At 42.5% G+C, this 144179-nt stretch overlaps 1 protein-coding gene across 1 annotated transcript; it reads right to left on the reverse strand.

Annotated features, from left to right (window-relative positions):
- Positions 1–35282: 35282 nt before the first annotated feature.
- Positions 35283–83616, reverse strand: rtn4r (reticulon 4 receptor). The gene is made up of 2 exons (XM_061261065.1): positions 83075–83616; positions 35283–37389 (listed from the first exon to the last, which is right to left on the reverse strand). The coding sequence occupies exons 1-2, from the start codon at positions 83094–83096 to the stop codon at positions 35993–35995; spliced, it is 1419 nt and encodes a 472-aa protein (XP_061117049.1). The 5' UTR covers positions 83097–83616; the 3' UTR covers positions 35283–35992.
- Positions 83617–144179: the final 60563 nt, after the last annotated feature.

Raw genomic sequence — 144179 nt, forward strand, 5'->3', positions numbered from 1 at the left:
CATGTGGCTGCATATGATAGCTTCCTCACACTGATCCCCCCCTGCAGCAGCTGGGCTCGTATGAGCTGCGTACAGAAATAGGGTTTGCAGCTGGGTATTACAGCTGTTCCACACGGTGACCTACATCAGGAGCGCAGGACGAGGTGGGTTGCCAGGGAAGGGGATTTGCAGGTAGCTCTGTACACAGTTGTAGTGCTCGGCGGATCTCCTGCTTTTCCACTGAGCCGAAACAGGTTCACTCTGGCAGAAAACTGCAGTCTTCCAGGTGTTAAAGTTCTGATTTCCGTATGGTGAGCACACACACAGACACAAAAACATGCACACACACACACACACACACACACACACACACACACACAAGTAAGCATTAACACATATGCAAACATACACACACACACACTGTTTAATTCATTATTTAGTTCATATTTACAAAGTACACTACTAGGACCCAAATACACTTACAGAGCAAATTATTAGGAATATTTAGTAGTAGAATAGTAGAAGTAAAAAATAAGTCTAATAAATACCTAATAACGTGCTCCCTGAGCGTATATTTCAGTTGCATTCTGATATCCTTCACTTGAGTAGCAGAAAGTATACCAGTAGGATCTATCAAACAATATGCAGAATAAGCAAACAAACACACACATTTACAGTGACAGATTCACAGTTTTATACAATACCATCTAATTATTGTTAGTAAGCGTTGCCAATTTTATAGTACAGCCTCTTTGAATAATAAAATGTCAATAAAGATTTGGCTGATTAGATTTTCTCTCTACATTCCAAAATATATATATAACACTGCTGAAATATGGCTGTCTGTTGTCATTGTTACATTATGTCTGATGTGTCTGTGCATGTGAAATTTTGAAGTTTATGAACAGCGGGTACAACAAAACTGACATTTAAAGCTTTCACTCGTTTGAAGCCCTGAACAGATACATTATTTATGTGACCTCTATGCTAAATGTTGAGGTCAAAGACAGACCACCTTCACTGTTGGATTTATAAGCTGGTATATAACAAGGTATTCCTACCACATGAAAAGGGTGAGAAAGCTATAGAGCCATAGCTGAAAGAAATGATACTAAACTAGCTCTAAATCTGAAATGCTGCTTCCTTCTACCTGCATGAAATCACTTTTTTTACACATAAAACATCCATCCATCCATCCATTATCTTAACCCGCTTATCCTGAACAGGGTCGCAGGGGGGCTGGAGCCTATCCCAGCATACATTGGGCGAAAGGCAGGAATACACCCTGGACAGGTCGCCAGTCCATCGCAGGGCACACACACCATTCACTCACACACTCATACCTACGGGCAATTTAGACTCTCCAATCAGCCTAACCTGCATGTCTTTGGACTGTGGGAGGAAACCGGAGTACCCCGGAGGAAACCCACGCAGACACGGGGAGAACATGCAAACTCCGCACAGAGAGGCTCCGGCCGACGGGGATTCGAACCCAGGACCTCCTAGCTGTGAGGCGGCAGTGCTACCCACTGCACCATCCGTGCCGCCCACATAAAACATAAATGTCTTTATTAATACACAAAAGGGGACATTATAGCAGGAAAGCTACAGTTTTGTGATAACGTGTCCTGTGCTAGGAAGCCGTAAGGGTAACTCAATGACTCATGCTGTTTTCTTTCTCCTTCTTTGAGTCTCCATTCCTTTCAGAAATGTAGAACATTCTTTGCTTGCCTGAATGTCTGAATTTGCCGAGCTACATTATGTATGTTTACTGTGACATGAAATTACACCTCATTTTAAAGCTGGAGGCAGAGAATGGGGATTTTTGTGCTGATACCAGCCTTGTTTGAGTTTTTGACTGTTAATAGGGTTTGTTCCACATGGACCAGATAATGAGTTGAAAATGGTATGAACTCTGCTCATCCAGACCTGTCAGACTGTGTTGATGTAATTTTGTTTAATCCTGGCGGCTTTGGGATCTAATTCATCCTTTTATGCTTACATTTTATCAACAGACATTTTCACAAGCCAAACAGCCAGATTTATCTGATTGCATTCTTAAGACATGTGCGTTTTCATGGTTTCCAGTGCGGTAGAAATACAGATAAATATAGTTTCCAGGAGCTGATTGTTTTCCATTCAGTTTTGGCTGATAGAATTGGCATTTCTTTTGGGAATAGATTTACAGAATGGTTCTAAAATAGCTATGGGTTGGCGGGTGGACGGATCGGAGGAGTAGAAAAAATAAAATAAAAAGTTTAACATATCATCCCACCTCCACCTTCCATTTACACAATAAATCATTCTAATCCACAAAACGTTTTATGGCTATACTTAGAACTGCCTCATAGTTGGATACAACAAGTCACATTTACACCTCCGTCATGCTTGTAAATCTGTTAATTACATATCTACTCAACTTGATAACTGAGTAGTTACATTACTTTGTGTGACATTCGTTTTTAGCTTGTGTAAAAATAACTCCTGTTGTTCTCCTATTGCTTTTGAGGGTCTTTTGGGTGTCCTTCCCGATCCTTGTTTGTGACAGTAATATGCCTGCCTGTAATTTTTACCCATTTCAACTGAAAAACACATCAAAATGAACATCCATAATTTTTCTCATTGCAATGCCAGTTTTTTGGCAGGAGATATTGAACATTAAAAAGAAAAACAATAATAAATAAATATTTATAGAATATTATGAAAGTATATGTTGAAAAGGAAATTCAAAAGCAAAGACAAAACATATGTACATGTATATGATAAAAGATATAGTATGAATTGATGAGCTGCTTCATAGGAGCTTGTGAGGGCTTTTTATGGAGCTAAAATCATCTAATACTGACTAATTTCTATTCCTTTTGATCATACATTATTATGGTTTATCATGAGAGTTCCCAGGGGACAATATCTGCTGAAGCTGTCACAAGCAGTAGAACACAAACCAAATTTTTTGGCAGCATAAAGAAAACTGTGAGAAATGTGATTTATATCTCATAAGCTTTGTAAAAAGGTTAACCAACAAAAATGCCAACGCACCTCTGTTATCATGATCAGATGTAATCTGCCCATTGCTGTACAGACAATGTCTAGATTTCTACTTGACGTTGGTTATGATGCCCAAAACAAGACACAGAAAGGAATAAATATAGGAAAAATGTCCAACATACAGTTTAATACTCCCGATGAGAATTTATTAACATCACAAAAGAAAACATTATCAGTGGTGTTCTGTTAATAAACTCACTTTGGGAGCATTAAACTGGATGTGAGATATTGCACCTATACTTTCAGTATCTTAATTTGGGCACAATGACTATCATCTCATGTAAGAAACAACATCATTTTATTTTTGCTATTTTTGTCCTCTGCCAGACAAACAAGTGCATACTTGTGGATGTGCATATTACAGGCAATAAGTCATGTTAAGACATAGATTCAGTCAAAATTTCTTGTACAAATCACAATTTAAAGATTATGTTTTTTCACAAACACAGGCATGAGTGCTCTTCAAAATGAATAGGAAAAAAACATTGTTTACAAAAGAAAATAAAACATGCAAGTATAAATGTTGATTGAATCTAGACAACAAAACACCACAATTCAATGGCATTCAGACATTTTACTTTATCATCCATTAGGGACTCATACAAAGCTCTCTCACTCCAAACATCCTCATACCCCATGCACTGGCATCCAGTTTGGCATCATTCCAAACTAATTAATCCAATTCCCCTTTGCTATAGCTCAAAGTAATTGTGTTAAGAATAGTGCTATTTCATAATTTGTTGGACAAAAATCCATTAAATACTTGGGATATACAAGACAATAGCTAGCTCCCTGGCTATATCCGCCTCCTCCTTTTTTCATTGGCTGCCTGATCAAACCAATCACATATAATGCTGCTTAACACATCAAATAAATATAACTGCAATGTGCGCTCGGCGACAACCATATCTAGCCAGTGTTGATGGTGGCTAACAAGCTAATTTGGGATGCTGTAAGTGGCAATTTCACATACAGTAATAGAAAGTAACTTGCTTGGTAAATACCAGACATACTGTACATACAGTACAAATCATAGTATTGCATATGTCACTCTAAAAATGAATGTACTATTTAAGTAATTTGCATAAATAATTAAGTATCTGTGTAACAAATTAGCAAATCACTTATTGGAAGTGGGGATAATTTGTGTGTCTACTCAAGCAATCTAAGTAATGAACTTGTTGCTTCATTCACCTTGACTGGAAGATATAAACACCCTCCCATCAGCAGCAATGTCTCCACTAGGATACGTTGGAGGATTTTACCATTTCAGCAATGACCACAGAGACACAACCAGGGGGGACAGAGAATTCTCATTTATTTATGAAGTCGACTGAAGCCATTTTTTGCCTTGCACAAGTTGCATTTAATGTGTGCAGCAGAGTCATCTTTACAGATTTATCTGCTTTGCTGCACTACTGCACTCCACATAATGGAGTCAGCTGACGGTGTTTAATCCTGACTGAAACCCGGTGTATTTGTTCATAACAAACACAAGTTCAGGACTTTCATCAGTTCTCTGCCTCCTTTAGTCATACCTCTGCAGGGAAAGATGGAAATTTGCATCATTATGATGACAAATAAAAGTAACTTCTGAAAGGCTTGTGCATTACATGCCTCTGGTTCAGCCTTGTGACGTCCATGATCATCAGCTCCTCCATGTAATTAGCCATTCACCACGCCAACCGAATGTAAGGGCTTTCCTGTCCTTTGGCTGGCTTTATTAAATCAAATGCTAATCAGATGTTTAGGTGTCGGATTTGCTAGTTAAAACTGATTAATGGTTGAATGTTGACAAAAATTGCATTGAGCATCTGTTAGCTCATTATTGATTCTAATTAATGTGATAAATCAATTAGTGATGCGTTTGCTTCCTTTTGCATTTACCACTAAATAACATTACGTTTTACTGAGTTGTTGTGCTCCTTGTGTTCATCTGATTTATTCAAATTAATTAGGGCTAATAGACATTGTCCTATAGTCAGGTGAATGTCATACAACCAGGTTATCACAGGACACATATCTACACAGAGATACAACAATATTTAGTAGAGTAACTACAAATCTGCACAATGATGTTATACTGCAGTAGCCTATCCTATATTGTTCAGAGTACAAATACACTATGGTCAACAAATCTGTAAGAAAATCATCGATACATATCTGACAAATATAGTGGCTTGCCAAGAGATAGTGAGCAGGAAGAAGAAGAAGAAGAAGAAGAAGAAGAAGAAGAAGAAGAAGAATGAAATTGAGTCATATATTAAATATAGATGCATGGAGGACAAACTCTTCTGGGAAGATTCAACTAATGAGAGACACGTGCCAGATGAGACGAGTGACTGCCTTCTAAAGTGAAGTTTCTGCTGTGGTTCAGCTTACAGCAGCCATCTTTTCATACAGTGCATTTCCTATAAAATGTTACTTGCCAGGCTTGAACTTAATGGGTTGGCCACTTCCTGGATTTGGCCAACCAGATCCTGTTCCCGTACCACTGCCGGTCTAAAAGCATGCCTCAGAGGTCAGAGGTCATGGAGTGACTTTTGCATGCCTTAATGGCCTATACTGTATGTGAAAAGCAACTGAGCCGCACGTAAGTACCATAGACTCAGTAGCAACAAAGAGTCATTATACCCCAGCCGCTGTCCAAGAGATGGCCTTTACAATCCAACAATGAGTGTGTAACATATTGTTATGTTTTTGTAGTGTGTTTGTACTACACTGAGTGAGCACTTTATGAGGTATTTGTTAGGTATTTGTTTTTAGAGTAATTGGTCTTGTAGCCCACTTAGAGGTTTGACACATTGTGTGTTCAGAGATGCTCTTCTGCATAGCACTGTTGTAATGTGTGGTTATTTGTGTTACTGTCACTTTCATGTCAGCTTTGGCCAGTCTGACCTCTCTCATTAACAAATTTTAGCCCGCAGAACGGCTGCTCACTGGATGTGTTTTGTTTTTTGCACCATTCTCTGCAAACTCTAGAGAATGTTTTGCATTAAAATCCCTGGAAATCATCAGTTTCTGAGATACTCAAACCACCCTGTCTGGCACCAACAATCATTCCACAGTCAAAGTCACTTAGATAATTTTTCTTCCCCATTCTGACATTTAGTCTGAAAAACAGCTGAACCTCTTGACCATGTCTGCATGCTTTTATGCATTTAGTTACTGCCACATTATTGGCTGATTAAATATTTGCATTAACAAGCTGGTGTACAGGTCTACCTAATAAAGTGTGAGTGTTTGGTAAAAATAAAGTATTGTTAAAACATTTCACATGTAAGGTACTTGGCTATGTGGAACATTCGGTGAAGCACACTAATAAATGCTTCATGACCTAAAGATAGCAGCCAAATTAACTGTGGCACAGTTACTCAGTGTTATAAGGCAACGCTAAATATTAATAAATATTTAATATATCTTAAAGATTTATAAGGAAACAAGTCTATTCTGCACTCCATGAATTCTAGCAAAAACTGCATTAAGGAAGAGGGAAATATTTAATTTCTGACCAGTTATGTAAGAGCACAAAAGGCAGGATTAAATGTACTGTAGCTACAGGAAGCATAAAACACAATAATCACAATATGATTTTTAAGAGGTAAAAAATCAGTTAAGGCTGGTATATAGTGAATATTTCTTTAGCTGGAGATCACAGGAGTTTGTAATCACATTTACATACACTGCGGAGGATGGAGGAAATCTCATCCATTTTGTTTTCTACTTGACAGCACCGTTAGCCTTTAGCCTCCTTTCATAAGATAAGATAAATTGCTGGATTTCTGAGTCAGAAAATTAGGGCAGTTTTCATTCTTTTACAGTGGAAAGTTTTAGATGTCACCATCCTAACATATTGATATTTGAAATATGATATTTTTTCATCCATTACAGCATGGTGAAGTAAAAGTATTCCTGATTTTCAGAGAACATTGGAATTTAACGGGAAGTTAATATTGCAGTAATGTAATTCTATTCTCCAGCACTGTTGTTATTTGACATTAAGACATCTGTTTCTGCAACATATTGAAGCAATAATGCCATCTGGTTACAGCTGCTTAGTAAAGCATTATTGACCGCATCATCATTAAAAAATACATTGGTGATGTTTAGTCCAGAATATATACCATAAATGTGGAGCATCCATCCTTGTCCACTTTGGGTTGGGGAATAGATGTCCCAGGGCAGGAACAACCCTCTGCACACTCACACCTATGGCCAATTTATTGTCTCCATTTCACCTACTGTAACCTACATGTCTTTGGACTGTGGGAGGAAACCCTCAAGAACATGGCGAGAACATGCAGGCTCCACACAGCGAGGATCCTTTCTTGCCAGGTGACAGCACTAACAACTGTGCTGCCATGCCGACCAATATCGAACATGCTAGAAAGCTGTCGACTGCACTATTGATATACCCCTATCAGGAGTACACATTGTTACCTTGGATGGAATTTGCTCACTCTGGAACCTGTGTGGTCTCTGGAGTGTTTCCCCATTGTAAGCTCCGCAGCGCCATCAATCTCTATCAGTTTCTCCACACACTTCCTCTGTGTATGCAATCAACAACCTATCAACTGGGACTGCTTTCTCTTCTATGCTAATTAAGCTCCATTTCAACAGATTGACCAAGGCCTCCCTCGATAACGAGTCATGTGTCACACAGCACTGCCAAAGAGCAGGGGCCTGCACTGTATCACAAGGCAGGATTACTGAGTTACTGGGGTAACTGCATTGAGCAAAACACCTTCAAAACACATTGAGCAAAACACCTTCCCAAATCTAGAACTCTGGGTTTTACTCAGTGCAGTTATCCAGGTGATCCTGCTTCATGACACAGGTCCCTAGCTTCTTGGATATGTACAGTTATACATATGTATTCAGTATTATTCCTGCAGCATAGTATATCCCAGCATGAAAACATGTACACACTGCCACAAGCATTTCACAGAGCATATGTACCAACTCAATGTGAAAATCAGAGCGGGTGGCTCCATGCCAACAAGTGGCAAACTTTGCAACGCATTTAACAGAGAATTAAGGATTCACAGCGATCCAAGCTTTTAAAATAATTAGCAGGGTACAAACTGAGTTTAATTCTGTTGCATTATTGAACTCCCCCTGCCCCCATATAAATATTTGGTACTGGTTGATTTGAGGATTAGGGTGAATGTGGCTTCCCGTGCCTCTCCAAGTGCCTTCTGGCACAGATTATTGCCTGTCACATGGAATGCTTAGCTCAGTGTGATCATAGCATTGATTGATATTGAACTTTAAAGATTAAAAGAAGGAACTAGCCTTTGCAGAAATCCAATAGGGGCTTGATGATCCACAGGGAATATTACCCACAATTTATGAAAGGGGGGAATTTAAATATTTATATCAGTCCTACGTAGTTCCGCCAGCACAGTAGAAATTAGCGGAGCCCCTATAATGCAGGAAAAGCAAATGAGATCAGTCCTCTGTTTACCTCATGCATTATTCATTGTTTTTGAGTCAGTACTACGGTACTAAAATAAATCACCAACAACATCAGCAAGGAATAGGGTACACTGAGGTTCAGGGTTGGCTATAATGCTCCTGAAGAATTGCTTGTACCTCATTCATCTCCAAAAAAACTGAAATGGGAACCCATGTTGCTTGGGATCATTTGAGGAGAAGTGGGACTCGGGTCTGTTTACATAAACTCGGGTCAATAGCCAAGCCAATGGGTCTGGACCAGGCTGGAGTCTCTTCAAAATATTGTCAATAATATGTGTTGACAGCCGCATTTGAAAGGCTGTAAGAGATACACTGAGTCCTTCCCGGCATAATAAGCCTGGTATCGCTGTGCGCTAATATGCTACCTTCTGTGTGCAGCAGGAGACATGAAGAAGGATGATGCCTCAGCCACAGCATCCTGCAGTGGGAGCTCGCTGCGTTCGTCGACGAAGACGAGGAAGGAATACGCTCCTACTGTTATTTCAAATACAGAAAAATTGTGTGGTCGCAATATTTCACAGCATTAGCATGAGTTTCTGTGGGAGTATTGGGTTCAGGGTTTTCATGCGGGCTGATGGTTTGATAGCAGCTTCTTTTTGTAGAACAAGATTATTTTACTGTGTGTACCACAATGGGTAAAATGTATTTATTATTATTTCATTTTATTTTTTTCCAGAAACAGAAGGCTTGAGAAAATATGAGTCATTTTATTTTAGCCATAGCTATAATGGGGTGACTGAGAATGTAGATGAGGCTCTAGAAATCACTTCTCTCGTGAGCCTTTTCTTTTTGGAGCTTAGACATATTTCAGAGAATGTGACAATATAAGTAAGGGATCATTCGATGAACAGCCACACAGCAACATTTGGGCCATGTCACCATCTGAAGATATGTGACAAGAAGTTGGCCCTCGAGATGTTCTGATTGCCCCCAAATTAGCTAGCAGGTGAGGTATATTTGTTAGTGGTTTCCATAAGTTAAACCCAGCCAGCTATTACCATACCAGAGATATTAATGAACAAAGTCAGGAGTATCACGATAACAGTCGCAACACAGTATGTCATAGATTCTTAAGGCACATTTCCGCAATTATATTTTTTCCTTCTTTTAAAAAATGTAGGAAATCATGTAAAAAAATAAATAAATCACAGTTGTGCGTCATTTAAAAAAAAATACAATTTTCTTCAAAGTGCAGAAACCTCTCCGGAGATTTAAGACCTGGGTTTACTTCTCCCGGTCTAGTTTATACTGATCTTTTCAATTTCTATAAAAAATGAAATATGAATCATTGCCTGGGCATTGCGATTGTAACGGTCACCCCCTGCCCACAAAGTTCTCCCTGAAATCCAACATGTATAAAATGTCAATAATGAACTATGTTCACAGTGGGAGAGCAAAAGTGAAAAATCAAAATGGAACTTTTAAAGTTTTCAGCATCATCTGCCAAGTCGGCAAGTGAAGTGATTACATAACATGCAGGATTTTACATTCCCTAATTCGATAGTGTGATCTCACTATGCTCTTATCATAATTTGAGTTAATTAATGGCGTCAATGTGCGTAACATCACATTTCAGACACACAATAAATTGAGACAGGTTTTCATATGTTGAATGTGTTATGCTTCAGCTTGGCAGATTTTGTTGTTGCACAATGGCAGTTACTGATGACCTGTGTCAAGATTTTGTTATGAAGTTTAAGAGCCATGGACATGAAACTATTATCATTTCCACACAGTATAATTGGTGCTACACGATGAGGTACACTCAGTGCACTTTATTAGGTAGACCTGTACACCAACTTGTTAATACAACTATTTAATCAGCCAATAATGTGGCCGCAACTAAATGCATAAAAGCATGCAGACATGCTGTTTTTCTGACCAAATGTCAGAATGGGGAAGGAATCTGGTTTAAGTGACTTTGACTGCGGAATGACGGTCTAGAGCAGAGAATGATGCGAAAAACAAAAAACATCCAGTGAGCAGCAGTTCTGCGGGCAGAAACGCATTGTTAATGAGAGAGGTCAGAGGAGAAGGGCCAGACTGGTCGAACTGACAGAAAGGTGATAGTAATGCAAATAATCACGCATTACAACAGTGGTATGCAAAAGAGCATCTCTGAACACACAACGTGTTAAACCTAGGCTACATAGGCTACAGCAGCAGAAGACATAATAAGTCTAATACATGCCTAATAAAGTGCTCACTGAGTGTAGGTTTCCATAAAATCTCATCTTCATTGAGTAATTAAAAATTTTCTAGAGTATGAGTTTATGTTGCAACCATCAAGAATAGTGTATGAACAATGAATAGAACAATGGATTTTTGTTTGTTTTCTCTCTCTTGTGTGTGTTTTGGTGATGATGCCTTTTCCCAGAAGAAAAGTCTTGGGACAGCTTATGAAGAAGGAGAGGCAAAAAACAGGATTGAATGAAAGGGATAATATTTCTTTACTGTGTAGCTATGTACACCTATCCTGTCATCTCTGGGTCCGCTGCTTCCTCTCACACTGGGACTGTTCTGGTTGCTGGTTCCAGTCCAGTTTTGGGCTTGTTTTGGTTCCAGTTCTGCTGGTTTTGATCTTGAGGTACAGACTGGGAGGGCCCCCCAAAGCCAGTTCTCTGCCTGTGTGAATAGTTAAAAACAGCATCTTTGTATTCTAAGATCACTTAAAAGCTTTGGTAGGAACCAAAGGGCTCTTTTTAACTTTTATCATTGCCCTATGAGGAGTGTATTAGCTGAATGAGTCACTGTCTGGTTTGGCAGTCTCCATAAAAACCATTCAAATGTTGTTGTTTTTTTCTCTTCGCCATTTGCTATGTAAACAGACTCCTGAATAATGTTCAACTGCTGATCACAAAGTTTTGCTGTGCACCCAGAATATTTCTGTATTTCAAAAACTATGAAAAGGTACATTTGGCACCTTATTGACAGCATTGCGTTGCACAAAATAATCAAAACATTCAGCTTTCAGATTTCCCCTTTGCTTTCTTCCGTAGACTACACACAATTACCGTGTTGTGCATTGCAAAAAAAAAAAAAAAGAAGCCAGCTCAGTTCTTCTGAGGGTGAGGTGAAGTGCAATGAACCATTTCATGCAATGTAATAACAGATATAAAAGGATGGTTTGGATTTGTAAAAAAAAAAAATCCATAGATGTGGAACAGACTTTGTATACAGTCTATTTCATGAACTGGCAAATTAGGCGATGCTATACATTTATTTTCACAGTACCCAGTACAGTTCTGTTTTAATACCACCTAAATGACTCGCTCCAATTATATTCATATTCCGGTTAAATGCATACAGTCACCCCACAGGAGTTTAATGGCTCCAGAGGCCTTTGAAAAATGGAGGTATGCTCAAAAGTGGAGGCCCCTTCTGAGAAACAAGGCCCGCTTAGAAATAATGCTAACTCACCAATGCTTGTTTATAAATAGAGGCTTACTCATTGAGGCCTCAGAAATAGGTGCAGTCCCAGAAAGAGGGTTTTACTCCGAAAGTCTTGTTTCAGCAGAAAAATGCTGGAAAACTTCAGAATAATGTACCCTTTTCAGCATTGCTCACTGTGTGTACACCAGTAAATTAGTGGCATACTGTATCAGGCACATTGAGAATTACTGCATCAGGTTTATAGTGCAATCGAATGAATTAATTCTATTTAGTATACTGCCCTTTCTTTACAAGCCGTAACTGATCAGTTCATTAGCTAGCTAGATAACTGTGTATCCATTGATTGTCTGTAAGTAGTATTATCTACTTGCTGATGTATGTTTTATGTGTTTACCGTTTATGCAATAGTTCAACGCTATTTTCCATTTCGTCCTTTAAACGATTCCGATAAAGAGTAATCTCATTTTCTGTAACCCTTTCTGTTCAAGCCAAAGGGAAGGCATACGGTGCTTGTCAAGTGAAAAGTAAAGCTCCATTAAAAATTAGACAGTGACATCCTAAGATAATTATTATAATTCACAGTCATCCAGCTTGTGGTGGTCATCACGTATTCTCTCAGTGGACTAAATATGAATGCCATTTGAAAAACTCTGTGTACAGTTGCTAAGGAGGTGGAGGATTTAAATGCTTTCTTATCGCGGTCATAATTGTGTTCACTGCCCTTTCTGAACTAAAAAGTAAAACCGTAAAACTACAGAACATTCTATGACAGAATCTGACAAGACTGAAGTTGATATATTGGATACTGGGGATCTTTTATGGCAAAAAGTAGTAATTCTCCAAAGGTGAGATGCCAGAACCTTTTAAACTTTTTTTCTATATTAATCTCATAGTTTGGTCATTCCAAGAAACTCAGAGCAGAAGACCAGGCGTTTTTTCTTTTGCCTTTCATCCACAGCTGCCACGTTATCAGCCCCAGGTCTGGGTTTGAGAGTATCACAGCAGCTTTACAGTAGATGAGTGGGGCAGATGTGTATAAATCTCCTACTAGAGGCTGTAGCCATGATCAGATAAAGGATATTGGAGAGGATTAAGGCCGCAGTGGAAAAAAGAGTGTAAACGTCGGTTTCAAATGCTTGTTCTATTAAGGTATTTTCATTTAATTTATGATGGGCAATAAACCGCAAATGAAAGTCTAAGCTCGCCTGAGAGGAGAGCCGTGAGTTGCATGTTATCGTTACGCAACGCATGTCCACAAACCACACACGCCAATCACATAACACATCAGCAAAATAATAACATCCGCACGTAATTCATTTATCCTGTGATATATGGAAAAGGCCAGCATTTCATGTCATACCCCGATTGTAGATCAGATGGTGGGCTGTAGATCCAGATTGCACTGCTAACAAAAGGTCAGTGACATCAAAGCCATTTTGATTCATGCTTAATACTTATCTGGGAAAATGCCAAAGCAATGGGAAAAAAGAGAAAGGCTACAACGTGCTAAATCATCTGAGGCTCTGATTGTTTTCGAGTACTGAGCTTCTAAACAGGTTTTCCAGTTTCAACAGTGTGTTGATACACACTTTTGTAAGTAAAACGGGCAGGTTTATCAGGTGTAGGGCTCTCAAAGTTTGGCTGATTGCTTTTCACTGGAGTCTTCTTGTAATTGGTACTGAAGTTCTGTTTATTCAAAAAGCCTCTCATACCAGAATACAGGGACTCCAACCCAGCAGTGCATGACAAGCCTTCGGTTTTGTTTTTAAAATTAAATAAATCCATAGCATACAAAATAAGGCAACCTCCCAGAATCATATACAGTATCTAAAATATCTCATCTGCAAAATGAGGCATTAAAGAAAAATATCCAAAAAACAAATATCAGGACTTGGTTCTACCACAGGCGATGAGCATGTTTTATATGCATACTTAAACTGCAGTAGCCAGCATAAATTTTGTGTAAATTTGTGTACCACTTGAATGAATCAATCACTTGCTTCTGTTGCAATATGCTTCATCTTGGATTGGACTCAAACAATACAGGTACACCGTGTTTACTCCAAGGGTGGCAGTGGTCCACTCTGCTAAAAACCACAAGTTGTTCCAAAACAAAATGCTGAGAGGGATAGATACCGGAGCTTCAAAGGCTTAGCTGCTGGAAACAACAAGCTTACTGTATGTGCTAGAGAATATTAGGTGGAAAGCAACAGTTATTTCAAGTGCTAGCAGTAGGTGGCATTTGATCATGAAGCCAGACACCAGTAGGCAGTTGGCAAAGAAATGTCCGCGGATTGGCAATGGTGTGTTGTTTACCCTTGGTATGAATGCTAGTCTCTTGAAGTAAGTTCAGTCTGTGTATGTTGCTCTGTATAGGATCATCTACGAAATGCCAGTACGACCATCATCATCATCATCAAACTAATACGAACTTTCACTGGCATTTTAAGTGCCAAGAATAAGTGTGAAAATCACTTATCAAATAAAAGCCTCTGCGAAAACAACATAATAATTACCCAAAGAAGGGAAAAACCGGAAACTTGTGTTGGTGGTTCTTGAGGGTATAAATAAATGTACTTTTGGAACACGAGGTTGGTTTAAAAACAGCTTCTCCGCTAAGACTTATGAAACAACGTCATAGCTGGAAACCTGTCCAAGTTTTACCCAAGTTAAGATAATTATCCGTGTTCAGCAAGCTGCAAGGCAGAGATTCCACTCTTTCCATATGACAGGGCAATGGTCTGTTGTGTCCAAAATGGTTCCATATAGTGGAGAAGAAGCCACAGACTTCTTCTCAGAGTAACCATAAAGTAGTGTGACTCGTAAAGAAAGACACTTCTACCATTGCTATGCCATGCCAATGAAAGCCATGTTATAAAGTGTTGAAGACATAAATAAAACAGCAATATGTGTACCGTTTTTCAGATAAGTACGACATTCTAAGTGTGTGATTCATAATTCTGTTCACAGATGATTATACAGTATATACTGTATGTAAGACTTGCAAGCCAGACCCGGATAAACAACCCTCATTGTGGTTTGAAATTAATATTTGGATCGATGCATTGAACTCACTGTATTGACTTACAGCAGGGGTGTCCACATTACTCTCCTGCAGCCCCCAAAGCCAATTCCGGCCTACTGTCAGGCTTAATCAGGCCCACAGAACAATTAAGGAGGATCGGTAAGTGCGACTCCCTGTAAAATGCATCAATAACTGTGGCTGATAAGACCATGCACAGGCCTTAATGCTATGCACGGCTCCAGACAAACAAGGAAACTAAGCACATTTCAAACAGAGAGCAGTTTCTATGGCTCGACTACTAGCTAAAGTTACAGTTGTGTGTGATGTGTATTATTGAGGACGGAAAAATCACACCACCAGCCCCGGTACGGGCAGGACAGGAGAACCATTAAGGCACAGCAATAACTCTCACCCCATGTCTGTTTATTTATTCATTCATTTTCCTCTGCAAGCAATGAAAGGCTCTGGGGTCCATAAACTTGGCCAAAAATGTAGGGCGAATTGCTAACTTTAAGACACCATTGCCTTGCATTGTACTGTGTATGTTATCGCATCTTTTCATACTGATTGCCAGCTTCTGGTAGGTTCGATGCCTGGTATCATTGTTTATATTTAATGCACTGACAGAAAGAAATATATTAAAAATGCCAGCAAGCTTTTACAATTGTAAAGAGAGGATGTCATAAAACATTCATATGAAACCATGGGAGAATGTTCAGATACATACATACATACATACACTCAGTGAGTTATTTTTTATTTTGTATTAAGTTTAAGACTTATTGGTCTTTGCTGCTGTAGCCTATCCTCTTCTGCAGACCACTGTTGCAATGTGTGGTTATTTGCATTACTGTCACCTTCCTGACACATTTGAGTAATCTGGCCCTTCTCCTCTGACCTCGCAGATTAACAACACGATTCTTCCCGCAGAATTGCTGCTCACAGGAGATCAGCGGTTTCTGAGATACCAATTTCAAAGAGTTTCAAACCACCCTGTCAAGTACCAACATTCCATGGTCAAAGTCACTTAGATCACATTTCTTCCCCATTCTGACATTTGTTCTGAACAACAGCTGAACCCCTTGACCACACTTTTATGTATTTAGTTGCTGCCACATGATTAGCTGATAAAATATTTTTATTAACAATCTGGCGTACAGGTCTACCTAATAAATAGCTCACTGAGTATACATAAATACATACATACATACACGCTAACACATTTACAACATGCACTTACAAAGAAACGCCCATACACACACCCTTCCCTTCATATGTATGGTATATGCCAATTAAATCGGGGGATTAGGTGGCAAGTTGAAACAGCCAAATTGGGAATTTAGCCAGGACACCAGCTAACCGAGGAACCCTCTACTCTTTGATGGTAGTGGTAGTAGCTTCAACTCTTAACTGCAATACAACAACCATAATTGTGACATGCTATTGCATGTTATTACTTAACATTTTGTCCATTGCCATTGTGCTTTATGTACATTGCAATTGCTTCCATTGGAATATAGTATCATCTAATACACCCAAATATAAAGTATAAACCTATGACATAAAAAAAAACTTTCTTTTTTTCTAACTTTTTGGTTCATGGTTGTAACAAAATATGTTCACAGCTTTCCAAAGCATATGAATCTGTCATTTTAACACAGGACCTTGAAAACAGCTTGATGTTTGCTGCTGTGACAGCAAGCCTGTGTGGCAAGTCAAACAAATAAACAAGAAGTAAATCTTCCAAGCGTATAAGTTTACATAATGAAGGCTAAGCTGCTTGGGCCATAGAGCATTGATTGAGCTAACCTCCTTTAAGTGTGTTCATTGGGATGTCAGATTGGCTCTGGTTTGCAAGTGGAGTCCTGTCAAACAAACTTCTTGAAAAAAAAGATTAGACAAAATCCCTTGCTTCCAAAAAAACCCACACAAGCTGTGGATAAGTGCCTCGGTCGCCGCATTCAGCAGTGAGTGATGGAAATTATCAAAAGGGCAACAGGGCGGTAATTGATTGAACCCACAAGGTAAATGGCATGCACTTTCACCAGCTGGAAGACGGAAAGGCAAAGGCGGGGATGGTGGTGGGGGAGGGTGGGGGCTTTGGAGGACAGCCGTCAATTTGAAAGCGTTGGTGAAATGGTGAGATGGAGGAGGGAAAGAAACAAAGACCAGTGTGTGATGCGATCGTAGTGGACAGCTCTGTGCTAAAATTATATTTCAGAAGGCCAGGCTCCGCAGTTGCAAACCAGGTGAAAAAAAACCCAGTCCCTGATGGTGTGCAGAAAGGGCAGATTTTAAAACCGGGCATACTTTAAGAGCAGGCTGGAGCAACTTGGGAAATTTCAACCTGCTAACAGCGATATTTCAATTAAGTAATGATATATGTTCTGGGGGGTGGATAAATCAGTTCTGCCAGCAGTGTGGATATGGGGCAAACTAAGCTATCCACAACAAGGATTGACAGTAAGTGACACTCCATCAGGCCCCCGAAGAACAATTAATAAAAGAGACACATTTTACCTTGATTCTTTGGAAACAATAAAGGAGATTTATTTGCTGTTCATGTAGTCATATTCTGAGATGACAGAATGCGCCTATAAATGGACTGCTTGATGCATGTGTATATCATGCTGTGAGCTGTCCCTGAATAATGTGACACGAGTAACAAATATTCACACTTTTTACAGTACATATTGACTTAAAGATCCAGATGCAATTATTGAACATGTGTCTGATTTTATAAACCATATTATAAAAATAAACTATTTAATAACCCCTTGGTAGTGAATATGTGATTAGACCATTTTTGTTGCAATTATGTAAGACAGGGTCCTTGAAAATCTTAGAAAAAGGTACATCTTTGTACAGACAAAATATTTGAAAGAAAGTGAGTCTCAAAATCTAGTTCTGCTTTGCATAATGATCCCTACAGCCCAAAGTTTCCCCGGCTCCAAAAATAAATCCTGGAAAATCATACATTCATCCTTAAAATGTCATTGAAAAGTAATGGAGAATATAAATGTGGTTTGAGTGTGAACCCAGTTAGGAGTACTCACTGCCAAACTGTGATATATTTAACAAATCTTTTACATGAGGGGCTTCTGCAGCTCATTCTAAATGCAGGCTTAACTCTCTCTGAGGTACGACTCACTGAATGTCTGCTCCATTTCATCAGCGTAGTAGACAGAGGCTGTGTCCGAATCAGCCTCCTAACTACTGTGTCCTCAAAGCATGCACTGTCTACTAAGCACACTGAATATTGCTTATTCTAATTTTTGTATGCGATGGATAGTATGCAAAAAATATCCTCCATACTATTTTCTAACCTTACTTGTATCATTGATAAGTATCCTCAAAACACTCAGCAAAACCCCAGAAATAAGTGGCCTTTGTCATCCTGGGTTTTTGGGAACACTTTGTTTTGAGAAAACTTTGCCGGTTTAACAATCCAGTGTACTCAACAAGTGCCAGTGTGCTGACCCGGATACAGCCTGGGAGTTTGGGGAGGTGAAGTTTCAAACTAAGGCCCACATTCAGAAGGTTTCTCAGAGGAAGACTAATGTTCAAGGAAACTCCCTGTCCATAACCTGTCCATTATGACCTAAAATGAGACAAAACTGATCTGAGGTCAGCACTCCTACTCTCAGATTATTTATGAAATAATCCAGTGGCTCTGGGAGAGTAGCGCCCCCTATACACTAACTCACCTCCGGCAGGTATCCAGAGGGTTCTCAGTTCAGCTCTAGCAATCCTGTTGTGTCTGGCTTGTAGTCAGTGCTCTCTACGTGGATGTGCATGTTAGATCAGTGATGTGAGTGCAAGCAGCTGCTTGTTCCAATTTGAGTACAAAGCAGAGAAATCCTTTACATACATGTATAAAGAAGATCATGGTATCATAGACTCCTAACAGCACTATTCGACGGAGGCTATATGTTTTGACAACATAAGCATATTAGCATCAGTATGAATCAGTTCCCTGTAATTAACCATATAGAGTTAGCACTCTTTAGCTTACTGGATAGATTTACTTTTTTTATGTTTATCCTCCAGCATTTATATGGTGTTACATGTTTTTCATGTAGCGATAAACACATTAAGCAACATCATAGAGGGTTCTCTTGGCATCTAGATATTTTTCCGTTTCATTCTTATGCATAATTGATCATATGCTGCCTTTAAATGCCTGAGAAATATTGCCAAGCAGAAGCAAGACTGCATGACTGTAACCTTCTGCAGTGCATATTTACATGCCTGTCTGTTCAGGCATGTAAGTCCCACAAGATGGAAGGGTTGGATTGTGGTTTAGAAGCAGAACAGCAAATGGAAGTTTCACATCCTGGTTTGCTTACTGATTTACACCTCTGATGTTGATTGGCCAAATTACCTTGGATAAGTTCACCCACAAATACAAGCAATAATTCATGTTTGATAACTGTGGGCCTTTGGGTGCGAGTTACTTCATTAGTGCAAATTAAGGCATAAAGCACCGTTTCCCATGTTGATACAAGGCCCATTTGTAGTTTATGTTGTCCACCCTCCGTGCTTTTCGCAAATTAATAGGAGGCATATTTGCTGTCGGTTTGTAAAATAAGTGGCCGTACTTGAATGTACTTTATAATTCAATGCAGTCCTTAATTGTGAACGCGTCTGAATTTCACTCGGACCATGGTTTTGTCTACAGTTTTAGATACCACTGTAAAAAGTAATGAGTGTATATACAGCACTATTCATTTAAGCTGCATTTGTGACTGATCCACTATAATAGAATGTGACCTTTTTCAACTCGCCAAAAAAGTGCCCATTGGTATATGAGTCGTGAGTCAAAACAAGGTGACAGCCAGGTGTCCGTAAGAGTGTGCCGGCTGTGACCTTTGGAAAGCAATATCGGGCTGCGGCTCTCAGTCCACCCTCCGTTGCAGCGAGGCATCATCACTCTGGAAAAGGCCACCCTGAGCCTCTCATCCATTAGAGAGGAAATTATATCTAAGGAACTGTGAAGAATTTGACATGACCGCTTCAGCCCGCAGATACATCAGCAGCTCTTCCCCTTCTCCCTCCAGGTTAGGAGAATGTTATTTCTGAGGGCCTTCATGCTGCTTCCGTACATGCATTAATCATTTTATGCCTTCAAACGTCTCTGTAGGATTCCCTTCCGTGTCTCTCTGAGTCTGCAGGCTAACCTGACCAAGCACGCAGCGTTCGGTTCCGCTTTGTTCTGGGACTGTACGTCTGCACTGGGAATATACGGCAGCTTTATGTTTAACCTGAGTGCGTTTTCCATGGCATTGTCCTTTCAGAAGGAACAAATTGAAGCATGGTCTGCTGCAGCCTGAATATAGATATAGATACGTTGTTTTAGCAAAGTAGGTTTTTCGATGAGTCCATTGTATCATAAGGGTACCTCAGGAAACAGATACGCAGTGATGCTCGATGTGTGCTAAGTGAACTGGCATTACTAGAGATTTGAGAGCACTCACACTGCATAATACTGTATGGTTTGGGCTGTAAAAGGCTGTGTGAGTGATATCTGTCAAAATGGATCAATTGCCACGGGCTGTTTGGCAGGTAAGAATGGTGTTCTTTTCAATTGAGTACCATTTCAGAACCAACTACAGTTGGGAATGTGAGAACTGCTTGTCTGCTTATGGAACCTGATATGAAATAGGGTTTTTTTTATGTTAAGCTATGTCATTAGATATACTGAGACATATTATATTTTAATGGACTGAAACCCTTCAATCCTATTGGCCATGAGTCTAATCTACAATAAATCCCCTACAAACCTAGAATCACTGCTTTGGACCACTTCCATATTGCCCCTCAGTTCCATGACAGCAGGGGAAATTGCCTGCCACCGTACAATATGTAGATGGTAAAAAAATAAAATTGTGTATTGCGATCCAAAAACTTAATTGGTTGACAAATATGGTGCAATTGAGTACAAGTAATCAGTTCCTTTAAGGATCGCTTGGAGATGCTTTATGTTTACAGAGTAATTTGCAAGTAAGTTGTTAATTGGCAGGATACTAATATCCGAAGGTTTTAAGCAAGCCATAACAATCAGGGCACATGCTATGATCACACTGTTTAGGGGGTAGTCTTCCACTGTGGTAGACGAACCCTACTGTGAGTCGATTGAGATGAATGGGAGATTTATCCTCCTCAGCGAAGCAGAGCAAATTAATGTTCATTTAAATGTATAGTAATGAAATACCAGGGTACTCTGTTTCCACACGACAAAATGGCCACAGCCAGCCGGTGCTTAAGCGGCCTGCGATGTACTTTTCTACTCCTTCCCTGTAAGTCTCCTCTTCCTGGTTTTAGCGTGTTGACGAGGCCTCGTTCTCTGGCCCACTGGACTCCACACGCGCTGGTTATTGACTCGGGATCAATGCCGGGATTTCCACTGCGCTGCTCGGTTTTTCCAACTGCGCTGCCCTCTCTCTCGCCCAGCAGCATGGCTGACTTCTCGCTCTAAAAGTCTCACCGTGGTCTTCAAACAGACCAGGGCTCCCCAGCGCGAATCTGAATCAGTTAATTGCGCTGGCAGTTGCTTAACAGCTCCCAGCCTTTTCCAGGCTGGTAATGGCCGTGGCATATGAGGACCTTTGGCTCTCTCTGAACCGTCTTAATGCGTGTCGGTGTGTCTCAGGAACTAGAGCCCAGGCAGCACAGGTGGAAATCAGAAACGCTCTGAGCGAGGTTCATTCTTCGGCTAAAATCTCTGCTGCCGAGTAAAGGTTATTGTCCTCGGCCACAAATAGCATGGGGAAAGTGCTACTGCATTTTTACAGGCTTTTCCATGATAGGATAGGATTTTTAAAAGTTTTTATTAATTTAGTGCTGACAAGTACCACTCTGCAGTTTTAGAGTGAATCCCCCAAGACATGTCCCGTCTTTGTGGATATATCAAGATTTTGTATTGTGTTTTTGGGTAATAAAATATTCAAGAGTAAATGTATTGATGTCTCCAGTAGAACCAAATATAAGAAAATGATATTTTTTAAATATTTGGTTCCTTAAACTTTCAGTATTTTTCATGTTTTTTTTTTTTTTGCTCAGGGAGACTGTTATACATTGATTCAGTATTAATATCCTTATGCAAAACAAGTAGGATTTGATCCGTACATTTCCCAGAATGAAATCCAGATCATGCATTTCGCCCACATTGTGCCCATGTAGACAGTAACAGACTTCAAAATTGTGCATTCCCCTGAGTTTCGCCTCACAGTAGAAGAGGGTTGTGATTGTCGATCCCATCGAGGGCCATTCTGCGTGGAGTTTGCACATTCTCCCTGTGTATATGGGTTTCCTCTGGGTTCCTCTCACAGTTCCATGATACGCAGTAGGCTAACTGGAGTCTAAATTGCTCATCAATATAAATGTGTGTGTGGGTACGGCAATGGATAGGCAAACTGTCCAGGGTGTATTCCTGCCTCTCGCCCACTGCATGCTGGGATAGGCTCCAGCCTCCCTGACCCTCACCAGGAATAAGCGGGTTAGAAAATGGATGGATGGATGGGTGCAGGTTTTGCTCTGCCCCACTGGGCAGTGGATTTATTAGATGAATGCTTCTGTTCTGCTGTAGCTGATACGCAGTCTTTAGAAGTGGGGCAACAGTACGCATCGAGTAATAAAACATGTGAACATCTCATTCATACCGAGTGCTGAAATGAGGACAAGGGACAAAAATAATCTCTCTCCCTTATCCTGTCTGTACAAGTCACAGCACACGATTTTAACGTGGCCCTCGAATATTGGCAGTGGAGATGGCAGTAATTATTGAAGTTTCCGGTGGTGTATATTAAGAAGGCGTGTTAAAGCAGGTGTTCATCCTAAAACCGCAGTAATTGGCATGCATATTTGGGCTCTTGTCCTCTTTAAGCCCTCTAAAGGAATAAACGCGCGGCCCCTCCTGGGATCCCGGCTCTTCAGGTGAGGGGGATTAATTGGAGACCGGAGCATCAGTGTTGTATAATTGCTGAAGGAAAGAATTGCAATCGTAAGGCTAATAAATCATGAGGGACTCCCATAGCAACAGGAGAGTGGCAGAGTGTCCTCCATCGCACAAGGTTACCTCCGCGGAGACCGGCCGTCGCCAGTAACGCGGTTCCACCTGACTAGCAGCTTTTTTGTCGCCGGCGGTATGCGCTGCGGTTATCAGTGAAAATCCCGCCGTAATAAGCTGCGGGTCCTTCCTGATCCCCCTTGAGGAGACCGACATGCTTCACGTCCACGTTCGGGCTTCTCCTGGCGGAATGAGCATCGTGCGGTTTCCTGTCTTTCTGACCTCTACCCCCCCCCCCCCCCCCCAATCCCAGGCCAGGCCTTCAGTGTCCTAAGCTGATTTGCTGCTGGGGGAAGGTTAGCGGATTTTCTATCCGATCCCGGCCTAACTGGGAATATGTCATCCGTATTTAAATGAGCTTACGTCACCCCCACCCTTCTCGGTTGCACCGCGATGCAGCGGGTGACATTGATGAACCATCTGTTCAGCGTGCATCACTCCGGGCGGCCATTTTGACAGGCCGTGCAGCTCCCTGACACGCAGTGCTTCCCACAAATGCCAGCTCAGCGCCTTCGCCTGAATAATCACACGCCTGCCGCTACGAAGCCGTCAGCCCGCCCCGCCACGTCCCGCGTCACAGAGCGTTGCCTCTCCCGCGGAAAGAGACAGGGAAAGAAAGGGCTGTCTGAAAACTGCTACAGTAACCACCTCATAAACGCGGAGGAGGGTAAACACCGGGAACCAAAATGCTCTCTTACGCATCTGAGAACCAATCAGTCTGTCCATCCAGGCTTACAGAAAGCCATTAGCTTTCTAAAACAGTTGGTGCAGCGTTATAGAAAAGTGTGGCGGGAGTGCTTCCCTATATGTGTGTTTGTGTGGAGGTTCTGTTGCCGTATGCAGTCATTTCTTTACCTGTTCATGTTGACGACATTCTACTGCTAGCAATGTGCCGTGCATCAAAATGTCGTGACAGAGCATTCTGGGTGCACTTTAGCAAATAGTTACAGGCTAGGTTATCGGACTATGGTATGTATCTCAATTTTTCAACGTAATCCGCAATATCACGTTTGAAATATATCAGAAACATTTAATATTTTAAATCACATGTTGTTCAATAATGTATACATATTAAATATTTAGATTGTTAGATGCACGTGTTACATTTTGTACTCCAAACAGATTCCCGTGGTATTTATTTGTTGGCTAAACATATTTAGATCTGAGTCAATATGTTGCTGATGCATCAGCAAAATCAGGAGAGAAATATCACACGTATAATTATGAGCCCATTACAACAAGCAGGCAGTGGAAATGAAGCGATTAGCATGTAGCTGATACCACACTCTCCGATTAGACAACATTACCTTTTGGCAGTTAGCAGATACTCTTATCCAGAGCAACTTGCTCATATTACATTTTTATACACAATGCCATTTGCACGGCTGAATATTTCACTGAGCAGGGGCTAAGTGCCTTGCTCTAATTCACAAAAGCATCTGCCCGGCAGAAAAGTGAAGGAGCAACCCTGAGCTCTAAGCCCAGATCTGGAAGCATTATGCTTACAATGCCATCCAAAATGACAAAGAGATGTCAGTACAATTAGACACACAGGCCTTGCTTTTAAGAAACAGCACATAAAATATAAAGAATATAAAAAGTGCCTCAATTTGTATATGGCTGTCAACCTGTAGCCTGATACATCAGCTTTCTCTGTATGCTGTGTGGAATTGTATAAACTGCAGGAAAGCTGCTAGTCAAGGTGTTAAGCCATTAGTGGTGGGGGTTGCAGAGATTGAGGTGTGGATGGGGGGGTGGGGGCGGGCGGTTTGTAGGCAGGCTCTGTGGGGGGGTGGGGGTGGTCAGGAATGTGATAGTGGACTCAGGGCATTGGGCTGATTGCAAATAGCCTATCATCAAACTCTCAGGTTTTTGTTTTGTTCTGCTTTACTATAACGTGTTGTAGGAAACATTGAGTACATATCCAGTTATTCTGCACTTTATTCTTTATTCATCCACATGTGACTTCCCTTCATTAGCATACTATACAGTACACTCACAATGAGGCATTACTGTTACACAAGCCAACTACAGTAGAGTGGCCTTGTACTGTAGATGGTTCATGAGACACAGTGGTCCACACATTGGGTCCTTCTCTCTAGCATGGCTTCCTCATCACCCCCCTCCTTGTCGCTCTGTTTGATCTTTCCTCTTGGCGGCAGTGGTGGTGGAGGAGGGTGGAGGTATTGTACCAACCGACTGTGTCCTATTCACAATCGACTAATGCGAATGTAATGTAAAAACATTCACATCCAAAATCTCAACAGGTGCGAGACAGAAAACAAATCATGATAGACAAAGTAGAGTCCACACACTTTGTTCTGCTCCAAAGATAATAGTGTTAATACCATGAACGTGACACTTCGTGCATCATGCTCTTCATCATGCTCATCTGTATTTGTGGTGACCACCTCTCCTAACTATAACCCGAACCCTAACCCTCTACTGCCTGGGTCACTCAAGACATTTATTTCACCCTTCCACTTCATCTCTCTTTCTCTTCCTTTATTTCATTTTTTTTTTAACAAGGAGCAAGGAGATCCATTTCACAGGAACACTGAGTGGTTAGCTGTGCCCCTCCCTTTCAGTATGCTACATCCTCTCTCTCAGAGAGAAAGGGTGAAGGAAAGTTCACTCTGAATGGATAGCACCCTCTTGCTTTTAGTTTACTTGATTTCTTTGGCGCTAAGAGCACATGTCCGCACTGCCGTTTTAAATGGCACTGCGACAAAAGCAAAAGTTCTACCATCTAAAACAGGCCAAGCAAGGTATCTTTGTGAGCATTCACCAAAGGGAGCTTCCGCTAGAGTATATCTACATGAAATCAGATGCACATTTAGAAGACATTGTCGCCTTCCAAGCAATAGGTACAGTAACAGCAGTGACATGTAAAATACAGTGACTACATGCAGCATCCACTTACCGTTCCTGTTTTAAAGATGGCTCTTCCTGGCTCTTTCTGGCTTGCAAGTGCATCATCTCCCCCTCATGTAGTGAGAAAAAAACAAAACAAGTGCTAACATATCATAGCTAGATAATCATAAGACATACATAACATTCACTGGGAGGTTCTATAGGAAAATAACATTTTCAGTGAATTAAGTGGTATACACAGGTGGATGAATAGATGGATTGTGTTGGATGGATTATTGGACCCCACGATGTTGATTGGTTTATGGCATTACATTACATTACATGGCATTTAGCAGATGCTCTTATTCAGAGCGACGTACAACGAAGTGGCAGGCAGGCAGCTGGCAGGCAGATTATTGATGTGTTCTGATATATTGACTGTCATGTATGTAAAGACTTTTAATAGAACAACTGCCATTACAAAAAGTATTGCTAGATAATTCCAGTAAATCATTTATTTATACAATGGCAAAGAGTTATAAAATGGAATGGTTATGAACAAGTTTGTTTTATAATACAGGACATGCGTACGTACATACAGACATATACATACAGTAAATAGCTAGATACTGTAGATATAGAACAGTAAGCCTGGTCACATTGTAACTCACCTTAAAGGAGAAACAATGACAAAGGCTGTGGCTACTGGTATTTAACAGATCACTGGAGCACAGCATTAGGGGGGAAAAAAAGTTATTCAGAAAGTGAAAAATCAGCAGTACTTTTGTCAGATGTCTGCTGCCAGTGTGCAGCTGAGGTCCAGGCGGTGGACAGCGTGTGAATAATTGAAATTACCGGGCAGGCTGATGCCCAAAAAGCCAAGAGGAGAGAACAGTGTGTGCAGCTGTGAAGCCTCATCTTTCAAAAACTCAGCTTTTTAAAAATGCTTTTATTTTTCTTTTGAAGTAATGACACGAGATGTGGCCTTAAAAGAAAAAAAAAAGCCTATAAGAGTTAACTGGGTAACTGCAGTGAGTAAAACCCGGAACCCTCCAAACTCTGGAAATGGACTGACGTAAGAAGAGTTCTGTGTTTCATTCAGCGCAGTTGTCCAGCTAACTCAGTAATTTTGCTTTGTGACATACCCCCCTGGCCTATCAAAACTCCACAACAAACCAGCTCTATTCATTGCCGGATTGGACTTGGTACCTTTGAACCTCTCTCTTTCTCTCTCTCTCTCTCTCTCTCTCTCTCTCTCTCTTTCTCACACCGCACACACACACACACAGCTGCGGAGCTATAATGGTGCTGAATCTTAATGTGCTGTGGCGTCCCTAATGAGCTTAATGATGTCCTTAATTAGCCTGCTTCCAAAAAGCATTTGGGTGCCACAATATCGTTACGAAGTGGCAGGCGTGGCAGAATGGCACAGGCGCAGGTCCCGCTGGCTTGGGTTCGCGCCATCCGTGAGTGTTCAGCTCACAACATGATCAAAATGGCCGTTCAGCCATCATTTACCCAGCATGCAAATGGGTAGATACATTGTTGAGAAATTCTTTGTTTTTGTATCTCTCAGGCTAGTTCAAATATGTCCTTGACCTAGATTAGTTAGTTATATTATTAAAATGCAGTCTAAACACTAATCGCTCAACATGTTCTTTCCCAGTTTTATTCTCATGCAAATGTGATAAAATATTCTGATCAGAAGCTGGAGTCTGTAACGGTTGTGATAGCCGGATATGTTTTTGTCTGCATGTAATTTTAATTGCAATAACAAATGGTAGAATTAATAAACGTATTTAGCTCATTGTCACAGTTCTTGAAATCTGCTTCTGGCCAAAGATGAGGAAAAGCCATCCAATATCAAACCGCATCCTTAGCAACTGGGAGGTTCAGGAGGAACCCTTATGAAATTGAAACCCGACCTCCGAGCTGTAGCTTCCTGGTTCCTGTTCACATGTAGTGTGAAAAGGGGAATTAATAATTTACTGGACAGGCGAGATTCCTTTAAAATTGTCAGTTTGTGTAGCAAGGGAGTGGAGGACACGGCGTGTGACAGTTTGGCTGCGGTGCAAGCAGTAATGAACTAGTCGCCTTTCTTCTCTTCGGGAGAATGACGGTTTGAAAATGAAAGGGAAAAAGAAATAAAATAAAAGGCACAGTTACAGAGGTAATTCATGACCAGCACGTGAGGGGCTTGCTAAAACAAAATGGGAACTGTGAGGCTTTTATCCTATGTCATTAAAACCATATAGTACCTAGTGACCACTGCTCCCATACATATGGTGGTTATCCTGCAATGTTAAAAAGAAAACTCTTGAATTGGTACTGTTCATCAGGTCTGGCCTATTTCGACCACCAGATACGTCAAGTCCAGCTAGGCTGTTATACCGGTCAACGCTAACTGCAGAATAGAAGAATATAAACAACAAAAATACTATTCCTGCTGGAAATAGTATCCGATGAAATTTCCCGTCAATGCAGAATGTAGTTCAGGTGGAATTTTGTTTTTAATCTCAGGAGCGAGTTTGGGAAGGATTTAATTTACATGCTGTGTGGGGAAAAAAAAGTAATTGGGTTATTTGAGCAGAATAAATGTATGTATGCTAATCTGTTCTAATCAAATAGGCTACATATCTGTAATTAATTAGAAATGTACTTGTAAAAGCTTATATTCAGTGGTTGCTTCTGTATGTTTCTGTTATAAAACAAGATCTTGTGTAAAGAGCCCATTATGTAGCAAATGTGTGGGTAGTACTTTAGGTCTCTTAGGAAACACTATGGATAATTTTGTGTAAGTTAATGAACCTGGAATAAACCTTATCTGTCAAGTAACTTTTTTATTGAGAGGATATTTTGTGTTGACATATGTATATATAATTTTTTTTTCCAATCTCCAAATAGAAGTAAAGCACAAGCTGCCGGCAGGATATTGATGTAATTAATCTTTTCTGTTTCTCTGGAATGATGATGTAATCTATCTATCACAACATTAGTCAACAGCTCCAGTCCCTTTCCGGGCTGAATTACACAAATATAGAAGGGAAAAGAGAAAATTGCAGTCATTAGTCAAGTGTTTTGCAGCCAGCAAATAATGAACAATTTTAGCTGATCAAAAATGTCAATACAACTCAGGCTCTCGAAATGTATCTTGCATTTTGCCTCCAAAGCCTCACTTGAACTCGATTGATTCCACGTGTTCTTCAGTTTCACAGTGATTTATTTGATATTGCACCAATTTCTGAGAGGTGGAGTGATTTGCAATTTAATCAAGTTCTAAGAGTCCTTGCACATTTTTCTCATCACTAAAGAGGTGGGGGAAATGCCCTTTGTTTGTAAAGTTTATCCATGTAATCACGCCTAACTGTTACCGTGTAACACCGAACCGCTCAAAGGAAAATGTCTGCTTCGGCTGGCCTCGAATCTCCCTTCATGCGTTAGCGCTTAAAATGACCGCGTCCAGTATTAAATCACTGTACTGAACTGATATGCTAGGTATGCTTCTCTTTTCTTCTGTGTATTACAAAATGCACAGCGTGGCATGGCTCAAAGCAGACAAATGACAAGTATAACAGCACCTACAACAGTAAAACCGAAGCTGAGAAGTTGCAGAGAGAGAATTGCCATTATAAGCTTGGTCCTTATTAATCGCTGATGCGTTTTGTTGCCTTTCCAAATTGCTAATAATCTCCTGCATCCGTGGGAGGTGTGGACGGGGGAGGTGATGAAATTGCCTCGTTTATCTCCGAGATGAGAAGTTAACTCGGCGAGAGACTCGCTGTCTCGTCATTATATCTGTCCGTGCAGGTAAATACAAAGGGTCTGTGCAGAGGGTGGTGGGGCGTTGGGGAGGGTAAGGTCTCGTCATTATATCTGTCCGTGCAGGTAAATACAAAGGTTCTGGGCAGAGGGTGGTGGGGCGTTGGGGAGGGTAAGGTCTTGTCATTGGCTCTTAATTACAATCAGGGTGTCGTCGCTGCCGGAGCCCAGCTCAACCTTGCTGTCTCAGCTGCTCTTCGGGGGCTTGACCTGTAGCTGAGCCGGGAGGGACCTGCCTGAATTCGCCGACTCCAGCGAGCGCGGAATGAGGATGGCGTGCCTGCCCGCCCATCAGCCCCGGAGACTCCATAGGAGCAGGTCAGCTGGAGCAACCCCAATTACGGGGGGCTGGTCCAAAAGTCCTGGGTGTGGGGAGCAGGTCAGCCCGCAGGAAGGACAGCCATTTATTTTCTCTGTTCATTTGGAGTCCGGATCAATAAGCCCTGGCCAGGCCGGACCGGCGTACATCCCCGGGTTAAAAACAATAAAACGCTGCTGGGATTTGTCGAGGCCCCGAGTCGTGATCTTACCCCTTTCGGTGTCATAAATCCAGGGTTTCCCCACTATTTAATTTGGTACCGTTTATCAGGTCTGGCCATTTCGACCACCAGATACGCCATGTCCAGCTGTTATAGTAGACAAGGCTAACTGTGGAATAGAAGAATATAAACAACAAAAATACTAATCCTGCTGGAAATAGTATCCAATGAAATTTGCTTTTTATAATCACTCTTGGCTACCTTACTATGGAGGGAGCTGAGTATTACTACATTGAATCAAAAGTAGTGATTCACAACAAGCTAACATGACATGCTGAAGACCACTTGACAGACTGGTCTCTTAGGTTTACAGTCAATGTTCTATGGCTTACACAACAGATGTCAATGACTTGGGCATTTGCCAAAAACATCCTTCACAGAAAACAATCAGGCTTATGTGACAGCACTTATTGTTCACCATTAAAGTAAAGGCAACTAATATTAAAGTTGTATATTCCTTGAGAATTACCAAAACATGTGAGTAGAATAGAAAGCTAAGCATCTCTATATGGTGTCTATATAGTTTTTGTGTTTTTACTTCAAATTAAGTTAAACAAATACACACTTTGTGTGTATGTGTCTGTACAGTATAAATACAGAAGTATTGGGAAAGAAACTTGCCTCAACCACCACTAGTGTGTAGCATATACCTGGGTGATGTAACGCAGCCATTTTGTGCCAGATGCTCACCATATCTTGGTCTCATCTGTCCACAATACCTTTTTTCCAGAACTCTGCAGGCTCTTTTAGGTACTTACTAGCAAACTGTGCTGTCTTTCTTCTCTTCTCTTTTGTTCCTCGACTTTCATTGGCACAATTCTGGTCATGGTTATGTTGGTTATGTTGACAAACACCATATGACTCCAAAGGCAATCAAAAGCCTAGAATAAAGACTAGATACTGAAAGCTCTCGTATACAAACTAAGGAAGCAACTGAACACACCTGACTAATCAGAAAGATCTGTGAAGCCATGTGTCCCAAACAGTATGGCATCCTGCAATGGGGGGATTGTGTAACAAAATCATTTCTACATGGTGAAACTGAAATGTATAAAATACTCTTTAATAAAAGCTGAATATCTGCATGTGAATTGTTTGATTACAAATCAAAGACTGGGGAGTAGAAAGCCATATGTATATGTCATTGTTTAAAGACTAATGAAACTCACCGTTTACTGTAGGGATGCCTTTTGGGAGAGAAAAATACATACATTCTTAAAGACCGGAATATACCGGAAACACTAAAATTATGAATTTGCTCAGCTGTACAGAACAATACAGCAGTGGAGGGAAAATGTATATACAGATGCAGTATTCCCTTGGAATATATCCTGCTTGAATTATCCAGCAGGCGTGACTGCAGGCAGAGGGGGGTATTTTGCATTGCAATTAAAGTCAATTTTCTGTCTTTTTGCAGAATCCTGTCAGGTGCCCCAGGCACCTAATGTAAATGCAGTCCCCCAGGCCCCGCGCTGCCTAGAAAACGCGTGGAAAGAACCAGATCACCATGCAATTAAACCCAACACTCAATTCTGCTTCCTTTTTTTCACCAGCTTAAATCACATGCATTTTTAATGAAGGCATCATTTATCTTCATTGACGTAAATACCAGCGCATACACCGTTAATATTTCTCCGTATTTCTTTGTTAATCCTCTTATAAGGTCACACGTGCATTAGTTTAAAGTTTGAATGGCGTCGATGATGTGCGGTATTTGTGCGGTGACAGTTAGAGGACAACCCTGAGTTGGAGAAATGCATTGTCTCGTGCCGCGCAGAAAAGGACGTTTCCCAGCTAAAGCTGCTGGAACAAAGACAGCGGATTGGCTTCTGGGGAACACTGTCAGGCATCGGTGACGGTGGGATTGATGAGGCTCCTCGCGTCTCTGAAAGAGTGGGCGGTCGGAGTGAAACATCCCGTCTTAGCGGCTGTGACAGAACCAAGCCTGGAGGAATTATTTACAAGGCCACTCCGACAGCTCTCTCCCCCCTGAGCCTCCCGTCGTGCACACTGGAGCGACACGGACACACGGGCCATCTGACGGGCGGGGGCCTAACCCAAGCTTGTGGTCGAAACACTCCCACCATAACACCTGACAACGAACCCATATCCTGCACGGGAAGTGGGGTCGGGAGGTCATTGAAAGTGGTATAGACTGGAATTTTTCTTTCATGGTAGATCTGTACATGCGTGGGAATTTCATCCTGAAACAATGCGTGTGGCATGCTGGGATAGCCATCTGCTACAGGCCATTGGAGGGACTGAGTTATGGACTGCAGTGCCTCATATAAAATCAGTTCCTCAGTAATATCAGACCTGAGTAAAATACAGAATTGCATTAAAGTACTTCTTCACATACGCTCGATTGACCTTGCCTGATGCAAAAATGGCCAAACAAGTGGACCAGAGGGCGGCGTTTGCACACTTTGAGTAGACAAGCTCAGTAAAGTGGAGGAAAATATTTTAATCCAAAACAATTACGTATTTGACCCAGGTCTAATCAACATAAACACATTTATTTGTTTATTTGGGTGCACAGAGCCATGCTATTTGTATTGGGGACAATGTTTTGGGTAACATCCCTTGTTCAATTTACACTATTCTTGAGAATGATTGTCTTGTGGTGCATATTGATTGGCAGGGGCCAGCCACTGGAACAGCTTTCAGTATGTAATGGTGCAGAGGTGTGCAATCCTGATCCTATGGCATATATTCCATTTCTGGGTTTTCGCCCATCTGAGTTTACAAGCTGACAGGATATTGATGGATTATTAAGTGGATTATTAAGTCTGAGTCTGAGCCTGAACAGTCAGAGTTTGACTGGTGAAACACTGAGTACCTCCAACACATTTTCACCTGTGTTCACTAAACCTAATACATAATTCAATTACTGTATGTAGCTATAGGCTTGGATGGAGAAAAACCTGGAGTGTCTCTGGCATGCCTGGAACAGAGCTGCTGTCTCTGCTGTCTACTGTACATTCCTCTAAACAAAATGTTGAATTATAGATATTTAAACTATAGATAATATAGACTAAATGTAGAATGGATCCCACTGAAGTCCTGTCTCATGTTTAATATGGTGTCTAGGGAGCGTTCACTTTCTGTTTTGTTTATTTGTACTTGTTTATTTCAGTTTTAGAGTATGTTTTCGATTGGCCCAGACAGGTTTTGCTTGCTGTAAGGGATATTTTAAGTACTTACAGAAGATTCTCACAACATGGCAGCTTCACAATAGCTGATATCTGGAGCGTCGACGGCCGGGTTTGTGGTTTACAGTGAAAGTACGAGCACAACCTCGAGAGGCATACCATTGCAGTACAAGCTGTTGCGTGTATTTTCTTGCTGTAAACCACAATCCCACCAGAGCCTCTATATCCGCCATTATGGAGCCGGCAGATCGGGAGAAACCTCCATAACCATCTAAAACATCCCTCATCGCACACAAAAACTGCATGGGCTAGCTGAGAACTGACACTAAAAGTGAAGTAATATCACACAGTGAACCATCCTGTTAAGCATGTGTATGTCTTTTTTTGACCTATACATATGTTTCCGTGGGGTGCTTTCTAATGGAAATGTCATGTCAATCATATGCTTACTCGGATTGCTGCTATGTAAGTGACTTAATGCAGGGTACAGTGTTAATCGACAGCTTTTGACATGATCAATATTATATGAAGGCACAAATAAGTGATGTATTGTGCAGGATATATTGCTATATATTGATAACGAACCCCATGATGGGCCATACCTTAAATGACTTAAATTAATCATAGTATTAGCCTATGCTGTCCTGCATATAAGTTATATTGGTCAGGCTATAGTCATGTACTTATTGTACATGTTTCTAGTAACACTGCGTGTTTTTTATCTTGTTTTGATTCAGTGGCCAACTTCCAGCGTCCAAATGACCAACTTCCCTCACTTTCTTAGTATGCATAGTTCTACAAAGATGATATTGGTATAGGTTTTCTGACTTCAGTTAACACAACAATCAAGACAGTCTTATGTTTAATGATAAATACCTCTTCAAGCTAAACCTTTAAAGACATAGTAGACCAACCATCAATTTGTGAAACTAAGGATAAAAGGAATCCAATGATGAGAAGAGTAATAGGTTAAAAAGTGCAAATTGCTTATAGATCTGTAAAGCTGTTGATAAATAAATATGTGCATAACCTCCTCTAAATTCAACATAAGCTACTTCAAATTAATGGATTCAAGTGTCACCTTTACATGCCTACTCCAACAAAACTTTGACTGCACTCATTTAAATTAACTGTAGTATCATTCAAACATTACTCAATAGACACTGTGATAATTTTGGGAAATATAATACCCCATTGTTTGTGTGAATCTTATCCAGTCATAGTGTTAAAATGTTAATGCAAACATTCTCCTCACTATCTTTCTCTCTAATTGTCATTGCTAATTGTGGACACTTCAAATAACACTTGCTCTGTTATTGATTATAAATGAGCTTTTTGTGTAAATGGGCTTCTTTGTGTATTTTGTATTCCTTAGGCGAGTAGTTCTCAAGTTTCTTTCATATTTCTCCCTGAAACGTGTTAGCACAATGCATATTTGGCTTGTTATCATTTAATACGTCTTTCTTCATTATCTACCAAATGGTTTGTTTTTCATCTTAACAGTTAATACATTCTGTTTACCTCAGTTTTGTCATTGTCAGCAATGCAGCACAGTGTAGAATATGGCCTGCATAGCTATGTACAAAATGTAGCTTAAGAGGATACATAATGCCTAAAATATGACAAGCATAATTAAGACAAATGAACAGCTTGCTAAAATGTTGGGATTGTAGTTCTATCGGCCTTATCTGAACTTCTTCCCAGTTCTAGGGCACTCTGAATAAGAATATTTGCTAAGTGGTTGTAAAGTAATGTCAGCTTGATTGGTCAGGAACATGTGAATTCATAAATCTGACAGAAAGCAAACTTGGTTTAATGAAATTGCTGTACAAGAGCTGTTCCAAAATATGCTCAGTTTGCTGCTAACTGTTATTCTTGGTCCCAAGTACCATGCCTTAAATAAAACATGCCCCATCATCAACCAGATCTAAGAAAAGAAGACTTTATTTATAATATATTTATACTTGTACACAAGTAAAATAAAATCCATATTTGTAATTTAACCGCAATCTCAGTGAAGGAATAGATAGCATTCTTCAGCAAATGCTACCCGTAACCATGGTGATGAAAACAACTCAAATTAAGGGGGGATAAACACCTTCTTTACTGTAATACTTATAAACATAAAAAACAAATAACAGCATCGAACAAATGCATCACTTTTTGAAAAAGAAAAAAAAAATGGGGAGAGAAAAATATGCCACATCATCTTTTATGGTTGAAGAACTCCAAAACATTCTTGGTTTGATGAGCATGTGTGCTTTCGGTACTCTGATTCCCCAGTCATCAGTACTGCCCTAGCATCATTGCCATCAGGAGATCATAATCTGGTCACTGTCTTTGCAGCATAAGCTTTGAGAGGGTAGGGGAAGGGGAACTCTCGGAAGTGCAGCTTAGACACAGTACAGTACATAGAACAAATGATTTGGGCACCAATTTGTATATACATTAGATCTGATGTATTTATATAAAGGCATCCATTTGTTAATTTTATCTTCTTTTAGTTTTTTTTTTTCTCTTAGGATCTACCGTCTGTCCCTTCCCTTTTTATATCTGGGCATTTGTGGAGGTTACTGTGGGTTCTCTGACATAGTCACCGGCAACAGAATCCGAAGGAAGCCTCTGTGGGTGTCCTGGCCTAACAGATGGCCAACAATACCCAGAACATGGGCCCAAGGAGAAGTGGCAGAGCTCGAGCGGTAGATCCCTGGTTTTTCAGACATTTTTTGGTGCACTTTTTTTTCTTCCGAGATGGGGCTGTGGAAGGCTCCAGGCCGTCTATCAACTCCGGTTTTAGCTTCCCCATCGACTGGTCCAGGTTGTTGGAAAAGGTGCCGACAGGGCCGTCATTCAGACTCTGCTTGTTGTGGGTGCCGTTCTTGGAAGGGTCTCCCTCGAGAAACTTGGTCTTGGAGATGTTCTCCTTCTCCTTCAAGGGGTTGTTGGTGATCTGCCTGCTGTTGTAAGATGAGGCATCGGGGAGGCCCTTGCTGGAGATGATGGAGGATTTGTCATTGTCAGGCAGGCAACACCTGGGAGTACCCCCGTGCAGTGGGCTCTCAGTTGACTGGAACTTTCCGGAACGTGTTTTGGTGCTGAAGATACTGGTCTGGACCTGAGGAGGATCAATACAGCCCTCCAAGTCGGTGGTTTTTAACCTTGCTAAGTCCTTCCCTGCCAGGTTGGCAGGGACATAGCACTCCAGCTCTGAGCTGGACCCTTTGAAGCGTTTGAACCACTCCCAGAGAGTCCTAGCCCTGCAATCGCATATCCACTGGTTCCCATTCAGACGAAGGTACTGCAAGGAGACCAGAGGATCCATGGTCTCCCCCGTCAGTATGGTCAAGTTGTTGTAGAAGAGGAACAAGGTGGTCAACTTCCCCAAGTCGTGGAAGGCCCTCTGCTGGACAAAGGTCACCTTGTTCTGGTGCAGCAGCAAGCGGTCCAAGCTGACCAGGCCCCGGAGCATGTTGTCCGACACCATCTTGATCTTGTTGTTGTGGAGAAAGAGATAGGTCAGGTTGGCTAGGTCAAGGAAAGTGTCGTCGTGCAGGGTGAGCAGGTTATTGTCCTGGAGGTACAGGTACTGCAGGGAGAAGAGTCCCCGGAACACGCCGACGGGGAGGTCAGACAGCCCGCACCTGTGCAGGTGCAGGGTGTGCAGTTTGGAGAGCCCGCGGAAGGCTGTGGGGCTGATGATCCGCAGGTTGTTGTTGTCCCCAATGTCCAGCTGCTCCAGCCTCTCCAGGCCGAAGAAGGCCCCGGACTCGATGTGGCTGATGTTGTTGGAGTACAGCCAGAGCACGGTGAGGTTGTGGCAGGAGCTGAAGCTGGTGGACTTCACCACTGTCAGTTTGTTGCTCTGGAGGAATATCCTCTGACTCCGGGTGGGGATTTCAGTGGGGATGGAGAACAGTCCTAGTTGCTGGCAGGCCACCGTGGGCCGAGGCTCGCTGTAACAGATGCAGGTAGCTGGGCACCCAGCAGCTCCAGGCAGCAGGTTCAGCCACAGAACCAGGAAGAGGAGCCTGCCTCCTGGAAGAGAGGTATAACATGGGTGGGTTAGTCATCACTCTCCATTATTACTTCAACCTATGACCTCCTCCGACACAGTTTGAGTGACATCGCAACTACATTCATACGCTGCATAATCAGCAAGTTGTCATCATTTTGAACAGAGAAATGGACAGTTTTAGTATGCCATGGATCCTTTTACAACAGCTGAGTAGACTGCTCACTCTTTTTTTCCAGGTAGTATCACAGAGAATATGGAGGATTTTCAGCCTCTGAGCACTTGAGTCTTGTGATGCAAATGTTACTTTGCAAGTATAATTGATCTTCCAAGGTCTTCGGTGTAGGAGCAAAAGCACAGTTCTTTTAACAAATGCTATTCTTGACTATCCACTAAAGAAGAATTGTCTGGCTTTTCTTTTTTTTTGCCCTTTTCAATGTAATTCAGCAGACACAGATGGCAGGCAGCAAGGGGAGGTGTGAAACAGGGTCAAAAATATCCACCACCCAAGCTTCATTCCCTGATGCAAGCTTTTTTTCCCCTGAAACAATACTGCAGTGCTTTTTTCCTGTGTGAGAAATAAATGATTTATTGTTAGATATTCAGTTAAATCCTATTGCTTTGCTTCCATGTTAATGACGCATTTTGCCTTTGAAGAAAAAGCAACCGGTGGAAATCACAGCTCAGGGACATGTTCCTTCTCATCAGCGCCAACGTAAGCCACCCCCCCCCCCCCCATCCTCCCCCCACCCAGCTTCCGAGAGAGAGCCCCGTGAAGCACTGATTAATTAAACATAGGCGGGTTCCTTCTGCAAAATTAGCCTGCGCTAATAGCACAAATGGAACTAATCACATTTGAGCACGGTTGGGGATTGACATTTCAGCCCGCTGCACGCAATAAGTGCTTTCGTGCTTCGGTGGGATATTGCGGAGGTCCGGCTGGGTAGGGGTGGGGGGGCGCTCCTGGGGGGGCGCTCCTGCGTGGTGTGGCACACACGTGGGCGTGTCTCAAGAGCCTCAATGGCTGACACGAGGCAGACACCCACGCGTGGTTTGCGTGCACCGCCACGACCGTGTAGAGTCCCCAGGGGCCTCACACGGCAGGGAAGTACAACGCCTTCGCTGAGGATCCCAGCCAATCAGCACGGCCGAAACCGCCTGCCGACTGCACCGCCATCCCCAAAGCAAGGCGCTATTGCAGCCAAACACAATTTAGTTGCACATGAACCACTATAGAGCCATTGGATTAGGTTGAATATGAAGCTGAGCCTGGGGAGGAAATCCGATATTATGCATATGCTGTATATACATATTTAAATTGATTTGTTATTTATTACACATAACATCTTTTTTTGAGGGGGTGCTATAATACACAAGAGTTACACTAAATATTATATAGATACAGACAAAACGCACACACACACACACACACACAACAAAAACAGTGGTCAAGATGCAGCATGTTAAGGTGCCAAGTTGCTTTTAAGATGACCTTCACTCATTCTCCAGTGCAAGGATAACACTTCAGTCTCCGAGGTTCCAGGTTTCGCATATAAACATTTGGCAGTGCTGAGCAATGCTTTTCTTGGCCAGACAGAGCCTTAGTCTTCCCCATTTGCATGAAACTTTTCAGTGCTCAGCAAAATTTCCTTCCAGCGTCGTCAAGCAGTGAGTGACTGTCAAAAAATGGTGTAAATTTGCTTAGCCAGGATAATCCACAGAGATGACTCAAGTAATTTTTACTTTTCTTTTCTTGATTGCACAAAGGAGACTCGCGCTGCAAGGTTAGAGGAAACTGTGAAGTTTAATCTTTTGATGAGGCACATTTCATCAATACTTTACAGGTAAATTTACAGGTATTCTGTTCCCTTCATCACAGATACATTTTTCTGAAGTTAGTGTTTACCTTGACAGCAGTGACCACATGACATAGTGTGGTGTGTAGCGTAGTGGTTAAGGTAAATGAATGGGACACGCAAGGTTGGTGGTTCTAATCACGGTGTAGCCTCAATAACATAAATAACATACGCACAGCTGTTGGGCCCTTGAGCAAGGCCCGTAACCCTGCATTGCTCCAGGGGAGGATAGTCTCCTGCTTAGTCTAATCAACTGTATGTCGCTCTGGATAAGAGCGTCTGCCAGAATGTCAATAATGTAATGGAATATAGAGTATGTATAGATACAATATTGTGCAATAATGTGGGCACCCCTGCTTTAAATGTTTGTTACAATGAATATGTACATGATCGAAAGCAAACCTGAACTCTAAATGGTACAGAGACCTTTCTGCAAATTTAAAAGATTGCTTTTTATTTAAATCTTTTACTGTTTATAAATCATATAAAAAAGGAAAAGAGCCCTATAAAAAAGTGTAGGAACCATTATGGATTATTCTTTGTTACTTTTTAAGAAGATGATTACCAAGGCACAGACACAGGCTATTTACTCGTAAGAGCTTATGAGTCTGGTCAGTATAATTCCAGGGCTGAAGCAATTCCATGCCTTCTAAAGTATCCATCTGCTGTAGCTGTTCTGTCTAACAACCATGGGATGTCCAAATGAAGATGGTTCATTTCCACCAAGAAGGAGAAGGCTAGAAAAACTCTCAACATTTCAAACTGCCTATTTCCACAGTCAGAAACATTATTAGAAAATGGAAGATAAATGGAACAGTTGAAGTGAAGGCAAGATCTGGAAGATCAAGAAAGATTTCCGATAGAATGGCCCGAGACATGGTCAGAAGAGAAATGTTCAGAAGAACCCACACATCACTGCAAAAGAGCTGCAAAAAAGAGTAGCAGACACAGGTCTAGCTGTTTACAAAAATACAACCTCAACACAAAATTAAGCATCTGAAGTATGCAAAAGAAAACATTGAGAAGCCTGAAGCCTTTTGGCTGCCATCAAAGAAGGTAAGTTTGGGTAGCTAAAGAAGAGAGGTTGGGCATTCCAGCAAGACAATGATCTAAAGCATACCTCAAAATCAACCATTAAGTACCTCCAGGAAAGACAGATGAAGGTTTTGGAATGGTCACCACAGTCCCCAGACTTTAATATTATTGAAAATATGTGGAGTGATCGCAAGCATGCCGTACATACAAGGAGGCCCATGAAAGTATAGGTGTTCTGCCAAGAAGAATGCAGAATTCCTGTAGCTGGCTACAGGAAGCGTTTACAAGCTGTTTTATTTGGCCGAAGAGGAGTCACAAACTACTAACTGACAGGGTTCCCAAACTTTTGAACAAGGCCTTTTTCCTTTTTTTATCGTGTTGAAACTTTAATATTTTTAATTAAAAGTATTCTTGCTTTAAAATTTGAAGAAATATGCCATGTTTCACTTTGTACTGTTTAGAAGTCAGGTTCACTTCTGTTCACTTAGGTATCAATTGCAAAAGGCTTTTTGACCTGGGACAGCCACATTTTTGCACACCATGGTAGATAGATCATTGCATTTATATAGCACTTTTCTCACACTCAAAGCGCTTTACAATGATGCGGGGGAAGCTTGCCTCAACCACCACCAATGAGAAGCACCCACCTGGGTAATGCACGGCAGCCATTTTGCACCAGAATGCTCAGCTCACATGGAGAGGGAGATAAACGTTTTTTGGCATTTAATTTGGGGATGATTAGGTGGCAGGTTCAAAGCCAGGTTTGTAATTCAGCCAGGACACCTGGGAACCCCCTACTCTTGATGTGTGTCATGTGATCTTTAATGACCACTGTGAGTAAGGACCTTGGTTTAAAGTCTCACTGGAGATCCAATCCAAAATAATTTGGGGGGAATGGTTTGCGTTGCGGGTTAGTTCGATATTTTCGGCATTTATTTCTTGTACAGCAGATCTTGTACAATTCATTGTAAACACAAGCAAAGGTCAAATTCTGTACTGCACTGTTTCCAGATGTACATGCCGGATCTAAAATGTCTGTGTCTGTCCCGGCGGTGGGGTTTAGTTTGTGACTCCACCCCACTTCCAGCCTTCCCAGTGCTCGATCCTGGCGCTTGTTAAACTGAGATTTCTTACAGCGTGACAGAATGCCCGCACCGCTTCCCACACATTTTTTTTCCCCTCTTCACAGCACTGAAAGTCTGCCGTGGAAAAGCTGTCAGAATTTCCACTGTTTCTGCTTCACGGCACAATTCTTTCACCTGGCTGAGAAATATAAATACCCACCGCATGATACCCTCCATAACTCCCCACTGTTCCCCTTCTTCTTCTTCTTCCTCTGTTCCCCTTCACACTGCGTTCCCATAGCCCAGCTTTCAAGGTTTGTCTTACCCTCCGCTTACAAGGACGCTACCCATTCTGAAATTTCAGCCCCTCCTACCCCGTCATAATATTCATATTCATGTGCAAACTCATGCACATGTCTTGCACATTTCCTTCTCTATAACAAGAATTTAACAAGACTTAAATAGATTAATTTCTCTCAAGTATAACATATTAGCCTGTTTTAAGGTAAGCTGTTTGCTAAACACAAGCTAATATTTGTGAAAATGTCTTACCCCATTGGCAAAGTAAATGTACTTTACTGTCAATATTTTGGCCAGCCACAATAAGATCCGCACAGCCGTTGGGCCCTTGAGCAAGGCCCTTAACCCTGCATTGCTCCAGAGGAGGATTGCCTCCTGCTTAGTCTAATCAACTGTACGTCGCTCTGGATAAGAGTGTCTGCCAAATGGCATTCATGTAATGTAATGTAATGGCTCACTGATGGTACATGGTACATGGTAATGGTGGCTATTGACCCCTGAGTTGTTAATTCACAGTACCTTTTTACAGTTCAGACCTGGCTGTCTTTTTTTCTCCATCCTGTATTTACAACAGTCAGGATGGCAGCCGCCATCTTGAGCCAACCTGACAGAGTTCTTTCAAAGGCTATACCTGGTAGCAGCTCATTTAACTGTTAAAAGTACAGTGGGGTCTAAAAGGCTGAGATCACTAGTGAAAATGTTTCTATTTTGCATTCTTTTATCATTTAATTTTGAATAATTCTTTACAAATGATATTATCAGCATAACAATATGAGTGAAAAGTTGATTCTGTGAAGAATGTACTAACGTTTCTGAATGTCCCCTAGCACTTCAGTGGTCTTGGACGCCACAAATGTGCACAAAACCTGATGATTCATGTTATCCCAGTATTATTTGACAATGTTCCAAAGAGCATATTGTGTTGGTACTGAATGCTTCAAATCTTCAAGAGCCCCCATAACTGTCCATTGGGGTTGAGGTCAGGTGATTGTGGATTGCCCAGCACTCCTTGTTCTTCTTTGGTCTTCAAGCAGTTTGAAGTAACTTTAATTTGTTTTAAATTTTCCAAAATCCTAAAACCCCATTTTTGGACCCCACTGTAAATACCAAAAACTAGCAAGACACAACCAGGATTACATTACCATTTATTGTGGACTTGTTGGGACCTGATTATCTGTTTATTTCTCTTTTGGGTGCATATTCATATAAATATTAAAATAAATGGTGAATCACATTGAAACATTCAATTATTACATGTATGGTACAACAACATGCACAAAGACAACTATAGAAACATGTATTTGCAGAAATACACAGTAGAGATACATATATATATATGAGCTATTAAACTTTGTTTTGTATGTCTATGTTTGTATTTACTACAATATTCATTCTTTATTCTTAAAAAAATACTGTATTTGATTACTTTTTGTGGAATATCATTAGTACTAGTGCTTAAATTGTATAATATTTCCCATAAAACCTATATGCAAATTGTGCTGTGTTAATTTTAGCAAAAATGAATTGGCCCACTTACATTTATATATTATTTTAAATTAGTATATATATTTTACCAGCTGGTGAGACAGATCAGTACACAGTCTGATGCTATGTTTTACTATATTATGCAGTGTCTAACTGTTTTAAACCCTGACCTACACTCTTAGCACGAAGCTACAGTATTTAGCAAATGCAACTCATTAGTGTACTTCTCAATTAAGACCATTAGAAGTGTTAATTCCTGATGGATTTAAAACATATCCAAAGCACCACTCCATATCGCAGGCATAAATAGTATGTCATTATGCTAATTTGTTTTCAAAATACAAACAAATGAAGAAATCGCCATTTTTGGCTGCAGGTCTATTTGTCGTTCAGTCAACAGAAAAGATACATTGTCTGTCTGAAGGATTTGGAACGAGTAAATGCACCAAGATGCCCTGACCGAACAGATAAAGAGACCTTTCCGTCACAATGAACAGGGGCCGGAATTAGCATAAAACATGTTGACACAAGCTCGCTGCCTGCTTAAAAAGCACTCATTGCCATGATAAGAGCAACGATCCGGAGGAAAATAAAAGAGAAAAAAGCACAAATTAACTGGCCGCAGAATTATTTTGGGGAAGAAAACAAAGGGAAACAGGCGAACGGGCACTTGTGGATAATTGGTGGAAAGGGCTGAGGCTCTCAGTGTTTGCTTTGCTCGGCGGAGTATGACGGGTCTGACACCGCGCTCATTTGCATGTGCTCCTGGCAGCGGGATGACCGCGCAAATGGAGGCAGCGTGAGCCATCCCATCATCCCTTTCTCCTGCCGCCGCATAGCCGCTCCCAAGCGGTTGGCCGGGGTCCATCGCTGCAGCCAATCAGGAGGGAGTTTGCTTCTTGTGCACAGGGACCCGTTGCATTTCAGTGCTGGCCGTCCGTCGAAAAGCCACTGATTGGAGAGGCTGCCTCCCCCTCCCTGCCAGGCCCCGGGGCTACGGCCATACCGCCCCTTTGCCAGCGCTCAGTAGGAGTATCCGTTGGCAGCGGGTTTGGTCCCTGTGCCATGCGTCAGGTGACCTTTGGCTCTGGCGGAAGTAGAGGCAGAGTTTTTTCCGCCGAGTCTGGTTTCGCTCGTCTAGTTTCGCCAGTCTAACATCTCAAGGCTGGTACTCCACACGAGACACGTAAATCACGAGTGGCGTTCTGTCTGCCTGCTCTGCTCTGATACGGGCACGAACGCACCTGTAAACATCAGCCTCCGCTCTTGTTGGCAACGTCCTCGTGGATTTAACTTGCTTTACAGCCCTCTGTATGTGGTTAGGAATATCTGATACATTGATTGTCGGATGCAGTTATCATTGTGTAGTGCAGGGGCTGGTGCCATGCACTCTAAATCATGTTTCTCTCCTGATTATTAACTTTCATGAATAGATATGAGGTGGGGAAATGGAGGCACGTGAAGAATACTCCTGTTTACGAGATGGACCTTTGTTGTTCAGTGTTGGAGAGGGCTCAAACCGGCAAAGACGGATTATTAATTAAGCAGGCAATTAAAAACAGAGACGGGTGGGTAGAGCGGGACGGAAACGTTTTTGAAGGGCCGAGCCTCGGAGGGCCCGATGAAGGCTCACGGGCCGCCGTCTCGCATGCAGACGAGGACCACAATTAGCCAGCGAGCTGATGAGCGACGGGGGTCTGTCTGCCGCCCGTCAGCCTCGCCGCTCCTGCCAGCAGATGGCTCATGAATAACGGACGAATCAGAGGGGAAACTGCACGAAGAGCACACGGGAGCATCGCTAGTGGGGGGGGGGGGGGGTTAGGGAGGTCGGCGATGGGCAGGGAGGGCCACGATGAAGCTGTGCGAGAGAAGAGACCCAAGACTTAAAATCTGAGGTGAGGTAAGAACCCTTGACTGCTGGGAGGGGGTGGGGCTGCTGTGTACAAAAATGTGTTCTGTGCCTTTGTGCCACATATTTGTTTCAAGTTTTATTAAATGCTTGGCTTCCTGTTGTGTTTAATATATCCCTGTTAAGCTGGTAAAATACAAAATCTGTAAAACCTGACACATTTGGCTCCGGGAAAAACAATTGCCAGACTAAAACAAGCAAGGTACGTAGATTTGGCTCCAGATCTGGGGTAGTTCTGAATTTCAATTGAAGCTGTCAGTCATCTCTGATGAACTCTGTGCATAAACACTGTCACATACGTACATTTCCCTGTTTGGCATTCCTGAACAATAGCTGCAGGTGCATCTGAGATTCACACAGATGAATCCATCAGTGTTATAAAGTCATGTTTGATTTTGGATTATTACTTGGAAGGGGGCATAATCTTTTCAGCTTCAATTATAAACAGCTACAATAGTAACTACAATAGTAGTTCCTAATTTTAATGCACTGAAGGTGGCAATCAGTGTCATCCCTGTCCAATGACTCTCATATACCATGGTCACTTTTAGAGCAGGAGGTGAGTGGGCAGGAGATGGGAGGGGCTCTCCTGTCATTCCCACTCAGATAACCAATCAAGGCAAGGCATGTGAAACACAAGCAACACACCCAGAATGGCCTGTTCAGCTCAAATGGAGACACTCAATATGTTTTTTAAACCTTATCAGCATGTTTGGTGGACCTTGTGGGTACAACTGATAAAAATAGAATCATTGGGGACATTTAAGCTAGGAGGATTGTAGATTTCGACCGTGTGCAGGAACGGTTGGGCTTACAACCACAGAACAAAAGGCCTTGGGTTCAAATCCCACCTGGAACATGGCTGACAAGGCCATCGGTAGCACCTTTCTCAGAACACTGTCCCCGAAATGTATAAAACTGGAACATAGCTTCTGCTTAAAAAAAGTAATGAACCAAAACACAAGCTGTGGGGAAGAGAGCAGAAAAACACATCCTTGCCTGAGCTAATATAATCACTGTGCGAGCTGGACTGCGCTCCCCTAAAGCTCTGAGGAACAGAAATATTGGCGTGCAGCTGTCCTGCGTCGTGTCCCCGGACATCCAGGCGAGGCCCAGAGGTCCTGCGCTGATTTGAATGAACAACAACATCCTGTCTTTTTCATCCGTCTAATTAAATTCTGCTGCTCCTAAAGATGCCCCTCCGGTGCGGTTGCCAGATGTGAGGAGGGCCATCGGTCAGCCAGGGATACTCAAAACGTAAGCATTTTCTCTCCCTGGCAGAGGCCTCCAATTAATCACCATGCGGAAGAAGCTATTGTGTCTCGTGCATGAACAAAATATGCAATCTCCCGTCCCCTAAAATCAAATTAGCCTCTCGTTTTTATTTGCCCCGTTTATTGGCAATAAAAGCCAATTGGAAATCCTCGTGGTTGCTAGCCTCCAGGTTAAAAGAGAGGAAGGCATTACCAGAAATGATGCTTAATGACTCGGTGCCGTCTTATTTGAGGGCCTGTGGACCATTAGGTTTTTTTTGGAATATGAATCGATGATGCCGTTTCCCGGGTGAAGCGTAGCGCTCTTCCACCGTAGACGATGATGCGTGGCGGTAAGCTGACGCGGTTGCCCCGCACGTACGCGGTAAATGCACGTTACTGTGAAGTTATGTAATGAGAACGGCGGGGTGCGTTTGCTCTCTTGCTGCGAGACCCGTCCCTGCTGGAGGCTGTATGCGCGTTCTGCAGGACGCCGTGCCATGTCCCGCCACTCAGGGATGGCCGTACTCTGAAGGAATCGCTACATGCAAACGTGTTTCGCTACTCAGTAGGGCTTTTAGGCTTTTTTAGGAAGCATCCTGTACAATGTGTACAATAAGGAACAGCCTTTCCTTCACACACAAGAACAAAATCACACACTGCAAAAACCCAAAAAAACAGTTTAGGCTTAGTTAAGTTTGCACTTAAAATCTTATTTCTATTACTTTTTTGCAAAAAAAAAGACTTTTGAGAGAAAGAAGGAACGCTGCCAATGAGGTGAAACTGTTTTTGCTCATTTCAAGATTTGCCGATGGGGTAAGAAATTTTCACTTGTCAAGCAAACCGTAACTTAAAACAAGATAACATTTTCTACTTGAGAAAAAAGAACGTAAGTCTCATTACAAGACTAGAACACTGGTTAGGACAGGCTTTGTGTAGTGCACAAAAGGATCTCAAAGCATGGAATGGCTGGTGTGCCATCCTCCAAAATAGGGGTTAATAATGATAATGAATTGCATTCGCTTATGATCTTATGGTCTTAAGGGCCCTTACAGTGTATGCAGAAAACTCACCTCTATTGCCACTTATCTATAGTGCCCGCCTGGGTGATGCTACACAACACAACACAACGCTCAGTGCACACAAAATGAGATAGGGCGGATTGGCATCACTCAGCCAGTTAAGGTGGCAGGTGATTAGGGCGGCCGGCTGAAAGAGGTGGGTTGGTAATTTTACCAGGGGGTCTGAAGCGCTGGCCCTGGAGGGTCGTAGGGGCTACTGGACTTAATTCTCACCTTAAAATTGAGAGCTAATTCCGAAATTAGGTTCATTGAGTTAACTGCTTTAATTGGTCAATGTAGTGCTGAGTAGCAGCCAAAACTAACACACCATTCTACTATAGCTGTTGAGACAAGTCAGTCACACCTGCACTTTGTGCTTCCGAGTCTGTAGAGTAGCCTGTCAGAGTTCAGTGCCATTTTGCTAACTTCCACTTGGGTGAAACAGAAAAAGCCTATGCAGCCTTTGGTCTGATGGCACAAGTCATTTGGGGACAAGTACGTGTATTCAATTCAAGTGGCCAAGCACTGAAAAGCCAAGGACTGCTCAAGCACTATTCAGCACTCAAATAAAAGGCCAACATGATTAGAAATGCAGGTTAATCAATGGTTCTACATTGCAGCTTCGCGATTCGTTTGTTGTTTTGTGGATAATAATGTGAACTTATCTTGAATTTTATTATAATTATAATTTTTTTGTCTCGTTGAAAAATTGTTATTTTCAGATGTGGCTAAGGCTAGCTGAGTAGCCTTGGCTATAAGCTACATTTCTTTCTGACAATGATGGCATGCAGTCATATTGGAATATACAGTTATGCTTTGTTCGGCCGGTAAGAAAGGGTGTGAATGTTTCCCTCTCAGAAGACGGAAATATCTGCCGTTAGCTAAAAGCGGTGTTTGTTCACTCTCTCCCTCTTGTTTCTGCTGTCTAATGACATTATGAATTATTCTTCACCGTAAAGCAAAGACACACACAGTGCCACACCAAAGAAAGCCGATTTCATGTTAATTTGACAATTGTATCGGCTTTTGACAGCCATATTGATTTTCCCTCTTAATTTGGACAGGTTTACCATTTTGGAATCGATGCAGCTGTACCCCTGACACTTGGATCAGAGCATCGGTTTGAGTTGGTGAATCTTAGCAAACCTACTCGTAAGATACTTACTTCCAGTTTCCACTCTTTGCTATGCTAATAGGTATTGAAGATTTGATACCCTGCTACTCAAGCTAGGTTTTGAAACAGCTGGTAGCTGGTTGACCAGTTTACATTTACATTTTAGGGCTTTAGCTATTATCCAGGGCAAACAATTAGCGCACAACAAAAAGGCATAGATTCATAAATCGCCAACAATGTACGAGCACATAATATATGAGTTGATCTACTTTCCCACTTTACTTGCAACTAGTAAGATCTGGAAACCAAAGACTAAGTCTGAACAAAAACAAAAACAAAAACAAAAACAAGGGCCGTATATCACATCACATAAAATACCTGCCAAAGATGACTACATACAAAATTAGGCTTATTTATTATGTATTATCGGTAGCTAGTTAGCAAGCTTCAGTGTGTTTAGAAGAAACAAAGTTGTCAAATACGTTTTTACTCCACATTAACAAAAACATCCTCAAGCTTAACCTGGCCTACAGCTTGTACTCTGTGCCAAGTTGCTTTTTAAAATATGCCATGGCCTATCTATGTTCCATTTACGTATTACCACCATTATAGGCCATTTTCGGTCTACCTTTCATACATTATTCCCATTATGTGCTGTGTGTACGCTGCTGTCAACATATTTCTACCATAGCAGATCTACCGTCAACATTTTCATCCCGTTAATAAATGATCTTATAATCAGTTTGAGTGCATTTTTGTGTTTTGTGGCTCAAGAGTGCAATCAATTTGTCACATTTTTCAGCCAATTAACTTTGCTGTGCCAGTGCACAGTGTAGAATGTAGCTGGTTAGATACATGTTTTATCTTTTTTCTCTTTCTCTCGCTCTCTCAAATCATAAAAATTTAACTTCAACACAGATGGCTATTTCAAGTCAATGATACAAGTTAATGACACACGTGGGTAAGATAATGATACTGCACCAACTCTTTTTGGTTGGATGGATGCAGATGTTGTTTAATATGTTCTAATTCCTCTCTACCAGGAAGCCATCGCAAGGAATGGCAGTTTCTTTGTTTTTGGCAAGAGCTGTTCGCAATATCTGCCGTTAGCTAAAAGCGGTGTTTGTTCACTCTCTCCCTCTTGTTCCTGCTGTCTAATGACATTATGAATTATTCTTCACCGTAAAGCAAAGACACACACACAGTGCCACACCAAAGAAAGCAGGTTTCACGTTAATTTGACAAATCTATTGGCTTTTGATACAATTCATTTTCCATATTGATTTTCCCTAGTCATTTGGATTGGTTTACCATTTTGGAATCTATGCAGTTGTATCTCCAGCAGGTGGATCAGAGCATTGGTTTGAGTTGGTGAATCTTTGCAAACCTACTTGTAAGACAGTTACTTCCAGTTTGCACTCGTTGCTATGCAAATAGGAATTGAAAGGAGTTTCACTCAACCATTGATGACCAGTGAGGATTTGTTTCTTACCTTGAGTTTTATGGTGTGTGCATGGATATGTGTGTGTCTGTATGTGTGTGTGTAAAGATTGCTATTATCTAATCTGGTATTTAGAAGTCCTCTGATCTGCAGCTGTCGGGTGCCATGTTCGCTTGCCGTGACCTTGTTAGTGAAATGGCCATAAAATGTATAAAATGCTGTGTCCACTGGCTGACGGAAGGCTCAGCAGTGAATTGGCAATTCTGCAAAGGCTTGAGCTGATGTTCATGGCAAGTGAGAGAAAGAGTTTGTGTGTCCCGTTGCCTGGAGGGAAAAAATATTTGATCAACAAAAAAAAGTGCGTAGTGTCACCTTTCATTTGAGGGTATTTACATCCATATCTGGTGATCTGTGTAAGAATTACTGTCCCTCCATTTCAGGGTAACTTGACAAATGGCTTCACAGGTGTTTCTGATTATTTGCCATGACTGATTATTAATGATGTTCCAGCTTACTGTTTGGCCTATGTATATGACTGTTTTTTTTATTATTATTATTTCTAATACTTCTCAAATTAATTCTTTCATTATTTCAAGAGACTCAAAATACTTTATTTGTCACATGCTCATACACATATTTACAGTGAAATGCTGGTCCAGTGTGTTGGTCCAATGAGTACAGAGCCAGACCAACACAAATTGTACCGCTGTCATGACTGTCAGAAATAAATGTACTTTTGTGTTTGTGCATGAGTGCGGTTCCATCTCTTTGGAGTCATAACTAACCCCCAGCATTATGATTTTGACTCGCCCCGCCGGTAGCTGGGCTCTATGGTACGGCTGCGTGCACACAGTGCAGTCACTGTTAAGGTAGCCAGTCACGATTTGCACCGTTGAGAGAAGACTCATAAAAACATCTTTCCTTTATTGCTCCCTCTCCAGTGCGAGTCGCTGGCATTTTCACAACATGTCGAGCACCGCCCTGTCAAATAAGGAAAATCCACATGTCTGGAAAGCTGGTGACAGCGACACAAGCGGCAGGTATCCAAAGCTCTTGAAAACAACATTCTTTTCAAGAGACAAAAGTAGAAGCCTATTCCCCTGCTAGCCGATAAGCTGGTTAGAACTGGTTATTAATTTTTGAAAAGCCTGCAATGCAGTTGCCTCCAAACTGAAGGGCTGAAAAATGATCCAGTCTAACAGCCTTGGATTCGATGACTAGAAACGAATGGCACACGCATTCCACTGGAATCAATTAAAACGATAAACCTGACAAACTCATCTATTAGTCCTTTCTGCTGATGGGGATGGGGGTGGGGGTGGGGGGGATATCCCTGGGCTTATGGCAGCCATGACAGGATAAAAATAACATGCGATTCATCATTTATCCCTGATCCTTCCCTCACACATCATGACACTGGTGTGCCAGAGATCAGCGATGGATTGAACTGCAGTAAAGGGCAAGAGGGAGACAGAGACCGGTGCATCTGGAACGAGCATGGGCTCTTCAAAGGATGCATCTCTAATTCCTGATTCGCTCTGTTCATTTGCCACATGGTAACAGGGAAAATGCAGCTGTTATGTGGTAAAAAGAACACAGTTGGGGAATTTATGAATGGGGCAGAAATTGGCCGATAAATGGCAAATGTTCTGCATTCGTATAGCACCGTTAGCCATTATCCAAAGCGCTGTACAATTGATACTTCTCATTCACCCATTCACACACACACACTCACACACCAACGGCGATTGGCTGCCATGCAACGCACCAACCAGCTCGTCAGGAGCAAATGGAGGTTAGGTGTCTTGCTCAAGGACACTTCGACACACCCAGGGCAGGATTAAACTGGCAACCCTGCGACTGGCAGACGATACCTCCTGAGCCAGTGTCGCCCCCAATAAGACAACCAAGCATCAATAAGGCAACGAATGAAACAAATACTATGACCCATGTTATTGGTTTTGCCTGTGCTAAAAGGTGTTGTACCTGCTAAGTAAATCAGGCCCCTAGTCTTTAACACTTCACAAATACACTCATTCATTAGGTAGACTGTATTAGACTTATTAATGCAAATATTGAATCGGCCAATCATGTGGCAGCAACTAAATGCATAAAAGCATGCAGACATGTTCAAGAGGTAGATCTGTTGTTCAGACCGAATATTATTTGGAAGAAGAGAATTTGGAAGAAATATTATCTAAGTGACTTTCACCATGGAATGATTGTTGGTACCAGACAGTGTGGTTTGAGTATCTCAGATGATCAGAGGTCAGAGGAGAAGCTGACAGGAAGGTGACAGTAATGCAAATAACCACACATTGCAAAAGTGGTATGCAGAAGAGCATGTCTGAACACACAACACAAGAAAAGCTCTAAATGGATAGGCTACAGCAGCAGAAGACCAATAATAATAATAAATCCCCCCAAAAAATACTCCTTAAAGGGTTAAGGCCCATCCAACACCCATAACTATATAACTGTAACGATAAAAATAACTATAAAGATAATGATAACGATAACGATGTAAGCATCCACACTGATGAACAATAACATTTTGTAAATAGTCATCTGCCATCTTGCACGTTTGATTGGCTGTCAGTGTTTCATCGCTCATGCAGCTGGAAGACATCGCTCTGAAAGTGATCCCAACGATCGTCTCTCTCGTTGTCGTTATATTTGCGGCGTAGCATAGTTGTGGCCATCCACTTGAGTTCAAATTATTTTTAAAACAACACATTTATAGTTATCGTTATAGTCATCATTCTCGGTGTGGAGGACATCCTGATCACTAAGCAAGTAATTTATGAGACCCAGTTTCTCATCTCTGAAATATGCAATATGAAACAGTTACACTGGGATGCTGACCGAGAGGACCTTGGTTGATGTTAAATCAAAGATATGGAGATTTCTCCCAGCTGAACTGATCTTTCAGACACTGCTGGAGCCAGACATGCATAGTCACCTGTTTGAAACTACAGCAGACCCACAGTAGGGATGCAAACCCACAAGTTTCCGTTGAGGACAATATCGCCTGGAAACTTTCTCCCACGACTTCCTTTTATGTTGTGACTCATACAGCCAGAGTGCGACTTAAAGACTATGTTCACACGCACAATTTTCCACTGTTAACCGATATTAATATTCAAGTATATTGTCTATTATATGAGTCACATAAGCCTTATTCTGGCAGTATCCCAGGTTTGAATAACTGCTACAGGCTTTGGGATAATGCTCTTGTAAATGGAATGTTGAGTCTGATGGTATGAATGGATTGTGGGTAAAAAGGTAATCTGTGTCAGTTACTCTGGGTAAGAGCGTTTGCTAAATACCTAAATGTCAACCAGTGCAGAGATGCGACTTTCCACTAATTCAGAGCAGCTCTCCAAAGATCGGAGGTGAATTGACCTGAAAATAAAGCAAGTCTCTCCTACTGTGTATTTTGGTCTTGTAACTGGCCCACGACTGCTTGCTTTTATCTTTTTTTTTCTTATTTTTCATCAGAAAAAAAAAAAAAACCTGTAAAATCAGCACAGTACTGTTCCTTCTCCAAGAGTTACAGTGCCCGTCAAGGGTTTTGTTATTTTTATTTCTCTGTTTTTGCCATGAAATACCACAGTGTTAACTGATAATACCAACCGTCATTGTAAATTCCATTTGATGGCACTCTGCTCTACAGCACTGAGATACCAGTGCAGTCATGCCTTGGAATCCATGTTAAAAATCTTCAAGGGAGAATATAGCCACCTTGTTATGTTTCTTCCCCCTCTCTCTCCCACTATAATTCATCCTAAATCAAATATATATCTGTATTTTTGGGGGGCATAGGAGTATCTCTTGTTGAAATGAGGAAAATATTTGCCACTCCACTGTTGTTCAGTAGATTAAGGATGTCTTTTCTCATTTCGGTTCAGATTCTTATCAAGGACATTTTGTGCCTCTAAATTGAATAGGGCATTGTTTGTGGCAGAGAAGGGGACTTCAGTGGCAGTGATGAGCTTGCCTCATGGAGGGTCAGCTTCTCCATCTGGGCCTACTATGCAAATCCTGCTGTCCAATCAGGGGGAGAAAGAAGGAAAAAGAGTGTGAGAGAGAGAGAGAGAGAGAGAGAGAGAGAGAAAGAGAGAGAGAGGTGATGGAAGTCTGGCTGTATCCGCTCCGGGTTGTGACGGACAGGCGGGCTTAAAGCTTGCGAACTTGTGAATTCAATCAGCCGGCCCTGATCTCATTCCGGCGGAGGACGCGGATGTCGGGGCCATCTGCTCCTTCTTGATATCCGCGGCCGTCTCTGCGCTGTAAGCCACCAATTACAAGGCGAGGCGGCGAGATGACCCTGCTACGAGGGGACATCGTCCTCCATCCAGCCGGGGAACTCGCAATTCGGGGAAAAACGCTCAGCACAGAGGCGACACTTTTCTGGGAAGGGGGGGAGGCAGCCAATCAGCCAGCCAGGCTTTCACACAAACAGTTTCCACCCCTCCGGGTGGCTGGCTGCTGGAGCGGGGAGGGTGGGGGTGTTGATTTGGGGAAAGGGTGGAGGGCGAGGACTCTCTAACCGTGTGGAAATTCGAAGCGCTCTCCCTTTAATAAGCCTTCTTCCAGACAGGCTGGGGCAGGGAGCGTGCTCCTTCAGCGGACGGAAAAGTGCAAGCTGCATTATTTACCGGCAGCTTCCGTTCGGCCTCGCCTGGGCGCACAAAGCCCCACCGCCGAAAATGGATTTGCTGTGATAACAGCGGGAAAAAAACCCCCCTTGCCGCCTAAACCTCCCTGGCCCTCGCCTCCACCCCTCCGTGCCATCCAGTCCCAAATCCTCAGTTTAAACAGTCCATCCCAGGTCTCGAGGGGTCGGCCTTTTCATCTCACACCCCCTGCCGACTGCAGGAGGCAGGGGAGGGCCCACGGAGAATTAACCGCCGCGCCCCACTCGCCGGGAGGAATCGTGCTAGCGTTGGAAATGAGGGGCTGCAGGACCGGTCCAATGAGAGCCAATCCCCCAGCCACTCCTGCTCCAAGAGACGGGGAGTGCCAATCAGACGCCGCGTTTCGGGGTCCTTGCGAGCGCCGGGATGCAGGCAGGATAAACGAGTCCGAGCAAGCCGCTCCGCCGCAAAATGGGAATCCCGCTATCGGCCATTCACAAATACGTGCCCCCCTCCCTCCCCCTCACCCCTCTTTCTCCACAGCACCGACTGGCCCAGTTTCTGGTGCCGTACACGGAGCGGCTCTGCGTGCTTTTCTGACGACACCTGGCATAATCCCGTTACACGCTAACGGGCGCGTGAAATGTACGGTGGTGATTAGAGTCTATAGCGTCTTTCATCTTTAGATCTCTTAACTGCGTGAAGTCGGAGGGATGAGCGGCAACACGCGTCCCCGGCCCGCTCCCGCTCGGCTGATCCTGTCGTGCATTAGTCACTCTCCGCGGCGCATTAGAGACGCGTGACGCAACCGAGAACCATCGAGACCAAAGACAGAGTATCTGTGAATCTCCCACCCGAGGCTGAGCCGGAGCTGGTGTGGTGTAGCGGTAGTGATGCTGTTTTTATCCGCTATGCTAACGGCCCTCGTGCCCGAAGGCATGAGGGGGGGCTCATCCGCGACTCTTTTACTTCACTCCCAGTTCAACATCGGCCAGAACCACAGGGGTATACTGCACCTGTGTCTCCATGTCAGGAGATTCACCTGCCAAGAAGTGCTAATGTAACATTGGTAAAATACTGTATCGTCTGAAATAAAAAGCAATTTAAATGTGCCCACTGATATTGGCGAGTAGGTTTTCTCCAAATATGTTTGAATTTCACAGGAGGCATCGGTCATCATTGCTCTCGATGCCCTCTTCACTCGGTAATCCTGGAAAATGTATCGATTTTGTGTTCCCGAATCGATACCATCCCCAGAAATCCTTTGTCAGGCTTCAGTAACCAGCACTGTTCAGGTGTTTTTTGTTTGTTTTTGTTTTGTCTTGTTTTTTATCTTATTTTTTCTGTCCCTGAGAGTTGCAGGGAGAGGCTCAAAGCAAGGCAAGCTTCCCCTCCCAAACAGAGTGGGCGAGGCCGCGATTCGCGCGTCTCCTGACTGCTTCCGACATCGCCTGAAAGAGCAGCGCCTGGCGAGGGATTCCCAGACTTCTCCCGACGCCTCAGCCCTCTCATTAGGATACGCCCAGCAACTCGCTGACGTCTTCACACCCTCCTTTCACACCGGAACCTTCTCAGGACTACCACGGAGCCTCGGCAACCGAAAGCCTCCGAGAACTCGCCTGGAACATTATGAGCTACGGCACGTCATGTCACAGGTGTGCTGCACGGTAAAATGTCCAGTGCTAAATCAACTTGAGTATTGCGTATACGTATATATGCTCCCAATTTGGAGTTGCATTGATACTGGCCAATTTACTGTGTTGTTCTGTGTCTTAACACAAGAGAATCACTATGATAAAAATTTCTTAGTGCTGCATATATTATCAAGTCTTAAAGAAGCTCATTGCTCTGAGGTGTTTTTCCCTAATGAAGATCAAATAAGATTCAGCAAAGAATAACACAAGACAAAATAGCTGCAGCCCTTCCTCACTGTTATGTGCCCACGCCCAGTGTCATGACGTACTCCAAATCATCTCCAAACCTCAAAAAGTGCATTCCTGGAGGAACACAGACAGCGTCTTTCAGCAAAAGAGAATCGAGATGATGATCAATAAGCAAACTCCTGTTATTATGCAGGCAAAGCATATTTATTTGTGGTTAACTCTGTAGAGGACTTCTGTTACAGTCAGACGCTCTCTTCAGTTCTGTCTAGACCCAAAGCCTTATGAAATGGGGCTGCTGTTCCAGAGATGCACAGTTAAGATAATGAACTTCCTGTTTCACAATGCAGCAGTAAACCGCTCAGTCTGCCAGGGGGAGAGCTGGCATGTCGCTCCAGCCGCCGGCGGGATAATAACGCGCGGTGGATCCCAAACAATAGACCTGGAGAGGAGATGAAAGAGCCGCCATTTAATGATGCGATCGGGGCCCGCACTGACACGCCAGATGTAAGAGTGATGCAAATGACGGAAAGCTGCTCTGGGGGCTGGGGGGGGGCGGCCGAGGGGATGGGGGGGCGAGGGGCGGGGCAGGAACCGCTGGCTCCCCATGCATTTTTAATGCTAGACCTCCGAAATAAAGTCCATACGACTCCCTTCAATCAGAATGCTAAGTAGCTGCCCAACGTTATTTATAGATCGGGATTAATGCACGAGTCTGGCAGTGCACGCGGACGCAAACACGTGAGTGCACGCACACGCACACACACGTGCGCACACGGCACACACACGGGCGCACGCACACCCACACGCGCATCGACGGAGTGTCTGCGTCGGATGAGCAATGACTTCTGGAGTCTTCCTGGCTCACTCTCTCTGCCGCAGTGTCTCCGGCAGAAAACGGCACAAGTCTGCCCCCTGGTGGTCATGCCAGTCTCTCCTGGCACCTGACTGCCAAATGACCCCTCCTTGTCTGCTGCAGATATCTCTTGAAAACACGCAACATTGCAGAGGGGTCCTTTACTCCTTATAATACCAGTATTTCTGTTTTCTGGGTAACTGTAAGCCTGTTTAGTACTTATGGGACTGCGTGCCTGCAATCGTAGAGACAGCTGACACACTGCTTGTTAAAGAGCGTGGCATTTAGCCTCTTGTAAAAAGGAGGTAGAGACATCTGTAGCAAAACCTTCTTTCACTGTTTCTCAAAATGGCTTTCTCTTCTTGCGCTTGTTTTTCCACAATGTTAGCGTGACTTCAGTTAAATGTGACAATTTGTGATGGCTTGCAGCCCAAGACCTTGGATGTTTTCTGAAGACTGCGGCACATGATTATACTGTACCCACAACAACATCTGCGCAGCAGGCTTCTTGCTGCTATTCTGCCAAAGATGTTATCGTGCCACGTTTTCTTTCAAATGTACAAATACATAACAGCAATTATGCATTAGTACATTTAATTAGGGCAAGATGGCAGCACAGTTAGGGGAACAAGAAACATCCATGGGAACGGAGTGGGGACCACTTTAAAAATTTGGAATTCGTCTGCTTTCACATGAAACTTTGATGAAGTTGTGCCGAAAGCAATCTGACACCACACCTCCAGAAGGAGAAAAAAATAGAGATATGGATGCATGTGTTGAGCTTTCATCATCAGAATAACCCCCCTATCACCCCCACCACCTCCACCAGCACTGCACATCAACAACATGTCTGACACAGAGAGAGCCTGAGAATGCATCTCCCAGGCAGAGAGTATCCACACAGCCTGGCTTTTCATGTTTATGTAAGAAGTGTGTGTGTGTGTGTGTGTGTGCGTGTGTATGTTTGTGTGTGAGAGAGAGCAAGAGAGACAGAGCATATGTGCGTGTGTGTATGCGAGAGAGAGAGATAGAGCGTGTGTGTATGTATGTTTACTTGTCTGTGTGTGTGTATGTGTGTGTATGTGTACATGAGTGTGTCTGTATGTGGTGTGTGTGTGGTGTGTGTGAGCTTACACGGGTGTTTGTGTGTGTGTGCTTACACAGGTGTATGTGTGTGTGTGCTGACACAGGTGTGTGTGTGTGATTGTGTGTGCAGGGCCTTACACCAGGGAAGTGCTGAGCTCATTACTGAGTCTGTGAGGAGTGCAGGCTGGAGAACCAGCAGGCACCTCTCTCTCTCCCCACTGAATTCTCACTTAGCATTCAGCAGAGCAACCCCTACTAGGAGCATTCCCTTTAAAATACACACACACCCGTGCATGCGTACACACAAACACACACATACACAAACAGACACACATCCATGCACACGTACACACAATCACACAAAATTCACCGGAGCAACCCCTACCAGGAGCATTCTCTTTAAAACACACACACACACACACACACACACACACTCACACCCGTGCATGTATACACACAAACACACACACTCTTATGCATGCATACATACATACAAACACACACACACATCCGTGTATACATACACACAATCACACAAAATTCTATGGAGCAACCCCCACCAGGAGCATTCTCTTTAAAACACAAATGCACACACACACACACACACACACACACACACAAACACACTCCATCATGATGCATTCTTTTATTACAAAGGGCCCATTACGCATATAATATATTTATGCCAGTCTGGTCAGGGGAGCTTTGTGATTTGGGCGTACAGTAGGAATGCATAATGCAAGCTGTGCTGATTTTCCTCTTTCCGTGATTTACATGGTGATTGTAGACTTTACTGCCTCCTGGTGTGCCGTGGGCTTCATGTGTAAATTACTTTTCACTGTTTATCATAGAGGTTGGCATTGAAGGTACAGACTTAGTTTTAATCCACTTGCATACAACTGAAGACTTAAACCGCTTAGGATTTCTCTTTTTCTTTTCTTTTTGTTTGTTTTTGACAGGATGATAATAACACTAGACTGCACTGTTTTATTGAATGGAAGATTTCCCCCCATGTTATCCAATAGCTGTGACACTGCAGTGGGTAGTTCTGCAAAACCTGCAGTTTTTTATTATTTAAATTTCTATCAAAAATCATTGAGAAAATACAGTAGGTCACGGCAACTTGACTCTTGGTATAATCTTAGCACTGCGATAAGCAATGCATAACAAAAAGATGCCCCTCCACTTACTCTTAGTCACTATTTTGAGAAAAGATAGGCTGTATTTTTGACCAGTTGGCAACACAAAGTCATCAATAACTCCAGAGCGTATTTGGCAGCCGAAGTGGACCGCGAGCATCCATCTTCATCAACCACACCCTTTAAAAGTGCACGGTTTCAATCTCTCTCTTCATCCTCCATTACCTGCCAGCAAATGTATTGCGGAAGAGACGTGCAGGGCTTCTGGCGGGTGGAGTTATTGCTGTGTGCGCACTGGCGTCTGCATGGCGGAGGCCCAGTTCCCTGGGAGCCGGCGGCCTGCCTGCTTGGTCAGACTTCGATGGAAACATCTTTCATTTGGGCCCCGGCCCTTTGCTCATTGTTCCACTGAGTAATGACCGTTGTGTTACGCCCTGGCAGGTGAATTCCCTCCTGCCAATTGGCTGACTGGTGACCCGGGCTCTGCCATTGGCTGAGGGGGAGGGACTCTTGAGCTCTGAGTGACCTACTAACTGTCAGCACCATGGTGGGAGACCATCCACCAATAGGGATGTAGCTGTGCTTTCTGGCCCATCGACGGTGGAACTTCCAAACTTCCAAAGCAGACAAGCTTTTTCCTGGACTGGCGTGTCCCTAATGCACAGTAATCCAGTCACTGGAGCTGCTTAAAAACACGTGTGTCCTGAACAGGACAGGAGAACCCCACTAACACTCGTATTACCCACAAGCCCCAGCTCTATGTGGAGAGAAACAGCTTCTGGCTGAACTCAAGTCCCAACACAAGGCCCAAAAACCACATGGCCACTTGGCCTAAGGGCTGCCTGACTAAACTCCCCTCTACCCTCTGCCCTTGTGTTCCCCACACAGACTTGTTCTTTTCTTTGTTGATATTTTCAATTTTTCTGCCTCTGGGCTGTTGCACTTTGTCTGTAGTGCTGTTGTTCTTGCCTGGGCCTGTTGTGCCAATCGTGATGAGACGCTATGAGCTCATTCCCTGGTCAGAGCAAGTCCCAAGCACCAGCGAGAGGGACACATTTCCAAGTGCAATATCAATATTCATATAATCTCAGCTGAAATTTCCTTTCATTGGTCTGTACGCGCAGTCATTTGGGCGCGGTATCCTTCCTGTGACAAGGCCATTTGGAAGACAGCGGGAATAAAAGCCAGTGGACTGCGGTGAGTCGGGGCTGCTAATGTACGGACAGCCCAGTCCTTTCTCCTCGGGTAATTATGATTTAATAAGGCGCAGAAAACGAGACTGACAAAACCTGCCTGATATTTAAACCCATCATTTAGTCAACTTTGCTTTGCAGAACAAATTGCTCATCTGCCCCGTATCTCGAATAGACAATGCAGGCAAGTGTTGACAGGGCGTCAGCGGTGATAATATTGGTGGTGTTGTGAGGACGGGGGCGGGAGGGGAGAGTGGGGAGGGAGGGCTATTCCGGATGTATCACAAAAATTAATAATAGCGCCGTGGACACCATTAGCACGTTAGCTTCCCGCCCCTGCTACAGTTCTCAAGGGAGAGGGAAGGGGGTTGAGGGGAGCGGGAGTTCCGGATATATAACAAAATTAATAATAGCACCGCAGACACCATTAGCACGTTAGCTTCCCGCCCCTGCTATAGGTCTCAACTGCTCCACTTATTCAGGGATGGGCTAATGTGACAGCGTCGGATGTCAGCAGCCACTTCAGAAATGGCTACTTAAACAGGGCGTAAAGTGAAGGTTATCCCCGCACACCCACCAGGCCCTCCTCAAGGTTTGGATGCAGACCAAGACATACTGTAACATGGAGAAGCAGTATCTGTGCTTTTCACTTGAAGTAACAAGTTACACGACATTACACGCCCGTTATCGACAAATTTTTTACTAACGTAAACTCACTGTGTTCTGAACGCCAAGTTAGCTCGCCATGTTCCAAACAGTGCAACTTTCATGATCAATAACTAGAAAGATACTTCCAGATCAGCTTTGGTTTCTTGTGTGTGGAAAATATACATTCCTTCCATTTTCGTAAAAACTATGAGTCACATACGTGATTTATTTCAGCATACAGTGACATGATAATAGTGCTCCACTGTGACATTGTGGTGGGGAAGCTGTTGCTAACGAGAAACGAACACAGGGACGTTGTGCAGTTATGTGTCGTCTCCTCTATAATTACTGGTCCAATTCACATCAATCAAAGTGTTTTAGTGTCTGAGATAGTCAATAAGCAATCATAATCATAAACCACATTCCTCAGGCGAAAAACTACCATTGAACGGACGTTAACTTCTGGTGGAACACAGTGAGTTAATTACAAACGTTTTTAGCTGTTAAAATGTGTTTGTATACCTTTACTTTATAGTGAAACTTTTTAATCCATGTAATTTTTTCAACTTTTATGAAAATCAGATATCCAGTTATCAGATATCCAGTTGATATCCAAAATTGTTGACGCCCACAAATTTGTCTATTTAATTTATCAGCTTGTTTTCAAAGTCAGCAAGCCAGCTGGTTTTATGTAAATGGATTGGACATTTTTCTAGGCTGAAACGGCAAGTGCAATTACTCTTTAAAAATAATAATCATAGAATAAAAGATTGTGAAGGTTGCTGTTTATATTTGGATTGAGTCACAGAAAAAGAACATGGGAAATGTTTTATACAGGTTCTATTTAAGGTTTATGCGTGTTTGTTTTGAAGCGAATAAGTGAAATAATACCGGGATATCAAATGTCCCTCCATATCAGACTTGGGGTAAACCGTAGCCTCAACAGTGCACGTCGCGTCTGGTGAGTGTGTGCATACAATATAATGAGACTTAAATCACTCTAATGGCATCTACTGGTAATTTAGTGGGATCCATATATTATTTTCACCAGGTGAAAAACCGTTCAGTGTGAAATATTACACCCGGCAAAGGTGCCCTTTGCGGTAGAAGGCTGGTTTCAGTTCAGCTCGATCGATAAAAAAGTATTTGGAGTAAGAGTGAGTGGAGCCTCTTCCTCTTTCTGCTAATAAACACTGGCGATGAAAAAAGTGTGGAGAAAAATCAGCCCGGAAGGGAGATGGAAGAAGCTATGGGGAAGCACTCAGTACTATCTGACCCGGGGAACCCACAATCCAACTGACGCTTAAAGCCCATGGGAACCGGGGGGGGGGGGGGGGCGGTTGGGTTGCGGGGTAGGGGGTGAAGAGACGGCCCGGGTGGGAGAAGTGGGTCGGACCCAAAGCTGTGGGGATGAGATACCGTTGGATGGGACAGCCCAGGGGGATAAGGTGATTACACCCTCCCAGCCTCCTCTCCCGCCGGCAGAGGGGCCGATCGCGTTGCAGATTGAGGCTTGTGGGGACCGGAGATTGGCGGCGGTTTGATAACTCAGTCAGTGGCGGAGCTGGCGAGAAACATGAAAGCTTTTCTGTGTTTGGGGAAAGGTCGTAAGTTCCCTTTCTGACGGTCCAGCTTCTGCATCAGCCGACAGGGTTTCTTTTCAAGTAGCTCCTGATCCCCTGAACCTTAATAAGCCTCTGTGGAAATCTCCCTTTGGGTATATGTTGTGTGGGTGGATTTATTGAATCACTCATTTTTCTTTATTTTCCAATATATGACTCACATTTCAATCTTTATTTTTGATTATTATGCTGATACGTTTGAAGGCTTAAAGATAGACAGCTTTCAGCCTCCTTATAACCATCATAATACAACATTACATTTGCCTCCAGACATCTGTGTCTGGAGTCTAAGAAAAAAGGTAAAAGTGTAGGCTACATTTAAAATTGTCATTGAATGGTTGGCTCTTAAAAGTATATAGTCCATCTGAAATTTTATGGTATTTCTGTAAGGCAATGAAGCCAGTTCATAAATGTTTCCGTCCTTTTTATGGAAGGATGCACTAAGAACAGTCTATCCGTCTTTCTGAGAAAGGTAGAACAATTTTATTTTAAATCAGTGCCCATAAATGTTTCATGCACTGGTTGTATTTGCATGCTAATAATGTCATAGGGCATTCGCAAAGCAGTATTGGTGGCTCACAGCAACATATAGTGTTTAGAAACTCAATTTTTACACTATATCAGAATAGTTGCATTTTCATGCATTTTAACTGCCTTGTTGCATTCAAAGCGCTTCCAATGAATTGGAATAGACGTCCGCAGTGTTTTATTAATGCAGTATAATACAATTATGGCCCACGTTTAGTCTTTCAGAAGATTAGCAAGGCTCGTGAAGCACAGTCTCCTTGTCTCTCGACGGAGTGGAGTATGCCAACGCAGACGAGACGCAGTCGTCCCTCAGTCTCCATGCCTCCTGTTTGGCTGCCAACGCTGGCTTCCTGTGTACAAACACACAGCCGCGCAGGAACTAAAATGGCGGGAGGGGGAGCTCAAAACGCACCTGATCTGTATGGAGCCAACAGACCAGGGGTGCAGCGCCCAAGTCGAAGGGCAGTGTTCTGGCATCGCCTGTCACGTTTGGGCTAACCGAAAGGGTTCGCGTTTGTGGCTTGGGGGCAGAGGAAGAAAAAGAAAAGGTTTGCCCGTCCATGGAAAACATCCTAACATACCGTAATGCAGCCCAGATCCTATTTGCATCCAGCTGGATATGTCAGGTCGAATGAAACAGAGGCGTTAGTGTTTGAAACGGTCCTGCTGGCTCACAGAGAGGTCGGGGGGAGTTAGCGAGAGAGAGGGAAAGAGAGAGAGAGAGAGAGTGGGAGAGGGAGAAAGAGAGAGAGTTGCTTCTCTTCCTTTTTTCCCTGTATTGAGGCTGCATTGCAGAGATGGCAGTCAATTATTTCTCCGCCTTAAAATATTGAGTTCACGAGGGCATTTCTTGGGTGTGGGGAATTGGGCATGGGCGGAGGGGGCTAGACAGAAGAACCCTGGCTTTTCAAAACAACGAGGCATCAGTAGCATATCTGACTTTTCTTACGGGACCTTATGTAATCATTTTGGCATAGCAGGAGTCCCATCATCCTTTGCAGCAGCCCTGGCCTTGTGAAACACTGTCGATTGCTGGAGAGTCTATGAACACACCACTGTGCTCCTAACCACACAGACAAACAGGCAGGTGCTTTAATGGCTGGGAGTGGATGGATCACCTTCACAGGGTAATAGCAGGTTGAGGTCAGACAGGCTATCTGCCTGCATGTCTATTTATATGTACATTACATTTTAGCATTTAGCGGATGTTTATCCGGAGCTACTGACGCATATTACATTTTTACAGCCTATTAATGCAGTTTGATATGCGGGGAAGAAGTTCAGGTTAAGTGCCTTGCTTAGGCAGCCCAGGCTGGGAATCAAACCCGAAACAACCTGAAAGTCACAAAGCCAGTTCCATTGTACTACATAATAGTACAGTAATGGCCAGCGTGCTTTCATTCCCCTATGTTACCAAACCTATTCTGTTATATCCCAGAGTTAACATGATATTTAACCCTTTTAAGGTGTCAGATCATAAATATGCCATTTGAATAACTGAACAGTCTAATGCTGATATAACAGTCAGGACTGGTAACTGAGTTTGAAAACTGACTGAGAATTTTGAAAAATCAAAAGAACCTACTCTTCAAATGGTTAAACTTCCTTTATTTGTGGAGGATGTGGCAGGATCATCAGTTTCACCCTTAATATTCAGCCATTTCAGGACATCAACTTGGCTGTCAGTCTTTTTTGCTGAAGCTACAAAATGATGTCATGTACCCTCTGCTCAATTAAAATGATTTGAGGTTACTGTAAGTGCATAAAAGCAACGCGACCACCATAGTCCCAATTAACAAAAAGGGAGGCAGGTGCTGAGGGGTGATCCTATCTAAAATTTAACAAGCTTGTTCATCGTGAAGCATGAGTGCAAGGCCATTATCTCTTTCCGGGAGTGTTCTCTGCCTCCACTGCTTGTTGCTTGTCTTTCATTCATCTATCTCTTGCTCTCTCTTTCTTCCGCTGCTCACTCTCTCATAATACAAGATGGATGCTTATTTTAGTGTCAAAAACGTGACAAATACATGTTGCAGTGAAAATATTATTCAAACGATTATTCATTTTATTATTATTGAACATCCCTTGTAGTGTAGGTTTCAGCTTGGTAGAATACATGGTTCTTCAGATTAAGACCAGTTACTCATATCCCCTACAGTGTGTGTGTGTGCTTGTGTCGATCTGCCCCCAAAAATCTCTGTAATGAGTCGAATTTATCACTTTATCCATGTTCTGTTCATTGTTCCCTCTCACTGGTAATGTTTACTTCAAACATGTTTGCTGAGGAAATCCAAGTCTATGAGGGGGGTGGGAGATAAACAAAGCAGAGATGCCTCCGAAATGTCAGTCAGAAACAGCCTCTTTCAGTTGTTGTTTCACCACTGTTTTGTGGTGGTTTCTCTCTGTATTTTTGTGTTCCTGCCCTCTGTAGTTATGGCCAGTTACCACTGGTGAATTTGGGGTTTGGATCCCATATATCACTTTTGAGACAGTTTGCTTCTGTCACTACCCTAGTTTCATACATGGACAAAACATTCAAATACAACCATAGTTATTTTAGATGATTACAAACAGCACCGAATTATATTGAACAGCCTTTTTATCTGAACTTTAAAATGTTTTGGTCTTTTTTTCTTACTTCTCAGGTCCGCCTATTGACAAATGCTGACTCCAAAGACAGTCAAAAGCCTAGAATCAAGACCAGATACTGAAAGCTCTCTTAAACCTGCACTACGGAAGTGATTGAACACACATTGTATGACTTTTATTTTGACAAATATCTCTGTAAATTTAACCGAGATATACAACTGACGTCAAGCACAAGTTGAAAAAGTACACTCATCCAGGGTCAGTGGGGGGCTGGAGTCTGTTCCAGCCTGCATTGTGTGAGAGGCAGGAATATACCCACTATCAGACCTAGCTCATTTACGTAATTTTTTGGGATTCAAATACGGTTCTGTGCCCAAGTGCAACTGAGACCAAGACCAAGAGGATGAGAAGGCATAGTTTTTTTTCAGAGAGTATGTCACAGAAAAGTATTTGAGTCAAAAACAATTACACTATAGATAAAGGTAATTGGTGTAATACACAAATTTGACACGAGATAGCTCTCAGTGAGGCTGTGGATGGAACAAAAAAACAAAAAGAAACACTGGCAATAAACCATGACTGGAGGCTCAGAAATAAGAGGCCACACCTCCCACGTGTATATCAGCAGGGAAATTGAGAAATTACAGCACCACTGCAAAAGAAGAGCCTGTAACAGATTAGAAGGCTGCTAACTCATTTTTTTCCCACACCAGGCATGGAACCACAGTGAAGTGTTCCATTCCATAAATAAATAAACAGTCAAATCCGATGGTGGAATGCACCATCTAAAAAAATAATAATTAAATGAAAGGTGGAGTAGAATTCTCAGGAGAGCATCAATATTCCAGCACCTTGCTTTTAAGAACTTCTTCTGACAGAGATTCTTCTTTTTTAAATTTCTTCTTCTTTTTTAAGTTGAGCCATTTTTGGTAGAGTCATCTCATTAACAACCTGTTTCTAAAGTCCATTTAATGTCCCTTCTGCTTTCAATCTATGCAGAGAAATGTGTTTGTTGTCATTTTATTTTTTGGGTGGAGCAGTGGGGGGCAGGGGAAGGGGGGGGTTTCATAACTGTTTTTCCCTACAGATTTATTCTGTTATTGTGTTATTGTGAAAGATGCTTGGGTACGCAGTTCTGAGACGAGCAGGGTATCAGTGTGAGGACTCTCCCTTAGAGAAACACCGCGGCTATAAAACACAGATGGAGACTCCATAGGGGAGGCTGCCACAAAAGCTGGAGGTGAGGGGTGAGGGGTTTTTTTTGGGGGGGGGGGGGGGTACTTTTTGAGGTTGGTATCCGGATCTGCCGAAAGGAGACTGTTCTCCGTCCTGCCAGCAAAGCAGAAAGGAGCAGGAAGCAGCAGTTTACATAACGTCTGTTTCCAGCGGCCATTTTCCGGAAGTTTCTGTCCTCCTTCTCTGTCGGTGGGCTCATTCTCTTGGCTGTCTTTCCTCTGCTAAAGCCTGCCTAGTGAGCAGCTTGCGCCGGTGGTCACAGAGGCAGCCTTGCCCGGGCAGCCCGAGTTCGCACAGCCTGCCTCAGTTTTTCCTCTTCCATCTTCTCAAGCCTGCCGTGCTTCAGTCTGAGCATGCCCAGATGGTTCCCTTCCCACCTGAGGGTTTCGTGACCGCGAGGCTTCAATTAAATCGATTCTGTTAATGAGCACTCACAAGCACACACCTCTCTCTCCACCCCCACACGCTCTCTCTCTTTTCTCTCACGCACATACACACACACACACACACACTGCCTGTCCTCACCCAGTTTCTTTCCCCCGCTGCTTTTGGTGATCCTGCTATTTTTAGTCTGTTTCATTTCTCTGAATTTTAATAAGAGCCGAGCATCCTTAAAGTTGCAGAAAAGATAAAAGACCTTCTGTTCGACGTTAATACCTCTTTGAAGGCTCAGTCAAATTGGCATTAAATTCCTGGCCGCTGGTATTAAAGACGGCAAGGAGCGATGCTGCAGAGCTCATCATATTTGTGCAGTTTCACTAAGGGAGCCCCCCTCCCGCTCTCCACTCCTGCGTATTTATACGCTCTCCTTTGTTGGCTGTCTCTGCTTCTGTCCACTGCTACATGGGTGACCGAGATCACTGCTTTAAAACAAAAGATCCACAGCATGTTCTTGTGGGGCCGATTCTGATATTATTATAAGTATTACAGTTCATTTTCTAAGAATGCAATACACTACAAAAAACATTTTCTATAGTTCACGTTTCTCTTTGCACTGTTGTATAATAGCCAAAACACACTGCTATATATAGATGATTCCTGCATGGATCGAGCGAGCCCATGGATAAGCTTAGCCATGCCATTAGGAGCAGCGGTACAGGCCTTTTTAGCTGCAGGCTGCAGCTGAATCATAGATTTGGAGAGCTGTGGTATCTGTGCGACTAATCAAATTGTGGCCCGTCTATCCCCTCTGTGTTGACATCCACTCAGTGTGCCTCTGAGATCTGTCCCACTGTCTTTACCTCTCCGTCTATCTCTCCTCCCTTCATCGCCAGCAGAGCTCAGATTGTCCCACTGTGAACATCCCACTGGCCCAGGCCCCACATCCATTGCTCCAGATCTGCTAATCTGGTCTGTGATCTGTGTAATATGAGGAGCTGTGACGATGCAGTTTCGCGCATCCATTCCCTGTGACTGCCAGGCAGCAGACCGCCTGCCTCATCAGCTCAGCTGTTGCTGGTGAATGATCTCCACCCCTGATTGGTAATGGCTTTGATCGGACTGCTGTTTGATTGGGCTGAGTAATCGCGCTTAGAACGGCAGCCAGCTCCCAAGGTTCCAAGGGTTTTCTGAAGCTCAATTTTAGCCAGCCCACAAACTCTATACTATGGTGCTATTCCCTGATTAGCAGGCACACCGGTTGGCTTTGGGTACCTGTCCTTCCTCAGTCCAAGAGAGAGAGGAGGCTTATTTCACTTTTTTATCCCATTTTTACCCATTTGTTTTTACCCATTCCCATTTTTCATTTGTGTTTTCAGGCCTGTCAAGCTTCCTCTATAAATCCAGCCCAAGACCAGCTGCACACCTCCCTCCTGCCACTGCTGATTCAGCTGTAGCACCAAGCCTGTCTCCTTGCCTGACAGTGCCATTGGTGTTCCTGCCATCCCTCTACCTTATCTCTGCTTGGACTTTTTAATTTGGATTGGACATTTATGTAGTTTTATTCATCTGTTTATATTTAAAACCATTTTTTCATCAACCCTGTGTCAACCAGTGGCAGAGGGGTTCCTCTACTGAGTCAGGTTCTGCTCAAGGTTTCTTCCTGTTAGCCAGGGAGTTTTTCCTTGCCACTGTTGCCCGTGGCATACTCTTGGGGCAATTGCAGGTTATTACACTGCACACAGAACCAGTGGTTTATCAGGGCCTGCTATCCATCAGGAATTAACTGCACTGCACTCCAAAACAAACTCTTGTGATGAGAATTAGAATCTTTTTTCCTCTCAAGTACAAAATATTCGCTTATTTTAAGTTACTTTTTGATTAAATTGTCTTATCCCATTGACAAATCTTGAAATGAGTCAAACTGTCTCATCTCATTTGCAATGATTTTGTGTTATTTAGCAAAAAAAGTAATAGAAATAAGATTTTAAGTCTAACTACAGAAAACTCGTCTTATCTTTTGTTTTGTTTTTTTCAGTGTGAGAACCAGTGCTTTATCTGGGCCTGTAACCCCAAAGCCCCTTTGGCTTAATAGAGTAATCATCCATAAAGTGTTCCACTGACTGCAGCTCAAAACTAAACAACACGAGGATAAGATGCCCCAAACAACATCTCGTTAAGCCTGCGTTCACCGCCGTGCTAATTTTGCGTGTCCTTACCGCGGCGCCATTAAAGCGCAGAGCCTGGGTTTAATGACGAGGTAATTACTGTCATCTTGACCAACAGGTCAAATGAACCACAGCGTACGAGTAATTTGCGCAAAGCGCATTAGCTCAAAGATTTCGTAATTGCTTTAATTGGTCGCAAATGAAGTTGACCCCCTTGTAAACAACACCCGTTTTGTGCCACGTGAGGCGGACCGCCTCGTCCGCTTCAGGCTGTCCAAAGTAGTGGCTTTCTGGTGCTTTCATATTTGTATTTAAGTTTTATGAACCTTCTGAACTGCAATCCTAGTCCCAGTTGGCAGAAAATATCCCCCTCTCTCGGCGGATCGTGCCACTAATGGATTTTCATAGCTGTAATATCCAGTGATATTCCGCTACCCATTCCAGGGGAGACTGCATTTAATGCTAATGGCTCTTGCTGAGGGGTCTGGAAAAACCTATAATTGCCTCTTTTCAAGCAGTATATAATATTTTTATGTCATAGCATGGGTTATGCAGATTAATTGAACAGTATATGATATGTCCGTGATAAGTGTGGCAGCAGAAATTGCTTCGTTATTATCAGTAATGTTGGGGGGCAGGGAATCGCTGTAAAGGAGCTGTGTACCCAGTTGCTGGATGTCAAGAAATGCATTTGCACATTTTACCATATCTGCGTCTTTGGGGTATATGGCCTTGGATGCATTTCAGATGGAGTGGCAGGACGGAGCTGCAGTTAGGAGGTGGGTAACACAGCCCTGTTTACCGGGGGCGCGGGGGGTCGATTGCAGCCATGGAGAACGGCGGGCGGGGGCCATGTTAACACGGCGAGTAAATGACGTAGTACACCCATTATCGCACGTGTTTGCCGCTCCGCTCTGCTGAACACGGTAATGGATCGGCCGTTCTGAGATAACTGACCGGACCGGCAGCAGCGGTTCTGAGATAACCGACAAGACCGACAGCAGCAGATTGAATAAATTTGTTTCTGAGTGGCGACACAAAGTGGCAGCTACAAATGTGAGGGGAGGGGACTCTCATAGCCAAGAGGCCCATTCAGAAAGCTGCACAGCAAAACCACTAATGTTGAATGAACTCTGAATGATTTACTACCCTTCCTCCAATTGTGTTGTTATATTTGTATTTCAGTGTGTTACTATTTGAATTATCACTCTTCCTTGTACTACGTATGTATGAATAATGATGCATTGCCCACGTGGTGATAAGTGATCGCATGTCCGTCTTTGTTTGTTCTTGAGAGGATTTTGAGTGTCATTCACTCCCTCCTACACAACAGAAGAAGAGGAAGCATGTGGTCTGGTTGATGAAGGCTGTTAGGAGAGCAGTCAGGAGGTGCAGTCAGTGTGGCTCACTGTCAGGGAAGCTAAGAGGAGACACTCCCCTGACTCCAGTTTCATGCTGGGATTGAACGCACCTTGTCAACATGCTGCCATTTAATAGCATGTACACCAATCACTTGCTGGGAACACGGAAGGAATCTAATACTCTCTAAACTCTAAACTCCCTGAGTTAGCCACAGAAACAAATACGCTAATGTCTCCAAGTTAGCCACAGAAACAAATACACTAAAGTTCCTGAGTTAGCCACAGAAACAAATAAGCTAATGTCTCCGATTTAGCCGCAGAAACAAATATGATAAAGTGTTGTAGTTAGCCACAGAAACAAAGAAGCTAATGTCACCAAGCTAGCCACAGAACAAATATGCTGAAGTGCTGTAGTTAGCCACAGAAACAAATACTCTAAAGGGCCTGAGTTAGCCACAGAAACAAATAAGCTAATGTTTCCAAGCTAGCCACAGAAACAAATAAGCTAATGTTTCCAAGCTAGCCACAGAAACAAATATGCCAATGTCCCCAAGCTAGCCACAGAAACAGTTCTGCTACAGTGCTTGAGTTAGCCACAGAAACAGATACACTAATTTCCCCAAGCTAGCCACAGAAACAAATACGCTAATGTCTCTAAGTTAGTCACAGAAACAAATGCACTAAAGGGCCCAAGTTAAGCCGCAGAAACAAATACACTAAAGTGCTGTAGTTAGACACAGAAACAAATACGCTAAAGTGCCCAAGTTATAGCCACAGAAACAAATATGCTAATTTCCCCAAGCTAGCCACTGAAACAAGTAAGCTAATGTCCCCAAGCTAGCCACAGAAACAAATACGTTATTGTCTCTAAGTTACCCACAGAAACAAATATGCTAAAGTGCCCAAGTTAGCCGCAGAAACAAATACGCTAAAGGGCCTGAGTTAGCCACAGAAACAAATACGCCAAAGTCCCCAGGTAGCCACAGAAACAAATACACTGAAATGCCCCAGTTAGCCACAGAAACAAAAGGAGAGTTAAGGCACAACCTGTCAATCAACCCGCGGCATAACTGCCCAGGGCCTGCCTTCACAAAGGGGTTTTCTGCAGATGACAGTGAGAAATGGGGAACAAGGAGCTCAGTAGTGCCCAGCTGATGTTGGAGGTCTGCATGTGGTGGGTAGGTGTGCGGGTACCCCCACAGGTGTTGGCAGCATTGACAGCAGTTTTAATCACATCACTGTGGGCGGACACATTTGATCCAGTGGGTATTATATGGGCATGATGTACAATAAAAAAAAAATATATATAATATTATTTGTAGGTTTTATGTTCTCACTAAGGCTGTGTGAAAATGTTGGTTGAAGTTACGGAGTCGTCACAGCTTTTACTGTGAAAATCACAGAAAGCTGAAAAAAAAATTAGAATTTACCAAATTAATTAAGATATCTCTTGCACAGCAGTGGCAACAATTGAATAATAATTGCAACAGTAACAAGTGCTTGAATTTAAAAAATAAATAAATCAGTGAGCAGTTGCCGCTAGGAACAAATATGAGTAAAATGCATGTAATTGCTTCGGTCCATCATGGAACGAAAGCATATTCATTTTTTGCCTTCAACAGAATGTTGTTAAAAACAAATTTCACTAGTAAAATTAAAAACAGGTTGACCATTTCAAATACACATGATACCTTGCAATATCTCCACAGGATGAACTTCTCAGAATCTGACATTGCCGCACCTTGTTTGGCTGGTTAAACACTGTATGGTAAGTTTGACGGGTAGCAAAGTTCTGAAAAATCACAGAAAGCGCTAAAAAGGAGAAAGTCACGAAACTGCCAGAAAAAAAAATGGCCAAATTACAGAGACTGTGACACCCATGACACCCAACAATATTTATCACAATTAATATACTGCCTAAAGTAAATCAGGACAACAGTTATGCTACCTCACTCATCCTTCACACGGACCAGTTAATGAACCGAACGTCACAATTTACGCACACACCTCTCGTTTAATATGCCGATATCTGCCTAGATGCACGCAATCCTGTGGGAGGGCACGGAACACAGTTGGGAGGGAGAGGGGGCAAGAGAAACGGCCTAAAGAAATCAGGCTCATGCCGACCTCTAGCTGTTTTTCCACATCTAATAACTTGGACGGTATTAGTCAGAGAAGTTTGCCCTGTGTAGATTTCATAGCTGTGCTAGTTTACAGCTGCCTCATATTATTAGGCCTTATTATTCATTTCCTCTGGAATAAATGAATGCAATCTTTGTGTAAAGGAGTCCAATCCGGTCTGGTGTTCACAATCAACAGCCAAAAGGAATGAAGTCATCAGAGAGCTTTAATTGGGTCAGACCGGAAACGTCTGTATGGAAGTGAAGACGCTGCCAGTAGAGCGTGTGGGCTGAGCACCACTTTCTCTCGGAAAACAAAGCCGTACATGGAGATTCAGCTCTATGGAGGAGGATAGTACAGCAAGCCAGGCATATTATCAAGTAATTTATTTAGCTGGTGCTTTTATCCAAAGTGACTGACAGTTGATTAGACTAGGCAGGGGCCAATCCCCTCTTGGAGCAATGTGGGGTTGAGGGCGTTGCTCAGGGGCACTGATCTTATTGTGGCTACACACAATCTAGGCTGTAGTCTGCCCCTAGTGGTGGAGATATGACTCTGGAGATAGATGCAGACAAAGGAAGCTTTCCCTGAATGATCATCTGAAGGCACAAAACAAAAATGAGTAAATAAGCAACACAGAAACAGTATGAAACAGACACAAAATAACGAGTGCTACTACAAGTGGCCCACTGTAGAGGTCACATTGGTGTACCAGTAAAAGGATTTATGGTAAATGTATGGAGCAGATTATGAGTATCATGGGGACCAATGTTTATCTGCTGCAGAAAAGCAGTATTTCCATGCTAATGCCAGGTCTAATGAACAAGGTCTGTATTCATCCCAGCTCAGCTCCGTCTCTAACCTGCTCCCCACCCCACCCCACCCCACCCCCGGGCCCTTGAGATTAAAGATATCATTATAATGGAGATTCTGGCAGTGCTGCAGTGGTCACATTTAATTTCATAGGTTCTGACATCCGTACAAGATAATCAACACGCCGGATTATTCAGAACACCAACCTGGGGGAGATAGAATCTGTGGCACTCTCTCGGAAAGCTCACAGGACAGGATATTTATAGGTTTTTACATTTTCATATGAGCCTATTGCTTCCCTTTTTTATTTTATTTTATGCATGGCACGCGTACAGCGGATCTGCACTCGTAAATTGTCTTGGGGCGGGAGGGCTGATCTCGGTTTGGTTTTGATTTTTTGCTTGAGAGGACATGGCTAGCATACGGCCAACAGAAATCTGATCCGAGATCAACATTCTGAGCTCGGGTGTGTCTCCACATGTTTTATTTTGTTGTTTTAAACCCTGACCAGATGTCTGTAAAATAAACAATATAACGAAACGTTTTCGCTGAAAAGTGTACACTTACCAGATTGTGACATTGCAAGCAGAAAGTAAAGGCCCGGACACACCAAACCGACGGTCGGCTGCGGAGCGCCGACAAAGATCGCCTCGCGTCGATACGCGTCGTTAATGTTGGCTGTGCCGAACACACCGCAACGACTGTCCGCCGACGGCCAAGTTGCACGTACATTCTGCGCCTGCGTGAGAGGTAATAACTCTCCACACCGGCAGGTGGCGGTAGTCTGTGTTTGTCTTTCAAAAAATGGAAACCGGAAGACCGGGGAATGCGTTTGCATTGCGTTGGACCTAGAAGCAGCCATTGTCTCGCTCACAACAAACAGTTTGCAGCAATTTCCTTTTTCTCTCGCTATTTAGTAATACTAATCGAAAATTATGTCTGGTAGTGATAGTAACTTTGGAATGGTTTGCTTTCGTCGCTTCCGTTTCTCTTCTCGTGCACTGATTCGCTAGCTGGACAGCCAATCAGAGAGCTCTCTCTCATCGACGGCTCCGGGGGCTCCGACGCCGACCGTCGGTTTGGTGTGTCCGGGCCTTAAGAGCATCAGTCTCAGTGTGTTTTGTAGCAGGTTATATGATAACGTGAGTTTATCCCCCCAGTATCGGAGTGTATATGCTGCTTGAAAGCCGATACTAGCTGCACCCCTATATTGGTGGTACCCAGAGGGAGGGGCGAAGTTTAATGTGATGATTAGATCAAACATGTAGCAGTCAACAAGTGGAGAGTTCATATGATTGTGGTCTCAAAGCAAACTAATAACCAGCATGCAATCTGTCAGTCTTCCACTCTTCCCATCAGCTATCTTTCTACACCAGGGAACAAAAAAGGGAAGCTCACAGAAGTCCTAGAAAACTAGTGCATAGCAACGAGGGCCTATTACTGAAATGGAGGTGACATTTCCGAGTGTGACAGCTGTGTTAAGTGTTTATTTTTTTGTCTTGCGTGCCTGGGATGTAGGGGTAATTACGAGCGTGTTGAGCGTACGTTATCAGCGCACGTAGGGCTGTGTGGTACTGCAGTTCCTACAACGCCAAGTGCTTGTTCAGCAACGGAACACTGCAGGTGTTTCCCGGGAACACATTTGATTGTGAATTGCCGGTGCATCGCTATGTATTTACGAGGGACTTGCTAGTGCATGATCCTGGTGGTCACCTGTTCCGGTGCTCTGGCATTAATCATAAGGAACGCGTTCGGTTTACTCATTTGGTAAGGGTGCGGGGCTGCAGCGTGCAGCGTTAGAAATATGCCGATAAGCAGCATCGACTGCGCTTCCTAGTGGGGATTCAGCTCCGAAACCCATCTTTGCATAAATAGATTTTATTTGTGGTTTGTAATTATTTATTTATTTTTTGAGAGGGGGTGGGGCCAGAGATGGGTTGGCCCTTGTCCCTCACATGAATTGATGGGGGAAAGTCACCAAACTGGGATGATGGCTGCACATTAAGAATTACCTTTTGTGCATCGCAGGAAAACTCCCAACTCCTGCCTATTTATCAAAATGCGTCTGAAAGATGATTTCATTGAACACAGTCAGCACTGCTTAGGAAGGTTATTGCAGTGGGTAATCGCGCGTCAGTGGGTACAGGAAATTATATAGCAAAGATACTGTCATCCATATATTCATGTTTACAGCTTTCAGAATGCAGTCTCACTCCAGTAACGCATCAATTTCTCCAAAGCGCTGGAGTACCAGCCACAAATACCATTTCCTCCTCAGGCATCGCTATACATTTCTCCCAGTACACTTTAGCTGAGATGGGGCTCACAAAGCAATACAAGACTAATAAGCCTTTTCTCTCAACAAGCAGCTCATATATGCGGGTTTTTATTTTTTGTATTTCGTTATCTCCCTCTCTTGAGACCGTTGGCCGGCATTGCGGGGAAACGGCATTGCCTTTATAAAGTGCAGGGAATGAGCAGTTTCTTTTTTTCCTGTAGAAAAACGAATCCGGACTGCCGCGTAATTAAGGAGCACAAGCCCTTTATATGGAGAGGTCTCAGACTCACTGACAAGCATGACGAGGAGTGTGAAACCGGAGAACTTTACAGCAAAATAACACTCCCAACAAGAGGCCATTTCAGGAGAACCATTCTCAGTGTAACAAGGCTGCCTGCCATTTTGCATGGCTGCTTATTAGGAAGGGTTGTACGCAATTACACATGGCTGGGTGTGTTTAAATGAAATAAGGCTCTCACCGGGCCCTTTGTAGAGCATTACGCAGCATTCTGCCTATTGATTCCCTCTTGAAGGAAAACAAATTATTTTGGTCGGAATGCGATAAAGTAATTACATTGAGATTTCTGTTTACAAGAAAAATTAAACTCATCAAGGATTCAAGTTGCCACATTGGATCGAGGCATGAATTTCTCATTAAAGATATTAGCATTCCTACAAGATGGAAGACCAGCTTTTCTCCAAGGACTCAAGGCATAACTAGCCCTAAAGACAGGAAAAACAGGCTGAAAATGCAAGTTGGCCACCCCGACGCAAAAAAAACCCCACAGCCATCACAAATCCAGGTTACATCTAACACGCATGTCCCCACACAACCATCTAAAGTCACAACCACCAAAGCAAGACGTAAACTCAATCAACAGGTGCTGGAAACACTGACCGCCAACAACATTAATGGCGAGGCACTGCTCCAGCTTCACTTCACAGACAATGAAGAGGCTAATGTTGGTGAGCTCAGTAGCGTAGCGCTAAAGAGGGGGAAAGTCTTCCCCGCCCGGTAGTGCGGCGTCAGCTCCTGGGGCACTCGCTGGCGCGCGAGCAGCTTCAGAACACAAATCAATGGAAGATCCTGCTGACTTTTACCCTGCCGCGCCTTTGAAACCCGCTCTGCGAATCTGGAGACTTACAGAGGGGGAGACAATGGGCAGCGAGCCCGACAAAAGCTCCAGTGATCTGCCTAATTAGAGGGCCGGTTCTCCTCTGTCTAATTAACAATTTACTAGCCCATCAGTCAGCTCCTCCACTGCGCTATAATCAGTTTAACAAATGGGCCCGTTCGCCCCTGTCCCCCCTCTCAGGTCTCTGCGAGATTAAAGCATTAAAATTTCATGGGGAAGGTGTACACGGGCACTGACGGGGGGACGTAGCACGAGCGCGTGCAAGAGCGGGGGATGCACGTGTTTAACCCTTCGGCAATTAGCCTTAATCCAATTCAGAGGGCATAACAAATGGCTATCTAACCGAGTGAGAGATGGGCTGTCTCAACCATTACCTGAAAGATTTATGCCCTGGAGATGGGAGGAGAACGGGGCAACTAGAGCAATGCCTTAGCATTAGCGTTAGCGCTGCTGGTAAAGAAATCTCAATGGGCCTCCCTGCCGGGCAGTTTCACCATTAAGCACCATGGTGAACTCTGTTGGGAGCGGACACTGGTGGCGGTTTTACAGCATCTGTCAAGCGCTTATATCCGACCCCATAACAAGGCCCGGTAAGCACACAGGAGCGTTGATCCTCCCTTCTTCAGTCATATTGCTGCTTAGCGGATGGCAGTATGGCCCAGGATAGGAAGGTTTTTTATATTTGATATTAATAAACGTTCTCTTTTCTTACAGATTTTTTAAAACCTGGGCCTTGCAAGAAACTGACCTTGTCGGAGGAAATGGTACTTTTTTCTCATTCTCTCCTCTCCCCCCTCATGGCCTGTTTCGTCATGGAATTTAATTTAAGCATTCTGCTTGGCCCTCTGAAATTTCCACACTCAAATTATATTTCACAGAAAGGATTAAACCACAAATCTGCATGTGTTCCATTTTCTATTTCATCTGCTGGGTTTTTTATTTATTTATATATTTATATCGTGTATCACAGACAAAATGCTATTTGCTCTCCTCGTGTTCACTCATTTACTGACTCTCGCTTACTTTCGGTCATAATGCCATGATATAAGCTCAGCCAACCAGGTCTTTCCTGATCTGCCAGAAAGGCCCAGCGTGCGTAGATAAAACACACAGATACTGCAAGTACTTGCGGTGTTTTTGTGGGGTTTTTTTACGAGCTCACAGGAGCAGCTCTGCAGCAGTTGGTTCTGGCCCGATGCTAATCGTGTCTCCTCCCGTTTAGACCCAGCATCTTATCGGAGCAGGTTCAGCCAGAGGTGCTGTTTAAAGAATACAACCAGCACCTCTATCAGCAAACTATTGATCCTTCAAGGACCGGTGGGAACAGTGTGGAAGACTTGCACTCTCTTTAAATATCTCTCTCTCTCTGTGCTACCTCTCTCTTCTGTTCTTCTCTTTCACTACTTCTCTGTCTCTCTCATTCTCCATGCATCCCTTCCTTTTTCCCTTTCTGTTTCTCTGTCCATCACTGTCGCTTCCATTCCCTACTCCTCCCTGCTTTTTTCTCTTGCCCTGTTTTTATTTTTCTCTTTTACTTTCCATCTCTCTTTCTCTCTCTCCCCATCCATCCCTTCCTTTTTATATTTCCCTCTTTCTCATTCCATCTCTCTCTCTCTCTATCTCTCTCTCTCTCACTCACTCTCTCTCTCCTCCCTCCCCCTTCCGAGGTATGAATCTTTTGATGTATCTACAGTGGCTCTCAGTAGACCTGAGTCGGTTAATTATTTAGGACAGTAGAAACCACCTGGTGTAATTGAAAGGGGCTCTGCGTGCCTGCATGCAGACATCCAGCACTTGATGGATACGGTGTTTTCGCACCGGTCCGCAGACCTCGCAGTGACCCACACAGAACAAAGCCCCCACTCCTGCTTTTGTTTTTCGCCAGGAAATGTGAGGTGAAGGTAGAGAGGTCTGCCTACTTTTCCTCGCTGATTCAGGTCCACCGGCAGGTCGTTGCAGGAATCTTAACTGGTTAGAGAGCGGGGGGACATGTGTAGCTTTTTGTGTCCTCACAACATGTTCGATAAGTGTGTAGCTTTTTGTGTCCTCACAAGGTGTTTGATGTGTGTGTTTAGCTTTTTGTGTCCTCACAACATGTTAGATAAGTGTGTAGCTTTTTGTGTCCTCACAAGGTGTTCGATGTGTGTGTTTAGCTTTTTGTGTCCTCACATGATGCTAGATGTGTGTGTAGCCATTTGTGTTCTTACAAGGTGCTAGATGTGTGAGTGTGTGTAACCTTTTGTGTCCTCACAAGCTGCTAGATGTGTGAGTGTGAATAGTCGTCTGTGTCCTCAGAAGGTGTTAGATGTGTGTGTAGCTTTTTGTGTCCTCAGAACAAAAAAAGATCTGTGATTAATGTACACTCATCCCCAACAATATCCCTCTCCATACACTCATCCATACATCGATCACAGTGCCACCACTATCACTCTTGCCACCACTATCACACCATCCCTCTTTCTCTCTCTACACGCATCCCTCCATCCCTATTTATCTCCCTGCACTCATCCCCACCACAATCCCTCTTTCTCTCCATACACTCATCCCTACCACATCCTTATTTTTCTCTACACTCATCCATCCATCCCGCTTTCTCTATCTACACTCATCCCACCATCCCTCTTTCTCACTCTACACTCATCCCTCCATCCCTCTTTCTCACTCTACACTCATCCTTCCATCCCTTTCTCCCCATACACTCATCCATTTATCCCTCTTTCTTTCCCTACACTCATCTCCCATCCCTCTTTTTCTCCCTGTCTCACTCCTCTTTCTGTCTCTAACTGTACCAGTCTCTTGCAAACACAGACAGACAGACCGACACACACACACACACACACAAAAAAACATACATATGCATACTGTATGTATGCACACATGCACCATCAGTCTCTTCAAACTGATCAATCGCTGGTAAGGATCCTGTTGAAATGAGGCTTTTACCAAATGTTTCCATACAGTTCGTCATTCCTGATTAACAGCAGCACGCTTTGTTTCATTTGATCACACCCTTTGTATGCAAATGTATTCCGCCTTTAGAATACTGATGAAGCATAATTAAGGAGTGCATTGCATCTTAACAGAAGCATCAGATATCAGTGTGATCGAGTCCAGTTCAGAAGTGCTATCTCACCTTCCTTAAATGTCTCTAACACCATTTCTGGCTCTCAAATACAGTTCTCTATCTATGGGCTGTGTTGGAGAAGCTAGTGTGTGTGCGTGCGTGTTTGCGTGCTTGTGTGGGTGTGTGTGTTTTTCCCATTAGCTTACAGCTTGGCAGTCTCAATGTAAAACAAGCAAAAGCACCCAGAATCAACAGATATGGATTTTTATGAGGGGCATTTTATAATCTGTTGACTGAATGACAAATGTAAAAGTGCAGCCTCCCTAACACTGGCAGCTTACTGTAAGTGCACAGCATGACCCAATCAATGTGCTTCCTCGCCATTACAGTTAAAGGCCCATGAGAGCACAACACTGTAAGACACAGCCTCCCAGGGAAACCCTGCCATGCATAACAGGCACACCCAGATTTCTCATTATCTTATTATAGAACTGTAGTTATGACAGCAACACACTATATGCTTAGATTTTTTTCAATATTAATTGAAAGCATTTTGGTACACAATGAACAAGAACACTTACTTACATTGCATCAATGCTCCTTTCCCTCTCCCTCTTTATAATCATCATCATCATCACCATTATTATTATTATTATTATTATTATTATTATTATTATTATTATTATTATTATTATTATTGATATTAGACCAGTGGTGTTATCTTAGATGGAGGAATTATGGTGCTGGTTGCATTTGATTATATATATAACAACCACAGTCATATGGTTGTATCAGCTCTATGTGCCTGTCAAAAACATAGTGCACTTATAGCAATATAGATTTTATAAGTGCACTGCATCTGTGACTGATTTTACTTGCTTGAAATCATGTGCTTTGTCATCTGCGATGTAATTTGGTGCATTCAACGCACCACGCACAAAAGTCGCGATGCAGGCGCGGAGAGAGGGAGAGGGGGGTGGGGGGTTTGGGGTTCAACAATGACCAGGAATATCAATGACCAGGAATATCAATGGTGGCATTAGATTTAACACTGAGAGGGCCTCCGTTTAGCATGAAAGTGCATTGTATGAGCGTTAATGCATGAAAATGCACGAGGCCACTGTCACAATCTACATTCATTATGATTTTATATTTGAATACATTTTTTATGCATTTATTTTGTTAGCTTTTATCAGGAGTGACAACATTCTATAAAACATTTTCCTCAATAACTGGGCTACGTGTGTACCCCCCTTAATGATGGAATTGCGAGCCTCTCTTCTTTAAAAATACTACACTCAGCTTCTTAGAGGAAATCAATATGACATTCGTACAATATAGTCGGGGAACTTTTCTGTAAGCACATTAAATCAAACGCGAAGCTCGTCTCTGAGGCAGCCATTGGTGGTGAGATTTTGCGACTGTGATTAAACAGAATTCCTGGCGTCGGACATCAAATACAGTAACTTCATATTGCCACGTTGAATCAGCCGGGACCATTAAGGCCCCGCCCAGCTCTTAAATCTCAAGTGCGCTAGCCACTACACTTTAGATTTCTGTCCCGTCAGCCCTGTGCCCCGGTGTCCTCAAATCCAGGTACGCGGTGTATAACGTTTTCTCTCCTCCATGCCTGACTACACAGAGGTATCACGATGCGAGCAGGCTAAGGCACCATGCAAGTCCGATAGTAGCTATGAAGTACACATCTGAGACACATACTCAGAAAGCAGTGTCAAACGGATAGAGAACGCGAAAATACGTCCATCCGTCTGATGGGCACTCGTGGAAGATTCATAATAGGTTCTAATACATGGTGCCATCGGATAGGCAAAGTATGGTAAGCGACACAGGCGTTAGAAACGGCGCCCTTCAAACATTATACATAGCCGTAGTGACAATTCATCACCATACATGAATAACGTCTGCTTTTTTCATGACTCGTTCCCACTATTCTGAAGTGCACACGCAGCAACCACCAGCCGTTATATATCCTAGTTACACGATAAGGATTTTGAAACAAACCCGTGGTTGGGCTTATGTAAAGTCAGTGTCTACATTTGATGTATTCATTATGTGAAAAGCTTAACTGTAAATACAATTCTAGATGAATACAGTACAGAGTCATCATACATTCGTGGCAGATATAACCAACTTAATTAATTAACACATATTAAATTATATTTCACTTTCCTTTGGTGATAGCCTAATATATCACGCATCCTTTGACATATCAATTTTCAACGGACTCAGTGTAAAAAAACGATATTACCATTAAGCATAGCTAGTTCTGTGACACTAAATAGTTATCTGGTCTTCTTCTTTTTCTGTTATATCCTATGCACAACGGTCCCTATCATGTCCATGTAGATTACTGCGTACGTCTCCTGATTATGTCAAAATAATCACTCAGGCACATTCTTGATTGCACATTTTGGAACTTTTCAAAGGTGCACCTACCTTCGACAACAGTGGTCTTCATTTTTAGTTGAATAAATCCAGCAAAAGGCACCCTGATCGCGTAGACAATCTGATCGTTGTCTGTTACCGTAGCAAGGCGCGATTTAAAATAGAAATAATCGCAAATCCAGGGTACCCTTAATCACTGACCGCCCTTTACATGAAAACTTTAGCCAAAGGTTTTCTTATGGAAGCGGACCGGAGAGCCAAGTCTCCTTTGGAATCTGCTCTCAGTCATTTGGGGAGTCCGAGGGGTACAACAACTGCAATTAACATCCAGACAGAAGACCCCGTTCAGACAAGGGGAATAGCCCCCCAAAAAAGGGACTCGCAAACAGAAAATACACAACTGCAGCAATCCAATGAGTAACGCCGCCTTGGAGGAACGCAGGGTAGGGGGGAAAAAACGCGGAAGCAATCCACGGGTGCTGAAGCATAGATCCAGCTGTCCCCGGTCTGAATTCTAAAGGCAGATATCCCAAAGTGCGTGTAGCCCGTGTTCGAGGATGGAGATTGGCTGCAACGCCGTGCGCTATAGGCTTTTGCATGGGATTGCAAAAGAAGAAAGGGCGGGGGAGTGAGGGGCGCCTGTGAGTACGGAGGAAAAAAGGCGAGATGAATGTTCCGCGGGGCTGGATCAGGGACTGAGCACTGATTAATGTTTTATGGCATCGTGCGGTTTTACGTGAGGAGAATCAGTTTGGAATCGGATTTGCCCCCAAAAAAGTAATAAATGCAAAAATAAATAACTATAAAAAAGAGGCCACAAAAAGGGATATATGTAAGTGAGGGAGTGTCCGAGACAAACAAGCAAAGAATAAACTCGGACAAGAGGCGGCACTTAAAATATGTCGCCGTAAATCAGAGGGGGCAGGTGGTCAGATTAAATCTGGATATCCAGGCGTTGCCGGTGCCTACTTTGCGCTCACAGATTAACTCAAATAAATCGCCTAAATTGACATACATGTTATTCAACCCACATTGCTGTGACTTTAAACGGTTGTTATTTGTGATACCAGGTTATAACCTTGGAAGATATTTATGGTAGCCTATAGACTATGCGTCTTTCTATCAATATCGCCGGGTCGGGTATAAAAACAAGTATACTGATTGATGTCACACCTAATATAACTATTAGAACATTTGCTTTCTGTCATGTCTTCTGCAGTATTTACAATAGAATAAAACCGTTTCTTGAAAATAGCGTGGACCGTTATTTCGTTATGCAGTAATGAGGTGACGTCCAAAAATGATAAAAGCGGTCCATGTAGATAATCGACCCATGGTAGAAAGACGAATTAGACCCGCAACTATTATCTGTAGGTACATTTAGGAGAGCCCAGAGGGCATTGAATTTGCAGTAGCCTACATGGTTATTTGTAAGTAAGACACGCCACCCAGCGGATACTTGCACATGCAATGACTACGAAGGGAAAGTTAAGTTGCTTATCGTTATTTTGACCACAAATTGAAAGATTAATATGTGCCCTAGCATATAAACCAGTCTTCCGTATTGTAAAATATTTTTACTGGGGGTGGGAACGTTCGACTTTACCAATTGTGAGTGTGTGCATTTCATTAAAACGAATCAAAGTATAAACACGAAGTGTTACCATGTCGCAGGACCCAACTTAATGTGAAATATGAGTCGGATTTTAGAGTCTATCGCGCTGAGGAATATCTCTCTGTCCCGGACACTGTAAAGGTTTCACAAGCTTTGAAAACGTTTTCCATGCATGCGATTATGAACAATTTGAAGTATTATCCCCCGATTTAGCTAGTTAAAGAACTGTCTTGAAATATTCCTGGTTATGGCTTGAAATGCACCATCAAAGAGTCACGATTGCAGGAGATGAGTAGGATAGAGGCAGTTCTTAATCACTTTTTTTTTTTTTAGGATTATCTTGGTGAATTTTCCTGAAGGCACAAATGGATAGCGCCGGCGAAACCCGTACAACCTTATGACTCGTTTGCACATATGTCTGGTAAACAGCACGACCTTGGTTTGGTCTTTTGACTTTCGTTAAAAACATACAATCTGCCCTGGTCCAATAACCCTGGTGTAATCCTTGTCTTCACCAACCATGAATTATATTCTCGGATATTTACAGAAAAATAAATTGTATTTGCGCCAATACCTCGAACGCACTTGTGATTGTATTTGACTCTTGTCAAACGGAAATTCATGTAATGGCATAGCACAATTGCTAGAGCAACTACAACCACTTCACTTATCAGCCTACTACTACGTCTTCCACTTAAAATAATAATACATATCAGCATTATTGTAAGTATAGTAATGTAATAGCAGTGTCTATCGGTACTAAAGTCTTTCCTAACGTAGTTCTGGTGACGGAAGTGGTGAATGGGGTGATTTTTGTTTACCCCTCAGATCAAATCTGTATTGAACACAGACCCTCCGCCAGCATCCGCCATCTGTCATGAAACAACAAAAACTATATATCTCAAGTTCAGCAGATGCACACTTAGCGGAGTGTAATTATTCATACCATTTGCTTGATGGATGGGTACAGTAATCCGTGTGGCTAATGACTGCAGTTATAAGTGTAACAGCCGGCATAAGTCTTGCCATTTAAATGAGAAAGCTTGCATCAAAAAACAAAGTTGTGTTACAGCCAGGATGGTGAATAAAATATGCCTCAATGCAGTCCTACGAAATTGTTAATTTTCTTTCTGGATTGTATCCATTTTAAGTTGTAGTTGGCAATCTGGGGAAAAAGGAGGCAAATGATCAAATATGTACGTGGTTTTGTATCACAGGGCCTCTGAAATGATCTTTAAATATTAGCACCTCTCTTAGAAAAGCATCCCAGAGTATTTAAAGCAAACGGAAAATGCTCTGGAGTGCTGAACACATTTTCATACCTGCCAAAACATCACTCCAAGTGCAGGCTACAAGGTGCTCTTGGAAGAAAAGGAAACTTCTCGTTAGATGAAGAAAGAAAAAGTAGGGGAAAAAAACCCCAATCAAAAGCAATTGAGCAAAAGTACCCCTCATCACGATACAGATTCCAGACTGTTGGTGAAATTCTGCTGAATGTGATATTTAGATAAGATTGTTCATAATATTTCTGTAAGCCCCGCACTAACACAATGAAGGAATTTAGCTAGGGTGAAGGTATCAGCGTGCTTGTCCTTGTGATGTTGCTGAAAATAACTTAGTAAGGTTAAATAATTATGACCGCTATGTGGAGAGACTAGATGAGCCAGTAAATAAACCAAGTTACGAAGACAGTAGTACCACTCTGACTTGCGCTTTATTCTGGTGATAGGGAGGAGTCAATAGAACAGATGTCTGTGGACCCTGTGTGAGTTTCTCTCAACACTTCTGTGCCCTAAAAGGTGCAGAGAAGGGACTATCGCCCACTATCGTTCCCGGAATTGGGAACGTGTGTTGGTGTAGGAGGTTGTAAACTTTATGATACCACTACCACAGGAATGCCACTTCACCTGCTCACTGATAGGGTGTAAAATTGCAATTATTAAAGGTTATTACAGGCAGTCTGCCTTACATTTTATACCATCTAATATGCTCATTAAAAGTAATTGCATTTTACCAATAACAAATAAAGTAAGCTTGTGGATCCATAGCTATGACTGCAAATTTAGCCATTTCACAATCAAATTACTAATTGTGTTCCTGTTTTACTGTAAGACCACTAGAGGAGTGCATGTGTGGAGGGCACAGTTCAGCCAATCAGAAGGCGCACTTGCTAAAGCTGAACCTTCAGTTGGATTCATGAAGGTTACCATACCTCTTTGAACTGTGTGGAGTATAAGGCATTTACCAAGTTTCATTCATTCCTCCCTCTATGTTGTCTGTCTTAAAGTCTTCCTTGTCCTACCTGCCGTCCTTCACCTTGTGATGGCCTTGTCCTACCTAACAAAGCTTTGCAAAGATGAACTTGCCAGTCCAAATCCTGGTTGAAGAGAACATATTTTCTAGATATTAATACATATTAAACCATATATCTCATAATATGAGAAAAGAAGACACACTGCAAAATGTTCCATGTTCAATCAACTCTGATGTAGTGAGTCATCCCAGTTGTAATTAATATAAACACTGTTACAACTATAATAGAGTTGGTGTGCTATCAGTTGGGCCAGTATTACTGTACATGCTGTCATTTGCAAACCTTGTGCTGTGTAATAGAGAGAAAGGTCCTGATTGGATCACTGATAGCACATGCTAACTCCATCGATGAGTGTCATGAAGTGTCACTCTCCCTTCAGGATTGAGCCTTCTTTTAAAACATATTTTAGGTCTCCACATGGGTAACTACTGAGAGAAGTTCTGACTCCTGCTGTCTGGTCTGTGGATTCTCCAAAAATAGAGCAGTTGTGTTTACTTGAAAATGATAGGTTCAGGTATGCTAATCCTCAAAATCAAAGGTTCTTACTCCTTTAATAAGTAAGCTGAAAGGAGATATCATGTGAAACAGGTACACAGTTTCTTCTAGAAGGAAGGAACTTCATCAATCTTGCCTGAGGAATGTACAAAGGGAAATGTTACATGGATTGGACTGACATCATACTCTTAGCCACAAAAAATGCAGTACATCAACCTTAAAGATGGCTCAAGAGGTCAGTCCTCAGCTTTGACAGACAATTTCAGCATTTATTATAGCAAAGATACTGCATAATCAAAGATGACAGACTGCAGACTTTACATTTATAGCTCTTTTCCTGCATCACTGAACAATGAGTTCCTCATCCAGACCCCTTAGCTCAAACATGTATACCCTTTCCTTCAAACAGTGCAGAACAACATTATGAATTGTTCTGAATCATCATGTTTCTGCTAATTTCTCCTTCAACGTACTGTCAGATAATTTAATCAATTATCAAGACCTTGGCAGTGTGTTTGTAATACATTTGGTAACACTTTATTTTACAGCCTGTTAATCACTGGTACTGATTAGGTAACTATTTTAATTTCAGAGGTAAGTACTATGGAATGGGCTGTAAAATGTACTTACTGAGTACTCACATATGGTACTTTGTTCCATAGTACCACTTTAATGATTTAATCATTAATCATTATCATTACTTACCTAATTATTACACGTGTAGCTGTGTACTTACCAAGTAAGTAGCCAGATATGTAATTAACAGGCTGTAAAATAAAGTGTTACCTTCTGATATTCAGGGATGTATATATTTTTGTATTTGTTTATTTATTTAAAATTCCTGACAATGAGAGCAGTGGCTGTGAATGGCCCTAATGATTCATCTGAATGGGACAGCTGTACTGACATTCCTCTTCACCCGTCTATTTTCATACACATAGAAAACAACATAATAGAAAACAGAATAGCAGAACTATACTTTACCACAATGGGAATGGCTAAAAGGCTAATTGCACATCCTTTTCAAAAGCGAAAAGCTGTATATAGTGATAGCGCTGAATGAACAGTGACAGTCTCTTTTGGAAGAAAGATGCAATGAGCAACTTTCTAGTAGGGCACACTCGTTTGACCATTTCAACCAGTGGCAGACATTTTAAAGAGCTGATGGCCTATTAAATGATATTCACAGGAAGTACCACTACATCCCCAGAAGGTATAGGGGTGACGTGGCTCAGGCAGTAAGAGCAGTCGTCTGGCAGTCGGAGGATTGCCGGTTCGATCCCCCGCCCGGGCTGTGTCGAAGTGTCCCTGAGCAAGACACCTAACCCCCAAATGCTCCTGACGAGCTGGTTGGCGCCTTGCATTGGTAGCCAATCACCGTTGGTGTGTGAATGTGTGTGTGAATGGGTGAATGAGAAGCATCAATTGTACAGCGCTTTGGATAAAGGCGCTATATAAATGCCAACCATTTACCATTTACCAAGGTACACCAGGCAGCTTGTTAGACTGCATATTCTTTTGAAACAACTGAAGCAGTTTTCTTTTCTTTTTTTAATCCTCTCAAAACTGATGTAATTACCATCCGGTGAATCGCACCCAGTATAAAAGACAGTGTCAATGTTAAACTGTACAACACTGGTCAGCCAGGATAGAAAGGGTGGTGCTGATCTTTCAATAAAACGAGACAAGCATCCATTCTTCTGAACTGGCGTGAAGGTCTGGTGACAGCTAATTTGCCGCGGTCGCCTGAAAAGACAATAAATGTGATGGAATTGTTTGCAGAGTGCATCCAGACCTCATTAACTTATTGGAATGAAGACAGTGTAGACTTGTTCACATTAAGCTGTAATTACACTCATTCCTGATCTTCACCTCTCGTTTCATTTCGGACATTTAATTAGATTCTCCAATGCCACTGCATGGACTGTGGTGAATTCATAAATTAAAGAAACGCCGGTGAATATGTGCGAGGTGTGCATGTGCTGAATGTTAAACTGAACTCATGGAAAAGACGTATACAAACGGACACATCGGAGATCAACAGAACGCGAAAACACGGAGTGCTCCCGACTTTCCTCGGAATGCCGTTTTCAAGGTTGACGCTGCTCTCCCTTTAAGAATATTTTTTATTTGCCGTGTCTTTGTATCCTCTTCCGTTCAACCTTGACTCCTTTCATGCAAGACTGCTTGACTGAACACAGACCAGATCAAGCATACGGTTGTCACTTGGAGTTGTGGGCCGGAGCCTTGGGGGAGATGCAGCATGATACTTGCTACATCCTGCTCCTGGACGGAAACGGCACCCATATTCCCATGATCCTCTCTGCTCATTAACTAGTGTTTTGAAATAGCAGTTTGTACATACCTCTCTTTTTAGGAATGTTGGTCTGCAGTATATATTTTGGCTGTATGCATAAGCAGTTATAAATAAAGAAAGCGACTCTCACTGTTTCATTCATGAATTGAAAGTTGTTAACTCTGCTACCAGAATGAGAGTGTTTGCAGTCAGTGTGACCTTATGATTAATTCCATGCTACTCTCTGCAAATCCCTGAATATTAAGTATGTCGGTGACATCCCAGATAATCCTACCATTGACCTGATTCTGTGATACTGCTGTGGGTGGTGGAGGGACACGATAGCACATACCAAATGACGACCTTGTCCAATATATCAGATGACCCTTCCTTTTTTCTCCATTTTATATTTAACCATTTGTTTACTATTCATCTGCACATATTATATTTTGAATGCAGTTATGGCCCAATTTAAAAACTTGTACACCTACTTAAGCAGGAATTATTGTCCACCTTGAGACCTGCTTGCATCTGATATTTGGAGGAACTTCCACATACATGGTGTTCCTGGTGGAGGTCTGACTCCAGCAAACACAGACGAGACTGTAATTTTTAACTTATTAACTCCAAGCGCTGACATAATGAAGAGGTTTCCACACATTCAGGGATGTCACTGTTGAATGTAGCCCCTACTCTTTAAAAACACTGTTTATGGATCACTTTAAAGCCAGTATTCTGTGTCTATTTGTGATGAGAGTGCGTTTTGTACTGCTCTCCCCGTGGAAGGCTTGTGCGTTCAAACGAGGGGCAAATTGATCATTTAACTATGGAAGACGCAGGCCTCCCTTGGAAAATGTGTTTATCTCTCTCTACATCTTTAATGCAGAAAGGGGGGAAACAGGCTTCAAATTCAGCTTTAATCTAGAACCGGGTGGCCTATTTGCAGAACTGCAGCAGGCTATGACATTGATGAGAAGGAGGGTTTGGCTCCAAAATACTCCACTTTTCTTAAGCACACACTATGCTACTTACAGTCGTAAATATAACAGCAGGAAAAAAAAAAAGCCGCTATTTTTCAAAGCATATACAACAATTTACAATTTTGCACAACCCTGGATTTCTCAAGACCACGATGCGAGACATGCACATAACAAGACTGCAGACTTTTTAGAATCGCCATTTTCTTTTAATGCCCACTTCTGTCACAGCACCTATACAGTAAAGTCTCCATCAATCCCTATGTCCTTTACAAGCGTTGGATTACAACAGGTGACCTTTTTGGAGCCTTCACCAGGAATGTAATACAGCAGGAATGAAATTTGAAATGAAATATAGTTCATCTGGCCAACACAAACTGCATAGTTGCTGTTTATTCTGGGTTCTAAAACATATAGCTGGAAAAAGTATGCGACCCATATTAAATTGTCAATGAAACACCACCTTTAAACTGACAGAAGCTAGCAACTGAGTAGTTAGGCACCATGAAAAGATACATTTGTTGCTAAGATACTGGGATCTTGTTTGTTTATGTTGAGCAGGCTAGGCTGTTGAGTAATGTTTTGTCATTTGATTTGACTTACAGACAAACATAAACATTACACTTTTTCTTCACAAATGGAGAATAATGAGTTGTTTTGGTGATTGGCAAACTCGTCAAACTGTTTGAGAAAAAAATATTTGTGTCTTTAATTGTTTGTCAAAGTTATTGACAAATCTTGACTGAATCCCAGCCAGGCTTGAAACCTCATTATGTCTGTCTTCTTTTGGAACCTATATAATACATTGGGGATTTCCTTTATAGTATCTTCATAATAAAACACATTATTTGAAATTCACAGTGTAGAACATAAAGCTGAGGATAGAGGAAAAAAAAACAATACAAAATGAGTATTTAGAACATACTGCCCTAGGGGCAAGGAAGACTCAATGATTCCAGGATCAAGGTTTTCGAATTCTCGTGCACATCAGATGTCCCCAAAGTTTCTCAATAGCCGCCATTTTATACACCTCTGATAACCTACCCATCCAGACTTGATAGCCACTGGAGAGATCTCGTTTGATCTGCAGTGTACTCTGCTGTTTAATTGGATGCAGTCCAAACATTCACAAGACATGAGGGAACATGGAATAGAAAATAAATGCATTCATGATTTTATAACTGCAAAGAGTCCAGCAAAAGGTCACATTTACATACCAGCCAATCTGTCATATAGGCATCCTAAATAAATCAATACTTTAATAAACCAACAGTAACAAGGGATAACTAGACATGCTGCGCATTAAAATGCATTTACCACTGTTTGATATATTTTTTAAACATCTTTTAAATAATATGGTCTTATTATTCCTGAAAAAAGGCTGCACTTTCTTCTATTTGTGAAAAATATAATTAATCTCCTTTTTCACTCACGATATGCTGGGTTCGATAAGCAGATGCATAAATATGTCATTCATTCATTCATTCATTCATTCATTAACCTAACCCGCTTATCCTGAACAGGGTCGCAGGGGGGCTGGAGCCTATCTCAGCATACATTGGGCGAAAGGCAGGAGTACACCCTGGACAGGTCGTCAGTCCATCACAGGGCACACACACACCATTCACTCACACACTCATACCCACGGGCAATTTAGACTCTCCAATCAGCCTAACCTGCATGTCTTTGGACTGTGGGAGGAAACCGGGGTACCCGGAGGAAACCCACGCAAACACGGGGAGAACATGCAAACTCCACACAGAGAGGCCCCGGCCGATGGGGATTCGAACCCAAGACCTTGCTGTGAGGCGGCAGTGCTACCCACTGCACCATCCGTGCCGCCCTGCATAAATATGTATCGGAGGAAAATAAGCAGGAAATGTGGGACTGACGAGGCCCAGGATTCCAGCTCGCTCTTCGCTGAAGCGGAAAAATTGGCATGTAAACTCCATGAAGAGCTCAATTCCCTTAGTAGCAGTTAGCTTGAGCCACAGTTGATGTATGTCCACGTTTCTTTGAGGAAATGTCAGGGAAATATCAGAGAAATGTCAGGCCAGCATGAAGTTTGTGAGGCTCGACACTCCCTAAACATCAAGGCTCAAAGTAAACTCTGCAATTGAAACAGGAAGGAACGTATCTCTGCAGTCCACACTTATGCATTCATATATAAGTGAAGATTCTGAAATACACTCAGTTAGAAATGTATTATAGACCTGTACACCAGCTTATTAATGCAAATACTTAATCAGCCAATCATGTTGCAGCAACCAAATGCATAAAAACATGCAGACGTGGTCAAGAGCTGGTCTGACCAAATGTGAAAATTGTGATCTAAGTGACTTTGACCGTGGAATGATTGTTGGTGCCAGACAGGGTGGTTTCAATATCTCAGAAACTTCTCATCTCCTGGGATTTTCACACACAGCAGTCTCTTGAGTTCGCAGAGGATGGTGCGAATAACAAAAAGCATCCAGGGAGCAGCAGTTCTGCGGGCAAAAAAGAGATGTCTGAAGAGAAGGGCCAGACTGGTCGAAGCTGAAAGGAAGGTGGCAGTGACTCAAATAACCACACATTACAACAGTGGTATGCAGAAGAGCATCTCTGAACACAAAACACATCAAACCTCTAAGCGGACAGGCTGCAGCAGCAGAAGACATAATAGTCTAAAAAATAAGTAAAATAAATACCTAATAAAGTGCTCACTGAGTGTATGCTTAAAGTTGAACGTCTAATATTACCAAAATAATGTGACCATTTGAAGGTTGTTTGCATAACTGCAATAGTGAAATATGAACTTCATGTATGAATTTCTATGATTTCAGGTATGAATTGACCCATCTTGTCTAGTAAGGTTTTAGCTACACATTCCAAAATAACATTGGTGACAAATAAAAAATAAGACGGAAGCAGTCCAGTATACATTTGTGAGCACTTTGAACAATTGTTGTATAGAGTGCTGAGAGGAATCAAGGCTAAGAAATTAAGCGGTGAAGCAAGACTTGCAATGTAAAAAACATCTGTTGGTCACAGAATGACAGAGGGAAAGGCAGGTCTCTCAAAGCAACCGTCTGATCTCTGATCACATCTCTTCATTAAGTCATTCTCATTCCAGATTATTTGGGTTTCTAATAGCCCTCCACAGGAATGAAAGCCAATTATATCTGGGCTCAAAGAGGAATGAGGTAGATTTACGTTCTTTAGTTACTTTAATCTCTAAAAAACACATTGCTGTCATTGTGACTGGTGACTTCTGCTCACCTTCCTGGTTCAACGTGGAGTACAGTCTCCCCTTAAGTCTAGGGTTGGACAGTTGCAAGTCTGTCTTAAGTGTTTTAGTCTTATAATGACACTTTCAATCTTTTTTTTCACTCAAGCAGAAAGTATTAGCTTGTTTTAAGTTCTTAAATTCTAAGTGACATTGTGTTACCGCATTGGCAAATCTTGAAATTAGTCAAACTCTTTCATCTCATTGGCAAAATGTTAGCCTTATTTAGAAAAAAGTACTAAAAGTAATATGATTATGTCTTTGGTTTTTGCAGTTATAGAGACTTTGTGTGCTGACTGTGGGTCAGAGCTGTTGGGTTTGTGACACATCTGAGAACAAACTGCAGTAAATTAGGCTCATTTAGAACACATTTTATGTACAGTAATTGCATGTTGGTGTTAATCCTTGATTTAAAAAAACATTTCAGAACAGCATTCTGTTTCTCTACAACGCAGGGTTTCAAACTGTGCTTTTTGTGCCTTGAGATATTGTACGGGCTGAAGTGTTATTGCAGCAATACACAGTGCAATCAAATGACAGAGATTCATGAATATATTCCAGTGTATGCATTATTTTCCAAAAAATCGCTGCCGTTAGCTCTACAGCATGGGGTCCATCTCAAATGTAGTTTTCAGTTCTTTACAGTCCTGGTTTCTGCAAACTTTAGCAATAACTCCGATCTGAGCACATATAGAAGCAAGCTGAAGTCGAGCTCAAGTCAAAAAAGTTGCCCTCTCCGAATGCACTAACCTGAAAAAATTACATTTGCTTGTTTCAAAAATTGTGGAGCTTGTTAATGTGAATATTAAACGCTTATGTGCTGTACCTTCTCCTTTCTCAGTGGATCTCGCCCCTGTTCTCACTCACTCCAGTAATCGGCATTGCCTGGTACAGGATGTCTACAGAAAAACAAAGCAAGGCTTTAGGTCCCTCAGCATCTTCAGCAGGACAGGAATAACCTGTGATTCATACCTTTTCAAGTGTTTATGGTAATTAAACTCAAGTAAACACATACATAATTGAATTATACTTTAATGGGTATGTTTTTTGTGTCTTGTAAATCTTCATTTCAGCTATGTATATTTTAGCACAGCATTGCACGCCAGCTGTAATTGTGATATTTACCAAGGGGCCCTGCGCATCCACCCCAAAATCGGCTGCGGGATCATTGTGGGGTGAGTCATAACCAAGCGCTAAAGTCGTAATCACGGTGCCTTGGCAATCGCCGACAGTGGGCTGGTAGCCCTGCCAAGGGGTGAGATGGGAAGTCAAGCTGCTCCGCGGCACAGAGCTCCGAATAATCTCAAACTCGCTAAACCACCCGGGCTGGGGTAAGAAATGAGAGACGGAACAGACGCTTTCCAATAGACTGAGCAGAGCGACGTCTGTAATCAGCTTAAAACACACACACTGCCATCGCTGCTCACAGCTGTGCGTGAGGAATGGAGCTATAAACAATCAACCGCTAAGAATCAGCTGCTCAAAATACAAAAAAAACCCCAAAAAACAGGTTGGGCAGCAACTGCAATTAAGTTCTTGCAAAGACTTTTTAAGTTTCATCGACTGACTAGAAAATACCAGCCATTGCAAGACTCAGGGATTCCCTTGATCTAATAAACCGGTTCTCCATTTGGTGACATGTAGTAGTTTAATTGTGTCAGTGTATTAGAATGTAAATGCAACAGTCTTTGGCATTCTTTCCCCAGGCTAGGCCGACTCCACCCAACACCTGCAAAAGCTTCCGGAAAAGGAAGCAAGGCATGCAGAGCTCTCAGGTGGAGCTCCATTTCAGGATTGGCGGATGTAATCTTTCTTGTGTGGTTGCGCAACTATTAATTTTCTGGAGACTCTGTGCGGTTAAAGAAATCAAAGCTTCTTAGCAGGGGATGCAAAGCCATACGAATATGAATTTTAAGATTCTTAAGCTGACTTACATCTTAGCACTGTGCCAGTGCCAAATAGCACTGTCCTTGCACACAGACAGCCACGCGTACGTATAAAGAGCATATTTAATATGTGAAGAAATTTTCTCGGAGTAAAGCAGAGCCCACTTATAGCACTGCAGACACCTGAAGAGGAAGTCAGGTGTGTGCTTGGAATTGCAAAATGCCCATCTATCGCATCAGGTCACAAGGGGGGTGGGGACAGGGAGCTGCAGGTTTCGCTGATTGAAAACCAAGGGAAACAAGATGGAGGAAAGCAAATAACTAATGTTAGCATCATGTTGCTGTTCTAACCTCTCCCTTCTCCGATTTTTCCATCTCACTAGGGGATACCACAGTGACCTCATCCCCTAGTGCAAGAAACCTTGGAGTGGTGATGGACAACAGGCTGTCCTTCTCCGAGAACATCGCTACGGTGACCCGAGCGTGCAGGTTCTTCCTGTACAACATCCGGAGAATCCTTTCTCACCACCTACTCCACTCAGCTCCTTGTTCAAGCAATGGTCCTGTCCCGCCTGGACTATTGCAATTCTCTGCTGGCTAGCCTTCCATCATCTGCCATCAGACCATACAACTCATCCAGAATGCTGCAGCCCGTCTGGTATTCAATGTTCCCAGACATTCACATGTCACCCCCCTGCTCAGCAACCTCCACTGGCTGCCTGTTATGGCTCGCATCAAATTTAAAACTTTGGTGCTCGCATACCAGGCAGTTAAGGGATCAGCCCCTTTATATATTCAATCACTTATCAAGACCTATACACCAACAAGACCCCCCCATTCTGCCACTTCGTGCCGTCTGGCGCCTCCCCCTCGCCACACCTGCGCTTCACGCTCATGACTGCTGTCTGTCCTGGTCCCACGGTGGTGGAATGACCTCCCAGTGGATGTCAGAACGGCAGAGTCTCTGACCTCCTTCAAGCGCAGACTGAAGACTCATCTCTTCAGGCTACACCTTTCCCTCCCTAACTCACCACCATGATTAGCCTTATATATGCCATAGACTGTAATGGCACTTATGTATAGATTGTATAGATATTGTTACTTGTATAGATATTGTTTTTTTTTTTTTGTATTAGCTATTGTATTGTTGTACTCAGGGTATTCTAGCTGCCAACTGTGGTATGCTAGTTTGGAAGTTGATTGTATTCTTCAAGGGTTCTGATTATCTGTATGTTTACACTAGGACTCGGAACTGTACTGTCCTCTCAGGTCCTTTTCGCATTTGTACTTGTGTTTGATCTGCACTTCGTTGTACGTCGCTCTGGATAAGTGCGTCTGCTAAATGCCATGTAATGTAATGTAATGTTAAGGTACAGATAGTGAGGCCATTTTGACACCTGTGAAATGCATGCTATTCTATAGAAAATCTGCCGGCTTTTATTTTTAAGGACTAGCACAGGTCAATACTACAACAAAAAATACTTTGCTTTAGCACATACACAAACTGAACTCATGTAAGGGTACATGACATTAATTGTGGGATTGGACTGAGTTTAGGCTTAGCAGTAGCATTATGAATATTATGTAATTATATTAACAGCGAACATTATGTTCTAAGTATAATGCAATTACACTGTGCTATGCCAGCATAAAAGCCTCTGAATACATCCTCTTTGCTTTGCAAACTCTTTGCAGAAATCAAAGCTGTAAAAACAAACAAACAAAAAAACAACCTGTTTCATGTTCCTTGTAATTGCACCAGTTTTAGCAATTTTTTTATTATCATAATTGGGAAATCATCATTAACCCTGGCAGGTTGCCTATAGTACCATAGCTTTATGTCAAAAAGAATTGAACTGGCAAACCTTCAAAACTTTTTTTAAATTTATTTTGGTAATCATGCATTTCATAACCAGAGGCTACAACAGCGATGCATAATTCTAAAATTGTCATGGCAACAACCTTGTTGACATTCTGGTGAAGTTCAGTTATACCCATTGCCACTGCTGATAATCACACCCAAATAAATGTTTTAGCGATATGCATTATTCACAGGGTTTTAAAAAATATGTCTGCTACAGAGCGCGTTTTTGGGATTCCCAAACATCTGCTCAGTCTGCACGAATAAAGACCGGAGTGAAAATCAGACCGAGGAGGGGCGGTCGGACTCTCCGCTGGGTGCGATAATGGAGACGTTTTGTCGCTCTCCAGCCGGCCAAACTGTCCCTGGTTGTCAGTAACTAAGCGGGGAATGATGCACGATCGGGGGTCTGACAGAATGCTTGCTGCATTGTCCCCTTCGCGCGTTTTACATTCCGACCAGATGTGTCATGAACTGTGCCGGGCGCTGAACAGAACAATTTGTCATGGAGCGGACCGAGGTGCGCATGCAGAGCAGATCGCCAGCGCATCACTTCCTCACAGCCGTCGGCTGCCGGGGGGCCTGGAGCAGTTTAGCTGCGAGGTCAGCTGTCGCCAGATGTCCTGCGTTTGTATTTCTGTTTTGTATTTTCTGCTACTTTGGATCTTGTTATTTGAATGTTTGAATGAATGATATTCAAATGTGAGAGGTGATTGTTTATATTTTTAATGTATGTACATTACCAGTCAAATAATGTTTGTAATCAAACAATTTGTATATGGACAAGGTCTCAGCTTCTATTAAACCACGTTTTTATACATTTTGGTTTCACCTTGTAGTAATTACAGTACTTTTGATATCATACTCATAGAGATCCATTCAAATGCAAAGAGAATTTAGTATCACTTGTATGACAACCTGAAAATATGATATCCAGACTCCGGTGACGTTGATAGGTTACAGACTTCCAGAAGTCATGGCATGCAAACAATATACATCCAAATAACAAAACATGACTATTTTATTTGACCTTATGTCAATTTGTCTCAAACATTGAAATGCAGGGCTATGCATATAAAGTACTGTAATTACTACATGGTGAAACTTCCAACTTATCCAGAATGCAGCAGCTCGTCTGGTCTTCAACCTTCCCAAATACTCGCATGTCACCCCCCTGCTTACTTCCCTCCACTGGCTGCCTGTCATGGCTCGCATCAAATTCAAAACACTGGTGCTAGCCTTCCAAGCAGTTAAGGGGTCTTCCCCAGCTTACCTACAAAAAAATCATCTGACCCTACACCCCTGCCAGACCTCTTCGTTCAGCCTCCACAGGCCGCTTGGCACCTCCCCCTCTCCAAACTTCCACCTCACACTCACGACTACTGTCTGTTCTGGCTCCACGGTGGTGGACCGAACTCCCCGTTGAGGTCAGAACTGTAGAATCTTTTCCCACCTTCAAGCGCAAACTGAAGACGCACCTCCTTCAAGCAGCACCTCTCCCCGTCCCTCCCTACCTCCCATTGAACCTTAATTGTTGTCTTTCTGTGATTAACTTTTTTTTTATCAGTATTTTTAGTTTGGTTAGGTAAGCAGTGTTTGGCTAGTTAAGGGGTTTGGTCATACTTTTGCATTGTTTCTTTCTTTCTTTCTTTGTTTAAAAAAAAAATGAAAAATGAAAAAATCAAATAGGCCCTGGTCCTTATCTTTGTTGTGCAGGTAGCAACTGAAATTGTACTTCCCTCTAGGGTCTTTCAGTGCACTTATCCCTGGTTATGGGTATGCACTTTGTTGTACGTCGCTCTGGATAAGAGCGTCTGCCAAATGCCATTAATGTAATGTAATGTAATGTGAAACCAATATGCACATACCCTTTAATAAAAGCTGAAAATCTGCCCTTTGACAATGTAGGAATTGTTTGATTACAATCAGAGGAAATAAAACATTTTTAAAAAAGCATAAAAAGGCAAGGTGTATCCAAACTTTTGACTGGTACTGAATATTGCTCTGTGAAGCCAAAAAACTAATTTCCATCCATCCATCCATCCATCCATTATCTGAACCCGCTTATCCTGAACAGGGTCGCAGGGGGGCTGGAGCCTATCCCAGCATACATTGGGCGAAAGGCAGGAATACACCCTGGACAGGTCGCCAGTCCATCGCAGGGCACACACACCATTCACTCACACACTCATACCCACGGGCAATTTAGACTCTCCAATCAGCCTAACCTGCATGTCTTTGGACTGTGGGAGGAAACCGGAGTACCCGGAGGAAACCCACGCAAACACGGGGAGAACATGCAAACTCCACACAGAGAGGCCCCGGCCAACGGGGATTCGAACCCAGAACCTCCTTGCTGTGAGGCGGCAGTGCTACCCACTGCACCATCCGTGCCTCCAACTAATTTCCACCTAGTGGAAGTCTAAATATTTATCAAAATCCTTTGTTGTTTTCCAAAAATATTCTTTAAGGAAGCATACCTGCAAACCTCATTTAAAATCCCCTACATTGGTGAGAAATCACCTTGGCAGCCCAGTGTGACATGAGGGTTGCAGGTGGGGGCATTAGAATTAGTATTGAGAGCATGTGAGGAGGTATCTACTGTACCAGACCTCAGTAGCTCAGTCCGCATCCTCCATAAATCCACTTCCACCTTTAATTACTCTCCGCTGTGCTGGGCATGAGAGGGGCATGGGGAGGGAGACACCTTGGGAAAGGTCAGCGAGAGCCCACTGGATTCACAGGGAGAGACTAATGAATACCAGCAATTAGACTGAAGATCCCTGCATTATTTATTGGGCCAGAGATGCGGGGATCAATAGAAATGTAATGTGGAACTTAATTACTCCACACTCAGTGGGCCTCTTTCATGGGCTCAGTAACACACCCCCGCTTCTTTTCTGACCAGACCCCATCACTTCTGTGTGTGTGTGTGTGTGTGTGTGAGCTTTTCTACATGAATGTGTCAATATTTGTACTGTATGTGTGACCGTATGTGCTTGCGCTCATGTGTATGGTGTGTGTGTGTATGCTTGTCTATGTGTGCATGTCGGTGTTTGTATCTGTGTTTGTGTATGTGCTTGTGTGCGTGTGTCTTTGTACATTTGCATTTGTTTCTGCATGTGTGCGTCTGTATATTTGTGTAGGTGTGTGTGCGTGTGTGTGTGTGTATTACACACGTTTGAGTTCATGCCAGGGTTTTTCATTGGGCTAACCCTTGTGGCTACACGCTGGGTCATCCCATATCATTCACACTGAACTATTTCCCTTTTCCCCTTGTTCACCTTCCCACAGTGCTGCTCACAAATTTCACTTCAGTGGACACCAGAGAATTTCACTGCAGGAAAGAAACAGCATCCAGCAAATTCACAGATAGAACTGGCCATTCTCAGATATATACTGTATTTTAAGAAAATACCAGCGGTAAAACACTGGTATTACAACCGAGGAACAGGCCCAGACCTTGGATATATCATTCTGGATGCATCAATCAAAAACTGCCATTGTGTCGTGTCTGTGGGTCCCTACATGCCTGACCAAACAGCCAATGGTCCAGAAAACTGAGATGTTCTTAGTCACAACAGGTGCAGTATTAATATGCTGAGTCAACACACGGTCCATTAATTCACCTACCAGCAAAACCAGTCACTACAACGCATCCCCTCTCTTTTTGCCGCAAATAAATGCTGAATTTGTATGTTTTATGTATAGGAGTGTGGTACAGCGAGCATCTAATTTATACCTAAAGGGAAACACTCAAGTCTCCAGGTTGTAAAATGGGTCAGTAGCACCTGTAGCGCAGTACGACAGAGCTGACACGCAATGAATCATCTCACTGTCTCTGCGGCAAATTTGCTGTTGAATATGTACCTGCTCTTCTCACCACATTCAGTTTACTTCTGATAATTTCAGGAGCAGGAACGCGAACACACGCATGATCGCCCTGCGATTCTTATACGGTCAGGCTCTGAGAATCTTCAGGGTCCGCTGGATTTAAATTGATTCAGTACGTACACCTGAACGAGAATAAATAGAAGGTGGTGTAATGTTTTTTAAATACATTTTTTACCCCAGCGAGCATTGTGTTTCCTTTGCTTCGCTCCGCTCTGTTGATACAGTACAGCCCAAATCCATTAATCTCTGGAGCTCCTGGAGTTTCAGCAGTGTATCAGAGAAATGGTCCGGCAGACACTGCTTTTCATTCTCTCCGTTATGTCATAAATTTAATGCAAATGAAGGAACTGCCTGCGTGAGACATTTCCGGGGTTTTTTTTATGACTCAATCTAAGGACAATTGAATGGAATGAAATGGAGTGATTGTGTATACCAGTGGAGAACTCATTGCGTATTGAAAGAAATACATTTCATTATGGCTTTTAAATCCACGCTCAATCCAGTGTGCTTTAAGTAAAATTGCATTCAAATGCATTTCTTGCCTATTTAATGTACACTGCGAGGACAATCACGATGTGGTGTACGGGTAGGCCGCTCACCCAGAGGAGATGAAAGCACAAACTGTACAGAACCTATTTATGCAGAATCAAATGCTGTTTTTGTTTGTGTCTGTGTTTATTATCGCACAGCATTCGGACAGGTGGGCAATAAGCAGACAATGGTTAGTATGCACTGCTATAATATATATACTGTATGTTACACACTTGTACACACACACACGTACACACATATTCATTTTTTTCTGATTCAAGATGAGGGAGTTGTCACCTTCATGACCAATCCTTAAATGTTGATACTGGCAATAAAAATGCATAGAATTGCCCTGTGGCTTTAAAGTGTATAACTGTGTATTTATATTCCAACTGATAGTTTTACCTGTTGCCCTGAAGAGCTGTTCATGATCATCTTTCCCGCCTCCAGTCGAATGCCGGACCATTGAGTTTAAAATAACCAATTTCCGAACCAGGTTCAGGAAAGGTCAAACGGTACGTGCAGTCACAGACTTAGAGGAGTTTACATGAGATCTTGCAGGTCATTTTTACAGTTACATGACACACTTTCCCCCTGAGATGTCACAGACTATTCCCACATTCTCAGCTAAAGTCCAATAGAAACAGGATGTGACATCACCTGGAAACACATACATATTGCTTTTGCTCTACTCAGTCTATTTCCCACAATCCCACGTGTGACCCCAGCTTGCGGTTTTCTCTTCTCGGTTAAAGTGTGGGAGGTTTGTCCTTGCTGTGAGGAAACCTGGAATCAGCCCAATGCAGTGGCAATAAGCTCAGCATGTTAACAAATATATGATTAAAATGTTCTTAACTGAAAATTCTAATGCTGGTATACAGAAGAAAGAAAAATAATTTAATCAAAGATTCAATCTATAGCACAGGGCTTCAAGAGTCACATGTACCGTTGAGTAGGGGGAGGAGTCAATCAGAAAAGTGTAGTATTGGTGTTAATATGATTTAAAATGACTACCAATAACTGCCAAACTAGAGTTACTAGAGAGAGAGGGGGCCTGCATTTATTCTGGGCTTGCTGTATATTGTACTGATTGTTACTGTACTGTGCATAACATGTACAATACAATCACAGGTAGTGTTAACAGAATTTAAATTTAAATTGTTATCCTCTTAAATATTCTTTTTAGAAGAGGGTTCATTATTATTATTTTTAATGTTATTAACAATTGCTTTTGGCTACTTGGAACTGATCTTAATTGCATAGCTTGTTTACTTGCCTAATCTTCCCCACTGGGAGAATGAGTGGTCCAGCCTGAGTATTGTTTGACTAATGTAACTCCCTGGGTGACTGTGGACTTACAATGTGGGGACTGTGCCACTGCAGGAAGGAGCTGTCTTTTTCTTCTAAAATCCACCATTTTTCACCTGGGGAAGGTAAGCATTGCGAGGTTGTGTGAGGATAGATTTGCCTTCTCAATGGAAAGAAAAATATTGGTGGGATACATTTAAGCTCCTTCTCTCCATAGCTGTAAATGTAGAGTTGCCTTCACTTTAAATTTACCTTACATTATTGTAATACAATTTTACCTGGAACAAATAGTAGTACAACCAAATAGTATTTTGCAAGTGAAATTGCTCTCGTGGCGGGAACAGATTAATTGAGCTATTCTTTGCAGAAGTTTGCAGAAGTTTAATACAATTTGGGGAATTACATGAGAGCATTTTGCAAGAGCCACAGTGGAAGCTTAAATGTATACAGCATATACAATTGCACACATTTATATATATATATATATATATATATATATATATATATAATATATATATAATATATTTTTAAAAAATATATATTTTATACATATGTGCATACATACATAAAATGTTGTCTTACCCTTAAAAAATTAATCATATGCAATAAAAATATTTTGCAGAAAAGGCTTTACAGAATTGGGCCAGGATTGGGAAAGGATTAAAAGATTAAAGTGTATCTGTGGAGTGAGATACCTGAAATGAATACATAAATAGTTCAGATGATATTTAAGATAAACAGAACTAAGTTTATCTTTAGATACTTTAACATTTCATCTTGCCTAAGATCTTCTAATATTCTGATATGCTTTAACACCTTGATTTCATGCTAATTTGCTGCCTCTGAGAAACACAACACCATATATCGCTGGCAGTCTTTTGGAGTGTCCAATATTACCATACATGGCAACACTGACTTTGCTTCACTTCCTGTCAGATGCATATAATGTCTCACATCAAACTGACTTGTCAGCAGGACATAAAATAATGTGTCTCCTAGGGATGCACTAACAGAGAAGTTGACGATATCAAATCAAAGCTAATCTACTGACAAATTCCAGAGCTATTTAAAACAAACGTTCAATCACTTGACAGGTATGCAACCAGTATAAGTGATTACCACATAAATAGAAACAAGCTAGCTCAAGCCCTAACCTCTGCTGTTCAAAATAGCAATTACAAATCAAACTTTACCGCGTCTAGTGGACGGTCCGCAGCAAAACCAGCACACCTTAAGAGTATGCACACAAACGCAAACACTAGCGGAAACTTGGAAGTTGGACGTGCTTTGGAATTATATAACATAATATTATAGATATAACAAATCATTAAATAACAAAATTATATTTTCAAAAAAGTCTACATATATAAAGCAGTAGATTTTCAGAAAGGAGCTCCTTAGCGACAGCAACAAATGCATAATTTAAAACCACCATTATAGATTAAGTCTATGCATGTCAAGGGGACATTTTTCTCTGGGACTAATGTGAAGTACAGCCATTCCAGGTCATGCGAGTATGAAATCCCTGGTGTGGAATATTAATAAATTAAAGTAGGCCCTTGACAAGCCAATGGCCCAGTTAGCAAAATATAGGAAATTCAAGCTTGTGTTTTGGGTAATTGGTCAGCGGTAAAGGACTATACAGGTGGTTATACAGGTGGTTAGCTTTGCAGGTGTCTTTAAAAGACACAACACCTTTCTGCAACTGATATGAGATAAGTGTGTAGATTTTATTGATTAAATTGTTTTTTGCTGAGGCTTTTATTACAAGCTGGGTTTTTATCGGATGATAAACTCCAAAATTCTGCGGCCCTGCTCTTAAAACAGATGAGAGATGTTGTCTAAAACACCTCCCCCCGTGATGGTCGCTCTTCAGTGCCGACTCCCCGGTGATCACGTCCGACACTGGAACTGCATTGTCATTTCAATTTCCCAGTTCTCGCGCTGAACAGTCGGATGAGAGCGCGGAGCAGAAAATGTTATGAAAATGTTACGCAAAGTTCAGCAGTATCGCAGCCAGGAGACGAGCGACTCAGCAGAGCTGAGAGAAGTGTGGCTCAGTTCATCCTGTTCTCAGCGGACACTGCGACTCCGTAGGCCGTGACCTCAGCTTTAGTTCTGCTGACCTTTTATATTGTGTAATGAAAACTGTGTCACACTGTGCTGGTGTCAACGTGCCCTACCTTTTGCATTCCGACCTCGTTCAGCAAAATGAAATGTCATGGCTGTTTTCTACATGGAAACGTAAATCGTTCTGAATAATCGTAAATAATTGGATGCCTGGCATTCACCAGCTGCTAAAGTTAATGTTCTCGGAGGCTGGGGCCGGGGGAGCGTGTGTATGTGTGTGTGTGTGTGTGTGTGGGGGGGGGGGGGGGGGGTTCTCTGTATTACAATTTTTCATGTCATCATAAAAAAAAAAGTCTCAGGCCTGTTTTCATTTCCACACCAACGCTGTTACACATTCAGCAGCGTGACTGGCTGGGAGCGCTGTATTGACCGACCAGCGAACCGTGGCGACGGGGTAGAGGCTGGTTCACCCAGACGGGCGAATGTGGTGAATAGCGGTGGTGAGGCGGAGGAGAGACCGGCCCGTTTTTCAGAACCCGCCCCTCGCCCCACAGCGCCGGGGGCCCTCACGTCCCGGCCCTCGCCTCCCTGCTCGGGGGGCCCTCACATGAAAGACAGCCGCACACCCAGCCCGAGGCTACACAGCTGCCTATGGCGGTATGCTGCTACATCGATCTGATCAGGCCGGGGGGGGCAGCGCAGTGCCCACAGACCCAATTACACCAGCTATCTGTGCAGTCGATGGCCTAATTACCATGCGTTTGACCAGTCTTATTTTTCATGTAGTTAGCCTCCCACTTGCGCACTGCCATTTTCTCTGGGTCTAGCTGAGCCCCCCCTCCCCTCCTATCACCTGGGGGGGTGGTCTAAACATCTGGCAGCTGTCCTGATGCCTGCATTCCTGTGCTTCTCACCCTGAGATTCACAAACAGAAGTACAACAGCCCCAAGCCACGTCAGAGTCTATGTGAGACATTTCCATGTTTTTTTTATGACTCAATCTAAAGACAATTGAACAGAATGAAATGGAGTGATTGTGTATACCAGTGGAAAACTCAAAACGTATTGAAAGAAAGTACATTTTATTATGCCTTTTAATTTCTCAGGTTTGGTTGGCGGTTTTGTTTGTTTCCTGTCCTGTTGCTTGAAGTTATCCATAGATTAAAGGCCCTGCGGAACCAAAATAATGTTTTTTTTAAAAGGTATTATACAAAAAAACAAAAACCAAAGCAATACTATATCGTTTTATTCAACTGCCATTTGAAACGAGCATCCTGAGGCCAGTAAAGTCATTACAGCGCCTCCTACAGGAGCATTCGGCATTGTTATTTAGGAGACATTATTGCATACATAACATGGTGATTTACATTTTAGCCAGTGGTGAGACCATTTATGGGGCTGCCATTATTGCAGTGTGCTTGAATATCCATTGAGCGGACATGCTGTCTGAGCCCTGCAGCCTTCATGTTCAGAAATAATATCAAAAAAGAATTGTTATTATCTTCTTGTATATAAAGTACACATCTTAATCTTGAGACTTAATGAACACTTTAAATGCAGGAAGACAGTAATTGCGGAGGGTTGTTTTTTTCAGTGGCGTCTACCTGGGGCTGGGGGGTTTGGCGGAGGGGGGGCATGGCCATCCAGCTGCTACGCAGTCTTAGATTAGCGATCCATTATTTATTTCAGTGCTTCCTGGAGACCGTCTTTTCCTCCTTTGTGATTGATGTCTCTCACTAAATAACCTGTCATTTCCCTTTAAAGTTTCATCAGATAAAATGCAACACCGTAATGAGCAAAAAGATTATTTCAGTGGCATGACATTTATCCAACTACAGAAATGCTGGCACACATAGGCCATTTGCAGTGAAATAGAAAGTGTGTATATACTGCATGTACCAGGCACACACTTTTATCATTAGAATTTATAAATACACTTAGCTTGCTTTACAAATGAAACTGCTATTTTAGGGCAGCAAGTTGCATAAAACATAATTTAATTTATTGTTTTGTGTTGTTTTACAATATCTAAGCAGATTGAATATTACCGGTAGTTCAACACTACTGCAGAAATGTGTCTGAAATTAGCACAGCTGCTGTATTGTTTGTTTATTGTATACTGGTGAATGTAGAAAATAAGACCTTGAAGTATTTCTTTGGAAGGGAGCCATATTTCAGTATAAGTATGTACAAGGAGAAGGCCATTCAATTCTTGGGTTTTCCCACACAAGTGTGGGAGAGAAGGTTACCATGTAAATGGCAGGCCTATACTGTACATAGTTTTCCTTTTTTCCCCCTCTTCCTTCCCACACGCTGCCCACCTCCTCATCTCCTTTGTCTGTGCTGCCCCTCTCTGCTTACCTTGAAAGAACCGAAAGGTCAGTCCGCTCGTCTAAGCGTGGTGTCGGCAAGCTCGTGGGAAATTAATGGTTTGTGGCCTCAATTGCAGCTTTTTTCCCCAGCCTTGTAATTTCCACTGGTTTACTTAAAGGACATCTTTATGAGGAGAGAGGCACGAACAGGAGCCCAGGTGATGGATGGCGGGGGTCGCCGGACGGGCGTGCTAAATTGAGCGTGGAAGTTGCTGGGATTTGTTGTTGTTGAAGCCGTTCTCGGTTATCTTTTTTAAACCGAAATCCGAGAAGTCAGGGCATGGGGGAAAGTTGAGGACAAGTCTGGAACGGACCGAGACGAGGCGTTTCCCCCTGCTTCCCTCCTGCTTCGCGGGGTGTGTGAGGGGGGCAGCCCGAGGTGGGGGCTGGATGTTCACGGCTGCTGCTTCTGCCACCACGGGAGCGCGGTCTCCGCCTGTCTCCGCCCAGCCCCTCCCTGACATTATTAATGATACCCATGGCCCCTTGGGAACTCTGAGACTCAACTTATTTTTCTCCTCCTTTTTCTTTTTCTTTCTGCTTTTCTCGCCCCTAGCTCCACCCATTCAAGATTCAATAAAAATAAGTAAAGAAATCGAGCAAATGTGAGGCATTCAAATGTGAGCACGCCCTTGCTCCTTCAAATGTCAGTTTGAAGACACTTCTGGAGTGGCAGATGGATGGCAGATGGGGAGAGGTGGATCCACAGGTCGATCATTTATACATCAGACCTTCCGAAAAACTTCCACAAAGAATATACTGATGTTGTCTTGCTCAAAGGAAAGATTGGAAGTTTCTAACTTCAATTTCTTGCTCCTAAAAGGACAGCTAAGGGCTTGGAATGTCCTTAAAGATGGTGGACCTCGATCGATTTCCGGGTCAGGCGTAAGGGAAGTAAAAAAGTGGAGAAAAATAGGTAATTGGAATGAGCCCAATATAAGAGGGGAAGGAGGAGAAAAAGTTGACTTCTGCTCAGCGCCATGATGTTACTTCAGTCGACAGGCTCATCTGGAACTCTCGTTCTGGGCGAAAAGGCAAAGAAAATGGAGACGGACATAGTGAGAATTTGTGAGAAAGCCCATTCTGAAAATGAAAATGACAAGGGAAAATTGGAGTGGAGAGTGCTTGAGGAAAATGGGCACAATGCAGGAAGCAATCATTGTGAATATCATTTGCCTGAGGTACTGCTGAAAGCCCTTTATCGGACACACCATTAATCTGTGCTCAAAAGCATTGCTTTGCTTTCCACGCATCTTGGAGAAGTCACAAGAAAGCGTTTTATAATGCTTTATAATAGTAAGCTCTCAGAAATTGAGACGGGTGCGTGGGGGGTTGGACCCAAAATGCACGACTCAGAAACAGGGGTGTAATAAAGTCCCATCAGGGCTTTATTCGGGGAATATCCAGAGAGCTTAGTCAAAAAACAAGCAATGTTCGTACATGTAAAATCCAGCCAAAACCAAAGTGCAGTACCGAAGGCAGTCTCGTAATCGGTACACTATGCAAAAACTCCGGTAGCCAGGAAAGTTGTCAGCGTGGCAGAAGTACAGGCAGGCGGTAGGCAGGCTCAGGGTCGATGACGGCGCAAGAGTCAAGACCGAAGTCTGCTCCGCGGGGCAAAAGCACAAAGACAGCAGGCAAAGTCGTGGTACAGGCAGGCAATGGTCAACAAAACAGAAGTCAATAATCTTTGGTGAATAAACAGGCTTGGATCGTAACAGGTAGACAATGGCTTGACAAAACCGCTCAAAAGTGCACTGACGAACAGGGGGCAACAATTTTGCAAAGACAAGGCATGAAACTGAGCTTTATATGCAGGTGTAGACAGGTGTAGACAATTAGCTTGAGAGCAGCATGAGAATGGAAATCAGGTGTGGAGGATTGACAAGTTAACGAGGTAATTAGTAATCGTTAGTAATAAACCTATCCTGCCCTAGCGGGAGTAAATTAGTAAATTACATGCACAAGAAACGTAAGGTAACATGAACACATGGTTAGAATGTTAGTATTACCCAATCCTGATCTAAAGTTAGTAGATTAGTAAGAAGACAAGGGAAATTGAAACAATTAGGGTGTGAGTGACAGAAAGGGAGAGAGAGGAAGCAGGAATACAAGGTTTGCAGAAAGACACAAAAAAGTGTATACTAATCAATGAACAGAACAACATAACATGAAACGAACATAAATCGTGACGTAACAAGTTTGCGAAATATTACATGAATAAACTACATAATGTGACATGACATGACTAACAATAAAATTGTAACAACAACTAAACATGAAACATAACATGACATGGAAATTAAATGTAACAAGAAATAAAGCATAACAACATGGCGAGACTAGACTAACATAATACGTGACATGACAGTAACGTAACTAAGACAATGACTAAACATGAAACATGACGTGACAAAAATGACATCGGTTATGGAGCGGTTATCGGAGAGGTTATGGGAGAGGAGCCGGTTACAGGCCTCTCTCCCTCGTACAGGGTGATCAAAAACCTTACGCATTTCTGAGAGAAAAGCGGAGTATTTCTGGCAAAAGGGTGAGTTCTGTGTGGACACGGCAACTGCCCATTCAGCGGCTCGGTCGGACAACAAACTCATAATAAAAGCGATTTTAGATCTCTCAGTGTGGTAAGTTAGCGGTTGCTGGTCGAAAGCTAAAGAGCACTGGTGTAAAAACGAGCTACATTTCCCTAACTCACCGGCATATCAGGCTGGAGTGGGAATGTGGGGCTCCCGATGGTGGTTGGAGGGAAACCCCACAGGTACCGAAGAAGCAGGCGGATGGTCCGTGACAGCGGCGGTGGATGCAGGCGCACCGTCCGAAGGAGGAACGGTGGGCAGCATAGTAGCTACTTGATCCATGCGGCTGCTCAGCTGGTTGACTCCGGCGGATAAGTCTTTTAACTTGTCCATAATCTCAACTAGCGCTCTCTCGTGTTGTCCCACCCGGGCACCTTGGGTGGACAAAGCGTGGCGGAGTTGCTCTGTTTCTGCGGGGACCATATGGCCAAATTATTCTGTTATGTTTGGGTTTCGTTAAATGTTTTTGGACCCCAAAGCAGAGACAGGGACAACAAACGAGAGGATACAAACTAAAATTTATTCAAGAAAAACAATAACAAAAAGCGCTGGCGTGTAGGGGAGGCAGCGGGCGGACCGGACTGTCGGCACCACGAGCCGGGATAGCCACAACGAGGGAGCCAGCGTCAGAGTCCAGAGGGTTCAGACAGGAGGCGAGGCACACGGGCAAACTGTGCACGGGAGAAAAGGGAGAGACACGGGTAAGTAGAAACGCACTTGGTGAGGGAAAACATGTACTGGTATCTTCGAAAAAAGAAAACACGAGAGACAAACCACCGAGAGGAAATAAGCAGCCGTAATACTGACTTGTCGTCGGAAATAATTCGGCACCGGAGTAGAGTGAAGCCAGGCTTTTATGGAGCGGGGTAATTGGATGATTGCTGCCAGGTGTGCCTCATAGATGTACCAACAGTCCAGCCACGCCCACTGCAACACACCTACACTGCCAGGGGGGAAACAGAAAAAGGAAACAGAAAACACACGCAACCAACACCAAAACCCAAACCATAACAAAAGACTTACGATACTTAATCTCTTTAAGCTTAGTTAAAGGAGACTTTGAGGGGATTTGATTGACGCTATTAAATTAATTATAGGGATGAACAAAGTGAACTACAGGCAATAAATGGGGGCATAAATGGAAATTGGCAAAGGATAAATTCCGCACGGATATTGGGAAATATTTTTCCACACAGAGAGTGGTCACTGTGTGGAATAGCTTACCAGGTCATGGAGGGGATGCAGAAACTCTGGGGGTTTTCAAGATCAGGCTTGATATGGTGGTGCTAGATACTATTTAGCTTTCAGGTGAGCTAAGCATTAGGTACACTTTCATGGTAGGAAATAGCAAGCATTGCTGGTCTGAATGGCCTGTTCTTGCCATTATGTTATGTTATGTTATGTTATGATTGTTATGTTATATTGTACCACTAAGCCCCCAAGACTCAAAATGATTGAAGGTCTATATTCAACCATTATTCATGAAAGCACAAAATAAAATTGCCGCATATTCAGAAGCTTGCAATCATAAACCACATCTACTGCTTTCAAAGCATTCAGTAGATAACCAGCCTAAGTTAGCCGAGAACTTTTATGACTGTAGGCATAAGCTGACATTACAGATGCTGAAAGCCTTTAATGGCCAGGACCCCATGGAACCACACACGAATACCCTTCAAGGCCAATTCACTGGGACAATTAAAAAGTTACTTCCATTTTTAACAAGTATGCATGTTGTAAAACTCTTCAGTCATTTCAATAGCTATGGGGTGAAAAAGCACATTTAAAATCTTCCCATCGATTCCTAATTTACTTTTGTCATCTCATACCCCAGTGCTCCACTCCACGTTCTCTCAGTGGGCTATAGGAGATCTCTTTGTGCAAATCTCATCACTATTATTCATTATTCCAAAAGCATTCCCGCTCATTTAAATGCATAAGTACAGACTCCTAAGGCGGGGATAAGCAGGGGGATGTACTGAGGTGGTTTGTGTTTTTACAGGGTAGAATTTTAATTTAGCCGGTATCCGTTTTAGCAGTGAGCGGAGCTTATGTCAACAGTTGGCAGGAGCAGTTTAGCCAGCTTAGCGGTGCATGCTGGGATCTGGAGGCAGACGGAACAACGTGTGAGATGGTCGAGGCTGTGTCACCTGAAATTCTAATGTGAATGCGTCCGAAAACTTTATAAAATCACCATGGGCAGCACACAGCCATCAAATATCTTTGTGAAATGATATAGAGTCCAGTAACAATTATTGCAGATCACTGAGAGAGATCTTCTGTTTTAATAATCAGGACCATATTTTTTATATATAATTTTGCATTTTGTGTATTTTCTCAAGGATTTCAGGACCTCGGTGCATTAAAAAATGAAAGTATTTCAAACATATACCCAGGTCTGATGCAAGGCCACCACTGAAAACACTGAAAACACTGAAAGGGCTCATACAAATAGTATTGGGATGGTGCAGTTGACCCATTTCATTACATACCACCAAAAAACATTTTTAAGGTGAGGAACAACATAATTGAGGCTTTTTGGATAAATTACCTGTTCATTTCCACGAATGGGATCGGCCATGTGGCGCAGGCCTGGGCAGACTCGGCTCAATAAAGCCCCCCCTTCACTCTCTCCCTGTGTGTCGAACCTGCATGCATAATGACACTGACACTGACATAATAACAATGAGGAAGGTACGCTTATGTATATGCAGTAGCAAAAGCAATAGAGAGATTCAGAGTAATCGTCAACACTTAGCCGCTGGGTCACATCTACCCAGCACTGTCACCTCATCAGGCCCAGCTAATGCCCAGCTTTAGCCATGTCCAGAAAAAAAGGAGGACCCTATTTTCCTCGAACACAGAAAGTGTATGACTTTACGGTGTGAGCCAATGGTATCCTAAGCAGACTGCGACGGCTTGTTTTCTTTTTCTTTTCTTTTCCGTTAGCGCACTGTGCTTCTGCATGCTAATCTCTCTGCATGTTCCTGCAGACCGTCAAAGCTTTTATGATGATTCATTACCGTCGGCTAAATACAGCCTCGCCTGTCCACTCGCCACAATAGACCTCCCAGCAGTCACACAGGAGTATATAAATCAACCTTGGGTGCTAATGGATGTTTTTTTTTTCTTTATGTAATATATAGTTTATAATTCGTCCTTCAGCTGGGGTACAGAGTTACATGCGTGCTGTAGGCATTAAGCGAGATTCCACCAGCTCCCGTTTGAGGAGACGCGATATTAATCCAATACCCCGGACACATTCTAATGTGCCTATAAAGAAAGAAAAAATCCCAAATGAGGGGGATTTCATCAGAAAAGTGCCATATTTCCACAGCATTATGTAGAGTATATCATTTGGCCCTTCTGCTTCTCGTTAGTCAGGGAGGGTTGTGATGGCCCTTGGGACTGTTATCATTTGGCACAAGTCAAACATGAACATAAAATATCCCAGTATATTTTCATAGGGCTGGCACAGATGGGAAAACTGTGTCCCTTTGATGAGAAAATATATTGGCTGGGGGAAAGGATTCAATTTAAACCATTATATCAGACTGTGTGTTCCGATTTTTAATGGCCTTGTTTGTAATGGGTTCTTTATAGAAAAAAAACTATATCCTAAATAACAATATGTTCGCAGAAGCAGTATATTATAAGTGTAAACCAGGTGAAAAAGTGAGGGGAAGAAGTGAAAGTGTATTACCTGACTCGCGGGATGTTCGTTTAAAGACCATGCCCGGTGCATTTCTCACTGGCCAGTCAGTTTTTAAGAACCACAGGAACTCAAATCCTTTTACTGTGATTCCAAAAGCGATGGACCTGTCGCAACAGTTTTGGGTTTGGTGTAGAAGAATTTGCAGTCTAGCATGGGGTTGTTTTCACTCCTCTTTGAGAGATGTATTTGTGTGAAAATATCAGATCTGAGGTGGGAAGGCCTGAAGGCCCTCCAGGGTGTTGCTTTTCTGATGTATAACCCAAAGTTGGTTCCCTTCATTTGGAATTCATGCTAGCTGGCCAGGTACAAGAGATGCTGAGGGCTCAAAAATAGTCTCATACGAGCAAATAGATAATATTGGAAGTTCCTGACATGTATTTCTTGTGTTTAGTTTGCCTGTGGTAAAAATAAATAAAATTGAATTCTATATATTTGAATTCCTAAGTTTGGTGTTTTTCTGACATGAGTTCATATTAATGTCAATGACTTTTCACTGACAAAAAGTCATAACTTATTTCCTGCAACCAAACAAATAAATTTATTTTAAAATGTTTCCTGGGTTTCTCGATGAGCTTCTGCAGTCAGTAAAATAATAATTACAGTACATAAAAATAATAACATGTTAATAACATGCACAATATTGTCAAACGTGGTGCAATAAGTATTTTTTATTTCAACTAGCCTAGAGTGAAGCAAAAATATGAGCTCAATTTGTAATAATCTTTCATCTCTGGTGACTGGAAAGCCTACAAGCTTACAAGGATCCTATCGGCAAATGATTTCAATTACATGTTTCTGCGCTCCATATATACATTTGGTGTTCAATCAGATGTACACGGTAGTGTGTCTGAATTTCCGTGATGAGATCTTCTCAACATGTCATCTTAATATAAGGCTGCTGACATAAAGGAGATACCTGCCCACAGAGTGGCGAGGGTTAGCTTGCATAAATAAGAAATGTGATTGCATAACATGACACACACATAAGTAATTGCACATGAGTTTCTCACATAAATCATATTTATCGCCTGAATCTGGAATCCTATCCCCCTTGGAAGAACATATTGGTTTGTATGAAAGAAGGTTTGGTCAGTTTTGGCCCTGTATGAATCTGAAATGGCTGGTTGTGTCTGTATTGATATTGTAAATGACTTGCAAATATTACCTATATGATGTTATTTTAGCAAAATAAACTAAGGCTTAATGAATGTTGCTTTGCATATAACAACTTTGAGGTATGTCATGTGCATAAACCATAACATAATTGTTGTTTTCCTATTTTGTTCAATATGTTTTATCACCTTGGCTCTGGGAGAGAAACTATGGGCTTATCTAGCAAAGAAGAGCTTAATAAAGTGACTAACTTTTAAATGTCATTTCATTCATATTTTTTGTTATACACTCTCTTGTGGGCAGCACAGCGGTTTAGTGAGTAGCACTGTTGCATCACAGCAAGAAGGTACCGACCCTGGCCGGAACCTTTTTATGAGGAGTTTGCATGTCCACATGATTTTCCACCAGATATTCATGTTTCCTCCCACAGTCCAAAGCCTTGCAGGTTATGCAAATTGGAGAGTCTAAATTGTCCTTGGAGAATAAATATGTGAGTGTCTGTGACTGGTTGTAATCAGTGATTGACAGCATGTAGTTCCACCTATGTTGTAGTTCATGAAGCCTCACTCTCTCTTCAATTTATTCGTTATTTTTAGCATACAGCTTTATGAAACTTGCCAAAACAACATTAAACCACAGGGACAATACAAGCGAAGCCTCAGTAGAAAATACAGAAGTGTCCAAAATATTGCATGTTCCCTTTGAAAGAATGCTTTTCTTCATTCAGTTTATTCACTCGGCCAACCAGAAAGCCCTGCTTGTACCGTGGGCCTTGAAGTGAGAAGGATAATGAGACAGCTTGTTAACTTCCTGTCTGGGCCATCGGATGTTCTGAGGCCTGTTAGTTTGGAGCAGTACCGTGTGTTGGATTTGGGAGACCTGTGCTTTGATGGAGGCAGACCCATGTCAGTTACTGGGGACTGCATTGTCCTGAATTCCACAGAGAGGAGGTCCTAACAGATCTCTATGTTGCGATGCATTGTCAGGTAACTGACTACACATGACTTCCTGGGCGAGGGGTGGGGAGGCAGGTCCTACTAGTCTTCTTCTGGACCAACCTCCTCCGAAACTCAATAATGGAGACAGAAATTAATTCTGTTAATTCTTCGTATGCTGACAGGTCAAATTAGAATTAAAAAGCATCCCCCCTTCTGGACGGAGGGATTACAGGTTTGTGAGCGGGTAGAGACGCGGTGTCATTGAGGAGGATTTTGCTTGTTGATGCAGCTCACCCCAAACCGTCAGCCTTTCGGTGGTTGCTAAACAGAGCCTTTTAACAGGCGTCTCTTCTTCTTCTGCACGGGGGATCACGTATGCCATTATCAAAGGTCTCCCAGCCTTCCACGCCGCTCAATGAAATACGGTCCAGAGCTTTGCTGTGAAGAACACTTATGCTCGCCCACTTCTAGGCGGCAGCGGTTTTTACAGAAGCGGTGGCTAGGTTTATAAAGCAGACATGTTCTGTCCAGACCATAGGCAGCACTGTAATTGATATTCATTTAATCCCGCTCGCAATTCCAGCTGGTTAGAGATGCAAAATGCAGCGCAATCCCTTATGTTGCTTTGCTGCAATAAAGCTTCTCCCCGCTTTTGCAAATTGATGTGTGTCGCACTGGAGCATATCCACGTTAATCTGTTTAAGCCAAATGTAATTGCTTCCCACTTCTTTTCCCCTTAACCCACAAAAGGGTCATTTTCTCTCACTCTTTCTCTCTCTCAGTTGCTCTCTCTCTCACTTTCACTCTCTTTCTTCCTCTCCATTCACTGTTAAAGAGGACACCAATTGCCTTTTTTAGTGCTGTTGTTTCTCTTCTGTCCTGAATGGAATCAATAGTCATGTGACCCAGGTTTGTCCTTGACTTTGTTTGACAATGAAACCAGCAAGGGGGGAAAAAAGAGCAGCAGCTTTCTCGCTCGTTCACACGGCACGCGAAAGCGGATTTTCATCGCCGTTTATATATTCAGCTTTTGTGACTCATGCATGCAGCTAAGGCTGTGCGTGCTGTCAGTAATCCGCCACAAAGTTCTGCTTTTCATTGTTTTTTTTTCTTCTAAAACAAAAATAAAAAAGGAACCACAACACCAGGAAGATCTAAAGAAAATATTTTGAGCCATCCCAGAAAGAAGGCACTAAACAAATCATTTTTACTTGGCATGCAAGGTTGACATTGACAATTGTGCCTGGCATCTGCCAGTAGGCAAACTTGCAGGAGCTACCGTCTGTGCCATAGCTCCATATCAGCAAAACACAGTATGGCACTAGCCCATGTGTTATGAGTTTTATAATCCTGACACAATAAAAACCCATTGCAGAATTTGTTGGGCTCAAGGTGCAACTGCTGGATTTCAAGTGCTCTGCCAGTTCAGACGTGACTTCACCAGATTTGGAAGCAGGCAAGCTTTTCCAGTTTGTATTAGCGAGTGTTGCATGCATATGAGGACATCCCTTAATGTGGCGGCTAACAACTTGACTGCACCTAGTCGCTGGAGCAGAAGCCGTTGACTTCAAACAGTTTTTCTGAGGCATCGGCCTGGGTGATCGTTTGCTTGACTTCAATGGAGCCGAGACATGGGGTTCAAGGCCTAAGATGGCCTATGTCCTAACATAACAGAGCGGCCATGATGCAACTAAACACTCCTGAGAACCTGTAATTGCATTTACTTTTGAACAGCCAATCAAAGACCTATCGCCACCAAAAAGTAAAATAGAAATGATATAAATATTAAATAAATAAATGGCACTGCTTTCCGTTGGAGTACGTGGTGTCTTCCAGCAACTTCCCGTTGCTGTTGCCAGGCAACAGTCTCTCTCCTGTATGATTTCCTACAATGGCTGTGTTACTTCCCGCACACTCCCCCATGCAGTCCTGCTACGGACACAATCAGGACGACCACAGCGATCATAAATGAATTGTTGCAGGTGGCGAGGTAGCCTCGCATGCAGAAGCGTCATAGCCTGCCCGAGCCACACGGTGATATTCACAGCGAAACAAACTCCTCACAAAATGCACAAAACCCTTGAAGACTCCAACTACGCTTCCCTGACGCAGGTTGACAACGATTTATTTCCAAGCGCTACATTTTCTAAATAGGAGCACAGCTCTTTCAACAGTTTCCAGAAAGTTCCCTCCCTTTTTAAATGCCGCTCAGAATTTTGATGGTGAGGTATGAGACTTCTTGTTCTTCTGCTGATACAAGCAGAAGCGGAGAACAACTCATGCACAGCAAGTTTACTTTTTCTGGAGTTTGTGGAGAGGAGAGGCATTTGTTTTTGTATATAATTCTGTGTAAAGGGAGAATGTGCCCCGTACGATCGATAGCAGGTCAGGCTGTGATGGATGGCGCAACGTTTACTAATTTCACCTCAAGACAAATTATTCAGCTCTACGTCTTTCCACCCATGGAGAGACCAGGAGAAGCGCAATGGAAGCTGGTCGTTGAGTCTCGAGCTCCCCTTCGAGTTCTCCTCTCTTCCCCTCATTCATCTCCATCACTTTTCTGTTCCCCGTTCCAAACTTTGGACCCCTCCCTGCACAGGTGTCAGAAGGTCATACTTCACTATCGTCACGGGTTTAAAACATTGGCTTCTCACAAAGCAAAATCTAGCCAATCGAAACGGGATGTGATGTCACTTCAGCCCAAATGCAATGAATTCTATTTTCGAGCCCTGAGGGTTTAGACTGTGAAACTTTTAGCATGGCTGACTTTTGTATAGGACACATTGTTTCAATGTGTCAGAAGTTTTTTTCTTAAACTCTCAAGGGTTTTATTCCAGTCAAGTGTATTTGTCATGAGAGCTAAATAAAATGTAAGCAGTTGTTTCTGGTTCTGGTTTAATGAGACAGAAAATATACAGAATGTAAAATAAAAGCACAGAGAATAACATAGTAGCGTATTGAGTAGTGCGCACCATCATTGCAGGACAATTGTTTCGATAGTAAAAACTTTCCAGACAGCCGCCTGCAATCAAAAAAAAATCACGGAACTTCTTTACAAGCAGTGCACGTATAGCGCCTGTCATGGTCCCATGACAAAGAGCCAGAGGATGTTTTCACCATTCAGATCATGAAGTCTGGCACCGGAACAACTACAATCACTGTAAGCAGCAGTTCTCTATCAGCACACAGCCAAGCTTTGCATGCTTTTACCCACTGTACACAGCTGTAACAATATTAACATAAAAACTCTTTATCACTTCTAGCTTTTATTGCTCAGTTTCTTCAATGGAATATTAGAATTTAGCATTTACAGTATTGAATTCATAACAGTTTTGAGCCTTTCATGTATATTAGATATATTAGATTTCAAACTGAAATGTGGTGGTGTGTTTCTGCTGGTAACAGTCTGTTGCTGCTGTCTCCGCTTTTCCTCCAACCTCTGCTGAGGTAATTACACGCCGTATGAAATGTGCTTCACTGTTTAAACTGTGCCGTGTTTCCTGTTTCTGGCGGAACAGAGAAAAAGACTTGCTGAGCGGGGGGTCGGAGAAATGTGAAATTAACAGAAAGAAATGCACCTCGTTTTAGGCCTGGTAGACTGCATGTCCCTTTGGCAGCCCTTATTTATTATCGATTTTCTCATAGGGATGAGCAGACTGTCATGGGACTAGGTCAAAACTGAGGGCGTCTCCAACTTTCTGGCCCCGAACACCCGAACGAGCTCATTAGAAGTTAATTAATCACGGCTATTGATCGGTTGTCACTTTGCAGCGTATAGAGTATATTCCAGGGCTCGGGTTATGCACAGTTGGCGAGCAGAGGGACGTACACCTTTCCTCCTGCAGACTCATGGCTGGCGCCACACTGTGAGTCAATGCGCTGTGAACACACGCCCTGCTGTGAACTGAATAATGCAGGTGTGTCGTCTGAGTGAGCCAAGCTAATGCTAATGACGGTATATGTCACATGGGCTCATGTGTTTAATAATTAAATGTATTTACTGTAACGCGTTTTGCATGCATTCAAATATTAACTTCCTTTGGCCAGTATTTTGACAAATTGTATACATTTCCGTTTTTGTATCGACAACTTAACCTGCATTATGCGAGCATATTGTATGAAGTGATGTGCAGTACAGTATTTTGCTGGGCACGTAATGCAGTGAATTGCTGTCCTTTATTGATATATTGATAAACAGTACAGCTAGGCAAGAGATGCCTGGGGCATGTATCACAAAGCAGGATTACAGAATTAGCTGGACAACTGCACTGAGCAAAAGCCAGGACCTTCCTAAATCTGGAACACGGGCAGAAGTAAAAGAACTGTTCCTGGTTTTACTCGTGCAGATATCCCGCTAACTCAGTAACCCTGCTTTACGATACAGGCCCCAGTATTTCAAAAGAGCTGACTTGTGGTGTCGCTAGTCAAGCTTGTTATTTTCGCATAACGCATCACACGGTGTACTCCCAATCCCTGTGGCCTGTTGAGTGGCAGTGAAAATGATAAACATGTTGACAACTGTTCAAGGAAGATGCTGAAATTCTGGGAAGGGGTGAGCCGTGGCCTGTAGAGGGTGTAGCGTCATGAATCGAGTGAATTACTGAGAAATCCTCGGGATGCTTCTCAGCTGCGGCCTGTTTTTCTCCAGAGCAACACGCTTCACATTTGAGGTGACTGCACAGCAGTCAGCGAGCTCACATTCACTGTAGCCGTTACCCCGATAGGAAGGGGAAAATGACAAACAAGCTTTCTCTAAGGATAAATGGGAATGATTCTCAAAAAATCCCGAAACGACGTGATGTATGGAAAATATTGAAATATGGCTTATCTGGTTGTGGATGAGCAAGGTATAAATTTATGACGGGTGCAACAAGTGAAATGTATGTTCGTGAGGATGCCAGGAACCACCAAATTTACATGAAGCTCACAGTTCAGTGGTGTTTCGTCAAAATATAGTGTGGCGATGACTTATCTGTTAAAAAGTTAAAATTGCAAGTGCAGAAGGACAAGTGCAGGAAAAAACACGAGTGTTGACTGAAGCTGTTGTTGTTGCCCTTCAAAATAATCTGTCTATAAGGGGAGTCAAGCTGGAGTAGTGTTCAGAAACACTAGGGGCTCATTCCAATCACTTATTTTTATCCTCTTTTTTTTTTCTAGCTCCTAACCCGGCAATCGACCGTGGTCCGCCATCTTTAAGGACATTCCAAACCTTAAATGTTCCTTCTAGGAGCTAGAAGTAGAAGTTAAGAACTCCCAATCTTTCCTTTGACCAATAAAACATCAGCGTATGCTTTGCAGAGTTTTTTTTTTTAGAAAGTATAACATAGACGGTCAACCTGTGGATCCACCTCTTATGCCACTGCATCTGATTTGTAACTGTCGTGGCTTGGGGCAGACGATTGAAGGAGCGAAGGCATTCCATTTGCCTTATTCTCGTTTTCTTGATCTCCCTGTCTTTGCTTATTTTTCTTTAATCTTTTCCTAGCCTCTACCGATGGGTGGAGCTAGGGGCAAGAAAAATAATTTAAAAAAAGGAAAAAGGAGAAAAATAAGGGACTTGAATGAGCCCTAGGAGTTATTGTAAATTGGACTCAATTCCACAAATAATTGTATTATTTCTCATTCTGACCAATTTCATGTGCACATTATGCTGATAGTTTCCACTGCACAGCCACCATAACACATCATAATTTACAGCAATGAGAAAGGAGAATCTCTAATCTGTTTTTCTGCAGCGACAACACCATCAGACTGTTCATTACCATCCTGGCCAGTAGGGTTCCTGCTATAAAAACACATGCTCCCGTTGGACTGATATGGCACAACTAACCCCATCCTCCATCCTGACAGAAAGGATATCATTGGAAAAGAACAAGGACAGCAAGCTATCCCCCAGGACTGGACATAATCAGGTCCCAAATGACCAGTAGACGTATGGTGAAGATATATGAGTAAAGAATTTCCCCCTGAATTACCTTAATTGACTTTAATCAAGTCGTTTTTGTCAGAAGGCCGTATCCTGTAATGGCAATTATTTTTCTATTTATAAAATCAATGTTGTAGCTTGCACCTTGCAGACAGTTGTTCAGTGTTTCAGAGAGAAGTCAATGATCCCAGGAGCCTCTTCATTGTAGGTGAGGGAAACAAGTTTAAAAATTCATGATGTGTGGTCAGAGAACATTAAAATCTGATAAAATGCCATACGATACCATAACTTCTACAGAGGGTGTCTAACGTAGAGTTTTATCAATATTGTATTTTGCTCACTGTCTTCTTATTAATAATACATTTTACTGTGAAATTAAAGTTTATGAAAAGTACTCACTGTGGTGCTGAGGTATTTGATATTGCAAGATAGAACACCTTGAATTTTCTTCACACATAACATATGGTTGTTGTTTGTTGCTTGACTTGTTACAAGTGCTGTTATTAAAAAACTGCCTTTTTCCAGTTAAGGTGTCTTGTTTGAAGCAATACGCATTTGCTTTTTAAAACCAGGCAGTACCTATTAAAAGGAGATGAACTGCCTTCTAGGGGTAAATTTGCATTGGCTTTTTTCATTTATTTGTTTATAAATGTATATATTTACCAACTTGATTACTTACTGAGGTACATACATACTTATTTTGCACATATGCAATCGCATTTTAGAGGCTGAGATGCACTGGACCCCAGCCTTGAAGGATGTGTCAACTCTGTGAATGAGTTTTAGTTAAAGTCTTTGTATTAATGAAGCCTTTCATGTTAGGCCCATATGTGGGAACACAAAGTTGTGTAACACTGAGAGTAATGTGGCGAGAGTGTTGGGGCATCCCTGGAGACCTCAGGAGGAGGGGAATTTTTTAAAAACAGAGGTTATCACACAGTCAACACTAAACAGCCCAAGGACCATTTTCACACTTCATTTGTGTCTCAGCCTTGTGGAGAGACACATTCGTTTTTGCTGACTGTCAATGGCGGAGTCACAGGAACGGAAGCTCAGCCACGGCCGGATTCCTCCACGGACAATTCCCCAGCCCCGGAAAGTAGGAGGGAATGTGGCTACAAATAGAAATGTCTGCCACACAGACGCAGTGCTGACTAACGTCTTTTCCTTCCACCATTGTAAAGAACATTGCGTTCTGCAGTGAACTGCCTCTTCCTATTTGAGTAGGAACACTATTAGATGGTGGCTATGCATTTAAATACGATCTAGGGAATTTTTTGGGAAAAAAATACAAACATATTTGTATTATTATTTATTTACTTATACAGGGTGTCTGAGTATTCAGCCCTCCCCCCCGGTTAGCCTAACCTGGCATGGGAGGTCACCGGCGTACCTGGAGGAAACCCACTCGGACACAGGAAGAACACATAAGCACCGCCCAGAAAAGCCCTCGCTCAGCATTTAACTCGGGACCTTCTTGCTGTTAGGCAACAGTGCTATCCACTGCACCCCCATGCCACCCAAATTTGTGTATATTTATGTTAAAATGTACTCATAGCATTGTAAACATTGCCATGCAGTCTGAAAGCAATGATAGAGCCATAATGACCCTCGCCTCAACACCATGGCCTCTTCAGGGACTGCACAGACTGCAAGAGCAGCGTGTTTTATTTTTCATGAGTCCGATTCTTCTGCCTGAGCCCAGTCCAACGGCCTGCCCGTTTAACCCCACTCTCACATCACCCCAGCAGTCCTCCCGCCATGTCCCTGCCCAACCACAGAAGAAGAGCCCGAGATATCCAAGGGTGATTAGCCTCGGGGCAACATGATTTTCTAGGTCTTAAAAGCCAATTAGTTGAGACTGAATCTGGCTTCTTACAGGAACCAGTTGGATGATATGTTTTCCAACCTCACAGCGAGAGCCTCGGTCCGCACCACAGTGGGATCAATTATTTCGATTAATGTTGCTTTTCGGCGATTTTTTCTTGGAAAAACCGTCATGTCCTCCTGAGACCCCTGAGGCTCTGAAATTTGTCAGAGTGCTCGTCTCGTACACAGTTTTATTTCAGCTCAGATATGAGTGTTTGTTATTATGTCTACAATCACAAAGAGAGGAATGCAGGAGCAGTCATCTCTCTCTTTCTCTCTCCTCTCTTTATCTCTTTCTCTAGGCTTGCTCTCTCTCTATCTTGATCTCACTCGGTCTCACTCTTGTCTGCCTGTCTCTCACTCTATCTCTCTATCTCTCTTGCACACTTATCTATCTCTCTCTCTTTCTCTCTTCTCATAGAAAAACATGCACTGTTTGATCAGCAGTATCTATCCTGCAAAACGCTAATTATTGGTGGAAACTGAAATCAATGGAGCTAATTAATAATCTAATTAGATTTAGATCGGCAAAGGTGTTTGTCCTCCGGAATGAGAAGATTGTACTTGTACAGCAAGGCAGGTGGCAGAAGGGTAGCCTTGCCAGTGTGTTGTATTGTTTTTTTGTTTCTGGATTGCACTGTCCCTGGGGATTCCATGTGCTGAGCTAGCCTTTTCCAAATGCAGAAATTCCCAGCTGATGTCCCCAAAGCTTTGAAGAAAACATTTGTCATCTTTCCCTCCTGTTTCCTACATGTCCTTGTGTCCATACGGTACTTCAGATATGACAACTTGTCTTTTGATGCAGGAAAATTAGTCACAAATTATGTCACAAGGGACAATGGAGTTACGTGCAGAAACCGTAACACAGCCTGAAAATAATTTAGCAAAATGTCTAAATAATGAAGTATATTTTTTCATTTGAATACCAGATTTGATGGCAATCTTCACTGATCTATTTGGAGCAGTGATGCTCAATCACTTGTCGTGGAGGGCCGAGAGTATGCAGGTTTTTATTCCAACCAATCGTTTCACTTGCTGATTTCAGTAATTAACACACCTTAAACCCGCAAGTAGAGAGCTTGGGTAATCAGAGAAACACGCAGGTGAAGTGATGAAAACCGGCATGCTCATGGCCCTGCATGACACATGATTGGGCACCACTCAGCCCTGGGTCAAACACGTAATTGTTTTGGATTCAGATACTTTTCTACAATTTACTGAGCCTTCCCTTCCTCTTGGTTGGCTCAGTTCCACCAGGCAAGATGAATCGAGCACAGAAAAGTATTTGAATCCAAAATAATTACTTAATTATTTGACCCAGGTCTATCACTGATTTAGAGTGATGCTGCAGTGTAGTTTCTTTGACTGGTAGTTCTACTGGCCGGGCCTGTTTGTATTCCTATTGGTTAGGGTGACAGTCATCATACTATTTATTATGTACAGTACTGTGCAAAAGTTTTAGGCAGGTTTGAAAAAGTGCTGTAAAATAAGAATGCTTTCAAAAATATAAATGTTAATATGTTAATGTTAAGGTTTTTTTATATACTTGAACTCGGCAGTAAGGTTGTTCCAAGCATTTTTTTACTCCTGCCTAAAACCTTTGCACAGTACTGTCCATGACCTGATTGGTTTGCCTTGTTGCTTTTCTTTATTTTAACTGTGGAATTAACTGTGGATATTTGTAAGAAATATGAGTTATATCGGAATTTAATTTATTTCTAAAATGTTATATTTTAAATACACTATATTCTAAAATGTTATATAAGAGCACTTTCCAGAAACAGCATCCTAATGCATTCTAATTTTCGAGCTAGCTTGCAAGGCTAAGTGCTCCATTAGTATTTATTAGCATTTTTGGAGATTTGGATTTTTGCATACTCTGTGAGAGGCATACGCTGTCAATGGAGAGCAACTATTCTTCTGTTTCTTGGCCTCAACAAAATTCCTACCCAGAAAAAATGCGTTCCTACCCAATTCTGACAGCGTACCTTTAAGTGTAAAAGAGTACATTTGATCCCTATAGCGCTGATGGAAAAGGGCTGCATCTGCACATTGCAGTCATGGTTTAAAAGACAAGACACGCACAAGGTGTGTGGTATTTTACAAATGAGTGGCAATTAGGCAAACTCATAACAGCAAAATTTGTTTTATTTATTTATTATTTCTGGATGGCACACGCCGTGCGTCTCTGTAGCATATGCATATGTAATTATCCATGTGGATATGTCTCACTCGAATGAACGATGGCACATTAGGAGGGAACTGGGTAATTGGAGTCTGTTTAGAATTCAGACAAATTTGTCAAAGTCTCCGTTAATAAGCGCAGGCTTCTTATTCGCCTGCTGTAGATCTGTGGAAAGCGGGCTTTCGCCCTGACGTGCTGTATATGCTATATGCCAGTATTACTAACTTCGCAATGCAAAACTCAGTGAAATATGTACAGACTGTGCCTTCACTGGAGATGCCAAATGAACTATTCAAACACTCCTGAAGTCATTTCACAATATCAGTTATAGATGGTGTCACAGTGGGGGATACACTGTGAGTGCCCAGGGCTACGAGAGGGGAGAGGGTGAGGTCTCAAAAGGTCTGGATTACAAAGTTAAAAAGCTTTGATCCACGGTTTTAGAGACTGCATTTGCACAATTGCATGCTTACTCCCAATTATAAATATTGTTTATACGTAAATAATGAATACAATACTTAACTTTGTTTATAGAGCACCTTTCATACAGGGAAACTGGCAGATGGATGTGCTTCACAGTAGACTAAAAAAGACAATAAATATATTTATATATATTTGCATTTATTTAGGAAAATATAGCAATGGCTGTCACAAGGATCCCAGAAACCACACTAAGTGGTGACTGAAGGAATGTTCTATTTCTGACAAACAGGTATCATGAAAGATGCTTTTTTTATTTTTTGGAATTCATAACATTTACAATGCAATGCAGCAAATTAACTGGCTTCAAAATAAAATCCAGTGGGTTTGGTATTAGAAGAAGAGCACTAATGTGGAAAAGGAAGAGTTGGAGGGAAAATATAGTGGTGGATCTTTGAAGTTACAGAGTTTCTGAATCTATTGGTCTTGGCTCTAGACTTGAACACATTTGTGGTTTGAAGAGGGCTATCCACAAATGTGAACCAATAATCTGAAGAATTTTTAAGGATTCTGTATGTAGGAATGCTCAATGATCTCAATAAAGACCTTGGATGTTGACTCAATAATGGTGTCGGGAGTGTTAAAGGAAGGTGTTATGTGTCAAATGCAGGAAAAATGACCTGTTAAAGATTTTTTTTTTCTGAACTAATGTGTTATTATAAAAAAATATAATGTTCACATTCTTGAGCATATACTATGCTAATTGCCTGTTCCACATAGCCTTGTTTGCTCATTTTGTTTCAGATATGCTTTATACCACTGTGTTTTTAATGAGGGTGATGCTGTAGAACACAGAACAGAAAGAGATTTGAGGTGATAGTATTACTGGCAACACCCAAGGAGCGAGTGCAGACAGGCGTCTGATGCCCCAGAAGATGTCGGGAACTGGATGCTCGCACCTCAGCCCTAATGCGATAAAACCTCATTTAGCATCGTTTCCTGTGGAACTGCAGGCTCCCGCCAGCGCCCAAATGGGGTGGGGGCCTTCCTCTGCTCATGTTCAGGGAGGAGTCTCCTCATTTCCTGAACTACTGAGCTAGTTTCAAAGGAGGAGTCTCTCGCTTCCTTTACCAATGAGCTTGTATCAAAGGAGGCGTCTCTCACTTCATTTACATTACATTACATTATTACATTATTGGCATTTGGCAGACGCTCTTATCCAGAGCGATGTACAGTTGATAATCCTCCCCTGGAGCAATGCAGGGTTAAGGGCCTTGCTCAAGGGCCCAACGGCTGTGTGGATCTTATCGTGGCTACACCGGGATTCGAACCACCAACCTTCGTGTCCCAGTCATTTACCTTAACCACTACGCTACAGGCCGCTCATTTACCAATGAGCTTGTATCAAAGGAGGTGTCTCCTCACTTCCTGAACTAATGAGCTAGTTTCAAAGGAGGAGTCTCGTCATTTCCTGAACCAATGAGTTAGTTTCTGTGCCAGGATTCCATGTCGTGCCCATCTCTGGTGGGATACTCTGTACAGATCGACCTTTAGCCGGGATATTCAGGGCGTTGCACTGCCCTAGATACGTGGTTACGGTTTTGATATCTGAAATCGATATCGAGGCACTGAGGGAAAAGGCTGGGTCATTTCAGCGGTGCCATGCCCACTACACTCACTAAGCTCCTACAACATAGAACAAGGTTTATATTTGCCAGTGCCATTTTGAACTTGAGTGAGCCTACCTGGTACTGTCACCCCGTACAGATCAATACATTACAAACGATTTTCTTATTGATCGATATTTGGCAGATTCTTGGGAAGCCTAAATTGAGCAGACGTTTAGTCAATTCCAGTGATTCTACAAGCATAGAGCAAAATGCTTGAATAACCTTCAAACCAAAGTTTGCTGGACTATTGACTTACTGAATTGATTGCTAAGCCCGGCTCTATTTTCAAGGGAGATTTCAGCCTCGATTACCTGTCTTTTAAGTGGTTTTTATAAATGTATATTATGTGTTCTTCTCTACGAGAGGGTGGGCTATCTCAGAAGGAAACCTTGTATTTGTCAATTGCAGTCAATTTCCTTCAAAAGATGTGTACTTAAAGATCCGGGGCCTAATGATGGCTAATGGAATTGTGTGCCTCTAAAGGGACACTTCTCAGATTGGCTTTTTCATCTGTCTGGACTCTTCATTCTGGAGACTCACTGGCTCACAGTCTGTGGACCTGAGACCTTCGAGGTCGATACCTTACAGGATATGCTATTATCTTAGCTTCATCTACAGTCCCTGTTTGTTTCACAAGAAGGTAAGAAAAATGGTTGGCATTTATATAGCGCCTTTATCCAAAGCGCTGTACAATTGTTGCCTGTCATTCACCCATTCACACACTAACGGTAATCGGCTGCCATGCAAGGCACCAATCAGCTCGCCAGGAGCATTTAGGGGTTAGCTGTCTTGCTCAAGAGTCACTTCGACACACCCAGGGCGGGATCAAACCTGCAACCCTCCGACTGCCAGATGACAAATGACCTCCTGGGCCAATGTCGCGACAACCAAGCCAATGACGCCCCAAGAAATGAGCTAAACTTGAAATCTGTGGTTTAAATAACCTTTTTTTCCATTGGTGGATTGATGAGGGAAGAAAGAGACACCTGATGAGGAAGTACAGCACAATTCCTCTGAGAGCACAATGAAGAAGATAATGGGTATATTTTACACCTAAACTCGGAAATGCTTACATTTCCAACTGTCTAATTGACTGGTCAGTATGATACATATAGTATCATACCATTTATAACATGAGATGCCCTCCCTCACTGACAGACTGCAAGATAAAAAATTCAAGCAAATTTAACCACGCCACAGCATTTTGCGCAACAAAAAAAGAAATAATGAAAATAAACTTAATAACCTGCGAGCAAACAGCTTAATGCTCGAACAACTAAGAGACGGTTTTATTGCTTATCCCAGTGTGATATTTATAAATGGCCGCTGGAAGCAAATGCAAAAAAACAACAGCCTTGCAAAAAGGCCACAAATTGTTGGCACTGCATTTAAGGGAGAAGCAACTGCTCTCGCCACAACCCATACCATGCATATTGTATGTGGCTCTGCGCCCTGCTAATGAAACTGCTGATATCCTTCCTCTCGCAAATTTGCCTGCCAATATTCGTTGAATGTCCATCTCCAAATTGTAAAACTTAATATCATTATTCTGCTCATAACCCTCCCTGAGCCTGTACCGCTCTACCCTTCTTTACCCTTCTGTCTCTCCCACAGGAGTTCTGCAGCATCCCGCCCCAGTTAGGACAGAGAGGTCATAAAGATATACAGTATTAGCCCTCAGGCCTAATTAGCTATTATGTAAAGAGAAGGGAGTTTGTGGGTAAGAAGAGACTGAGCCGTACATTATGGAACCTGCTACCTTCTCTGTGACAGCAGGTGGCATTTAACAGATGCTCAGGGAGGTATGCTGGGATGCGGTGAAGAGAGCCCAGCCCTCCCTTTCTCTTCCCTACCCTGCATTTCTCTCTCACTCTCTGTTTGTGTCTGTCTCCATTCCTCTCTATCTCCTCCCTCTCTCTCTCTCTCTCTCTTCTCTCTTCCCTGCTCTCTCTCTCTTTTTCTCACTCATTCTCCCTATCTCTCTCCCCTCTTCTCTCGCCCTCATTCTCTCTCTCCCTCATTCCCGTTCTCCCTCCTTCCCTGCTTAGTCTCATGTGTCTCTCATCCTGCTGATAAATGAATGAGCAGGCGGTATAGGGTCTCTGTACGCGCAGGGCTAAATTACCGCCATTGATTGTGTGTCTCTGACACCCGGACAGAGGCTGCGATCACTCATGTTGTTAAGAGAGGATTATTGGGCTGTTTTCTATCTTGTTACACCAGTAAAGATTTTTTTTTGTTTTCTTCATACCTACCAGTCCAATTTAAAGCATTAACTTTTTGTTCCCTCCCTAAATTGTAATCTCAATCCTTTTTTGCCATTATTATTTTTTCAGTTGTTTTTGTTCTTCTCGTTTGTTGACTTGTTGATCCTCTCTCTTGTGCATGCTGAGTGGGCCCATTTGGATGGGTTACATGACCGTTATCACAGCGGTGTTTGTCCACCAATCAGACCCCTCTGTCTTCAGCATCTTTGGATGTGGAGCTTCAGTTAGCCTGACAGTTTCCAAACAGCTCGATCCGTTCTTCCAAATATGGGCATATCCGTGAATGTGTGTATCATGCCTATTAAGTCAACAATGGCCTGGCTGAAAATAACAGTGAACAGGCATATATTTTTGTTTGGTGGGAGTTCAGTCAGGACCACTCTCGTCAGGTACAATAGTGATTTATTAGAACATTAAGGAGTAGGTTACATCACAATTATCTTTGGCGGAATGGCTTAGTTCGGGGGGCTATGTCTCGACTATGAGTATATCAAACAGCAATTTTTTAAAAGTGTTAATTAAACTCTCACAAAGTACATATGAGTCCAATAGGAACCATATGTATTCTCTAAGAGCTGATTGAACACTGACCATTATACTGTGTACAATATAAACTTTAATAATAGCCTGCAAATCCAAATAACAGGGGATCCTAGCATTCAGCAGGCGGATGTGACACAACCGTGCGACTCGTTCACCTTCCAGTTTCGTCATTGGGTGGGGTGGGTGACATGTGGCGTAGAAAGAGAGGGGAAGTCTCTGAAGCTGCTGTGCACTCTGGGACATGCCCCGTGGCCATGGTGGCTCAGAGGAGGGCCGCCTCGGGTGGGAAACGGCTGTTCAAACGGCGGCGCTGCGTTTCGCTGTCGAGAGAGACAGAGGAGAGCTCGTCAGCGTAATTCTCGCACCCAGCTGACGACGTGCGAGGAGCATTAAAGACGACAGAGGATGTAGACGTTAAATCCGCCCTTAATCGCGTGTAACCGCACGGCAGTGGTCCTCCGCTCTTCTGTTTCTGGCGGATAGATAAGCGCAGCCCGAATGAAGAACCACGGAAGAAAAGCGCATTGTGCTGAAGAGCGCCGCTTCTCCATCCAATTATGACAAATGGAGCTTAATCCCAGCTTTCTCCGCCTGTTGTCTCAGAAGCCTTTCTCACACACCAGCGCATGCATTTTTCCAAGTGCCAAATTACGGGCTATCCATTATGCTCACGTTTCACTTTTGAAAACAGTGCCGTTTTAGTACTGTAATACGGTGTATTGTAATATAATAGCATTATAGGGTGGTGGGACAGTGGTGCTTTGGTTAGCGCTGTTGCTTCGCAGGGAGGCTCCGTGTTCGAGGCCCATCCGTGTGGAGCCTGTATGTTCTCCTCTTGTTCGCATGGGCGACACCAGGGCACTCAGGTTTGCTCCCACAGCAAAAGACATGCATGTCAGGCTAGGTATACTCCTACCATTGCCTTGACCATGGCACTGGCCTTAGAGCTTGAGTTGGTCACAAGGATGGATTAAATGCAGAGGACAAATTACCCCACAGGGTCCAATAAAGCGTATCTGTAAAAGTGATACAAATGCAGAATGAAATAAAAAAGGCATTTCCAAACATGCCACCTACATTTACTTTTTTGGCTAACAGGGCTAAGAGAAGGAGTATTATTTTCCCCCAAGGAACATCACTGCTAGCACAAAGAAGCTAGTGTTTAAAACTTATATTTTTATTGTTGCATTGTGAGACACTGTGCTCTTTTAATTTTGTTTGGACACATAATCATCCAAGATTGTGTTTTTTTTTCCTTTGGTGAAAGGGATGATGTGATTTGGACTTAGAATAGCTGGACTGTTGTGGTATGCGTGAGGTAAAATGTTAATTTTGCTGCTGCATTGCTATACCGTTGCACAGCGTAACCCTGCATGACCTATCTGCAGCATGGGAAAAGTTTCCAGAATGTTCTGTGCTAGTTGGGAGAAGGACATTAAAGTCGAATGTGCTGCTCACCTGATGGTAAGCTGGAAAACTAATGTTACCCTGAAGGAACACCAAGTTTATGAGATGATGATAATTATACTTTTTACATTTTTTTGTGTACAAATAGCATTGTAAACAACTGCAATAATAAAACTAAAACAAATTGAGGAAAGTAGCCATAGGCATCTGTTAAATATGATCATTACAAACAAGTAATCTTACTGTTTTATGGGAATGTGGGGCTGTGTTTTTTTCTGGCTGTCAAGTGGTGTATCCTGCTACAGTACTGGATCTCAGTGTAACGATGGGATGTCTAAGTGTGGAATCCTGACCATTCCAGAGCTGACTGTATCGCAATTGGCTGAACCGCTGATTGGCTGTAGCATCTCCCATGGAGGGAGAGATTCAATAAATAAATAACTGTAATGTAATGTAAAAAGAGGCAGTACCAGGTTTCAGCCGTTGGAAAACAAATGTAAAGTATAAAAACAGAAGTTATACAGTGTGTTTTCATACGGCCACTCTCAGCGCTACAGCGGCCAAATGGTTTAATATTACTGCCCGGAAGTGATACAGGGAGGAACTGATTTGGGGAATGTCATAATCCCAGATATGATTTTAATATTTTTTGCGGCGGTGGCATATCCAGCGGGAAAGTCGCTCCGTAAGAAGATTCCTCCGACTCTCCGTACGCTCAAAACTGCTATTTGTCCTCTGGTGGGCTTGTGGAAAGAGGGGTCGATTGCATCTGTCCCTTTGCAAATGAAAATGAGATTTATAGCGTGTGTAGCAATGGCGTGGAGATGGCGCTCTGTCCCTCGCTGATGTCATTGGCTGAGGGAGGAGAGCTCAGTGAGCGTGGGAAATGTCTGAGTTGGGCAAACAGAGAAAACACAAATGCCACTGATTATTATTTGCTTCTGAAATGGAAACACACCAGGCCTTGGGTAGGGGATAATCACCCTCATACACTCTTAGAAGGGATGTGTTCGTATCACTTTTTGTGTTACTACTTTTGTGTTACTTTCAACAGAATTTGTCTCAAAGTTACGACTTTTGTGTTACTTTCAACACAATTTGTCTCAAAGTTACTACTTTTGTGTTAGAAATGTACAATGTATGCATTACAAAGGGCGACAGTGCTGAAAGTGACACAAAATATGTTGTCCTTAAGATATGGAGGGGTGTAAAAAAAATGACACATTATGTGTTGTTGACAAGACATCTGTTTTGAGAGTATACAAGTACCGTTAATAGTAAGGAAATCAGTTTACCATGACAACAATCATTTCCTTATGGAAATGGAAAAAGCTATATTTTTGGAAAATGTACTGATAAATACATTTCACAGCAATGTATTATGTTGCATAATACATTAACGTGAAAACAACGTAGCCTGCAATATCTGAAAGCTGAAATAAAATGTATAGGGTTGCAGAATATTTTCTGATGATGACAATATATTTTATTTTGTTTGAATGCAGTTCCCTTTCCATAAGGGCCGTGTTCATAAATTTGGCACCACTGGACTATTGATGACACAGGAAGATTTATCAACTGTAGTTACAGAAATGTTCTGTAGAATATCTAAAAATATTTGCAAAGAACAGGTTGTAGCGTTTACTAACATTATAATGAAATTAGTGAGCACTAATTAGTGCCACTGCTGTTGACTGTGGACTTATGTGTAATTATTGTCATTGAGGTAAAATAAAACAAGAGGATATACAAATGAAGATATATGTAAATGTACTACATATCTATGCTGCTTTTAACTCTATTGTGTAACTGTTTTGAGCAATATGAAATATAAACCAGAAGTCAGAAAAATATAAAATGGAATTTTGTTACCTTAAGACTACCATTTGTGTGTGTGTGTGTGTGTGCACGTGTGTCTGTCTGTACAAGCATTTGTGTGTGTCTGTCTGTTTGTGCAAGCATTTGTGTGTGTGTGTGTGTGTGTGTGTGTGTGTGTGTGTGTGCAGGTAGGTATATCAGAAACAATGACCTCCATTTTATGTTTGTTCAGGGACTTTTTTCCCGAACAGCAGCTTTTGCCCAGCTGTTGCTATCAGAACGCGGTGTAGGAGTCAGTGACCTGAACCAAAGCGTGTGTTACACCAGCCCTTTCCACAGGGCCGTCTGATTGACACAGCCAGGGTTGTTATGTTTTGTGATCCAGGTTATTTTCTCTCCTTCTGCACCTGCTACTCGTTTTGCCCAATGTAAGACTTCCATCTACAGCGCCCCCTACAGCCAGCATTCTGTACTGCACAGACTGGTGATTGTGCTTCCGGCCGGACTCAGCCCAAGGTAACATGGAATGCTATGTGTTTTACCTAGATACACAGAGTAAAAATCAAAATCTTTTTGCCTAGAATTTACAAACTTCCCTGCTAAGAAAATCAACCCTCTCAAAATTATTAAGTATATTACAAACCATTTTGCTTAATGAAACATGCAATTACTGTCAAGTCAATTCAAGTACAGACATCATAGGATATCATTTATTACTTTCTGAATATTCACCTGAAATTGGAACATAAACAACAGACCATAAAGCACAAATCATTAATTAATAAATACAACCAGGCAGATTTCTGAGCAAAACCATGATTTTCTTTGAATAGCAAAAGACAAATGGACTGCATTTAGTAGTATCCCACAGTGAGCTTACGCACTCAAAAAGCATGTGTTAATATCCCACACTCTTTTTGTGTTACTCCTTTTACATTCGTTTTTAATATGTTTTGTTAGAAATAGAAATATGTATGTGTGACAAAGGGAGACTTTAGCACAGACTGTTGATAGTAACACAGAGTGTGTTATCCTTAAGTAGACATGAAAGTGTTTTTAAAAAATGTCACGCTATGTGTTGTTTTAACACATCTGTTTCGAGAGTGTACAGCATAAATTCACAAGAGGGACTGCATGTCTGCCCAGTGGCATGCGCCTGATTGGCCGGTGTTTTAACCAGTTTAGGTGAGAGATCTTTTGCAGCAGAGATCTGGTTTTTGGTTTGCTTCAGTGCTGAAGGGCTAAATTGAAGTCGTCGGTTGGCTAAAAAGTCCACAGATCTTCTTTTGAGAGCCTAAATGAAAGCCTGTTTATGGAAAGCACACCGGATAAACAGCAGACACTGGGGCCCTCCAAAATGGGACTTGAGAGGTTCCTGTTTTAAAGTTTAGTTTTATTTTTTATTGGCTAAGGAGAACCTGGATGCCTCAGAATCTTGAGGGAGAACTATAGCTTTCAAAGCAAATATTGGTATTGCTCAACATTTATTCATCATCGTGTCAGATATGCGATAACAGCGAGGATGAGTGAAATTTTGAAAGTCACTTTTATAGGAAGAAAAATGAACAAACCGATACACGGAGCAAACAAAATGTCATTGTCGTCGCCGGAGGAGAACATTGCTGTGTGTAAACTCCCGGAGCTTAGCAGGAATCCGCTTTCGTATGCAGTGCCCACAGTTTTTCTTGAGCCCTGACTTGATTTACATAATTAATTTTGGAAAGATATGCCACAGATGGGAAATAGCTTGTGCGTGTTGTGCACTAAAAACCCTTTTGTCGGTTCTGGAGGCAGCAGCAGTGTGCTACACTTTATCCCAATCCTGCACGGGCAGAGGTGTGTCTGCTACCTGGAATCTTTCCCGTTATTATTCAGGACTGAATGTGTGGAGACATTTTCTTTTGGGTTGGAGCTCTTATCACAATAATAACAGAAGTGGCGTTGGTGAGCACCTGCAGTCTAGCATAAATTAGGAGGTGAAAAACAGGGGTAATGGCATGATCGTTCACAGCTTTTATAAGAGCACAGAGCCAATTACAGGTGTGAGCCCATCTTCCTTGGATGCGCTGCTGGATAGCGATTAAGCAATGCTGGGACAATGACAGGTTAAAGGGTAAAGTGATGGTTGGGGATCGGGGTCCTGGCTTCAAGAAAATCCATTAGGGACAAGGATTGTGCCCTTGAGGAAAATAACCCACCTCATTTATTCCAGTAAAAATCAAATAAAGAAAAAAGAACCACAGATGTCACTGTTTATTTAACACAATGTGACGTATTAGCAGAAAACAACGCATATGGCAAGTTTCATGAAGTTTATCTGAGAAAATATTCAAGAATGTGTTGACAGTGATCGTGCAGCACAGTACCCCACATGTCTCAGAATAGAACACACACACACTCACACACACACTCACACTCATAAACACAGACACTCACACGCACACACACACACACACACACACATACAAACTCATACGCAATCACACACTCAATACTCACACTTACAGATACCCCCCCACCGCCACCCCACACACACATACACGTACTCACACACACACACACACCGCACTCACACACACACTCACCCACACACACACACACACACACACACACATAATGCAGCATATTTATTCACCTCGTCCTGCAGAGCAGCGTGTGTGTGGGCCAGGGAAGAGGGAAGCACTTGCCAAGGGGTGAGCGCGGGGAGAGAGAACGGCTCGCTAGCGTTGAACTTTTTTATGATTATTTTTATGGATGTCTTATTATTGCAGGAGAAAGGCCTGTAGATAACTGCAATCCCCTGCACAGCTCAGCCTCCCCTTATCCAGGACCATATGCACGGCAGATTAAAGCTCAGGCCCCCCGATTAACAGACTCTGCGGTTCCATCCTGCAGAGCTCTAACGAAGGGCACCGAGTGTGCTAACGCTGCTTTAAAAGAGAGAATTATTTCCCACAATTCTCCGGTCTCAGTTTTCCCAACAGACACGCAGAGATGAATACTTCAGACGGATCTTGTTTTTTTTTCTGTGTGTGTGTGAAATGAAGGGGCATTAAAGTACTTTAAATTAATTTCACTGGCCTCAGAATCCTGATTGGAAGGACTAAAACGGGCACTTGGGCACAGAGAGCTGGGCGGCCGTATTGATTTTAATGCGCAACATCAGCCGTAGTCTGTGGTTTTCAAGTCTCGCTGGTTAAAATGGCATCAGACCACTTAGCATGAATGAGGGTCTTTTAATAGCCACTGGAGGGTTTCGATGCACTGGCTGTGTGTCGTTAGGGTGCAGCGTCAATCTGCCTGAGAGGGGGAAGGACCCACTAATGCGCTGGTTTGACTTAAACGCACAGAACAGCTAAATTCAGGATACGGGGGGCGGGGGGGGTTTCAAAAAGATTAATGGTGCAAGTTGTTTGACAAATAAAACTTTTGTTGAGAAGAGCATTGTTTGAGTCCTTTACAGGCAGGAGAGGCACGTTCCCCTCTGATGATCACCATGAGATTGGGTGAGGTGCCAGCTTGTTAAATTGCCTGAAAGAGTCGCAGAAGAGGAAGAACACCATCACTGGCGCAAACACACCTGCGGTGTAAGCTGACACAGACGAGGAGAGAAAAGAGGAGAAGTAGCGGGGGGGGGGGGGGGGGTGGGGGGGGTTACAAGTGAATAAACACTTTGGCAACGTGACTTATTTCAGACGGTCAGACAAGATGACAAAAATGTAAGGAATGGTAAGAGAAGTGTATGACAGATTTCAAAAACACTTTCGCTGTCAGGACAAGCGATAAAAAGTCATTACTAATGAACCGAAGAAATGGCTAAAAATGCGATCTTTCAGTTTCTATCACCAAGGAATGTTTGATCGCTCTGAAGGCACTGCAATATGTGTGTGTGTGTGTGCACTCAGCGAGCACTTTATTAGGTATTTTACTTTTTTTCTGCTGCTGCAGCCTAGGTTTGACACGTTGTGTGTTCAGAGATGCTCTTCCGTATACCACTGTTGTAATGCATGGTTAGTTGCGTTACTGTCATCTTCCTGTCAGCTTCAACCAGTCTGGCCCTTCTCCTCAGAGCTCTCTCATTAACAACATGTTTCAGCCCGCAGAACTGTTGCCCACTGGATGTTTTTTTCTCACCATTCTCTGCAAACTCTAGAGACTGTTGTGAGTGAAAATCCCAAGAGATCAGCAGTATCTGAGAATTTCAAATCACCCTGACTGGCACCAACACTCATTCCATGTTCAAAGTCACTTAGATCACATTTCCCCATTCTGACATTTGGTCCGAAAAACAGCTGAACCTCTTGACCACGTCTACATGCTTTTATGCATTTAGATGCTGTCACATAATTGGCTGATTAAATATTTGCATTAACAAGGTGGTGTACTGGTCTAATAAAGTGACCACTGAGTGTATGCATACAATGAGCACCATAAGACTTGGTACAAAACTTTTTTTTTCTTGATTTGGCTTTGTACTCTACAATTTATTATTCAAACACATTGTATGTGGTTGAGCAGCGGATTTTCAGCTTTTATGACGGTATTTTTCTATATTTTGATTTCACCACAACCACGTTTCACAGATGAGAGGTGTGCTTTGGTTCTTGGCCAGTTCCTTTTGGCCTACACACTTTGTTCTAGGCATCACTCACATGAAACTTTGTGTCATCTGCATACAAAACCATTTTCCATAACTCTGCAGTGTAGCCTCTGTAGATCTGTTCATGACGTCTTCTGCAGACACATCTGTGTCACCTGTGACTGAGACATCCACACCTGCCTCCTGAAGAGTGGGAGATTATGGTGACAATTCTTCAGTCATCACCTGTAGTCACCTTCTGTGGCCTACCAGGCCATGTGCAATTACTGAGCTCAATGGTGTATTTCCTTTTTTATTAGTTCTTTCTTTCAATGGTGTTCCAAACTGTTACTACGCGGTTACTGAATTATACCATTATTTGAATATTTGAGGTTATTTAATTATACAGTTATTACTGTACGTCCACTATACTCAACTCCTTGTCCTGCGGGCCAGAGTGTCTGCAGGTATTTGCTCATACCGTGCACTACACCACCTGATTTCCCTAATTATTGTACCTGCTTGGTTCAGATAATAAGCTAATTGGTGAAATCAGATGGTGTCGGGCACGTTCAGAGCAAATACCTGCAGACACCGCGGCCCGCAGGACGAGGAGTTGAGTTGCGCTGCTGTACAAAGATTCCAATGTCTAACTGGGCCTTTACTTTGTGAAGGATATAAGATCCACTTTTCCCTCATGCAAGTTCACCAGTCATTGTGTATGTAGCTATTGAATGCCTGACAAGTGTCCATCTTTAACCATTTTTTTTTTAGAAATGGATTACATACTGTAAGACCCAAGAAACAGCTTAACAAATTGCATTACAATAGGGAACACAAGTACAAGAACAGACAAACATGGAATCCAGCATACATTTAAATCACTGACATAGTAGTGTTAATGTCAGTGGTATGTGATGCAATCATTTCCTGGCTCAGCTGTTGATCCACATGTTTTTTTCTTTATCACATCTAATCTATTCTTTAGTACATACATTTGACAAGCAGATTCATATAATCCGTCAGCTATGCTGCATGGTTCAAGCCGGGATTAATATTCTCTGCCTTTTCATTTTCTAGGATGCCGTCTCATTCCCGGAATGACCTTCCAAACCGGAGGTCTCGCCCTTCCCAGTTCTAATCCTCAAGGGCCACCAGGCATGGTTATTTTTCTGTCCTACAGTACCAGCCAAAAGTTTGGACACATTTTGGAGCCTTTTTTGTTATTTTTCGGATTAATGTTTTATTTTCTCTGTTTCATCAAACAATTCACATTCAATACGAGCATTCTCAGCTTTTATTAAAGAGTATTTTTATACATTTATACATTTTTACCATGTAGCAATTAGAACACTTTTTATACATTTCAATTTTTGAGACAAATTAACATAAAGTCAAATGAAATAGTCATGTTTTGTAACCAAATCTCAATTCCCAAATCACCAAATCTCAAGCGATATTAAAACCAATTTGCATTTAATTGGATCTCTATGGGAATTGGGGGTTGGGACTTGATTTTGCAGTAAATTATGCTGATACAGTATGGAACACATTTGTGGATGAAATGGGTTTTAGTCATCAAGGGTCTGAGGTATGTGAATTATTATTTCCTCTGTTTGTCATCAATCAGAAAAAGCAGAAAAGGGCAAGGTGTGTCCAAACTTTTGACTGGTACTGTACTGTACTTCAGTGTGTGACTGTGCAACTGAAGTCTTCAATCGAGGAGAGTTACCGATTTCTCCTCCCTTCAGGACCAGTAACACCATAGCTGTGATATGTGTGGGTGTGTCTACATTGCCTGTACCTCTCTTCTCTATCCAACTCCCATTATTAGGACTTGTTCCACTGAACTGCCTGATTGCCTGACAGTATGGAACACTGGGCAAAGGGCAAAGGGCAAAGGGCACGGACTCGACAAGACCGTGGTTCAACTTCAGCATAGTGGACGCCATAAAGGAAGTTTTATTGATGGTGCCAGATAATAAAAAATATGGCGGAAGCAAGAAAAGGCATCTGGAAGCATCTGGAAACATCTGGGACGAGTCAGTTTCTCCTGTGAAGTATGTCCCAACAGCAGGTCCCTCAATGTGTGGGGGGATGTGGGGGGTGGGGGTGGGTGCTCCAGCAGGAACCTGTGTAATACCTCTGCAATCAAGACCACCAATTATAAAGCAGCATTTCTTTCCTTTTTGTTAATTAAAACTATTTTGAGACACAATTTTTTTTGTCAGGTGCAATGTGTGACGGCGTTCCATCTGTTCAGGCCCTGATTAAGCCACCTCCTCTTATCTCGGATGCGGGAGAAACCTGGAGGGCCCAGAGGCCCAAATTCACAAAGGTACCCCGCGCTTCCTTAAGCAGTGCGTCACGAGCATAACACAGGCTCAACACAAACAACGAAGTGAATAATTACAGAGCACAGAAGCACAAACGAATAACGTCATGTTGTGTTATTTATACAAACGAATAAGGTGTTAACATACAACAGAGAGAGCTGTGTGCTGTGAAACGGTGATGGGCCCAGGTGGAATTGGTGAAAATGAATGTTTCTGACAGCTTTTGTATTCTTCGTTTCAGATAAGAGCCCAATCAGCATGGAGCCACAGGTACATCTGCCACCTGAGGTGAGTCCCTCCCCCCCATAAAAACTGTGATGTTTGTGATGCAAAACGCTGGATGTAGAGTCCAGAGGAGTACCCAGGCATGCGGATCCATCTTCCCCCTGATCCCCCCATTCATCTCCGCGGCCGCTGGGGGGATTTGTCGCAGACAGCCCGCAGATGTGCGTTGGGCCGGGCTCAGGCGCAGAGGGGTTTTGCCGTTCCCAGCCTCTATTTGTTTCAGGGATTACCGCCGGCCGTCTCTCGGGGTCGCGGAGGAGCGCAGCCCTGTAAGGCCAGCAGGGCAGGCTGGGAGGGCCACACATGAGCGGAAAGCCGATAGGGTTCCGCCCCGGGCTGACCGATATCCCGCGGAGGTCTCTCCCCGGGTGCGGCGAGGGCGGCGACGCCACACGCGGTCACGTCAGACGCGTGCGCGGACGCACAGCGTGAGGGCCACATCCCAACGCTCTGAACATCCCTCACGCACATCTTCATAAATATTTAAAGGCCTTTATGCTTTCCATTATTTGGTAGAGTCTGTGTGTAATAGCTCTTTGCCCTCGTGAGTGCACTATAGATTGGATTGAAACAGAATACAATTTTTGGCTGTTGTGGAGTTTGTTTTTTTTTCTTTAGGAAGGTTCTGAGGACATATGAACAGCAGCATCTTACATGACAGTAGCCTTGCCTTGAGACTACTGATACACATTATTTTAGCTGAAACAGGATGGAAATTTTCAATTCAGAAACTACAGTGTCCTATACCTTGGAGTGTACCCCCCATTAAAAGTAAAACACCATTCAGCATGGGAGGGTCTAGAGTAGCCCATAAAGAACTGATATTAATCACCAGAAAATGTACTTTTTAAGTTAAATGTTTGTATTTGCTGAAAGCCAAATTAAATTAAATTAAATTAAATTGATTAGCCTGTATCAGCACAGATCTTTGACAACTGTTACAGCCATGTATAATGCCTGCTGTATGTCATGTGCTCACCACTGGGTAGATTGTTTAAGATTCAAACCTCTCAAAGAATTCACAATCTTAGAGTCGTGCACTGTAAAGTATATTGGGAATTGTGCATATTAAAGTTAGAGGCAATATACGTATTTAGCACTTTTCTCAAGCATGCTTTATATGTCCATGTGTCCTCTTTTAGGGTCACATATCTTGTATCACTCTTTCAACATAGCTTTTTTAAACTAGTGTGATTAGTGTGATAGATCTTGCATTAAAGTGTACAGTACTGTGCGAAAGTCTTAGGCACCTGTATAACATTCAGTATAGATAAGATTCTTTCAAAAAGAATTCAATAAAATGTCCTAAATAAACGTACTATAAATTTTACATTACATTTTAGTAATTTGGCAGAATAGTTAAAAACTGAATCAAATCAATATTTTTTGTGACCGCCCTTTGGCATTAAAACTGCATCACTTCTCTGAGATGGCCAATGCTGTCCTGCAGTTCTATAAGACAATCAGCAGGGAGGTTGTTCAAAGCATGTTTGAGAACTTGCCACAGTTCTTCTGCAGACTTTGGTTGGCTCCTTGCTTCTGATCTCAGACAGCCTTGATCAAGTTTTTAAGTAAAAAGTAGTCAACTAACTAGTTACAGTAATATGTAACTTTTTAAAATTAAATACGAAAATGTCTCTGTAAAATTAAATCTTTTGGAAAATGAATATTTGTAAATCTGAAATGTGTTCTTTTATACTAACACACACAAAAAAATAAACATACATATAATAAAGCCTAGGGTGCCTAAGACTTATAGAGTGTATATTGCTATGATCTCAATGATATATGCCTACTGTATGCTGGTCTGGATAAAACTAGCATCTTTCATTTGTCAAAAAAATAATATGCTACAATGTTAATTCCATGCATATAATTGTGCATAAATAAGAGTCTTTCTGCACAAACTGAATATAAGCTACAGGGCTGTAGCATGTTGTCAAAGATCTGTGCTGATACCATGATCGAGAGCAGGCTGTGTTAGGGCTGGTTAATGCAAACATTTCACTTAAAATAGTTTTTTGTTACAGTGGGTAGCACTGCCGCCTCACAGCAAGTGCTTCTGGGTTCCTGGGCTCCTGGGTTGGAATCCCGGTCGGCCGGGGCCTCTCTGTGTGGAGTTTGCATGTTCTCCCCGTGTTTGTGTGGGTTTCCTCCGGGTACTCCGGTTTCCTCTCACAGTCCGAAGACATACAGGTTAGGCTGATTGGAGAGTCTAAATTGCCCGTGGGTATGAATGTGTGAGTGAATGGTGGGTGTGCCCTGCGATGGACTGGCGACCTGTCCAGGGTGTATTCCTGCCTTTTGCCCAATGTATGCTGGGATAGGCATAGTTTTTTGTGATTAATTTCCTTAGTTTTTACACCAGGAGGTTCAATGAATAGTTGATATGTCATTACAAATATGCATTAAAAAAATAAAACCCTTGGCTGAGAACTTACATTAAATAATCTATTCCCACTACAATAAAGGTTTTATTTTCATAGCTAGTATGCATAACAATACATGATTTAACTGTGCTCACTATAATACATGCATTTGGCTAGAGCTAGGAATGTCTAACATTAGGCTAAGTGAGATCAAGAGCGTACAAGAGAATGTGGTAGCA

This window comes from Conger conger, chromosome 11, assembly GCF_963514075.1.
Source record: "Conger conger chromosome 11, fConCon1.1, whole genome shotgun sequence".
In the NCBI taxonomy this organism is placed as follows: domain Eukaryota; kingdom Metazoa; phylum Chordata; class Actinopteri; order Anguilliformes; family Congridae; genus Conger; species Conger conger.

What these genes read in the sequence shown, in the direction of transcription:
- rtn4r (XM_061261065.1), bottom strand. Translation starts at nt 83,096, where the DNA reads ATGAAGACCACTGTTGTCGAAG. An exon ending in GAAGACCACTGTTGTCGAAG is followed by an intron (nt 37,390 to 83,074) that starts GTAGGTGCACCT and finishes CCTCTCTTCCAG; the next exon opens with GAGGCAGGCTCCTCTTCCTG.